At 30.8% G+C, this 144,179-nt stretch overlaps 12 protein-coding genes, 5 long non-coding RNA genes and 1 other non-coding gene across 19 annotated transcripts; 8 read left to right on the top strand and 10 right to left on the bottom strand.

Moving 5' to 3' along the window:
* Positions 1-298: 298 nt before the first annotated feature.
* LOC112799997 (auxin-responsive protein IAA8-like) lies at positions 299-3,726 on the bottom strand. The gene is made up of 7 exons (XM_025842019.2): positions 3,411-3,726; positions 2,362-2,822; positions 2,103-2,287; positions 1,748-1,974; positions 1,477-1,618; positions 679-740; positions 299-557 (listed from the first exon to the last, which is right to left on the bottom strand). The coding sequence occupies exons 2-7, from the start codon at positions 2,797-2,799 to the stop codon at positions 520-522; spliced, it is 1,092 nt and encodes a 363-aa protein (XP_025697804.1). The 5' UTR covers positions 2,800-2,822; positions 3,411-3,726; the 3' UTR covers positions 299-519.
* A 22,809-nt stretch (positions 3,727-26,535) lies between these two features.
* LOC112799993 (uncharacterized) lies at positions 26,536-28,359 on the top strand. The gene is made up of 2 exons (XM_025842016.3): positions 26,536-27,192; positions 27,625-28,359. The coding sequence occupies exons 1-2, from the start codon at positions 26,644-26,646 to the stop codon at positions 28,357-28,359; spliced, it is 1,284 nt and encodes a 427-aa protein (XP_025697801.1). The 5' UTR covers positions 26,536-26,643.
* LOC140184649 (uncharacterized) lies at positions 27,450-28,500 on the bottom strand. Its single transcript, XR_011881738.1, has 2 exons — positions 28,202-28,500; positions 27,450-28,095 (listed from the first exon to the last, which is right to left on the bottom strand). It is a non-coding gene; the product is annotated as an uncharacterized lncRNA (long non-coding RNA).
* Positions 28,501-29,099: 599 nt separating this feature from the next.
* On the bottom strand, positions 29,100-31,024 carry LOC112799995 (transcription factor bHLH93-like). The gene is made up of 4 exons (XM_025842017.3): positions 30,262-31,024; positions 30,003-30,176; positions 29,713-29,880; positions 29,100-29,616 (listed from the first exon to the last, which is right to left on the bottom strand). Exons 1-4 carry the CDS (start codon positions 30,880-30,882, stop codon positions 29,530-29,532), a joined length of 1,050 nt encoding a protein of 349 aa, XP_025697802.1. The 5' UTR covers positions 30,883-31,024; the 3' UTR covers positions 29,100-29,529.
* Positions 31,025-60,171: 29,147 nt separating this feature from the next.
* Positions 60,172-66,258, top strand: LOC112799991 (probable beta-D-xylosidase 6). Its single transcript, XM_025842015.3, has 6 exons — positions 60,172-61,042; positions 61,515-61,681; positions 61,800-61,897; positions 61,974-62,321; positions 62,623-63,039; positions 65,385-66,258. Exons 1-6 carry the CDS (start codon positions 60,224-60,226, stop codon positions 65,990-65,992), a joined length of 2,457 nt encoding a protein of 818 aa, XP_025697800.2. The 5' UTR covers positions 60,172-60,223; the 3' UTR covers positions 65,993-66,258.
* Positions 66,259-69,226: 2,968 nt separating this feature from the next.
* LOC112799990 (uncharacterized) lies at positions 69,227-71,373 on the top strand. The gene is made up of 3 exons (XR_003201288.3): positions 69,227-70,396; positions 70,540-70,627; positions 71,006-71,373. It is a non-coding gene; the product is annotated as an uncharacterized lncRNA (long non-coding RNA).
* Positions 71,374-75,454: 4,081 nt separating this feature from the next.
* Positions 75,455-82,046, bottom strand: LOC112799989 (glycine-rich domain-containing protein 1-like). Its single transcript, XM_025842013.3, has 9 exons — positions 81,829-82,046; positions 81,220-81,391; positions 80,948-81,065; positions 80,603-80,857; positions 79,797-80,252; positions 79,119-79,657; positions 78,773-78,956; positions 78,338-78,493; positions 75,455-78,004 (listed from the first exon to the last, which is right to left on the bottom strand). The coding sequence occupies exons 2-9, from the start codon at positions 81,375-81,377 to the stop codon at positions 77,345-77,347; spliced, it is 2,526 nt and encodes an 841-aa protein (XP_025697798.1). The 5' UTR covers positions 81,378-81,391; positions 81,829-82,046; the 3' UTR covers positions 75,455-77,344.
* A 917-nt stretch (positions 82,047-82,963) lies between these two features.
* Positions 82,964-87,206, bottom strand: LOC112799988 (uncharacterized protein At4g37920-like). Its single transcript, XM_025842012.2, has 6 exons — positions 86,228-87,206; positions 84,971-85,248; positions 84,496-84,661; positions 84,130-84,374; positions 83,516-83,703; positions 82,964-83,377 (listed from the first exon to the last, which is right to left on the bottom strand). Exons 1-6 carry the CDS (start codon positions 86,439-86,441, stop codon positions 83,161-83,163), a joined length of 1,308 nt encoding a protein of 435 aa, XP_025697797.1. The 5' UTR covers positions 86,442-87,206; the 3' UTR covers positions 82,964-83,160.
* LOC112799987 (polyadenylation and cleavage factor homolog 4-like) lies at positions 87,192-94,005 on the top strand. 2 transcript variants are annotated; one of them, XM_025842009.3, is made up of 8 exons: positions 87,192-87,349; positions 87,450-87,707; positions 89,647-89,924; positions 91,336-91,437; positions 91,531-91,794; positions 92,045-92,989; positions 93,069-93,607; positions 93,701-94,005. In XM_025842009.3, exons 2-8 carry the CDS (start codon positions 87,677-87,679, stop codon positions 93,783-93,785), a joined length of 2,244 nt encoding a protein of 747 aa, XP_025697794.1. In that variant the 5' UTR covers positions 87,192-87,349; positions 87,450-87,676; the 3' UTR covers positions 93,786-94,005. The 2 variants fall into 2 exon arrangements, with proteins under 2 accessions (XP_025697794.1, XP_072052281.1); XM_072196180.1 differs by lacking the exons at positions 87,192-87,349; positions 89,647-89,924.
* Positions 94,006-99,552: 5,547 nt separating this feature from the next.
* On the top strand, positions 99,553-103,045 carry LOC112799986 (ABC transporter G family member STR2-like). Its single transcript, XM_025842008.3, has 3 exons — positions 99,553-100,372; positions 100,585-101,303; positions 101,893-103,045. Exons 1-3 carry the CDS (start codon positions 99,878-99,880, stop codon positions 102,872-102,874), a joined length of 2,196 nt encoding a protein of 731 aa, XP_025697793.1. The 5' UTR covers positions 99,553-99,877; the 3' UTR covers positions 102,875-103,045.
* LOC140184648 (uncharacterized) lies at positions 100,367-102,026 on the bottom strand. The gene is made up of 2 exons (XR_011881737.1): positions 101,907-102,026; positions 100,367-101,296 (listed from the first exon to the last, which is right to left on the bottom strand). It is a non-coding gene; the product is annotated as an uncharacterized lncRNA (long non-coding RNA).
* Positions 103,046-110,081: 7,036 nt separating the features above from the next.
* On the top strand, positions 110,082-116,804 carry LOC112799982 (nodulation receptor kinase-like). The gene is made up of 15 exons (XM_072196178.1): positions 110,082-110,590; positions 111,032-111,536; positions 111,730-112,208; positions 112,572-112,722; positions 112,881-112,952; positions 113,053-113,124; positions 113,344-113,415; positions 113,528-113,599; positions 113,693-113,868; positions 114,429-114,655; positions 114,786-114,912; positions 114,984-115,052; positions 115,297-115,486; positions 115,847-115,979; positions 116,265-116,804. Exons 1-15 carry the CDS (start codon positions 110,494-110,496, stop codon positions 116,601-116,603), a joined length of 2,781 nt encoding a protein of 926 aa, XP_072052279.1. The 5' UTR covers positions 110,082-110,493; the 3' UTR covers positions 116,604-116,804.
* A 669-nt stretch (positions 116,805-117,473) lies between these two features.
* On the bottom strand, positions 117,474-118,320 carry LOC112799984 (protein BRICK 1). Its single transcript, XM_025842007.3, has 2 exons — positions 118,035-118,320; positions 117,474-117,835 (listed from the first exon to the last, which is right to left on the bottom strand). The coding sequence occupies exons 1-2, from the start codon at positions 118,165-118,167 to the stop codon at positions 117,711-117,713; spliced, it is 258 nt and encodes an 85-aa protein (XP_025697792.1). The 5' UTR covers positions 118,168-118,320; the 3' UTR covers positions 117,474-117,710.
* Positions 118,321-119,702: 1,382 nt separating this feature from the next.
* On the bottom strand, positions 119,703-126,980 carry LOC112799983 (probable cytosolic oligopeptidase A). Its single transcript, XM_025842006.3, has 17 exons — positions 126,402-126,980; positions 126,128-126,295; positions 125,336-125,459; positions 124,842-124,918; positions 124,388-124,531; positions 124,069-124,299; positions 123,909-123,999; positions 123,517-123,638; positions 122,825-122,932; positions 122,493-122,738; positions 121,873-122,018; positions 121,375-121,492; positions 120,962-121,121; positions 120,746-120,777; positions 120,491-120,556; positions 120,163-120,234; positions 119,703-119,914 (listed from the first exon to the last, which is right to left on the bottom strand). Exons 1-17 carry the CDS (start codon positions 126,813-126,815, stop codon positions 119,831-119,833), a joined length of 2,403 nt encoding a protein of 800 aa, XP_025697791.1. The 5' UTR covers positions 126,816-126,980; the 3' UTR covers positions 119,703-119,830.
* Positions 126,981-127,498: 518 nt separating this feature from the next.
* Positions 127,499-131,950, bottom strand: LOC112799980 (serine hydroxymethyltransferase, mitochondrial-like). The gene is made up of 15 exons (XM_025842003.2): positions 131,745-131,950; positions 131,545-131,595; positions 131,335-131,421; positions 130,946-131,067; positions 130,783-130,859; positions 130,425-130,549; positions 130,065-130,157; positions 129,784-129,876; positions 129,470-129,667; positions 129,202-129,306; positions 128,727-128,792; positions 128,549-128,626; positions 128,262-128,373; positions 127,914-128,024; positions 127,499-127,815 (listed from the first exon to the last, which is right to left on the bottom strand). The coding sequence occupies exons 1-15, from the start codon at positions 131,838-131,840 to the stop codon at positions 127,667-127,669; spliced, it is 1,563 nt and encodes a 520-aa protein (XP_025697788.1). The 5' UTR covers positions 131,841-131,950; the 3' UTR covers positions 127,499-127,666.
* Positions 128,248-132,084, top strand: LOC112799981 (uncharacterized). The gene is made up of 2 exons (XR_011861771.1): positions 128,248-128,419; positions 130,397-132,084. It is a non-coding gene; the product is annotated as an uncharacterized lncRNA (long non-coding RNA).
* A 1,624-nt stretch (positions 132,085-133,708) lies between these two features.
* Positions 133,709-133,782, bottom strand: TRNAN-GUU (transfer RNA asparagine (anticodon GUU)). Its single transcript has one exon. It is a non-coding gene; the product is annotated as a tRNA-Asn (tRNA).
* Positions 133,783-139,413: 5,631 nt separating this feature from the next.
* Positions 139,414-141,321, top strand: LOC112799979 (uncharacterized). The gene is made up of 2 exons (XR_011881736.1): positions 139,414-140,282; positions 140,939-141,321. It is a non-coding gene; the product is annotated as an uncharacterized lncRNA (long non-coding RNA).
* The last annotated feature ends 2,858 nt before the right edge of the window (positions 141,322-144,179 follow it).

The raw sequence follows: 144,179 nt of genomic DNA, 5'->3' as shown, positions 1-144,179 counted from the left end.
TGCCAGACCATATTTACATAGCTTGATATCAACAATTTAATCTTCCAATAAGAAAGTTGGTATTTAAATCGAAAACCATTTTATATTGTACAAAGTACAAACATTGTATAGAAATGTTTAGGTGCGCCTTTTTTTTTTCAGATTGTACAATTAAATGTGCATTAGTTGGGTTACTTTTTTGCTTTTGGTATGAATGTATTAGTTCGTTTAAAAAAACTCATGTAGTACATGCTATCTATCCTTCGAAAGAATAATGGACAAGAAAAAGATTAGTCAATGATAGATTGGGATGAGTAAATTAAGCTGTAAAAGGCATTCCATTCATCCAAGACAGGTTCCTATAATGATTACAGATTCCACAAACACTAAATCTACCAAGGTAGCCTCATAAGATAACAAATATAACAAACAGATAAACACAAACTCTTAATGGACTTAGAAACATAGGATATCCAGAACTAAACATTTTTAATTCACAAAAAACGGCAGTCATCACTTCCAAACATCTGGATACAGCATCTAACACCTGCTCTTGGACTTCTCCATGGCCCTGGGAGCTGCAAAGAACAGAAAGTCTACTTAAGCAGCTCTCCAAATATAGAGGTACTTAGAGTCAAGGTTTCTTCCCTATTAAAATTGCTTCGAAATAAATCATCACAGAATACAATCAATACATACCTAAACCAATTGCATCAGAACCCTTCATGATTTTCAGCCTTTTACAAGTGTCTATGAACATCCTACAAGTAAATTTGTAGGTTAAAACTAGTGAAGATGCAAAGAAGAGCAAAGCAAAAATCTCAATCAATCAATGAATCTATAGTCCATTTTCTCGGTATTCAGTATTGAAAAGAATGGACAACTTAATTTGCAGAAATACTTATCGCCCGCATAACAACCATTTCAACAGTCAAATTGTAATTTGTAGGCATGGTCAAGATATTTAGTGTGATGTGATACAGTTAAATAAGTATCTACCACACACAAACACTTTTAACCAAAAATCTAGTGCTAAACCACCAGAAGAGAAGGAAACCAAATTGCTACATTAAAAAGTTAATAGCTGATAATAAAAATACATTAAAACCGGTCGATCTAGCACAAATATTCTTATGTTTGATTATGAAAGAACTATTGTATGCAGAGTAGCATGCTAAACAACCAGTGCAGATTAAACTTCTGTTTTAGTGAAGGACAATTTCCTGGTTACTTTTTGGGGTAAGTTGCAATCATATATATTGCCTACTTAATCTTATGTTTTAAGTACCTAAAAGGCTAAAACTAGTAACTAAGAATCTAAGAGGATTGACAAATATTTTGCAGTTGGAAATTGATTAACTATTCGCACTGATTAATAATGATTAGGACTTTCTAGAGTATACATTTGCACTACAGTACACTTGCTCTATTGTCTGAAAAATAAAAATGAAAATATAAAAAAATAGACAAAGCATATAGGGTTCAAATATGACTTACTCCCAAGGTACGTCCCCTACAAGCATCCAATCCCCATCTTTATCCTCGTAAGTGAGGACATACTCTGAACCATGCAGAAGGTCCCTCAGCTTGCTTTCACTCAACATTTCTCTTCCTGGAGATCCATGGGAGCCACACTGACCTGATATTGTACACAAGTACCAAAGGCTTATTTTAGGTAAAAATACACAGTAACAGCAAAAAATTGAAAATAAATTACATGATAGAAAGCAATTTTAAGATAAAATAAACCTGAATTGCTACAGCATACCTAGGGTAAAACAAGTGAACATCTTCTCAAGGGCAGAAGATAGTTCCTGATAGGATGCATAACTTCTGAGATCCACCTTCCTGAGATAGGGAGCACCATCCATGCTGACCTTCACAAAGAGTGCGGCCAAACCAGGTTTTCCATCCACTTCATCATTGTTCTTTGATGCGGTTGCCATTGAATTTCTCCTAAATGATCTTATAGGAGGCCAACCAACGACCTGCGCCCTGCAATACATGAGACCTTACCACATTAGATAAACAAGAAACACATGAAAAATCAATTGTTAAGGCCTTCATCCAACTTCATGTTTCTTCACAAATTGTATATCCATGATCCAGCAGGCTTTACTTACTTAGAAGCTGGGGCACTGGCACTGGCACTGGCAGAAGGACCCGTATGGCTATTTAGACCAGTTCCATTAGCTGCACATGGCTGTTCTTGTAACACCATTGGCATTTCCTTCGTCGCAGTAGGCTGTAGACCAGAAGATCTAGGTGATAACATTGCACTTATTGCTGTATTACCAGCAAACTTCCCCTGCATCAAATATGTAGTGATGAGTCAGATTCATAATCAGCAGTAAATACTCTTTTACCAGGAGAATTTCTCACCTGAGAAAATCCATCTATGGTATCAGCAAAACCCCTTTTGTTTCCCAACACAGCAACATTCTTCTGGGACAACGAGCAGATACCATCTTTCATTGGAAGCAAAGGGAACAACGGCTTCTCATCGGGCTTCGATGAGCTCAAAGAGAACACATCTACATCCGGATGCCGTTCAGGTGACTGGGATCCAGGGAGTCCCAGCCTCAATTCAGTAGCCTTCAAATTCAGGTTGCCCTTCTTCTCATCAGACAAGCTTGGGACAGCAGAATTGGAGCTGTCCACTGATGAGCAATCAGACAACCCAAGGTAATTTCGCTCTTTCAATCCTCCACCCCCACTTTGGGAGAAACAGTCCAGGGATTGTGAAGATGCAGAAGCTACCGTCGAGACTTTGCTCTGCCCTTCGTCCTCTGAAACCAGAGCCAGCGCCCGCGGAGACATCAGAGTCCAGAGACACAATCAAGCTGCCACACAAACAGATATAGACAGAAAATGCAAAGCCACAAAATCAATTCACATATTGCCAGAAATAGAAACCTTATATGCTATTAACAAAATCAACCAAAAAAAAAAAAAACACGCCCTATTAAACAATATCACAATAATCACACGATTAGTAAGCAATTTAAACATCAATTAACCATAAGACAATGCAGCAGAGCACCCTAAAAGTAAAGTAAATCGCTTTCAGAAACAAAACATTTGACTAGCATGCTTAAATTAAGCTTATTTCACATTCCAAAATGGCTAATAATCAAAATATCCATGACAGTTTTAAACAAATATGCGGATTTTTCATGCGAAACTAAAACACTACCAAACATTTTCCCCCTTCTATTATTCTCCCCAAAACAAAATAGAAAGAACAGAAGGCGCAGCGTCAGCTCAATAGATCCGCGCCCACACCGAATCATCACCCAAAAACAAGGCCCTAGTGTTAGCTCAGGAAAAACAGCTGAATAGAAACACCGATTTCTTTTTTTTTTTTCTCAAAAAAATCACACACACAATGGAGCTGTTAGAGTAGGAAAGGGAAGATTTGAAGCGCGCACCTAACGAAACGAAACAAGGTTTGGTTGCAGATCAAACGCCGAAGGAAACCAGTTCTTGTACTATGCAACTTTTCGGCGAAATGCAGAGAGAAGTAACAAACACAGTGCGAAGAACAGAGAGAGAGAGAGAGAGAGAGAGAGAGAGAGAGGTTTAAGGTCCTTCCATTAAGAAGAAAGCAACAAGATGAGAGAAACTGTGTTGAAAACGGGAATGAATGAAAAGAATAAAGGAGGTGCCGTTAAGACATAAAAACCATAACAAAAACGAAACGCGAGGGGGGACGGTGTAGGGGCAAAACCGGAATATGATAAAGTCGCAAAAGGCGATGTGGGTGATTTATTGAGTAATGTGGAATGGCGTTGGACGGCTCTGATCGTGTATCACGGAGAGATCGAGACCGTTGGTTTCTTGACATTGCGGGGGACAGGAAATTAAATATCTTGTCGCTGAAAACAGATGCTATGAATTATGATTCTCATGCTCTCTTTTCCTTTTATTTTAGTCAAAATTCATGTGTAATTTTTTTTGTATAAAATTAATAGTTAAAAATTATTAGATAATAATTAATTAAATATATTAAATTATTTAATAATTTTATATTTATATGAATATAATTATATATAATTTTTTACTGTTTTTTCTTTCAAAAAAGAATACTAATAAAAAATGAAAAAGAAAATGGGTAATGTCAAATGTGTTGGTAGACCCAAAGGCAACAGCGACGGTTTCTGGTTCCGCCGTTTTGGTTTTGTCAAACCAGGTTGGGTTTGGAACGGAAATGCAACTCCTAAATGTCCCATTTGCCCCTTACTTTGCTTCTGTTAAGTGTTAGCTAATGCTTAACCATACATTACTGACCAGGTTTTGACTAGAGTAAATTCCAACTTTATTTTTAGTCAAGTGTCAGTGGACATTTATCATAGATTTTTTATTTAAATTTAAAAAAATATGGTTGAACTTATCCTTTAATTCATTTATATGTGTCTAAGAATGCATTATTGGAATTTTTATTTTTGAAATGGATTATTTAATATTATTTTTCTGTCATAACAAGTACATTTTTCGCACACCAAATTTTAATATTGGAAAAAACATAGACCAGAAGAGAGAGTGGAATCATATGTTATTAAAAAAATACAGATAAATAATTCTTAAATAGTTAATTTTAAATAATTAATACGTTTTAATTTTATATTTTTAAAAATAAAATTTTAATAATTATTAATTAATAATAATTAATTAATATAAAATATAATTTAAAAATATTTATTAATTTATTATTAACTAAATTTTTATTAGTTATTTAACGAGATTGTATGTTATTTAATGATAATTGAGTTAACATCAAAGTAGATTTTTTTTCAATGTAAACTTCTTTTATTTTGTATGAGGGTGTAAATCACACAGCAAAAAATTTAAAATTAATTTTTTTAGAAATTATTTTTAATATAAAAAATAGTGTTTTGATTGAATATTGATATTTGAAATGTATTATAGTATTATGAAAATTATTCAACACATCCCCACATATTACACTAAACCTCTCAAATGTTGGCTAAAATGTTGCCACGTGTTGGCTAGAATATTGCCACGTGTCTAACACGTCCTCACGTGTTGACTTCTTACCTAAAAAATTCACTTATCTGTAATTACACTAAATACTTTTATTTCTAACAAAAATACTAATATTTTTTATATAAAAAATTAGTCTAATTTTCCAGTATAAAGGAATAAAAGATGAGAATAATACACAATTAGATTAAAATATCTTAATCTAAGTTGAGATTAATTACAATGATCAAACTTTACCATTTTAGAGTGATATTTTTTTTCTTTCCAAGATCCAAAATCGTACTTCTCCTTAAGTAATATCATTAATTACAACTACCAGTTTTTAAAGGAAGCATGTAGTAATAATTATTTTGCATGGATCATTAATTAGGGAGGACAATAGAAAGCGGAATTAGTAGGTTTGGGGAAAAAGAAGAAAGAAAGGGTTAAAAATATGATTTGGTAGCAAACTGATAATAGATATAGATAGCATAAAATATTAATGAGGTAGCAGTGCAGGTGGGATATCTTTGTTTGTTCTGATAAAGGATATGATGGTGATGATGAAAGACACGAGAGTAGTAAGTAGTAACAAGAATGACAATGTGTGCACAGCAAGAAGAGGGAGGGGCCTGGTGGGTGGTGGGGAGGAGCATGAGCATGAACATGGAGCAAAGGCAGCAGCAATGGCTGCCTGGCTGGCAAGGGAAGCAGTTAGAGCAGATATCAGACAGTTTACTGACATATTTGAATGCCATCATTACTACTGCATATCACAGGAGACCCCCGATCCTATTCACACCTTCCCCTCAAATTATATCTTCCATATTTTATTCGGTTTTGTTAAGATGTGTTTCTAGTCTTCTTGGAACGTATAATGAGTTTATTATTAATAAAAAGTTTTAATTTTTTTAATAAATATAAAATAAATGTATAAAAATTTATTTTTTTTTTGTAATTTTAATACAAATTTTTAATTTATAATTTTAATATATGTCATTAAGATATAAGAGAGATCAATACTATTTTATATTCTTTGTTTTAAACTAATTGAAGTTTATTTTTTTTATACATTAAAATAAATTTAGATACATTTAATTCACATAAACAAATCAAATGGCCTTCTAGAAGGTAAAAACTTACATGTAGAGAATGAAATTATGTATTCGATTTACATTTATTCTATATAATTAGATTCGATTTGGTTATAGTAAAATTCGATTTATTAAAGAGGAGAGTTGTTTTAGGTAATTCGAAACAGTTTATTTTGATTTAGTAACAGTTTGTAGTATTTTAAGTAAATTGAATCTAATTGATTCGATTTATTTACATGCTAAATCAATGTTATAAATTGAATTCAATTAATTCGATTTAAGAATGAATATGATATATATAAATACAAACAAAATTTTAAATATTTATCAAAGTGGCACACTGCCACTCATAATGGCTAGTGAAATATAATTTTTTAATTTTTGTGTACTATAGAGAAATGATTAATAAAAATGCAAAAAAGAATAAAATTTACTAATAAATATCCATTGAGTATCTTTATAAAACATTCTACGACTTTTATTGAGTTGTAGAATATTCATACTATAATTTGAAAATTGGGATTACATGACGAGAAACGAGTAAAAAAATTATTTTATAAAATTTCGAATTCTATTGTTTAAAATGGGGTGAAGTACAACTCTTTTATAATAGACAACAAAAAAAAGTTTATAAATTTTATTTTACTGTTCTAGTCAATTTTTTGAGATAAAAATCCATAAATTATTGGTTAAATTTGGAGATATATGTAATATTTAATTCAGAAGGATTGAATCAAAATAATAAAACAAAAACTCATACAAGAAGAACAATTAGAACATAAACTCACAAAATATAAGGCTAACAAAACACCACAAACAACATAAAAACAAACGTCTCATAACCAAATACAACCAAGAACTGAAATTCTTATAATTCACTAACAAAAAGACTCAATATAACTATAAAGCAAAATAAAACATCAACAGACTTCAGTAGACTTAGTTATATTACAAAAGACTTATTCTATCTTTGTCATCTGTTAAACTTAAAAGATTCTGAATCTTAACTTTGCATCTTATATTATATATTAATCAATGATCATTTTCATTTTTGTATACATTAAGTAGTTAAATATGGAATTTTCAATGTATAAAAATGTAAGGCAATTAATTAAGAGGATAAAAAAATAATTTTTTAAAAAATAAAGTTTTTTTATTGAATTTTAAATGTGTCGAAATATTTTTTTTAAATATTTTTAATAAAAAATAAATTATTTACTTTTTTAAAAATTAATATATTTTACTTAGAAAATATAAAAAAAATTAGCACTTGAATATTTTTTTAAAATATATTCAAATGTAAAATATTTTTAATTAAAAATTTATTTTTAAAACATAAGTATTTTTTTAAAAGTCTATTCATACCGACCTCTAATGCCTAATAATAATAATAATAATAATAATAATAATAATAATAGATTAAGTAGAGTAAGCAACTAAGCATATAGCATCATTAACCTTCACGGCACAATAAGTGGAAGCAAGAAAATAAAAAAAAGGGATAATTACAAGGCCTAAATAATACCATCCTGCAAAACCGACCGCAGTTTGTATTGAATTTAGTTTTCAAGCAGGTCATGATTAGAAGGAGTCAAAGGTGATTAAAAATAGGTTAATGGAGGAAAAAGGAAAGGAAGGGAATTAATTAAGTGGGTGAAAACAAAGGGCAGAAAAAGAAAAGAAGAGTAGGAAGGGGACAGAAGGAAACAGGGAATGGAGGGGTTAGGAGACAAGAAAGCGGCATTATAAGTGGCTTTGCCGGGTGCTGACCATGACACTATAAACCTCATCCACTTTCATTCATTTCATCATTACTTCTATAAATATTCTAACGAAATCTCTTCAAAATGCAACACTACTTAATTATCTTTAGTACTCTTCTATTTTTTCTTTTACCATGACTCTTTAAGCAAAAGTAAACTTGCACGGAGTTACTAATTAATTATCATTTCAATTTTGATGGTGAATATTTTAAGGGAAAATACAGGAAGCCAATAAAATATTTGTACAATTCTTATAATAGAAGTTTAGAGAATATTAGAGATATAATAATTAGTGTTATATTTTTTTATTAGCGTAAACCTCCGGGATGAGTGGTATCATGACATGGTATTAGAACTTTAGATCTGAAAAGCTTGGTAAATCACAAAATCAGCTTAATCTTTTGGGATGAGTGGTATTACGACATGAGATGTTTATTATTCATATTATCTAGGTGGCTATTCTGAATATTACAGATGATGTTCATTTTGTAACTTATATAGCTCATTGTATACATTGTATAAATAAATCATTAGCTCATTGAACTCGTATTTTAATTGTAGATCTCTAATCTCTTCTATCCAAAATAATTTGGCAATAATCTAACTAAATTTCTTTTACTAATAACTTAGCTTTAATTTACTATCAAATAAAAAAGAATAAGTTTAAGAGAATAATTAATAACAATGATTATATACACTTATTCACATTTATATAAAAAATAAAATATTATAAACGATAGTTATTTACTTATTTTAAATAGAGTAAAGTAGTAAATTAAAATTTTCAAAACACGTACTATTTGAAAAGATTTTACCTGAAAAAACAGTTACCTATGAAAAAATTATAATGTTCTTCTAATTAACCAACCAACATTTAATTTAAAACATTTCATTAACAATTTTACTAGTTTAATCTAACTTGATTAATTACATGTTAAATTGCAATTTTTCAAATAATTTATTCTCCCAAATTTAACCAAAACTTTTAATAAAAAATAAAAAAAATATATGAAAATAACTTAAATTTTGAATAATTCTAAATTATATATTTACTTGATATATCATTAAGCCGTGTTATATTCTATCCGTACGGTGTTGAATTTTCTTTTTTTTTTTAGGGAAAAAAATAGTATTTCTCTTTCTCTTTCATATGTGAAATGAAGTTTTCATTCCTAATTACTTATTGTTTTTCCTCCCTAGGCTCTACTCCATCCATTCTATAGCATCAAAGGCTCATCAATTGTTGTTTGTTGTTAGTGGATCATACCTAATCCTCCTACCAGACTAGACTAGTCTATGACCATCTCTTTCTTCTCACTCACCCTTTTCTTATCAACCTTCTCCTTAATAATTCTCATACCATCACCCCTGCGTCACTTTTCATACACTCTACTTATTACTTATTAGCTTAATTAGCTGCTAATTAATCAACCTCAATTATTTATAGGGATAACAACACTATCTAAATACGTGGATATTTATTTTATCCTTATTCATTCGGAGCGAGTAAGTATGAAACGAAATTTAGTAGAACAGCATTTTAAGTAGATTTAAGTAATATCTATTTCTTCCGGTATATATATAATGGTGGAAATTCAGGTGCAGTTGACTTTACGTAAAGGTAATAGAAGAGAGCTGTTAAATGATTTGACTAAATTTTTATTTTACGACTCTCAACTATCAACTTCACATAAAGTCAACTGCACCCGAGTTTCCATCATATATAATATATATAAAATAATTCATAAGAGCGGATACTCTTAAAAACTATTAAAGTTAAATTTTTTATTATTTATATAAGTAAAAACGAGATAAATTTTATGCGGATTATTATAAAACGCAACTGTTATAAGATGTAAAATAAAACCAGCTCCTCCCCACTCTATTGCTACCGCTAATCGTCTACCTCATATTTTCTTTTTATTAATGTTGCATATTTAACATAATAAACTAAAAATAAAGTATACTTTGTGAAAATAATGTACAGGAGGAACTAGCATGAATAGCAAATGGAAAAATTAAAGCTGCTATTATTATTAGTTAGTCATATTTTTATGTTTTATCATTTATGATTTGAACTCATGCTTAGAGAGTGAAAATGTCAGACCACTAATTATTTATTGGATTGAAAAGAATTTTATTAAAATCTACAAATCCTATATTATATGAGAGACTTCCTAAATTTTCTGGAGGGAAAGGGGGAGAAAGTCATAGCACCTACTTGCCCTCTTAAATTGGTCTATGCTATCAAGGTTTATTTATCTATTGATATAGAATAACTGGATAGATCTTCCTATATTTAGTATTGGAATATGTTTTAAAAAACTAAAAAAGAAAGAAGATAATGACGTATTATTTTATGCTCGTAAAAAGAAAAATCCAAATATAAAAAAGTTACAATATATATGTTGGAAAATTTTTCAAATGTTCCGATATTTTCTGAGTAATTTTGTCGATAATATATAACTCGTTTTTTTTGAGTGTTATCCAAACGTGACAAAATAAACTGATTTATAAAAATAATTGAACTGAGTTATAATGGACGAAACGTATATTAGTCATTTCTAGTTTTTAATTTTGCTGAATTGAACATTTTTTCCCTCACAAAACTGATTATTAGTAAAGCAACTTGCTGCAATTTGTTTTTTTGTAATTGATTAAATTAACGAAATTAGTGTTGCTGATAAGTTGAGATAGAAAATGGTGGGAGTGCAATCATGAAGTTGACAAGGGATAAGGTCATGATTAGGTTATGGTCGCGTTATTAGATTAGTGAACCAAATGGTAGAAAAGAAAACTCCAATATCTATTAATTTATTCAATCTAATCATTTTAGTTCTAATAATACACATGCATTCTCAGGAAAATAAATGAAAAAACAGCCAGTCACCAAAAAATATTAAAAATTTAGAAATAAATTCTCTGAATAATGATCATAAGGACAAGGAGAAGGTGCAGGTAAGGTGGAGTGCACGTGAGTTGCTCGTGAGGGGAAGGGAAAGGGGGAGACAGAAGAAGGGTAAAAGGGTAAAAAAGAGCGAAAGAAACAAGGGGGTTGGGGCCCACAGAGAAAGCCCAAAAGTTAGGGTCACGTGTGAAGGATTCAATTGGCGACGGTGACCGTGCGTGTGCGTTCGTGTGTGGTTGCAATTCTGTTGAATAGAGTAGAAAAGAACAGTGTCCAGCGTAGAGTGCGTAGTGTTTTGTAACTGTTGTCTTTGATACTTAGATGTTTCCCCACCCTCTAACTAGCTATCTAGGCACTGTAACTTCATTGAGCGTGAAAACACTCTGATCATTCATGTTACTTGCTTCTAGTTAGGTCAATGCATGTGACTTTTACTTTTTACTATTCAATTACTTCAACCACAACATCTTCATTTGCCTCACCCTTTTAGTTTTTTCACCTTATGCTTCTTCTTCTTCCTGTTACTTTCTCAGCATCTTGCTACTTATTATTATTACTTCAGTTCCAAAATAAATATAATTCGTCTTTTTTCCTAATTTTTTATTTTTATGTAAACTACTAACACCCAATTTGCACATTATGGTGCTTCATGGTGATTTTCACTATTATGGTGGAGTAGTATTTTGTTGAAAACAAATTCGGAGATTAAAAAAAAAAAAGAAATTTGCCAAAGTATTTTTATAAAAATTAAATTCCTCCATCATTGCATTTAAATCTCAAATATTTGTTAAGTAAACTAATAAAATAACTACTAAATCAATTTAATTTGGTCAAGATATTTATATATTTCATGAAAATCTTTTTCTGTTTCTCTAACCTTGGGCCATGGGCCCTGAAATTCAAAATCCCGAAGCTCACAAGGTGAATGACACCAAAATGAAAGCCCACAACATTGGGTCCGAATGGCTTTGGATTGGTCTAAAATGATTTTTGTAACCCTCCTCTTAAAAAATATATATATATATATATATATATATATATGAGATGAAATATCTTTTCAAACGAATAAGAATCTCCACTACCGTATACCCAAAAATAAAAAAAATCTCCGCAGACCAAACAAAAAATAAAAATAAGAATCTATAGTTACTTTAATTTTCCTAAGTTTATTGTATTACAAATACTACCACTCGCTATATAACCACATAGTTCAGTAAATCAAACTAAAAATAATTTTTAATAAACACAAATAACAATAATTATATTTAATAAAAAAAATTTTAAAATTTAAGTAGATCGTAAATACAATAATAAATTTGTCTATCATATTGAATTCATATTAGATTTTTAAATTATTTTTGAAAAATATCCTAATTTTTGAAATTGCCATCTACGGTTTGACTGTGTTAGAGTGTATAAATAAAGGTGTTCATCGATCGGATCGCATCCACATATCCGCAGTAAATATCTGTATTCGATAAAAAAAATTGCGGATATGATTCGATATGTAAATTGATCAGATCGGATCTGCACCTTTTGCGAATCGGATCGCGGATATCTACTCTACATCTACGTATCCGATCCGCAGATCCGTAGATATGCACAATAATAATTATATATATATGTATGGTATTATATTTACTTGTTTGTATCTTTTAGTTAGTAATTATTATTCATATATTGTATTATTTTATTTTTGTTATTTAGAAATAGTTTGATTAAAAATATTTTAGAAATAAATAAGTTTAAAAGTATGAAAGAAATATTTTTATTGAATTTTTTTACATAAAAATATAATTAAAAAGAGAAGGTTTAATTATGCGAATATATCCGATATCCGATCCGATTAGCACATTTGCAGATCGGATCGGATTCGGCACTAAAAAGTGCGGATATCATATCCGATCCATTCCAATAAAAATTGTGCGGATCAGATCGAATTTTCAGCTATATCCGATCTGATTCGATTCGCGGACATCCTATGTATAAATTTGTCACACACAAAAAAGTGTGTACAAATTAAGAAAGTCAATGGGAATGCAATAACCTAATAAACATTGAAGAACAACTTGCAGGTATAATCTAATGCACACGTTTTATGGCATAAAACGTACATTGGATATTTGATTTAATGGAATGTAGTGACAGTTTATTATCTAGTAAGTATCAATTCCATGGAATGGATTAGATAATAATGGGTATCTCAGTATCATGAGTATCAGTATCACACCACTGCTAATGGTCCCAATTAACTCATTAAGAGATATCATCATAGATGGATGCTCTTTACAAAGACTTTTACCAAACAGATAGATGCTCTTTTTCAAAGTTTCATAGCTATGACTTCAGAAAGTGCTACATCCAGCATAAAATGTCCCCTTTAGCTTCACCTCTATGGTCCCAGAATCCAACTATGAATAATAATATCAGTGAAATGGAATAATAATAGTGAAAATTCATTTTTTCTTGTATTGTAATGAGTCACAAAGGATAAGATAGATGACCCATATATAATAAAGTCATGTTGGCATTAATTTCAGGGAGATGAGTACATTGAAGAATGGTCCTACTACTATATATACATAGTTATGAAAATTATTTTTACAGTAATCTTTTTTTTTGTGACTGAATATTTCAAAGAAAAGAAAAAAAAAAGAAAAATGAACAGAATCAAGTCTAATTTTTTAGAAAAACATGTAATTTTAGATATCCAAATAACGTTAGATATTATGGTGCTACTTGTATTTGGGAAGCAATATAATGCAAGCTAGCCTCCACTAGCTCCAGCTAATACTCAAGTTGCATTGTTGATAGGACTTAATTCCAGCACTACTCAATAGCTTAGGCGAAAATAAATATCTCAAAACATAGATATTACGCATTGCCTAGCTTGCTTCCATCATCTTCATCTTATGTACCATGCAGACTATAGGCTAAACACTACAAACTTTAATTTCCCCCGATTTAGCTTCATGTTGATAATATCATCGTCTTCCAAGAATGTTTTGGTTATATAATTTTTTAGAGTAAATATTTTTTCCGGTCTTTAACCATTTGTTTGATGGATTTTACACTTCTTAATAAATATAAAGATTTAAATTGGTCCCTATCTACTTTGATATATGTACGTTTTAATTCCTGCAACCAATTTTAAAGAGGTCACTTGCTGACGTGTTAGTCACTTGCTTGGTCATCTTTTTCATTATTATAGGGACAAATTACTGACACATCAACAAGTGACTTATTTAAAACTGAAACGTACATATATTCAAGAAGATATGGACCGATTTGGATTTTTATATTTATTAGGGAGTTAAAGACAGGAAAGCACATTTACTCTAAAAAATTATATAAATAACTATATGTTTAATATGTTTTAAATAAAAATAACTGTTTTTTAGTTTAAAATATGAATTATGTATAGAAGTTTTTTGTCTTCTACATATATTATATATTTTCTTTGAGAATAGTAAAAAAAACAAATTATAAATCTTTTGGTTATAAAAATTTTGATACTATATTATAAAATTATCCATCTCAAAAATTTAATTTATTAAATAAAAATACATAAATAATTAGTATCTAACAATATTTTTTCCAAACTACAATGAATCGTCTCACTTTTCGTTTTATAAATTCTCCTAAAATTTTTCTAAATTATTATATAAATATTATTTAGCTTTATTTAGGAGAACGTTAGGAAATTTTTGTTATGATATATCAACCACAATAAATTATTAAAAATTAATCATGTTTAAGTCCAAAATGTAAAAATAGATTACAATAAAAACTAATAATTTTAAGTTGAAAATAGCTTATACACGAAAGTAATATCCAGAAAATTATGATTATAAGAAAAAAATTTATTTTGAGTTAAATTGATTTTACCAATTTGATATCGAGTATTAAATATTAAATAATAATAACATAAAAATTTATTTGACATCTATTTTTTGTAATTATACTACTTAAAAATAATTCTTTTATAGATTTTAAATATAATAGATTATGTTAAAATCACTTTTTCAAATAAAATATCTAAATATAAATTAATTATAGCATTATTCATTATTTTAAAAAATGACTATACAAATAAGAATAATTCTTTAATTTTTCAGCGTGCTAAAGTGCATTCTTTGTGAATTCGTTTTACACTAACTTTTTTCTTAAAAAAATAAAAAAATAAATAAATAAATGCAAGTTGGTGAAGCAGCCATTAGAGGAGTTAGGAGTATATGAACTGTACACGGCATATCCAGTGATGGGAAAGGGACAGTGTCCATACCTATCAACTTATCTATATTGTCAATAATAACTCATGTTCGTTGTTCCCTTCGATCGGTCGCTTAATTCTTTAGTTTCTTAGTTCTTACTATTATTGTTAATCACAATAACGTTATTGTCATTCTTTAATTACAAATGCATACATACTACTATACATTATTTTAGAGATACTATTGCATCACATGTAGTTTGTAGGCTAAAAAATTTAGATATGTCATGCGTGTGTGTTATGTATTGATGTATAGAATGGAGATGCTATACATGAATATGAGACAGAAGAAATTGGATCATTCGAATTTTGTTAAAAAAAATTGGATTATCAAATCGAATGGTCTGAGTTATGAGAGGGAGAAAATTTAAAATTTACAGTTAACTAATCGGACCATTCGATTAGTTTTTTTTTTTTAATACAAAGAAAATAGACCTTTTGAATTGGTATAAAAAAATATTTTTTTAAATATGTGAGTTGATATAAAAGAAAATGGATCCTTCGTTGTCTGAATTGTGTTCCCCTAAAATCACATACAGATAAAATTTTTGTGCTCTCTATAACGCTGCAACACACCAACCTCTCTTCCATATTAAAAATAAAAATCGTAGTTTATAAGAATTGGACATTACCTACCTCACATATATTATTAATCTGTTTAAAATAGTGTACTAACCACAAACTCTCTAAAAATCGTTTGTTAACTGACGATGTTATCTGCCCTAACTCCTAAACACCAGTGTTTCAGTGCTTATTATTTAGTATTAGTATTACTATTGTTAATTAAGCTTTTATTTTTCTAGTCATATAAGTTGAAAGATTATTTATAATACAATATTATTTTAATCTATAATATTTTGATTAAAGCTTAATTTTATACCCAAAACGTTTAAAATATTTTATTTTTATTCTAAATATTTTATTTTATTTTATTTTCTGATTTAAATAAAAAAATTATTTTTTAATATATTTTTTTCTAATTAAAAAATCGTTTGAACTACTATGATTACTATTATAAAATTATTTTATCCGAAAGTTTAAACTAATAAAAAAAGACACATAAATAGTTATATTTTAAGATTTTTTTAAATAAAAGTATTTTTTGAATTTACTTGAATATTTATATATTTTTTATTATTTTATCTTATATTATTTTTTCTCTTTTAAAAATAACAAAGACCGAATTTTAAATATTTCGATTATAAAAATTTTGATACAAGATTATGAAATTATTTTTTTTAAAAATTTAAGTTAATAAAAAAATTTATATAAATAATTATATTTCTAACTTTGACTACAATTACGATTTTTTTTCTTTACCTAAAGAATTAAAATAAGACAAAATAAGTAGTCGTTGATCATGGGAGTTATCATACAGTCATTCAGAGAAATGCATACAGTGTCGTTGATCACTTGGCAAAAAAAAGTGTACTAGAATCCTTTGAACAACGCACATGAAGTCATTTTCCTGTTAGTTCATCTTCCTTATTAGTTATTACCTGATGTTATTTTTGTTTCTTTTCTTCTCCTTTTTCTTCTTTTTTACTGCACTAATCGTTAGCAAAAATAATGACAATTATTAGTCACATTGCATAAAAATATTTTGTTATTAACAAAAATATTTTTAAATTTTATTATTAATAAAAATATTTTTAAATAATTTAAAAACATGACAAATATATATATGTGTGTGTATATATGTGTGTGTGTGAACTAAGATGTTCTATATTAGTAAAAAAGAATGATATGACAAAAAAAAAAATTTATGTAATAAATGAGACTTTGACAAATAAATCACGCCACATTTTTTTAGTAACATATCTCTTATCACAATGAAATATTTTTGTATATTTTTTTATTATTTAATCGAATATATTTTTGATAGTTTACATAATTTAAATCTATTCCGGCGAGCCTTAAGCAATAATTAAGAAGGACAAGGTCATGTTTGGAAATGGCGTAATCAAACTGTAGCTGTTGTTACGAAGAATTGGAGAACAAGATAATGAAGTGTACCATTGTAGTGATTAATTAAGGCGTAACTATCGGAGAGAATTGTGATGGAATTAAATACATTATCAATGGAGCATGCAAATTAATTGTTTAATTTGTTGAGTCCAGCTCAGCACAGCAGCCGTTGATGACGATAATGTACTAATTTGTGTACTAGGCGCAAATTAAGGTGCGCGCATGTGAGGTGAGTTCACAGCAGCCTTTGATAGCTGCTAAGAGATGCATTGGCCATAGCCATGCTCTCATAAGAGCCAGGTATTAGTGTGGGACCCATGCACCCTCATCCTCATGACTCATACCTCATAACCTAATCCCCCCTTCTTTCCTTCCGTACCCGTACCATGCCCCATCACGTAAGCCTCACTTTTATTTGTTGTACCTTACACACTCACACTTAACCCACCTAATTATTAATTAATTAATAATCTCTCTAATCAGTAATCACGTTATTTATTTTATTTAAGTTATTGTTTAATCATATTAGATATTAGATAAAGAGTCACACAAAGAATAGTAGGTTTAAAAATTGAATTTACGATACATGAATAACTACTCAATAAAAATATCTCAAGTTCAATTTAATTTCCCACACGCTATATATATATAATGCATCCAACTACAACACCCTGCATTCACTTTGTCACTTCCATACATGAGTGTAATTGGAGCCACTACGAGTTCAAATACAAACGAGAGTATATGGAGAGTAACAATTACTCGGCGCCGCCACACGTACACGGCGGAGACGCATCTCGACCGTCGCTGGGATTCCCGTTGGGGACAGCACTGCTCTTAATAATCATATTCAGCCTAAGCGGAATCTTCTCATGTTGCTACCATTGGGACAAACTCCGCTCCTTCCGTCAATCTCAATCTACACCCTCCTCCTCTTCCTCCCCCTCTCATCCTTCCCTATCCCCCATTAAACCGAACCTCATCTGCACGGTACATACATATTCCAAAACTCCATCTCTGTCACCTCTCTGTTAACTATTAACTGATTTATTTCAATTTATGCAGAGCAAAGGGGACAGCTTGCCGGTCTTGATGCCGGGGGATCTGCTTCCCAAATTCATAGCCATGCCATGTCCCTGCCAGCCTTCCCATCCGGAAAACATCCTTGTCACCGTCCAACACCCGCCGCCCAAACCACCGCGCCTTCCGGTGCCTTTCTATTAAATCAATTAACTATAATTCTTCCTCTTAATTTAAGCTTTCTTTTACTTTCGTTTTCAGTTTTTATCTTTTAAGATTTTGCGAATAATGTACATCTGAACTAATTAATTCAGATGTATTTTTTTCGCAAAATCCTAGAAACTAACAGAAATGAAAATAGAAGGGCAAATTCGGTACTTAATTTTCTTTTTGTATAGATGTATGTATATACATGTGGTATGTAGTTGTAACAATTTCTGTGATGAAGAACTAAGAAAAAGGTAAAGAAGAGGAGGTAGAAGGTCAATTCGTAGATTAATTATGACCATTTTTTTTTTCATTTGATTCGATATTTATGTTATAATTATCATTTTCTTCGTTGATGCAAATTACAAATTGATGTCCTCTAACTAATAAGATCACTATCAATTTTGCTTTCACCAACTAACCCCACCTTGATTAATGGAAGCAAGTTTATGAAACTAAAATTGTCTTCATTGGAAAGTTTCTTTATGTCACACTATATAGTATAGGAAACATTTCAAGTGCACCGGAGAGCACCAGTGTACCAGTTGTTTTAACCATTAATTTTAATTAATATATATTATATATATTTTTTATAATTCAGATCAACGGTTAAAACAACTGGTGCACCAGTACTCTGAGTACAGTTGAAATATTTCCTATAGTATATATATAGCACTTGAATCAAAGAGATGCGCATTCACTTTTTATCTCTTGAAAAAACAGTGGCATGCAATGTGCAATCTTGGGGTAATGTTCTTTATTTCTCTTTTTCTTTTTTACTTTTTGGCCACCACGTACGAAGCTCTATGACAAGTATTATTTGTGCTACAAGAATATGCCATTTTGTACCTAAATAATTAAACAATGGAAAAAAACTTAAAGGTTCTCTGGCTAGAATAAATGAATAATAAAGAAATATCCTATAAAATATACTAGCTAGTTGATAACTTGATGTGAAAATTACACATAGGTTCTATTATATAAATGTGACTAAGGATTAGAAATTAGAATACAGGACAAATTCCATATCTTAGTAAAATTATTCTTTATCTGATAATTGAAAATATGCACGCATGTACGAATAATTGAAAGTATCATGCATGTAAGTGCAACATTGCGTCTTTCTTCATGCACTAATTAAATTAAATTTAGGTGTCTAAACAATTATTTAAATAGTTATACAAAGAATTGACTATAATAACTTACGGAATAAATGATAACGCAATATAAACTATAGTATAAGAAACTTATATAATCAATCTACGTATTTAAATGGATGACAATGCCTTAAATGAATAGGTAATTAGGTATAGTTTGTAATAAAGATTATTGTATTGTACATAATTCATTACGTACGTTATGACACAACAAATGTCAAGCACAGCTCTTCATAAATTGTGTAAGGCTAACGATTGCCTTAGAGAGGCTAAAAACAAAAATGGAACAAACTTAACAATCTCGGCTTAGTTTCAGGAATAGAAATGTGAAATTGTGTATATGATCACGTATCTAGTATTCCATTGGCTATGCTATGCTATGTTGTGTTGGTCCCAAGGAAAATTAAAGGGGCCACCACATGAAATGTATATAATAATACTGTAATACTAGAAAGATAAAAAAAAACAACTTGTTACCTAGATTATTTCTTTATCAAGAATAGGTTTATCATTGTAATTATTTTTTAGTGAGAGTACATAAAAAATAATTACAATGGTAAACCTATTATTGATAAAGAAATAATCTAGGTAACACAACTAAAAAAATATTTGAAAATAAAAAATATAAATTTTGATCTTTTAAATTTTGAATTTTATTTTAGAGAATAAAGTGTGATTTACTCTTAAATAGTTTCTCTTTCATAATTATTCTTGATCCCACCTATGAAATAAATAATGAAATATCACACTTTAATCTCTAAAGTAAAATTCAAACTTTAGAGGATCAAAATCTAAAAAATATTAGTCAAAACAATTATGTCTTATTTAGTATTTATTAATAATACTAAATAATACTAAAATCTGTAGAGAATCAACTTTTTTTTTTGTTTTAAATTTTAAATTTCAAATTATAAATTTAAATTTTAAAATTAATTAATATTAACTAAATAAAAATTAATTTTCTATGAATACGAGTTTTTATGACATAGTGGGGGAATGTTGTCCACCCTGGTATCTCACAAACTTTGAATGAATTAAGATACGAAAGAGAAAAGTTGTTGGAAGACATGATGAACCCCAAAAGAAATATTTTCAAACAGGGGACCCCTTTGCCCCAAACCAAACAAAAAGGCATCTCATGACCTAATTTCACTGTTCCTTTACAACGTGAATCTTCTTGCATTTACTCTTTTTTTTTTTTTTCTCACATACATGTTACAACTTGCAAGAACAATTTCCTTTTGCTTTTCATTATAAAAATGTTCATGCAAAATACTTCATTATTCGTGTATTTATTAGCTCACTTTTGGTTCTCAATTGTTACCTTAACCACAAACTGTGTTTAATACTCATTTATCTAAACAAATAATAATTGAGTACTAGCTTATCTTCTAAATTTTCATATAAAGAAGTATTATGTTATTTTTTTTTCAGAAAACAAAAAATATAAATGTTTATTTACTTAAGCATTAAGAAAATAATTAGAAAACCGAATTAAAATTCTCAATCATCACTCACCTCTAAATTTACCCCAATGTATAGTCATCACATTAGGATATATCACAATGACCTTATATAATTTTAAGTTTCAAACAAAAAAAAATGCCTCATGCAATTTGATGACCATAATTCACAAGGTGATATCCATGGTTTTGAGAATCAAACCAAGAGTTTTTAGAAATTAATTAGTTTAATTTAGAAAAAAAAATCGATTCAATCAGTTTGTTTTTAATGAAAAATAAGTTAAAAAAGTAATAACCTTTTTTAAAAGAATTTCTTAAAAAATATATATTATATAAAATATATTATTTCATTAAATTTGAATTCAACTCTAATTTTTTTTAACTCTTAACTTCATTTGTTAATAACATACGTCATTTTCAGAGATAATATCTGCAATGCTATAATCATAAGTATAATAAATATAATTAAGTGTGGATTGACCTCAATTCACGGTGATAATATAAGATGATTTTATCTAATTTTTGGCTTCTTATGGTCACTATAATCTCATCAATAATTCATGGCCAACGATAATAATCATGGACATCCCTTGATGGCTATTGAGTATAAAAGAAATCAAGTAGTATATTGAAAAGCCTTCGGATAATGAAAGAAACTTAGGTAAGAAATATGAAATGAAGTAACATTGAGTTAGTATGGTAGGTGGCCCATAAAGACAGAGAGAGCCAGAGAGCCCCTGGTTCTGTTCCTGTGTATAGTACCATTTATGTGTACCATTCCTCCTCCGTGATAATAAATTAATAATATTAGAGATGATGGTTCTACTTGAACTTGAAAAGAAGGTTGAATCAAGTTGGCTTAAAATTTAAATTTTTAAATTTTGTTTTAATAGCAGATTAAGTTATAAGAGATTATTTTATTTTGTCTCATATGTAGAATAAGTAAAAAGTAGGGAATAGAAGAAAAATGTCAGCATGTATTCTGATTCGAATTCTTAGTGTCATGAATCCTACGTTCAATCTCCACCACAAATTATGGTGGAATTTTTACTATAATCCAATTATTACATTCACCAATACTATTGAATTTCTTCTTAGTTCAACTAGTATCTATCCTTAAACTTTATTCACCAAAACTTAGCTATCCAAAGGGTGTGTGTGGTTCGAATATTACTTTGTTATAAATATTTCATTTTCATGGAAATCAAAGATACTCAAGGGAAAGGTGAAAATTAAAATGATGGTATTTTGATTTCTGAAAATCAAACTTATAAATAACTTTTTAAATTTTGAACCAAATATGAAAATATGATATTCCTATCTTAAAATTTTTAGGAATTATTTATAATTCCTTCACCCACACATATCCAAAGTGCTTTCCCAACTTAAAAGGAAAATCCTAACAGATTCAAAACTCACCAAGTGCTAACCCAACTTGGCAAGGGGAACTAGTTATAGTTCAACAATTCAATTACATCAGAAAGCAGTGACTATTATGCATTACTCTTACCTTTTCTCTCTAGACTTTTCAACCTCACATAATTAACCTTTTCTCAAAACAGAAAATGACTCAAGACAGTCATAACAATGAAAATTAGAAATTAAATTTGAGTAGAAGAAAAAGATTTCAACTCAATGTTTGAGATGGTGTTGTGTGTGTGCTCTCTTTTTCTTATTGTGAAATGATGGAGTGAAGCTCCTTATATGTCTTCTGTTTGCCTTCATTGTCGCTTCTTCCTTTTATTTGTCCTTGTTGTCCGTTAGAGCTGTCACAACTAGCATGTAGTCCATCTTCATCATATTTCACTACTTTTGCTAGATGAGAAGCCTATCCACTATCTCTGTAGTTTTTTTCTTTGCTTTTTTCTTTGGCATGTATTTATTATTTTTTTTTCATTCTTCTCCATAACCCCTGTTATTGCTATTTATCAATTTTGTGTTTTGTTTACCCACTAATCGAATGTTATTCTGCTAATGTTTTTGAGATAATAAAAATGTCTTTGTATCCTTCTTGTTATAATAGAGTCACACCTATTTTTGCATAGTTGTTGTTTTTTTTTATTATTCCAACAGTCTTTATTTTTTTTTTAGCAAATACATAATCATTTAATTACTGAACGGTACTATGAGGAGTATCAACTCTTTACATGATTGAGACATATATTAGTCTTGGACTGTGAAACTAAATAATGGACCTATAATAATAAAACCACACTAAATAATATTAAACTTTTAACTCAATAAATATTTATCATTATTTATAAAATCTAAAATTAACTTAAACTTAACAAAAAAAAATGTTAAAAATAACAAATTTTATTATTTATAGTTATTAATTAATTATTATTAATATATTTAATAATATAAAATTATTTTTTTATTAATTAAATACTGACAAAATTTTAATAAAATTACGCACTTGCTTCTTTTCATCACGTTATTATATTATGTTCCACGTTTTCATCATCAACTGCCTCGACTCTTTTTGCTTCGCTTCATATGATTATATTTGTTATTGTTTCCCACTCCACATTCCACAACCTTCCCTCTCTACCACATATTCGTATCATATACCTGATTTTTCACGTAAAATTATTTGTTATAAATAATAATTATTAAGATATGAATAAATATTATATTGAATAATTTAATCAAATTCTTTAATATCTCAAAAAATTCTTAGAACTTGTTTAAATATTATTAAATTGTTAAAAAAATATTTTTTTTATTTTTTAATGTGTCACAAATTTATAATAACAAAATAAAAATAACAGAAAAAAATATTTTTTTTAAAAATTAAAATATTTTATAATATGTAATAGTAATAATAATAATAATATAATATATTAAATGTCAAAAGTAATAAGTTTTATTTATTTTTAAGATTTTATCATTAATCATAAAAATTTTTTAAGTCAAATATTTTATAGTTAAGATATTAAAATAAATTAAATTTATTATATTAATAATAAATATATATTTTATATTATTATTACTAATATATATAATTATAATATTAATAATAATAATTATTAAAGAATATTTTAATAAAATTAACTAAATTATATGTTATTTAATTATTGTAAGAAAAAAATATATTTTAAAATATACACTTTCTTCCTTTGCAATAATTAAATACCATACACTTTGTTTTCCGCTCTAGTTAGGAATAATAATAATAATAATAATAATAATAATAATAATAATAATAATTTCCCTTTTCATTATTTTGTTTTCCAGAGAGAAATTATTGTATTCCACTATATTTGCCATTTGTCTTTCATCATCAGCACATAGGAAGGAAGGAAGGAAGGAAGAGAGAAATGCCGAACGAATCACTTTTTGAATATTGAAACTATTTAAGTGCTTCCGACGGGAAAGTGTGGCAAGTGGATATATACCTTACTTTTAAATCTTTAATTCGATTTTTTTAAGTACTTACTGCTAAAAATTCTTAATTAAAAAGCATATCTAGGATTGGTTTTAGGAAAAAAGTGGGAGGCAAAAAAAGACTGGAATTAGGTTAAGATGTATGTCATGCATCGCTGAGTCAGAAACTTACTACATATATTATAGTGTTTTTGGGTGGTCATTGAACTACCTTTAACAATGTGCATCAATGGCTTTATTTATCATATTAACTTTATATTATCCCTTCCATATCTTTCTATTAGTGATTTCTTTTTATTAATCCTTTATTTTTTTTTTCCTTTAAGATTCGAATTGAATCTTATTATTATTAGGAACTTATCCATCCGAATCAATCTTTAGTAGCTATCCGTTTTAATATGCGTTCTATATATATATATATATATATATATATATATATATATATATATTTTTTCTTTTTATTACCCTTCTCATATTTTAAGCTCAAACTCCACACCATAAGAAAAATATCTAATAATAAGATTTTACACTGCTACATCAATTCAGTATTGGTTTTCTATTCTTCATTCAATTTAATTTGTTCCTCCTCGATCTTCATGATGATAATCGAATAGATAAGTATATAGCTAAGAATTTAGTATATATTAATTAAGTTGGCTAATTCATATGGTACACCTTTGTTGCATGGCCGCTATATTTTTCAACTATCTAATCAAGTAATTAATGAGATTAATACTCTTCTTTAATTATTTAGTTAATTAATAGGGAATTACTAAGATAAAGAGGCCTAAAACATCTTTTTTAAAAATATTTTTTAATAATTAAAATTTAACACATATAATTGATTAAATCGTATTATTTTTGTCAAAATTAGGCTAGACAAATTGATTTGAACGAAAAAATGGTAAATCAAATTTTAAATTGATCTAAATTAATATAATTTTTTATAAAAAATTACTACAATACCTTTATTATAGAAAATAATTAAAATACTCCTATAATATATATATATATATATATATTATAGTCTTTTATTTTTTTTGTTGTCATAAGGTTTGAATTTAAAATTTTCAGAATTAATATATATATATATATATATATATATATATATAAAATAGAAGTATTTTAGTCATTTATTATAATAGGATATTGTAGTCATTTTCTATAAAAAAATAATATTAATTTAGACCAATTTAAAATTTGATTTACCATTTTTTGCTCAAATCAATTTGTCTAGCCTAATTTTGACAAAAACATCACGATTTAATTAATTATATGTGTTAAATTTTAATTATTAAAAAACATCTTTAAAAAAGATATTTTAGGCGTCTTTATCTGAGTAGCTCCCTAATTAATATACCATCATCAGCTGCTTTTGGTTATCTAATATATAAAGAAATTGGAAGATGAGGAATTCGTGTAACTACTATGATACATTCAATACAAGTTCTTAAAACATAAAAGAATTTCTCTCCAATATATAGGGTTTAAAAACTTACATAATCGTCATATGCTAACTTTGTAACTAAAATTAAACTATATGCATGAGTGGAAAATGATTCTAGAACTAGAAGGTAGTTTTGGCAACTAGTGATCTTAAAAAGATAAAAAGCATCACACACAGAAACCTTAGTTACTTTTTTTTTTCCCGGAAATTTTTATTTATTTTAAACATTGAAAACGTGTTTGGAGTTAAATTAAATTAACATAGAGCATTGAGTGTCTTGAACCAATTGTTTGGAAATTAAATGATAGGTATACTTAATTAGTTGGCAATCGTTTTTGCAAACGGAATAAGGGGGAGAGAACAAGAAGGAAAAAAAATCCTCTAAAAACGAGGAGATTAATAAAGTAAGAAAATAAAAAGTTAATCAATATTGAATAATTTGTAACTCAATCGTATCATTGTATAAAAATATTTATTTGGTGTTTCATATTTTTTTTATTATCTTACTATAAAAAAATAATTATTCATTTATTCTAAGTTTGATTATTTTGATAGTTAGTTATTTAGTTAAAAATATGTATATTAATATGTATAAATATACACAAAAATATAATTAACAATTTAGTAACCGATATTTAATGTGCATATTTTTTTTTGTTGGCCAACAAGTTTTGCATGGATAAGGTGGAATTTGATCTGAAAAAATGTACATCAATTTTTTTTTTAATTTTGGGACTTGATTAAAGTTTAGTTTAAATTCATTTTTATTTTGGGTTTATAGGCCCAACAAAAATAATTTGTAAGCAGCGAAAATGGGCTTCAAGCCCATAAGTTACAGCCGAAGTGAAAGCCCATATGTCATAGCGGGTGGGTGGTTTCTTATTGTTGGTGGGGTGAGGGAAATGTTCAAGTTTTGAATCTATTTTCCCTCTCGAGGAAGAGGGTCTTTTGATTTGTCTCAGCATTGAACGCCACCCAAGTGTTCGTTGAAATGCCGCAGAAGAAAGATGCCACAATCACCCACCAACCTCGAAGGTCTTCAAGATTCCTTCAAGAAAACAACGATCAGCTTCCCCCAACAACTCCTCGAAGGTCTCCTAGGTTCCTCAGCCACAACCCCACAACACCCATCGCTTCTAAGCTCAAAGATTCTTCAAAGAAACCTTCCAATCAGAGAAAGCCAATTGAATCTTGCTCCCGAAACACCAGAGGTTGTACCACTCTGTTGAGAAGATCTCCCAGATTCGTCGAAGGGGAAGTCTCTACTGCGACGTACCAAAACGACGGGAAAGAGAGCAGAAACGACAAACCCTCGGTGTCCGAGGCGAAGGTGGAGAAAAAACATGTGGTTTGCGGTATTGCGAGTGTGGAAGTTTCTGATGTAAGGAAGAATGAAGGTGGAGAGAAGGCAAAGAGGAAGAAGAGAAAGCGTGGCAAAGAGACAGCGGAAGGGTGGGCCAAGGAACAAGAATTGGCACTGCAAAGAGCATTCTTTTCTGTGAAACCAAGCCCCCATTTTTGGAAGAACGTTTCTAAAATGGTATATACTTTTTATCGTTTTTTCACACTCTTTTGATCCTTAACAGTTCAAAGATCTTATATGTTTATGTTGGCTTGGTTCCTCCGTTTTCAATTTTATCATTAGGGTTACAGGTATGAAATTTTTCAGCTGAAACATATTTTAGTTAAAAACAAATATAATGCTATCAAAGTCATCTAAGAACCTGCATGTTGTTTGACAGCTCTGGATAGAAGTGGGTAAATGGTGGTTTAACTTTTTAAAAATTTGATAATAGTTTTCTAAAATTGAGTTGTTGGATAAGGTTTCTGTGTGTATAATGTCTACAAAGAATTACAATTTTACAGTATGGTGGTAGTTGATGGCAAGTTAGATAGATAGATCTTCATGGCTAGCTTATAGCCTTCATATTTTATTCTTATATTCAGTGAATCATTGACTTCCCTATTGCAGGTGCCAGGAAAGTCTCAACAAGATTGCTTTGATAGAATTCATGGTGACCACATGACGCCGCCTCAATTGCCTCCTCGATCAAGGGCAAGGACAGTTAAATCATCGCCCATTCAACAATTCTCAATCTCTGCTAGTGAACTGCTCAAACCCACTGATAAGAAGGTTAGAAGACCAAATATTCTCAAACCAAAGAACTGCATAACCCAGAAGTCTGTTGAGAAGCTGTTACAGCACCGTCTTCAAGTCGATCAAGGCCGCAGAGGGGACATATTTTCCATTCTTGAACCAAACATTGATTTTTCTTCCCATGCTTCTCAGCCTAGTGCAGCACTTTCTACTCCAACGAAACAAAAGGAAAACCAAGTGTTGCTGCAAAGTTGCACTGAGACATCATCTTCAAGCCATAAGAAGAAGCAGTCCCTTTCAAGATTTAGCGGCTCCCACGTTACAAATCTTGTTAGCCCCCCTGTGCTAAAGCAAGTGAAGAACAAGGGAATGCATGAGAAATACATCAATCAACTACGTCGTAGGGAAGCAAGGAGAATAGCAAATTCTGCAAGATTACAAATCCCTGTACCTGGAAAAATAATTCAGAAAGGGGATGTAGTTAAAGCTGCAAAAGTTGCCTTGGCTTCTGAAGCTAGAGATGCCATCAACAAGTTTCAACAGTCCCAAGTCAATTTCATGGACAACACCTTTTGTTCTGATGAGGAAAACATTGACGACAATGTATAGTAGTAGCCATTTGACATCTAGTTTTTAGACTTTGTAGCCTAGTAGTCAATAATTTTTCCTGTTTTTTTTTTTTTTTTTTTTTTTTTTTTTTTTTTTTCTGTAGATACAATACTGTTGTTGTAGTTAATGATAAAGGAACAATCCCTTTTCTCAATAACATTCAGGCAATGAGATCTATTGCTTTGTATTCTGTTATCATTTTTGGTACCAAGCTTTCGTGACAAGAACTCATACCAGGATGAATTCTATTTCAACTAATACCAGGGTTAGGATTTGTATCCAACCTCTTTGTTCTTGTTGTTGATGTAATGCTTGGAAAATATAACTAGTAAAAATAATAATGATAGAGAACAGCCAAAAGCACACACTTCCATGGCTACCATTGCATGATGGTCTGATTTGCTTTCTGTTTGTTGATAAGTAGCAGTTTTCTTTCAAGTCACGGACTCTGTCTCATTATTCTTGATTTGTACTACTTGAAATAATAGATTTTTGGATAGTAACAAATTTTACACCTCATTCAAGCGCACTAAACAATAAAATAATACAAAATTTTACTACCTACAAATTTTCATTGCAATTAAACTTAGGTTCAGAACCTTGCAATTATTGAGAAATCATGAAGCAGCAGAAAACCAACTAAGTGAACTAAGTATTCACACTATAATATAAATGCTTCTTATGCTATTCAATTACCAACATCACCACCTCCTATGCTAGAAATTACATATCTGAAAATCTGACAGAAACAAGAATCTTATTAATTAGTATTTGCATGATATCATCCCATTGTTCTTGCTTGGCCGGCACTGCATGTTACAGAATGACATTGACATGCAATTATTTGTTTAGAAAACAAGACGAGATTTTTAAAGCAGCCGCAAATTCAGGACCTTGATAGCACTTATAGGTTTGGCAAAAATTCCTCCTTCATCATAAATTGCTACTAAAAAAGAAAAAAAAGGATTTTTATCACAAGGGGAATGTAATTATGAAGCTTGCACTAAAGGGTAAAAAGGCTATGAAAAATGAAAATGAAATCATCAATCAAAGCCAACTTATTTGAACCTCATTCATTGAAACTACTTCTACTACTACCACCCTAATTCCTCAAATTACACAAGATGAAAATTGTGCTTTTACATAGGCACTTCCCCATCTTTCTTCTCTTTAGACACATCTTCCACCATAGCCTGCATTTTTGAATAGTGCTTGCTTAACATCTTCTGTGCTAATACAGTTTCTTTCCTCAGCGACCTAATTAAGACCATGATATATAGCAATTAGTTAGAAGAATAAAAACTTAATCGGCATTAAGCTACTAATTAAGAAAGAGTACAGTACAAAACAAACCTCTGAGCAAGATGCTTGCATTGAAAAATCATTGAAGCCGCTTATGACACATTGGTGAATTTCAAGGCCTAGTGCTTCTAGAGTGTTCACTGTTGACAGCAACAACCCTGGCTTTGTAGCACAGCAGATGCTGATCCTTGTGTCATGGTCCCTCCTCTCAACATCAAACTGCAAAGAAATCAAAAAACAAAAAACATAACAGCACACAAATTTGTTCAGTTACTTAGTTATGAGGTAGTTAGTACTAAGCTAAAATTAAGAAGGGTTTAGTTTAGTTTAGTTTAGTTTACCTTAGGGGAGTTTCTAAACATTACTTCATTTGGCTTTAGCTCTTTTGAAATTCCCAAGAGGTGTATCTGATTCTTTCCCTCCTCTTCCATTGTTTCCTCTTGCAACTTAGCAATCCTTTCTAGAAGCTCTTTCATGTAATCTATGGTATCTCCTAGAATGGAGGTCCTGTCCATCTATTAGATGAAAGAGTTTTAGAGAAAATCAAAACCTTTTATTTCTATAAATTGATTGAGACATAAGTTTAGAATTTAGAAAGACCTTGCTTATCTTAGGGACTATGGACCTCAGCATTGAAAGGCGATCATTCAAACGCTTTCTTCTTCTCCTTTCAGCCATGAGATTCTTTGAGGGCTGCCCTTCAAGTTTCTTTGACTTTGGTACCTTTTTCTCTCCACACATTCCCATGTTGAACACTACAGCTGGCACCTCAAGAGCTTGTTGTTCCTCAACTTTGCATCTACCACTGTTCCTCTCTTCCAAGCTCTGATTGTTATCATCATTACCAAGAAATCCAAGCTCTTCTTCTTCTTCTTCCACCAAAGGGTGGTGGTTGTTGTGGTTGTGTTCTTGTTGTGGCAAAAGTGGTGGTGGTGAGTGATGAAGCTCTGGTGGGATTGTGAAGGCATCAAGAAATGGAAATGAAGCAGCATAAGAAGAGTCAAATCTGTGGTCTAAAGGTGTTGAGAATGAAGAAAATGAGGGATTCAAAGAAGGGTTATCATCAAGAGAGTCAAAGCTCCAAGAAGCAGAAACAGAAGCAGAAGGAGGAGGTGTAGTAGGGAGTAGATCATTGAAACCATTATTCCAACATGTTTCTTCTACTCTCCTTGGAGCCAGTAGTAGTAGTTCCTCCAGAAAACCAAGTTGAGAAAGCTCCATTTCTTCTTCTTCTTGAAGAGGAAGTGGTGAATGAATTGTGTCAAAATAAATGACACAAATGAAGGCTTAATAAGGTGTGTGTAGTTGAAATGAGGCAACCAGAGAAGTAGTTTTCTTTAACACTCTCATATTACTTTTTAAGCAAATGCTATTTATACATCAAATAATTCTAATATTTGTATAAAAATATTATTATTATTAAAGTAAAGTATATTTTTTGTCCTTGGAGTCTGACAAAAGTTTTAAAAATATCCCTAAATTTTATTTTATTTTAATTTTGTCCTAAAAGTTTTCGATTTACATCAAATATATCCCTGACTGCTCATTTTTAAAAAAATTTAAGACCAATTCAACAACATTTTCATAAGAATAACTCTCAACACAAACAAATCAAGCATAATTTTCATGCATTATCGTTAGATTAGTCTTAATTTTTTTGAAAATTTAGTTGTCGAGAGTATATTTGATGCAAATAAAAAACTTTTAGGACAAAATTGAAACAAAATAAAACTTAGAGGTATTTTTGAAACTTTTGCCAGACTTAGGAATAAGAAGTATACTTTATTCTATTATTAATTAATTAATTATGTATTTAAAATTTTTTAATTAACAAAATAAAAAGATCTATATATTAACTGTTAAGGAAAAAAATAGTATTTATTATAAATAAATATAGGCATAGAAAGGTTTTACATTTTATCATGATTGATAGGAGTGACATTATTTTTTTTAATAAGTGGTCTTAAGTTTGAATTTTAGCTGTAAAAATTCAGAGAAATCAAATATTAACATCTTTCATAAAACAAAAATCAATGACATTGCATTGAGTGAGTATTATATGTTAGACGAGATTATATATATGGTTTTACTAATTAAATTAAGGTGCTATATAAAATATTATTTAATTTCAATTGAAATTTCTATAATTTTTTTTTTCTAAATAAAAATGCTTTATGACACATTTACATCATATACAAAACAAATTTGCAATTTTATTGTTGAATGTGGTGTGATTCTCCTTTAAAGTGGAATGACGCTCATTTTAACATTGATAAAGGCAATGACAGGAATGGAGTAAAATATAATAGGGTTTATTAATTAGGGTCCCATGTTCATCAAAAGAGCTATGATTACAGAATGTATTACAGGAAAAGTATAGTGTAATAGTACTTAGAGGCAGGCTTTTGGATTAAAATGAAATATCCTTCTCTCTCTCTCTCTCTCAAGTGAATTAGTGTTTTTTTCATTGAAAAAATCAGGAATAGATTTTCTCAAATTTTTGTTTTATTTGAGTAAAATGTAAATTCTCACAATATATTTTATACATGAAACCTAAAAAAAATATCAAAAAATAAAAAATTACGATTTATTTTTGTTTCGAGAGTTATTTAAAATTGAGTTGTTTTTTAGTTTAAACGTGAGGTCCAGATTCTTTTTTAAAACAGCGTCTGACTTCTGTTGATGTTGAGATACTGTTGTCCGAATTTTTCGTAAAGAGGTGAGTTGTAAAGAATTTCAATACTTAAATTTACAAGGATTTAAAGCATATTTACAGTAGATTAGATTCTAAAAATATTAGTGCATTTATAATAAAATTGATAACCACTTTTTAAAATAGTTTTATTTTTTATGATGGATAACTATTCTCTTTTATTAAAAAAAATTGTTAAAATTTACTTATTTTAAATAAGTAAGGCCATATTAGAGTCGCGTGAGCCGACCTTTATGAGATCGGATAGATCTCAAAATGTGATCTAGGCTCTTTTTTTATAGACTAAATTTTAAATTTTTAATCATTTTAAACTTGACTAAATTCTAGACCAGGATATAAACAACCTCCTTAAATAAAAAAAAAATTAACAAAATCTATTCCCAAATAATCAAGCAGACACAATTTATTGTATTAAATCCCAATTCCTCAAAAACTTTGACCCACAAATTCTGTCTTTACCGAAAAAGTGTGTTGTTAGCAAGGCTGTTCTTTTTTTTTTAATTCAACTGCCACATTATAAAATTGTTTATACTTTTATTAATTTAAAAAAATCATAAATTTTCCTTTTTTCTAAAAAATATTTTATATATAAATATATTATTTTATTATATTCAATTAAAATATAATTAAATTCAGGTCAAATTTTTTAATCTTAATATCAATTTTACTAGTTCAATTTTTAGAATCTTGAATAGAAATAATAATTGTGACAAAAATAATATTATCACTGGTGAATGACATTAAATAATTAACATTCAATACTATTTATTAATAATATAATTATTGAACATCTTGTGTAACTTTCTAAGTACAACAACAGCAACAACACAACCATTACTACTAGTATTATTATTAGAGTTTTGCAAATAACCTATGCTCTAAGAGCACATCTTAAAAATACCATAAAAAAATATTTGGCTACAAATTATTAAAAAAATATTTTTTATATTTTAATGCATTAAAATTTAAGAGTCTTTATTAATATACTCTTAACATGTATTTTTAAGATACAAATTAACTATATTATTATTATAATTATTATTATTATTGTTGTTGTTATTACTATTATTTGAAACATTAAAGCTCTAAAGTACGTATTTGTTAGAGATTTAAATTGAAAGCTTTAATCAATTATGTTAGAAACACTTTACATTAAGCATTTTTTTTGTAAAAGGCTTAGTAGTTACAATTTTGATTTAATTAACTATTAAAATTTTTTTATATTACGATTTTAGATGAGTCAATCAATCTTACACAATTTTTATTAAATAAGACTATTTTATTACATTTTTTATTTTTACGCATTTAATTTACTTTTTGGGATTTCATGTAAAATATCAATCTATCTTCTCTACCTTGAATGAATTTGACGTTTTTTAAGAAAAAAATAATAAAAAAATATACTACTATATAAAAAATAGGAACATTGAGAAGAGATTTTAATAAATAGTTTTGAAACGTGTAGTGTGCATGATATGGAAAACCTAATTAGGATCTAAGATTATATATAATCATGATTGCATTTTTTTTTCTTAGTGCAATTCCCTTCCCTTTCATGTTCTAAGAAGAACTTAAAAGCATGCATTTCCTCCTTTCCATCTTGGTGTAGACTCTATTTGGTTTCCCTTAGTCAATAACTTTTATTATGTATATAATTTTAAGAAACTTAGAGTAATTAAAATATTGTGCATAGAATTTAGTATTATTTGGAAAAATGTCCATTTCATTAACCAACATCACCATTTTTTTCCCTCTTAAAAAATTTTTCCTTGCTACTTTTTTCCCTCTCATGCCAGCCTGTCTTTTTGTTCATATCTTCAATTTTAGTCATAGTGTCTAAAGTGTAGTTTGAAAATGGGAAGATTGTGACCTAAGAGCCTAAAAAATAATGCAAAAAAAAAAAACAAGGAGAGGGTGGATTTTTACAATAGAAATGGATTTCGTTTAAAAAAGTATTAAGTCCTTTTATATGTTTTCTTTTTCATTTCTTTTTATATATCTTTTTGCAATGTTATTAGGGAAAAATAAAAGAGCTTAATAGAAGGTTTTGTCTTTTAATTTTAATTACTCAATATTCTCTAAACAGATAGCTAGATTCATTACACGTATCACGACCCACACAATAAGATAATAAAATAAAATACATAGTTCCAATCATTCATCTTTCTATATTGCTATGATTGAGTAATCCTAAAGTTTATTTATTTTGAGACATATGATAAAAATCGCGAAATTTTCACCCAACTCCCGAGGCATAAAATGAAAATATGAAATAGTACTACTCCTATAATATTACTAGACGACAAAGTTATATGCATATGCATGGTTCTGGGTTTTGTGAAATCACATTATGTACCATCATACACTTCAGACTTTCAGAGTGAGAACATGGCAATGTGCAAACCCATGTTCATCAAATCATCATCATGAGCTTTTCCCTTTTCTTTTTATTTTTTTTTGTCAAAATTATTATTTATTTATCATCTCTCTGTAGTAATAAGAAAAACCCGGTAGAAAACACTATGAGTGATGGTGTGGCCAATTTTGCAAATTACTCTCTCTCTCTCAATTAGATGTCCAATTAATTAACTTGTTTATTAATTATTTTATAATTTAAAAAAAGTAAAGTATTATTTTTTTCCACAACGTTTGGAGTAAGTCTCAAAGTTGTTCCTAACGTTTCAATCGTCCTATTTAAGTCTCTAACGTTTCAAAACTGACTCAATGTTGTCCTGTCGTTAGGGATCCGTTAACAAAATTGACGGCGGGACAAAATTAAGACGATTTTGAAACGTTAGGGACTTAAATAGGACGAAAACGTTGGGACAAAAATGATACATAGAAATAAATTTTAATTTTATCCTTCAATAATATCAATATTTTACTATACATGGTATTCAATTATTTTTTAATCACATCTAAGTAAATTACACTTAATCATATTACTTTCGCTTTAAATAAATTATTTTTTTATAATTTTACTCTTAAAGGTTTTTACTTATCATAAAATATTTGTAGAATGACTAGTATATAAACTTGCAAAAAAGAAAAAAATAACATATATATATATATATATAATAAAATATAAATTATACATTTTGTCTCTAATGTATCAAAATTCTTTAAAATTATAAAAAAATTATTTAAAATAAAAATAATGTGATTAAGTGTAATTTATTTAGATGTAATTAAAAATAGTTGAATATTACGTACAGTAAAAAATTAATATTATTAAAAGATAAAATTAAATTAAAATTTATTTGTATGTATCGTTTTTGTTTCTAACGTTTTCTTTTTATTTAAATTCCCAACGTTTCAAAATCGTCTCAATTTGGTCCCACTGTCAATTTTGCTAACGGATCCCTAACGACAGGACAACATTGAATCATTTTTAAAATGTTAGGGACTATTTTAAAACTTATCCCAAACGTTAGAACAAAAACGATATTTTATTTTTTAAAAAATATAATGATCCTATCCAATAATTAAAGTGGCCCAGTTGCATTCTTAATTAAATGATATCTCAATCCAATTTGGCCACTGGTAAGTGTGACCAAACTAATACAATTTCATATTCCACTGCTTAATCTTTTATATTTTTGGGTCCACACTCTATATATATAAGAACAAATTTTTTAACTGGAATATAATATATACCGGTTCTCCAAGTTTTTCATTTTCAAAATTTAAAATCTAAAACATTTATTAAGAGCCGAAAGTCAATTAGCTTAGAGTCTTTATTGACAAATTATACATTGATCCTGATCTATATATACATATGGTGGTGTGTCATCATATATAAAATTAATTAAAATTACTCATATGTCAATATCAACTAGGATGCACCAGAATTGGCATTAGGCCCACAACTGATTTTACATAGCGTATATGCAATGGCAATATATAGATATATAATACTTTTTGTTTTGTACATGCAAGAAGTGTTAGAAAACAATAATGGTGGAATAACAAGGGGAATTTGTGGGGATTTTTTTAAAATAAATAAACTAAAGGTAAAGTAATAAATTGGTCTTACATCATTTGGAGGTAATTTTATTTTAGTTTTTAAGGTTTAAAATATTCTTTTTAAATCTAAAAAATTTTATTTAGTTTTAATTTAGTCCCACCGTGAGGTCAAAATTAAATAATTAACGAAATCTCCTACATTTCAGCAGTACAAAAACAAGATCAGTAATATGGAGAACAAATACAAATTGCAAAACATAAAATCAATCGTAGATGTATTAATACATTTATTTATCATTCTCCTTAGTTTTATAGAAAATATTTCATTTAAATTGTAAAAAAAATGATAAATAAATGTATTGATGCATTCACGGTTAAACTTTTGGAGCTTGTACTTATTTTTCAGATTATCAATCTTGTTCTTATACAACTGTTATGTAAGACATTTTGTTAATTATTTAATTTTGACCTCATGGTGGAACTAAATTGAAGTTAAATAAAATTTTTCTGAATTCAAATAGAATACTTTAAACTTTAAGGATCAAAACAGAATTACATCTAAACGTAGAAAACTAATTTAATACTTTACCATAAATTAAATTCATTGTTACTTATATATGTATTTTTAAAATTATTTATATTTTTTGTATCGTTGTTTATACAATAAACAAAATAAATAACAAAAAAATGTGTTATTATGTAATTATGGTTGTGCATTTAATGTGCAGAGAGTGATAATATATATGCAGGGTCTATACATATATACAAGTCCGAATTTGTTATGAGTGAAAGGCATGGATCACTGAATTGCATTAATAGTAAGAATTGGGAACTGGATCTCTTTTTTCTGATCGATCACATACACATACATTATTGTGGACTCATCACATATGCTTTTTGAGACCCCTCTGATCTGAAATGCTTTCATTTTATTGCATCAATGACAGATGTAAAAGTTGTGCATGCATCTACGTATCTCATAAACTAGCACATGATTAACATTATTCATTAAAATTATTAAAATACTAATATTTTTCAAATATTAAAAAATTATTTATGATTCATATTAATTACTAAAATTATTGCAACATCAATATTTTTAAAATATTTAAAATGCTTTCTAATATATGAAAAGACTCTTATGGGAAAAAGTTTATTATGATGAATAATGAGAATATATCTAATAATGACTACATATTTTTTAAGTAATTCACATTTTTCTTAATATAATTCTTAGATTCCTAATTCCATGTCTCTATCATCTCTCTTTCTCTCTTCTCTGCCAGCTCCTCGCTTTCTCTATCCTCTCTGGCTCTCTCAAATACCTAATATCCCAAAAACTAAATAATAAATAATATTCTCATTTTTTACTCTATTAGCCCAATATGAATTTAATGTTTTTATTTATTTAATTGATTTTTTCTTTTTACGTTATGTGAATCACTTAAAGTTATTTTCATTCTTAACCACTCTTTTATAAATCTAATAGTTATTATTATTATTAGATCTTTTCATTTGTCATCATAATAAATATTTTTCTCTTAATTATTAATCTTTATATATATATATATATATATATATTAATTTTTTCAAATATAATTATTACCTTTTTATGATTACTATTCGAACAATTGTTATCAAAGAACTTGATTATAAAAAGAAATTATCCTTCAAGCTGTGGATCGGCTATATAAAAAAAAAAGAGTTTTACTCTATTTTAAGGTGAAAACTCAGATGCAATTGATTTCATGTGAAGTCGATACTTAAGAGCCGTTAGATAATTTGATTTATTTGACTACATTTTTATCTAATAACTCTCAGATATCAACTTCATGCCTGAATTTTTACCCTCTTTCAATTTGTGTTTGCTTGATGAACAGCCCAAAGACACTGTAGTTTTGACAATTAAACAAATGTTTATATTTTGAAAGCAATAATACAAATGAAATAAAGAAAGTAAGAAAGAATAAACTTTTTAAAGATGGTCCATGAAAAGAATATGACAGGACAAAAAAAAATGCAAATAAAAACAAAAATAATTTATCTGATATAGTCCTTCTGTTCAGTTGAGTTTTATGAATCTTTTAATGGATTTGCACATACATGTGATAAATTATAGCATGAGCACTATTTAATTAATTGTGCATCCAAATGCACAGTAATAAAAAAAACATATTTAATAATATTCTCATCTATAAAAGTGTGGATAATAATTTTCCGTCTTAATTAATATAATTAATTTTTCTATAATTATCTCATTTTATTTTTTTGTTATCTTATTATCTCTTTTTATTTATGTACACTAAAAATAATTCTAAATTTTATGTAAATTAAATTCTAAAAAAAATTCTTTTTATACTCTTGATTATTACATTTACAATTATACGATTTTTTTTCAAATAAAATCACGAATTAATGCTTTTCTCTTAACTTCATATGTTATTTTAAGTTAAACAACAAAAGGAATTAATTAAACTATATAATAATATTGCTTTAAAAAAATTATCTTAGCACGATTCAACTCTCCTTCTCGTATTAAATCTTGCCACCTTCTCGTTCATAAGTTTTTAGTCACTATATTTCACTGGATCTTGATGTTATGCATGCCAAAAACAATGCCTTTTGGTCTGGGGACCCTGACTGAGGAAATCAAAATAAATTTTTATTTATTTATGAGTTGAAAATAAAAATTGGTCAAATGATCAAAGATTTTGGATTTGGGACTTTTCAAACAAAAGCAAAGTTATATTTTCATACGTGTGAACATAAAGAAGCATATATATGAAACCAAGTTGCAAAGTATGAAAAAGACAAATTAAAGATGAGATGTTGCCAATAAATATGTATCAACTAGATCATGTAAGTTGATAAGTTTAACAAGAGATATATTTTTTAAATAAAATCATAGGAGTAATATAAATAGATAATTAGGTTTAAGTTATGGTATGATATTTTTTTGTGAGGCGTGCAGTTGTTTGAGAGTAAAATTTGCATGGTTTTATTTTAATTTGAAGGGTGTGATTCTACATTTTGTTTTATTTATTAAATTATTAGTCACTTTTTTATTAGAGAATATTTGTTTTGTATTTTTAACATCTTCTATTTGTATTTAAGTTGAGTGTAATTTAATTCTTATTAATATTATAGATGTAATTAAAACTTAATGTTGAGTGATATCACAAATTAACATTTTGAATTTTTTGTTAAAAAATTGGTTAGATAGAGTAATTATACATTTTAGTTATCTAATTTTATAATTATATTATATTTTTTTTTAGTAAAATATTTAGTATTTTTTTGTCAATTGTGTAAAAAGAAGATGAAAAAAGAAGTAATTGAAGGAAGCAACACGCCAACATGTATTGAAAAGGACACATGTTGATTGTAACAATAAGGAGAAAACGATTGGAAGTTGTGATTAGAAGCGTTTAAAATCGATCTAAACCAATTAAAACCGACTAATCGAATCGAACAAATTAAAAATCGAATAAATCAAAAGCCAAAAAATCATAAAAACTGAAAAAAATAACATTTTGCAGTTTTTTCTGTGGTTTAATTTTCGATTCTTCCAGTGAAAACCTTAACTAAACGGAATTGATTCACTTAAAAACCCTAATAAATCAAGCCCTCCTCTCTCAAACAGATAACCTAGCTAGCTGCCATTCTGACTATTCACTCGCGTAAGGAAGCAAGCCCTAATTTCTCCACTCGACCATCCCACAGCACCAAAAATTCCTCCTCCCACTCTCTACAGCACCGTCACCTTCTCTGCGTCTGACGTCACAAGATATCACCCCGCGACGGCCATTTCTCATCGTGTGCCCCTCTTCGTTCTCGGCACATTCCTTTCTCTCCCTCCCTTCCTCCCGTGCTTCCTTTTCCTCATCGCACACTAACCCTCAGTCAGAGAGTGAGCCCATACCCCAGCGCTCTCCTCCCCTTCCCCTGCACAGCGCTGTCTCTGATATTGTAGCGCTGTCTTCGACATCACAGGTTGCAGGTTATAGTCCAAGAGCGTCATCGTCCGTCTCAGTCTAGTCTCGTTGCTTTCCTAGCAACCGTCGACCCGCCGTGTCTCACCGTCCAACGTTTTCGTCATCCTTTTTCGTAGGATTTTTTTTAATTATGATGATTTTGGATTTCAACTTGTGTTTATGATTCTGAATTTTTATTTCTATTTTGATGATTCTATCATTCAAATTATGTGTTTAAGGTTTTGAATTTTTATTCTATTTTCAAAATTTGTTATAATCATACAGTTATGGGACCTGGTATTAAACCTATTTTATTGTTGATTTGTTGTTATTGATTATTTTTCTCACTATTGAGTATTTGTTGTCGATTTTTTGAAATTATTATTGATTATTTGTTCAACCTATTTTATTTTGTTGTGTTGCTCCTTCTGTTAATTTTTTATATGATTCTATATTTACAATTTTGATTTTTAATGCATATATTCTCGAACTCCAGTTCTATCTCTTAGTTTAATTATAGCTCTGACTTTCATGGTATCTCTAATAGTCATAAATGTCGCAACAGGCTGCATTTGTTGCACAAAAATCCCTCAAATCTCTAAACCAAACAAACTGGAGCGAACCAAACTAAATTTAATTAGTTTGGTTTGGATTGATTCAGATCGTCTTAATAAAAGAACCAAACCGTACTATTAATATAAAATTAAATCGGATTGTTTTTCTTTAAAAAATCGAACCAAACTGCACCACGAACACCATTAGTTGTGACTTGTGATGACTTGAGAATAAGGGTGAACGGAGATTGGATCGGATCGGATATGACCAATATCTCGATCCGATCTGCACTAAAATTATCGAATTGGATATAATATCCGCAATTTTTTAGCTTGGATCCAATTCTCTCTGCACATTTGCAAATTGGATTGGATCGAATATCAGATATATCTGCAAAATATATAAATATTTTAAGAAGCTTATTTTTATTAAAAAATATCAATAAAATTCCTTGTTTTCACTCTTTTAAATATGTTTATTTCTAAAATATTGTTAATCATAGTTTTCTTAAATAATAGGGCAATTTACCTAAATAAATGGTTTCACCTTCAAAATTACGTAAATGCATTATTTCTAAAACGAAAACGCAAATACATTGTTTCACATATCTATGGAAATCGCTACTGGCAGTAGTGATTTACACAAACACAGAATCCGCTGCTGCCAGCCGCGCCTTTGAGGTTCTAGCTAAACGAATTTTTTTTATTTGTGCAACTTTATCAACTAGCAAATCATTTACTATTTTTTACACTAAAAATAGCAAATCAAATAAAAAAATTTATTTGTGCAAATTTATCATTCATGAATTTTAAAAGGGATGAAGATAAAAAAAATAGTCTTAGTTTATATATTTTAGTACTCTGTGAATACTCCCTCTTTGATTTGCTATTTAGTCTCATTTTAATAATAAATACAAATAAAAAATTATTACATGCATATTTATATTTTTTATTTTATTCATCAAAATTATGATGTATCACTATTATTGATCCAATCAATCAACTATAAAATACAAATAGTTTTTATTTTTTGGCATAAAACAACAAAGTTGCACAAATAAAAAATTTATTTAGCTAGAATCTCAAATGCAAATCAGCAGCAAAGAACACAACTCATGTTCCAAACTCTCCTAGTCTTTTTTTATAGTTGATATAAATAAAAGAGAATGAAGTGATTTTTAAAGAGAAAAATATATGATTTAGTGGACTTTTGGCTAAAAATAAATTATTTTATTATTTATAAATTTTAAAAGAGATGAGAATAAAAAAATAGTCTTGATTTATATAATTTAATACTTTGAGTATTGTATTTTTTTAATACTATCTTTCCCATCCATTTGTGAATAACACTCTACCTCTCCACATTTGGCCCCTCCGGCCCCTCCACGGTTTATATAGGGAACCCATTAACACATACTAAACGTAAACCGCTATAGGCACCAGCGGTGTACGCACGCACACCAACCTACATAAACCGCTGCTAGCAGCAGCAGTTTATGACCAACCCAGCATACATGTAAACCGCGGCTGGTATTAGCGGTTTTTTGTTCTCTTGTAAACCGCTACTGCCAGTAGCGGTTTATATAGATATGTGAATCAATGTATTTACGTATCTATTTTTGAAACAATGTATTTGCGTAATATTGAGAGTGGAAAAATTTAAATAAGTGAATTGTCCTAAATAATACAAATAAAATAATATAACATATATGATAATTATTAGTTGAAATAAAACAAAAAAAGAATATTTAATGATCTATTTAGTTAATTTTGTAGATCTGCAGATATGCAGATTAGATACATAGATACCTACATAAAATTTGCTATTCGATTCTATTAATGTGCAGATCCGATCCGATCCGGTAATCTTGTGAATCGAATTGATATTCACAATTTTCAAATAAGATTCGGATAAACACCACAGATATGTGGATCAGATACAATGAATGAACATCCTACTTGAGAATATTGAGAAATCTAGCATTTATGTTGTTTAATTAATGTATTTATTTAAATAAAAACTCATTATTTTATTACTACAAAATAAATTTAATAAATTTTTATTTTAACTAAAGCTTAACTTTTATTTTATATTGACAACAAAGGTATAATAATAATTTATTAATAAATATACATACAAATAACTAATTCTATTTTTTTATGATGTTTTTTAGTCTAATAAATTAAAAATTAATCTATTATAAATCAAATTTCAAATAAAAATTTATGATTCACCACTAAAATACTGCATGTATAAATCAAATTTAATTCCCTAGCCAACCCAAGGTGAATATAACTCGTTCTGTTCTAAATTTGTAATCACATTCTACAAGCAGACACACACAAAATCAGTGGATCAACGCCCACAATATTGTCGAATATCAGCTTCAAAACCGCCAACTTTTTGTCTTCTTTCCTACATGATTTTAGGGCCCCAGCTCTGTCATTCCCTTGGACATGCATGCAGTAACTAGTTATGTTTGTTATAAAATTATTAATTCTAAAATCTCTAATATATTTGTTTGTTTATACAAAGTCTTTTAACTTTTAGTTTGGGTGAATTTTTTTTATTTGTTTCATTCTTTTTTCTGTTAGTTATAATGATCAAACTCTAATTTTTTTTATCATAAAAATTTTGATCCTATATTATAATAAACAGAGTTACTTATTCTAAAAGGTTAAACTAAATAAAAATATTATAATGTCTTTGTAATTTGCATGCAATTATATAATACAATATATACATAATAAATTTATCTATATAATATAATATTATTTAAACGTTAAGTGATTAACTTATTGTGCATATATAGTTTGATTGTGACATTACTTAGCTTTTTCTCTATCACTCCTCTTTAAATTTATGGTCACTCTAGGTGCCCGAAGACAAAGTTTTGGTAAATATATCAGCTACATGATTAATAAATAATAATAGAGCTAATATATATGGAGAATTTTAGTATACAGATCAAAGTTGGTACAGATTTAAAGATTTGTCTACACCACACTTTCTAAAGCCACACTTTAAACCGTAACTCTTCATAAAGAAAAGCGTCACCTAATGGAAAAAGGTAAATTAGAAGATTTAAGAGAAGAAATAATTAAGTTATCAAAATTAATAGACCAAAAATTAATGATTTTAACTAATGTTAACTGTAATAACACCGAATTCTTAAAATCAATACAAAATGATTTTTCTCAAAATCTTTATTTTACTATAAGTTTTATTGAAGGACTTCAAAAACCTGAAAAAACTTATTTTTCACACGGAATTTCTAAGAAATGTTATCATGGAAATGATTCCCCACATCTTTATCATACTTTTAACCCACAATTAAATTCTATAGTAGATATGCTTGAAGAAATATTAGTATCCATAAAATTTCAAAGAAATAAAGAAAAAGAGAATCCCAAAGAAGAAAAATTTCAAAATATAATCAACATAACAGATCTAAAAGTAAAACCACCACTAAAATTATGAATATTGAAGAAAAGTTAGAAGAAGTTACAATGCTTTTTAAACAATTAAAAATGGCTCAAGAAAATAATATTATGGAACAAGGATTTCAAATAGAAGAAGAATTAGTAAATTCTGAAAATATAGAAAATGAAGAACACATCCTAGATTATTCAAGTGACGAAGAACCAGCAATTCCAATACAAGTAAAAAATGAAGCTGGAACATCTAAAGATAACCAATCTCAATATAAATGGGAAACATGTTTTGATAATTATGCTTTTAAAAAAGGGTTTATAAATAAAGATTCAAAATATACAAAAATACCATCAAAGTACGTTCCTAAAATCCAAGAAATGGAAGGAGAAAGAATGCTTGATTTAGACTGTAAAAAGAATGAAAAAGAAATTTTCGAAAATTGGTTGAATTCCTTTTTATTAGAAGCTTTTACTAATCCAAAGTTTAGTGAATTGTCTGGAAGAGATATTTGGAATTACATAGGATTTCATACTAAAGGAACTATAAGAGATTATATGACATCAATAGAAAACCAAATAATAGAAGATTTAGCAACAAAAATAACAGCTTATGATAAGATATTATATATAATGATGATTCTATATAAAGAATTTTTTGGAAAAAATATTATAGATCATAAACAAGAAGTCTATAATAAAGAATATCAAGAAGCAAAAAACCATTTAGCTAATATCCAGATATATGATCTATGTAATGTGGAATCTTATATATGTGAATATAGAATACATTATTACAAATTAAAAGAAGAAGATAAAAATCATTATCTTAGTATGTATATAACAAAACTTCCATATCCTGCTAATGAATTTATAATGGGAAGATTTATAAGAGAAATAAATAGAGGGACAATTGAAAATAATTTTGGTGGAGCAACCGCTGCAATAAGAGAGGAAATAAAAGAGTGTTGTATGCAAGAAGCAACTCAAAAAAGATTTGCAAATATAATTAGAATCTGCTGTCAGGATAATGAAGAGATACCCCAAAAATATGGGCTTAATAAAAATTTTCAGAGAAAGAGAAATTATCAATTTAGAAAAAGAAAATACTATCCAAACTGGAGAAAAAAGAGGTATTTTAGAACAAGAAATAACAATAAAAACAAAAGGCAAAAAAGTGACTATTGCCCAAATAAAAAAGAAAACTGTAAGTGCTGGTATTGCCAAGAAGAAGGACATTATGCAAATGAATGTCCGAAAAAGAAGGATAAAAAAGATCTTACTAAACAAATAGAAATTGCTAAGTCTTGTTTTATGGAACCTTTAGAGGAATCTGATGATAACCTAGACTATATTTTTGAATATGTCTCAGAAACAGACTCAGAGGCTGAGTAATAATGCCACATTTATTACTATAAAAATAACAGAAAAATTTATAAATGCTTTTATAGATTCTGGAGCAACACAATGCTTTGCTAGTTCAAACATAAAACTTGATTGGAAAAAATTAAAGAAACCATTAAGAGTTAGAATAGCTGACAAATCAATACATAAAATCGACCAAAAAACAGAGATGACTGAAATTTTTATTCAAAATTATAGGTTCATTGTTCCATCTATATATATGTTAGATTCTGGAATGGATTTTATCATAGGAAATAACTTTTTAAAACTATATCATCCATTCATTCAAGAATTAACATATATAGTTTTAAAAACTCCACATGATTCTTCAATAAATCAAAAATCAAAACGTATAAAAATACCAACTACTACTATAGATAAGATCTTAAAATTTAAAATATTTTCTATATTAGAAACATGTTATTTAAATTTATACTTTCAGATAAACATTCCAAAAAATAATCTTGAAATAAAGATAGAGGAACTTTTGGATGAAATTTGTGCTGAAAATCCGTTAGATATTAAAAATACAAATAACGAATTAGTAAGCATTAAATTAAAAGATCCTATAAAAGAGATAAATGTTCCAAATAAAATTCCTTATTCTGCAAGAGATAGAGAAGAGTTCTCTTTAGAATGTAGAGATCTTTTGGAAAAAGGAATTATAAGATTAAGTAAAAGTCCTCACGCAGCTCCAGCCTTTTATGTCGAAAACAATAATGAAATTAAAAGGGGAAAACGAAGAATGGTTATTAACTATAAGAAGATGAATGAAGCAACTATTGGTGATGCTCATAAACTTCCAAGAAAAGATTCTATTTTAAAAAAAATAAAAGGAGCAACTTGGTTTTCATCTCTTGATGCAAAATCAGGATATTGGCAACTTCGTTTAGACGAAGAAACAAAGAAATTAACTGCTTTTACTTGCCCAACAAAAGAATCAACAAGTGTGTTACTCTATGAATGGAATGTATTACCATTCGGATTAAAACAAGCTCCAGGTATTTATCAAAGATTTATGGAAAAAAATCTAAAAGAGTTAAATGAATTTGTTTTAGTGTACATTGATGATATATTAATTTTTACAAAACAGGATAAAGAAGATCATCTTCAAAAATTATTAATAGTTTTAGAAAGATGTAAGGAAAAAGGACTAGTTCTTAGCAAAAAGAAAGCAAGAATAGCAAAACAAGAAATAGAGTTTCTTGGATTAATTCTATCCACTCAAGAAAAGCTAAAACTTCAGCCAAATGTCCTAGAAAAGGTAAATTTATTCCCTAATAAAATAGAAGATAGAAAACAATTACAAAGATTTTTAGGATGTATAAATTATATTTCTAATCAAGGTTTTTTAAAGAATATAACAGAATACACTAAAAGCTTATTTCCAAAAATAAGTACTAAAAAAGAATGGAAATGGGATGAAAAAGACAGTATGCAAATTCAAAGGATTAAACAATTATGTGAAAAACTTCTAGAACTTTATATTCCAGAAGAAAATGACTACTTAATAGTAGAAACAGATGCTTCAGACATAACCTGGTCAGGATGTCTAAAAGCTAAGAAAGCTATAAAAAGTTTGGAACAAGAAAAAGAATCACTAGATTCTAAATATTCCCCAAAGGAATTACTTTGCAGGTATATTTCAGGGACTTTTACTCCAACAGAACGGAGATATACCACTCATGAAAAGGAAACTCTAGCAGCAATTAAATCTCTTAAGAAATGGAAAATTGATTTACTACCCAGAGAATTTACATTAAGGACAGATTCAAGTTATCTGACAGGTTTCATACGATATAATTTAAAAGTTGATTATAATCATGGACGATTGGTAAGATGGCAATTATTTTTGTTACAATATCCAATAAAAATTGAATATATTAAAGGTGACAAAAATGTTATTGCAGATACATTAACAAGAGAATGGAGTTCGTCTACAACGCATTAGATCAAGAAATTCAGAAATACGAAGAAGAACTTGAAAAATGCAAGCATTGTCAGCAAATAAGGATACAGATCCAATCCCTCAAAAAGGCCATCGAAGCAATGAAATCAACACAACAACCAAAACCATCAGAGTTCAGCCAGCTAAGCGTGGTGGACAAATCAGGTGAAGAAAAAATTCCAGAAAATAAAACAATTGCTGAAATTATCAAAAAATCCACCCAAGATAAAAAATATTATGTAATTTATAATGGCCCCATGAAAGGAGTATATGATGCCTGGGAAAAAGTAGCACCATTTACACATCAATTAAGGATAATTCATAAAGGAGGGTTTTTAACACTGGAAGAAGCAAAGGAATCTTTCAGGGAATATGAAGCTCTTCATCCAGAGCAAACCATAAAAAGAGTAGATAAATCTCCAATTCAAACCCAGAGAACAGGAATAATAAGAAACATTCCTACAAGGGCCGAAATCAAGGAAAAGAAAAGGGTCTGTAGATCAAATCTCAGAGAAACCCTTAACATAGTCCTAAATTGGACTGAAGAAAAAAGGGCAATCTTGGGATATTATCCTATTGCCAAAGAACAGCTAACAAAGCTGGTTATATTTCCAGAGGCTTCCCCATCTGACACCTATCAATTTTTCCAGTATGGATTAATTGATACAATTTTAATTTTTAATGATTTGAAAATTATTAGTGAGTTTCCTGCAGGATTTATTGATGCAGTAAAGAGATTTAAAAATATGATTGACAACGTAAATCCAAGGGATATATCCCTAAAATTTATAAATAGTCAACCTATTTTTAATGAAGAAGAAGAATGCTTGGTTCCAGCACATCAAGTAATCTTCATGTCCGTCTTCCCAGGAAATTTTCAACCAATTGATCAAGTTCAAGATTTAACAATCTACAGTCATGAAAGAAGACTAGCCAGTACACTAGCAAGGGTCTTCGAAAGAACTCAAAAGATAACAAGGGAATCTCACACAAGAATCAACTATAAAAGCAGAAATATTTTGCTTGTGTCCAGTAAAAGGAATGAAATTGAAGAAAGAGAGATGGGACTCTTAGTGGAATTTGAATCAGCATTCTACAACTTATTTGGACTCTTAGAAAAGCTCCCCGAAGGGATAAAGAGGAATCTCTGCTATTTGATAAAAGACAGAGAAGACCACAAGTGCCAGCTATGTGTCTCAGAGTTATCTGAAGAAAGCAATAATAAAACGGAATCAACCCACATGATAAAGGAAGAAGACAACGCATCTGAAGGTCACATGATGAAAGAGGAGGACAGCACATCTGAAGCATCTCTCAACATTATTGCATAGTGACGTAAGCGCTTAGGTCATAGAGCACCAACAATGTAGCTGGTGCAAGATAATAAACAATGACGTAAGCAATGACGTCATAAGAAGGGTAAGGATGGGAATTGTCCATCAGACCCAACCATTATAAATAGGTTGCTTAGGCAATTGTAGAAGCATCAAACAATAGAAAGCAGAAGGCTAAGAGTACTCATATGCTAGGAGAGCAAGGAGGAAGCGGCCGAGGCGATTCTATAGTTTGAAGAAGAATTCCCTTAGGGAAAACCAATTCTAAACTCCCCTCTGGAGTTAGTATCTACAATCTCCCCTCTGGAGATAAAAACATCTTATGTAAAATATTCTAAATAAAGGAAGTTTTTCTCCAAAAAGGTACGCCTTTATCTTAATCTCATAGTTATGAATTATTTAGAAAGCTTAGAATTAACGGAAGAATCTGATTATTATAGATTATCTGCCTTATTAGATAATGAAAAACATGTTGTTCTAAAAACGGAATTAAATCTCAAATCAAATGAAAATTTTAATAAACAAAATCTTTTAAAAGAAGTCTTTAATAGAAAAAATATAATATACTATGGAAAAATTCAACTTGAAGCCCCTATAAAGATAAAATCTGCTAATGGAGAACTTGAAATAGCTTTGATAAATGATGAAGAATTGAGTAAACAGATTGAGAAAATTAAGGATCAACAAAAAAGATCTAAAATTGGATGGATTCATATTAGTACTATACAAGTCTTAATCAAATCTACATATATGAAAGGAATTAATTCACCAATAAGCTTAGCAATCTGTGACAAAAGAATTACTGATGACCTAATAGATCAAATAATTGGAATTGTTCATGGAAACTTGGCAAACGTAAATGTTAAATTCAATGCCCATCTTGGATATGCTATACCTTTATCAACTGAAAATCTTGGAAGATCTATAAGTTTGGCTTATAAATTTCACAGAAAGAATCTAATGGAACAAGACGATGAACCATTTTCAATTACATATGCAATAAATTATGCTTTAACAAATAGCCATCATAGTATAATATTTAAAAATAGAGAAAGAATTTATGTCGATGAATTATTTCAGAAAATTGTAAAAACAGAAATACCAAAATATAAAGCTATTGAAAACCCAGTTCTTTTACTAAAAGAACCATCAGGAAAATTAGTTTCATCGAATTTCCAAATAAGAGAATCCAAAATTAATAGCCCTTTAAGTTTATCTAAGTTAAAGATTAAAGAAGAAAATTCTGAAATAAAAGAATTAATAAAAAAGGTCGAAAAATTAAATGAAACCCTAAACACTAAGTTATGACAATAAATAAAGAGAAAATATATGTAACCTATCAAGATAAGAAACAAGAGCTCTTTGAAAGAGAAAATCGGTTGAATTATTTACAGTTTTCTGAAATAAATCAAAGAGCATTTAAAGCTCTAAAAATAATCTATGACAAATTGAAAGGAGAAGTTGAAGAGTTAGAAAAATTAATAGAATCTCTAGAAAATAGTGATGAATCGATGATAGAATTTGCAGAAATTCTAAAATAAATAATGAAGTATACAAAGATTGAAAGACCAGAAAACAAAATAAAAAGAAAAAGGACGAAAAAATTAAAAAGTAAAATAAAGGAGTATAAAAGGGAATTAAATAATCTTCAGTTCGAAATTAGTGACCTTATAATAAAAAGGATAGAAATAAGAACAAATATAAACAAGTTGGAACTAAACTTAAAAAATTTATAAATGCCTGGAACACCATATTATGACTTAAAAGAATTAACGCTGTTGAAAGAAAAAATGGAAAATGAAGTTGAAAAATTAAAAAGATATTTAGAAACAACAGAAAGTGTAGAAATAAAAGAAGTTTTGGAGAATTTGAAAAATTATATTAAAGAAAAAGACAAACAGACAAAAGATTTTATATACAATAATCAAAGCAAAAAAGAATATTATAAATTAAAATAAGATTAAAAAACTATAAAAATTAGTAATAGTAGAAATGCTCAATACTTTTTATGAAATTACAAATCATAAAGTACCATCAACTAAATCTATACAAATTATAAACTCATTCGAAGCAAAATATGAAGAGTTAATAATCTTGAAAAAGAAATTACATTTTAAAAATTAGAGTTAATAATCTTGAAAAAGAAATTAGATTTTAAAAATTGGTATCAGAGCCAAGTTAACGATTAAGGGTAACACTTTCTCTTTAAGTAACACTTTCAGTGACACGCTTTTAAATCAATAAAAGACAAAAATCTGTAAATCTGTACAAAAGTACATCTGTACAGTAGATGGACCCAATATATATATATGGATTACATAAAACTTTTGTTGGTTTACCCTTTTTCTCAAAAAATAAAGCTCTAGTAGTTCAAAATATTTTGTCCAGCTACGTATAGGGTTGGATTGGATTGGGTGCCAATAAAACAACACTTATCTTGTTCCAATACAAGGTCGAAATGAAAATTAACTTTGATCGGTAGAGTGGCTAGTTTATTTGCTCGTTTGTTTAAGTAAGTTTTAGGGTTTAAATTTTATGCGTCTTGTATATGTAGCAATTCATTAGATAGTGACAAATTTTTAAATGAAGTTCAAATAGATTTATTATAACAAATTAATTATTGACCTATCGAATTAAAAGATATCGTAAACAACAAAAAAATATAAGATTAGAATGATGAGTGATGTAACTTGAAGTTCACATGAAGCAAAAGGTCTCTTTCTATTCAATTATGATACCAAATTTGACGGATACGATACTCACTGATACTCGTCCGACACGCGTGTGTCTGCTGTATTCAATCGTGTCTTAATAAAAATTAAAAAATTATTCTCCAGACACGTCTAGACACACCTATATACCATCACGTGTTAGCGTGTCCAGTCTAATTCTTAACATATATTTTTAAAATAAATTTAGATATAGTATATATTATTATTTATTAAAACAAAAAATATTTTAAATACTGCATAAAATTAGAATAAGACATTAAAAATAATTAAAAAATTAATTTATATTTTAATATTAATATCATTACGATACATTTATCTAAAAAATATTTTATATTTTATATGTATGCGTATTTTCGTATCATGTAAGATTTTAAAATTTGCATATCCCGTGTCATATCGTGTTCCGTGTTAGCATCCGTGCATCATAAACCACAACTAGATCTTTTATCATCAAAATTAGTTTCCTAATCTGAATTTGAAAAGCAAAAACCCTCATATATTAGCACATGGATAAACACTACAAGAAATTTTTTGTAGTGCGATTTTTTTAATAGTGTTTAACGGGCCGATTCAGCGAGCCAACAATTTTTTAAAAAGGCAAAATTGAAGTTTGTCCTCACTTATTGATCACTCATTCTCTTCCAAACTTGTAGAGCCTTCAATTCACTCCTTTTCCAGATCATCAATCTCTCTTCATAATCTTCTCCTTTCCCATCACAAAATAACAGTTCCCATAAATTATTTACCTCTTTTTACCTCTCCCTCTCTAATTTTACAATGAAATTAGTAATATCGAGTATATATCTAAACAAGTTCTTAAGAAATTTTATGTCGAACATTTTTATTTTACAAAAAAATTTATTACGTTAAAATTTTTAAACTTTATAAAAATAAGACATATAAGTCATTTCGTCATATTTTTAAAAACTTATTTATTCAACTGAAAACAACGAACTTGATTAAGATAATGATTTATATATTTTATTACTTTTATAAAGCTAAGATATCAATGTAATAAAAAAATTTTGAGAACGAAAATGTCCTACAAAAAATTTTTTGAGACCTATTTGAATATATATATATATATATATATATATATATATATATATATTCATCATATTTTTATATTTCAATTAATATTTTTATATTATTATATGATACTTTTTAAAATAATTTATTTTAATATAAATATTATATAATATTATTAAAATTAATTTTTAAAAATAAAATTTTATTAATTTATTATATAAAATTTATAAATGATATATAATAATTACATACCGGATCAAAATGATTTAACCCATTTTACTTTGGGTTAATTTAGAATGGGATTCAAATATTTAAAATATATCCAATAAAATATTAAAATCTATCCTGAATCTAATTAAATTGACCCACCCGACAATGTACACTCCTACTTCAACAATATTATATTATACTTTATTTATACAAGTTTCGAAATAATTAACAACTGTATTAGACGACAATATGGTAGTAGTTGCAAAAAACATAAAACAAATATAAAAAGAGGAGAGAAGAGAGACGAGTCATAGTGAAATTAAGAATATTGATTGATAACACCACATATAATTAAGAGACACTATATATATATGTAGCTACAATTTGTAAAAAATATTAGATAATTAATTAATAATCTAATTTTTTATTTTAATTTTTTTAAATTCATAGTTCATATTATTTACCATTATCATTGTTTTTCTATATTTTTTAAAAATAATTAGGTTTTATGGCCAAATAAAACAAAATCAACGTGCTAGCTCTACTAGCTAGATAGCTGGCTATAAAATAATTAATACTCATTATTGTTAACTTTTTTTCAAGGACGTGTATGTGTTACCGGTTTGGGAAAGTTATAGTGACTAAGGTTTGAGAGCTTGTACGTACATTTTTCTAATAATATTAATTAGATGAAGTAAGCATGCACATTTAGTGGGGTAAGTAAGATGATGATGGTTGTTGGTGAGGGGATCCATGGGTCCTATATTCCCATATAAAAGTGCCATAGAAAGACGAGAGTTTTAACTAACTAATATACATTGCATTATTCACAACACATACACTATAATACATGTAACATGTATATAAATACGCCCTAGCTAGATAGATTCATGAACTTAGTTCACTACCTTCAACATTTGGATTAATTAGTAGTTTAATTTGGCTCTTCCAAAACTACTACATGTTTCTATTAGTGTATATAGTTTTGGTTGGAAAATACTATTTGTACACTAAAATCAATTATTAAAATTATTTATTAATGTATTTATGTATAAATATATGTGTGGTTTAATTTATTTTTAATGTGTATTCATATTTCAGCATATATTTTATACTAGTGACTAATTTTAGTGTTTAATTTTAGTATATACGTAGCATAACCAATTTTGGTTTAATTTAGTGGAGTCATTTGGAATGTTTGTCTTTTTGCTGAATTATGAATCAATCCCGCTAGAAAATCAACAGGGATATAACCAATAACAAATCAATAAATATGTTTAAATTGTATTTTATATTAATTAATTGTCATTAATTATTGATTATTTAAATTTTATTTTTTAATAAATACAAAATTAACTATTATTAATTATCTATTTTTACTCTAATTTATCTTTTACCATTTATTATGCAAATCCTAATTTCTCTTAAAAAAAGTCCAAATTCAAAAAAAAAAAAAAACCAAAACATAAGATAAAAGATCATCCAAATCCTAAGAAAAAAAACATATCAAACATAGAAAAAAATAATTTAAATCCTAAGAAAAAAACATACAAAATATAAAAAAAATCATTCAAAACTAATAAAAAGAATATCCAAAGTTTAGAAAAAAGAAACATAAAAAATTAGTTAAAAGAATTATTCAAAATCAAATAAGAGGAGGAGAAGAAGAAGAACCGTTGGATGATCGGTGACGACATCTTGGACGGTGTTGCGTATATGGTGGGAGACTCACGGTGGCGCGTTGTGGGAAAGAAGGTCGGGACAGGACGCGAGGAAGATGCCACGCAACGCGACGAAAGATGCAGCGGTAGCCAGTGGATGGCGGCGTCGAAAACTGCTAGGAGGCGGTGAATTTGTGGAGGGAAAAATTTGACCAAATGAATGGAAAGGAATTAGGTTTTTTATGGATTATTTTTAATATGTATTATAAACGTGATTAGGATAAATATAAAAATTTTTAATTTTTAAATTTTATTTATTTATAAAATTTAAATGATAATATAGTTGGCTAATATTAACTTGTAGAGAAGTTATTTCCCTGTATTTTTCCATTATGAGTTTATGATATGGTTTGCGTTTGGCATTTTTCCTAGCATTGAATTGAGCAGCTTTGCAGTTTCAGCATTTCTTGAGATGCACCATTAATTAATTGTATTGCTTTCTTGGCTTCTCTCCACCTCCCATTTAACCCCTTTTGATAACTATATATATAGGCATATGATTTGGTTTTGGCAAGTATATGGATTGTCATTTTTGTAACTAACTTGATATTCAATTAACTAAAAGAAATACTTCATAAAATTCATGAGCTTATAGAAATAATTTATTTAAAAATACAAAAAATATTTAATTTTTTGGCTTTTATATAAAAGACATTCGTAGGTGTTTGCTGGTTGGTCCCACCAAAGCCTGCGGTTAAGCGGGGTAATTTGGTGAGCATTTTTTTTGGGATTTAAATTTCAAGCTAATACAAGTTAAATAGGTTAGTTTTTAGCTCGTTTGTTATCTGAGTTATAATTGTTAGATGATTTAATATATATTATTTAAAATATTTTTTATATTTTAATTATTACTTTTTATATGAATACCTATCTTGTAATTATTGTAAAATAAGGTGCTAATTGATGTGGTTATAGTTGGGTAGTAGATGCAATTACAAAATTATAAAAAAAGAAATTAATCTAAAGGCTAAAAAATTGTTTTTGTTTTTCAAATAAAAAATTTAAGGTTATATATATGTTAAAAAGAAAGAGTGAAGATGCAATTATGCATGCATGAAATAGAATATAAACACATAATGGGTTTGGGTCAATAATAGCTGTTGTGTATTGTATGGTAAGAACAAAGAGAAGGAGACAAGAATATATGTCTCTTCAATTTTATTTGCTTACCACAATTTGCGGACTCACCAAAGTTAGAGCTCCATCTTGTCTGGGCCGTCGGCAAGTGCCAAGGAGAGTGAATTAACTGTTAGTGTTGCAAGTTTGAAGAGTGTATGAAATTAGTCCCACATCAAATAAATCAAGAAAGAGTGAGAAATTTATAAGATCAGACATTTATTAACTAACCACTCTAAGATTTTGAGTTGGATGTGTTGTCTTTTCATTTATGTTATTAAACTTGAAAAAAACGAAGATATTTTTATATAGTATAATTTTTGTTGGTATGCTTATATAGTATAAGTTGCTTTGTTTAAATACATGACTTGTTCAATGTTCTTGATTTGAGAGATATAGTAAGAGACACTCAAACCTTACTTTTTGATAGTCTTCAATTGTGTTTTCATTTGTTTGATCTTGTATCTAGTGGACTTTGTAAAATAATCTTCAATTCTTACCCAAATTTCATATGCAAATGTACACCCAACCATCTTATTCTTGAATGTTACATCCATCTAGGTGTCATTGCTTATACTTTAAGGTTTTAATACCTGCTAGTTAGTTTTCTGGTGAATCAAATCGAAGAGGAATTCAATTTTGATGAAGATGATCTTGCATATCTTGGTCACAAATTGCAAATAGTACTTGTTGTTGCCAAGTCTTATAATTTGTCTCTGTCAATTTATTTACAATTGGGTCGAGGGAGTCACTTAGACAAATACGCTGAAAACGTCTTTTTATAAAGATGTTTTTTAATAATTAAAATTTAATACATATAAACGATTAAATCGTGTTATTTTTGTCAAAATTAGGCTAGATAAATTGATTTGACCGAAAAATGGTAAATCAAATCGGGAACTAGTCTAAATTAATATTATTTTTTTTATAAAAAATGACTAAAATACTTCTATTATATATGTTAATTTTGAGAATCCTAAATTTCAGTCCTTTATTTTTCTATCGTAGGATTAGAATTTAGAATTTTTAAAATTAATATATATATATATATATATATATATATATATATATATAATAAGAGTATTTTAATCATTTTCTATAATAAGGGTATTGTAGTCATTTTTTATAAAAAATAACATTAATTTAAATCAGTTCAAGATTTGATTCACTATTTTTTTCGGTTAAATTATTTTGTTTAGCTTAATTTTGACAAAAATAACATGATTTAATCGATTATATATATAAATTTTAATTATTGAAAAATATTTAAAAAAAGTGTGTTAGGCGTTTTTATCTGAGTCACTCATTTGAATTGAAGAATTTTTGTTGAAGAAAATTAAAAGGAAGAGATACAATTGTTTAAGATGTAATTTGAGCATTTGTTTTATTGGACTTGATGAAAGAAAAAATCTTCATAATAGTGGAATTAGATAATGAGATCTCCATATTGAAGGCCAAGGATGATCAATGGCTCTTGATATCATATAAGAGTTTCAAAAGTAATAGAAATTGAAACGAAAAATAAATTTATGCAGTAAAGAGCATGTGACATAGAAACAAAAAAGATAACTTGTAATTGAAGAAAACTAAACAACCTGTATATTGCATATTATTCAATCATACACTGAGTACTTATACCATCACATATATGTTAGCTTTAAGCCTTCAGTACATATGAGAGAGAGAATAACAAACTCTCTAACAACTCTCATAATTGAATAAGTCATTCTATATATATATATATATATGTTAAAATTAATTTATCATTAAAATTAGTTATTAGTATGAAATAATATGTTAAAATATAATATATATAATAAAAATGAGTTAAATAACACATATATTATATAAATACATAATTATTTATTTTAGTGTCTGACTTTAGTGTATACATATTATTTTTAAGGATCAATATATTAAATTTCTACACAGATGGATAAATAATTCAAAGAAGTTAACCCTGGCTAAATTCCCATTTTGACCCCTCAGATTCACGCGATTACTCAATTTGGTTCTCAAAATTCAAAATTACCTATACTAGTCCTCCAGATTCAAGTTCGGGTACCAATATGGTCCTTCGACTCTTTCCGGCGATGATTAGGCAAACAGAGTACTAAGATGGCACTCTCCCTGCCACGCTGGATGATGAGTAAACGACGTCGTTTACTCTTGGCGCCCAAACAAGTCAAAAATGAAGAATAATGGAGGTAGAGAAGAAAAAAAATGTTTTATTTTGGGTCTCCATCATTTCTTCTCCCTTCATATACAAAGCAACGACATTTCCAACTTCTTTAGGTGTCAAGGATAAACAAAGTCGGTTAATCATCATCTAACGTGGCAAGGAGGATGCCATCTTAGCATTCTGTTTGTCTAGTCATTGCCAGAAAGAGTCGATGAACCACATTGGTGCCTGAACTTAAATCTGTAGGATCAATATACATAATTTTAAATTTCAAGCACCAAAATAAGTAATTGCGTGAATCTCAATAACTAAAATGGGGATTTAGTCTTCATTATTAAACTTTTAAGAAGTCAATGCTTAGTTATTATATTTTTCACTACTTGGGGATGATTCTCTTTTGTGTGAACTACTGTGGAGAATGAACCAAAGAGGTGATACAACAAGTGGCCACAAGAAACACTTGAAAATGCTCCTACAAAGCGAAATAATAACAATAATAATAATCAATTAATTATCTTGTCGTAGCTTATGATTTCATCCAACTTGCTTGGAATTAGTTAGAACTTTAGTGTTGATTTTCAACAATGTTTACCAATGTTCACACAATGCAACTAGACACACATTATTTTGCTAAAAGCAAAAGCCAATGCAAGTGTGTGTGATTTTGTATTTAGCTATCATTTTAATTTGTTTTATTTGTTGAAGGCTGATGTGATATATCGCAATTCAAAGAAATCATGATCACTTATTCATTTCACAATTCACACCATGGAAATAGTGGTATTTATGGGTTTTGAAATTTAATCAATCTCTTATGGTTCAGTGTAATCACACTCACTCACCTTTCCTTCCATTGATTATTAGTACACTAATACGCCATAATCTACTTAATTTTATATAGTTACCAAAAATACTAATTTCTTCCTCCTTTATTTTCCAGTCCAAAACAAGTAATATATAAAAAAAATTCACATGCCAAATTAATTTCTTAAGCAAATCTTGAGAACGTGATGTTACATTACACAATATTAATTTCAAGATGAGAGATCATGATCAATTGACTTTGACAGCTTAATTACTTGCATTTGCATCCAACATGAATTATGTACGGCCATGTATATAAGTTCTCTTTCGTTAAAATAGATCAAGGTAATTGTGGAAAAGTCTAAAGTTAAACTAATAATAAGAAATTAAAAAATCAATAATAGTGGTAAAATGAGATGTGATGTAGGTCCTCTTAATTAAATGTAGCATCTTGGACTCAAATTTACCATAATTAATTTGATAATATTGTTTGTTCTATATGGATCGGAATAATGTGTTAGTATAACACTATAACTTATGCCATTATCCATCTAAGTAGAAAAATAGGCACATAAATATGTTTCTTCTTGAGTCTTGGGTCAGGATTCCTTACAACGTACAATATATAAGAATATAAATTATGAAAGATTCCAAGAGGAATATGCAGAACCTTGGTGGAAGCAATGAAGCATGCAAAAAATGGACATGGAATTTGGATAAAGAAAAAAATTGAGGTATCTGGACCTGTGAGAAGGAATAAATGTGGTTTCCAATTATGGAGAATCTATTAGAGGGATTTGTATTTTTCAATAGAAAAATGTGAAGAGAATATATTCCCTCATTCATACTTAATTTTTTTTTATCAGATGGATGGGATAACTCCAATTTTAGGTATCACAACATTTTAACATTATTTGAAGAAACCGAAACACAAGATCGAAGACAAAGATAAGATGCCGATTTTTTTTTTTTTGAGCTGTCAAGTTATATCAATCTCCCACTGATGACGTAAGTCCTCTTTTTTAACAGTTTTTTTTTGGGTTCCAAATTTAGTCTAACATGTTTTTGAGTTTTTGGACTGGAGGTAAGACGTTTATGAGCTTACTACTACTAGATCACATCCATATAGTTGAGTGCAGTGTATGTCTATATATTATTTTTTTTCATTTTTACTATCTTTGGGTATTTTCATGTTTATTTGTTTTGGGTCTGCACTCTCTTGTACAACAGCAGGCCCAATAATCTTGATAGGAATTTGGTTGCGCTTGGTCGGCTTGGAGCCCAGATTAGGATGCAAAAGAATTATTATCAATTTTTATTTATAATTATATATAATAAAAATATTTTTTAAATATATCTCTTTATATATATTTAAAATATAATAATTAATTATTATTAAAGATAAGTTAGTAGATAATACTTTTCCTTTAAAAAAACCAAAAAATGTTGACTGACATTGGAGAAACAGAAACAAGTCAAAAGCAAATGACAGTGATTGTGTGGTTCTCCCAAGATGAGCATCGCCATGAATGGAGGTTTTATCTTTTCTACTTCATCCTCCTCCTGCTTCTTCAATCAACCACGCCGAACCCACTTGCACTAGATTACCCGTGCAAGCCACCATACCACTCTCACTACCCATTCTGCAACACCTCCCTCTCCATCCCCGCCAGAGCCACCATCCTCACTTCCCTACTCACACTTTCCGAGAAAATCTCACTTCTCTCCGACAACGCCTCCTCCGTCCCCACACTCGGCATCCCCCGCTATGAGTGGTGGTCAGAGTCCCTCCACGGCCTCGCCACCAACGGCCCCGGCGTCACTTTCAACGGTGTTGTTAACTCCGCCACGTCGTTTCCCCAGGTCATCGTCTCCGCCGCGTCCTTCAACCGGACGCTCTGGTCCCTCATCGCCGCCGCCGTGGCTGTGGAGGCCAGGGCCATGTATAATGTTGGGCAGGCTGGGTTGACTTTCTGGGCACCAAACATTAACATTTTTAGGGATCCAAGGTGGGGGAGGGGGCAGGAGACTCCAGGGGAGGATCCCATGGTGGCTTCTGCTTATGGAGTTGAGTTTGTGAAAGGGTTGCAAGGTGGCGCTGGAATGATTGGGAATGAGGTGGTCTTGGGGGAGAAGAGTTTGTTAGGTGATGGTGGTGATGATGATGATGCTAGGCTTATGGTGTCTGCTTGTTGCAAGCATTTCACTGCTTACGATTTGGATATGTGGCACCAGTTCTCCAGATATAACTTCAATGCTGTGGTAACCCTTTTCTTCTTTTGGTTAATTGGTTAGTTCTGCAATCTGTATTGTGTTAGGGTGGATTGATCCAATAGGAGGAGGAAAAGAGAGATAATGCTAAATTATAGGTAAAACACTTAACTTAAGAATGAGTTAGATTTAAACCAACATACATGGTTTATGATAGCATATAATGCCATTATTTGAGTTGTATAGCTGAGTTTTTCCTAAGGGGGAAATGGCTATGTTGCACAAATACGAATGCGAGTATTTAATATAACACAGTATGATGCCTAAATACGGCAATTTTATGAAAAGATTTGTCACAATAGGAAGTTGAAGGTAATATAGTGTTTGATGCAAATATGCATACATGAATATAAATAAAGTATTTGTGAATAGTAGGGAAAATGATTTGTTGTTGTGGGTGGAATCGGATTGCAGGATTGGCATGCTTTTGGGTGAAAATGGTTCTGCTTGGTTGTGTTTGTAGGTTTCAAAGCAGGATTTGGAGGACACCTATCAGCCCCCGTTTCGTGGATGCATTCAGAAAGGGAAAGCGAGCTGCTTGATGTGTTCCTACAATGCAGTTAATGGAGTTCCTGCTTGTGCTGATGCAGATCTCTTGGGACTGGCTAGATACAAGTGGGGATTTAAAGGGTAAGGCTCCTTTGAGCAACTTATGAACTAATTTGATTGAAAAATTATAGTAATGAATTAAGAGCAGTTTTCTTGGTTATTATGGATGGTGGTTTTGAGTTTTGACTATTTAGTGTAGGTATATTACCTCAGATTGTGATGCTGTGGCCACTGTTTTTGAGTATCAGAAATATGTGAAATCCGAGGAGGATGCTGTTGCTGATGTTCTCAAAGCTGGTATTTGTTTGTCATTTCATGTGTATTGGTTAATAGATAGTTTTCCTAAATATTTATTTCATCGGTTAAATTTTAGGTGTGGATATTAATTGTGGAACATATATGCTTCGGCATACTGAATCTGCCGTTGAGCAAGGAAAGGTGAAAGAGGAAGATATAGACAGAGCACTTTTTAATCTTTTTTCTGTTCAAATGCGTCTTGGGTTATTTGATGGAGACCCAAGTAGAGGACCATTCGGCAAACTAGGGCCACAGGATGTTTGCACCCCACAGCACTTAACACTGGCACTTGAAGCGGCAAGGCAGGGTATTGTACTGCTGAAGAATGATAAGAAGTTCCTTCCCTTGGATCAGAATAATGATGCCTCCTTGGCTGTCATTGGCCCTATGGCAGTTTCAGACAAATTAGGAGGTGGCTACTCAGGTATGATTTTTGTACCCGAGCATTATAAATTCTCAATTTTGATTGTTTCATTTGTTTTATATTTGTTCAAGTGATGGGATTATATGCTATATAGAGTCTATTAATCCTAATTGAGACAAAATCTTTTTATATTTGTCTTTGTCTCTCCTTCCAAACATTTTCTTTCTATTTGTCTCCGTATTTGTGTCTTGCAATACAATCCAAACAGAACCTTTGAACATGATTGATGCTATGCGTGCTTCTCTATCGTTTGGAGGATCCTGCTGTTGCTGAACCATATTTTCTTGTGTTTAAATCGTAGGAATTCCTTGCTCCTCAAAAAGCCTATATGATGGACTTGGAGAGTTTTCTAAGAGGATTTCATATGCTCCTGGTTGCCATAATGTATCATGCAATTCTGATGATGGTTTTGCTGAGGCTCTTGAGACTGCCAAAAAGGCTGATTTTGTTGTTATATTTGCTGGCCTTGACATGGCTCAAGAGACAGAGGATCATGACCGTGTTAGTCTAATCTTGCCTGGTAGACAGATGGACCTTGTATCAACCATTGCCGCTGTTAGTAAAAGCCCAGTGATTCTTGTTCTTACAGGTGGAGGACCACTTGATGTCTCTTTCGCGGAAAGAAATCAGCAAATTGGAAGTATTCTTTGGGTTGGATACCCTGGGGAAGCTGGTGGAAAAGCACTAGCCGAAATTATATTTGGAGTGGTCAATCCAGGTATGTACTGTTATATCTATAAAATATAAATGAATACCGTGTTTAGTTGCAAGTTTCTAAATTATTCTTGATTCAATGTTAACTGATTTGGAAGAGCTTGACTAAATTTTGACTTGAATGAAAGAAATATGTAATTGAGGGAAATTCAGGAATCGATCATTCCATTGAGAGTGTGAATAGACAATAAGGATGTCAACAGTGTTACCTGCTTATTTTCATTTGTGAATGCTATGAGTCACAAGAATTTGAAATGACTGTGCCGTATTATGTTTGTTATTATCTTTTTATAATATGATTTATTAATTCTATTAGGTAAAGTAAATTAAATAAAAAAATAACTGTAAATAATAATAGTAAAAGATTATAACATACTAAAAAAAAGTATTAAAAATACTAAAAATATACTATATAAAAAGATCATCTAAGAACTTTCAGATTTGTTTCAATTACTATAAAATAAATATTTAATTTTTTTAATTATTTTTAGTATTCTTTTTTATAATTATAATTCTCGTATACTATGTTTTAGTGTAATTTTTTATAATATAGATTATGATTCTATTAAAAAAATAAATTAAATAAAAAATTAATCATAAATAATAATAAAATCATAAACGTTTGATTCCAAATTAATATTAAGAATAAGATTATTGAGAATAACATTCTTACGTTAATACTTAAAAAATGTAACATATTTAATTAAATATTCTTATATATATATATATATATATATATCTAAAATTTATATTTTTTTATTTTTATTTAAAAATATATTTTGTCTATTTTTATATGTTATTTTTATTTTAGTAAGTAAATATTAATTTTATTATAAAATTAACTAATAACATTAATTTAAATATCTAAATTAAAATGATAGGATAATATAAAAAAATTATTTAAGTTAAGGTCTATTTTAGTAATTTTTTATCTAAAAGTGATTTTAAATGGTATAAGTCAAACAACATTTATTTTACTATAATCAATTTTGATACAAAAATTACCAAACATAGATCATTTTAACACAAACTTACTTCTTATCAAAATCCGTTTACAAACTGTAATCCAAACACACACGAACTTAGCTTAAACCTACTGAAAAGCTAAACAATCTAGATTAAAATTTGTAAACAAAAAATTATATAAAATTAATTTTGTAAAATTAATTTTAATAAAAAATGAGTTAATGTTAATGTAAAAGGAATCTAAAAATTAGGATTTTTAACTTTATGTAAACATAAATTGAAAGGTAGAAGCAGAATCATCTTTGTTTTTAGAAAAATAATTGAAATTTTGAAAAAAAAAAAAAAAAACTAAACCGCGTATTTAGTGTTTGATGCTCGAACCGTTAAACCAAAGACACCTTAGTGTTAAATTAAATCAATAATAAAAATAATATCAAATGATAGGTTAAACTAAATTAAGTTTAATAGAAAGCATAAACAGTGACACTGAAAGATGATTACAAAATGCATCCGACGTTCCCGATCATACGTCCTCTGGATCGTCGAAGTTTGGATCTTTGGCATCCAGAGCCACCGGGCCAATCTCCATCTGCCAGTAGTCTTGGCCGCCGATCCACGTGTACTTTCCGCCGTGGCCTCCCTTCTTAGACGTTCCGCTGAATCCGCTGGCCGATTCCCGGCTTTTCTTCGTCTCTAAAAGCATTCTCTTATATAACTTGCGGACCTTTCCCGAGATCATCGCCTTGGGGTTCTTTCCCTCATACTTCATTCTCACTGTTTTCGTTTTTCACACTTTGAACACTGATCACTGACTAGGGAAAAGGAATACAATGTATTCATAATAGAGCACAAGTAATAAAGTAAATTCTAAAATTCTAGCCAAACAATATAAATTAGATACAAAATACCTGAAGACCTTTAATTATCGATAAAAACTTTTCTTCTTCTAATAGTACCAAGGTGCTATGCGCATTCAGCAAAAATTAATCCTTGCTCACAAAAAATTGTATTTAGAGATAAGGGAACAAATTGTGATTTTTTACTATTGTTATACATACATATATATAGTATGAGTTTATCTTATCAAAAGTTTATCTTATTAAATCTTATCTTATCAAAAATTTATCTTATCTTATTTTTAATTTAAATTTTTTAAATAGTTATTCAAATTATTAATATCTTTTTTAACAATTATACAACAAAAAATAAATTAAATTAAATTATAAAAAATTTATATTTCAATACTATAATCTAATAAATTTCTAAATTCAATAAAAAAATTTATTATATTCATTTTTAAGTATGGATGACTATAAATCTACAATTGCTGTTGGTTAATTCTCAAAGGCGATGTCTTTGAGTATGAAATTTGTTTTGATGCAGCTGGAAGGTTGCCGGTGACTTGGTACCCAGAGTCGTTTACCAACGTTCCCATGACTGACATGAGCATGCGAGCTGATCCTTCTCGTGGATATCCGGGAAGGACCTACCGATTTTATACTGGAAGTAGAGTATACGGATTTGGGCATGGCCTAAGTTACAGTGATTACTCGTACAAGTTCTTATCAGCTCCAAGTAAACTAAGTTTGTCTAAAACTATCAAACATAACTCCAGAAAGAGTTTATTAAGTCAGTTAATGAAAGCAGATTACAAAGTTGATTATGTTCGAGTCGATGAGTTGCAAAGTTGCAGCTCATTGAGTTTCTCGGTGCACATTTCTGTGACGAACCTTGGTGAGTTGGATGGAAGCCATGTTGTGCTGTTGTTCTCTAGAGGGCCAAAAGTGTTCGAAGGCTCGCCGGAAGCACAGCTGGTCGGATTCAGTCGAGTGCACACTACTACTTACGAATCTACTGAAACAAGCGTTTTGGTGGATCCTTGTGAACACTTGAGCTTTGCAGATGAACAAGGAAAAAAGATATTGCCCCTGGGAAATCACATTTTGAGCCTGGGGGATGTTGAGCACACTTTTTCAATTGAAATGTATTGAATTATTGATGACATGTCAATTGTGTAAATTTATTGATGACATGTCACACAAATATAAATGTCTATCAATGCTATAATAAATTTCTTGAAAACTGATATTTGTACTATTTTTTTTAAGTGGAACAAAAAAAAATTGTTAGAGAAGTTGTAAGGTGAAATATCACTTTGTAATCAGTTGAGACAAAAAAAATATAGAGGATGTGTTCCCAGTACATGTAACAGTCCTCTAATAAATTTGGACATGAATAACTTTTGATGAACATTAAAGATTGGTTACTTTTTAATGGATAGGAACTGTAACAACTAAGCCAAGTTGGAGTTGGTATAAGTAGTTAGAATTCAGGTCTTGGATTCATGGTCCTCATTTCAAGGATTTGATTTTTCTCCTGTCAATGTATATAAATTCTTTAAGGCACTGTTTGGAGTAGTTGGAAATTGGAATTGGACCTTCCCTTAATAGAGACTACAAATACTACTATATGGAGATTGCACAAACCCGAATACATAAGCAAGCAATTGATTTATGCAATTTGATTTTGTGGAGTTGGTGAGTCCAACACATCCTATCAATAAATATCCATGTACTTAACCCCTAACCCTAAGGATAAGACAATGTGTTTAATACTTAAAAAAAAAAAGGCTCAATTACCGCATGAATTTATAATTGAGACTATAAAAGGACAAGAAAAATGAGACAAATGATTTTGATCCATCCAACATGGCAGCGCAGCAGCGAGAATATGTTGAAGAATGCGAATTGCAGAAGTATATCGTGGGAATTACTTCGAATTAATATTCAATTTGGTTTTTAAATTTTAAGATTAGATTTAATTTAATGGGTAAAAAATGTATATAAGCCAAGGGGAGTTTAAAATTACTTAAATCAGCCAAACAAAATTTCGATACATCATTCTACCAAAGAACAAATTAATGTAATTCGAATTAATACAATTTGAATTAAATTTGTATGTAATTCGAATTGATATAATTTGAATTACTTGAAAGCATTGACAACACGTAATTCGAATTAATATGTCACGAATTATAAACTTAGAGTTCGAATTGTATCAATTCGAATTAGTAGGGAGACGTGCTTTAAAGGGAGTTCGAATCAAGTTGATTCGAATTACTCTATTTTCGAAACTAGTAGTAATTCGAAACGATATAATTCGAATTACTCCCTTTTCGTAACAAATTCTAATAAAATTTTTTAATTAATTTATTTAAATTATACTAAAAAAATATTTTATCCAATGCAAAATAATTTTAAAAAAATAGCTTAAAAAATATTTTTTAAATTATTTTGCATACAATAAAATATTTTTTTGTGGTATAATTTAAATAAATTTATTAAAAAATATTCATGAGCTATCAAGAATGGGCAGAAGAGTATTGTATAAAATTCGAATTGCTCACCGTATAATTTGAATAAGGCTTGGTTTGGTAAAGCTTTTACTTTTTAAGAGTAGCTTATGAAAGTTGTCTTTTAAAAGACGACTTTTTAAAAGCTACAACACTTGCGTTTGGTAAAAATCTCATTAAAAATAGTTTTTAATAAGCACAAGTACTATAATTATGTTTGGTAAAACAGCTTTTAAAAATTAAAAAAAATATAATAAACATATTTATAACAAAGAATAATATTTTTTTTTCAAATTTTAGAGACCAATAATTTAAATATTTATTTGATTTACTCTATATTAATATAAATAGAGTTATCATTAGTCAATAATAAAACTTGTACTGATACGTCTATTACCCATTTATATATATTGACTCACTTATACAAATCACAAAATATGAGACACATATCTCAAGTAAAATTATATGAAGATTGTGTTAGAATTTGTGAAGGTTAGGTTGAGAAATTAGAAATATATGAGAATTCCAATGGCAATATAATGACAGGAAATATGTGTGGAAAAATAAATAAAATATATTTTTAATTGTTTTGTATGAAATAAAATATTTTTTTTTAATTTCTAAATTATTATTGACTATGTAGAGTACTTTATTTAAAATTTGAGTACCTAAGTCATTAGAACATTACAAATTTTTATAGTACTCCTAACATTTTTAAGCCATTTTTTAAAATTATTTTACATAGAATAAAATATTTTTTGTAGTATAATTTAAATAAATTTATTAAAAAAATTTATTAGAAGTTGTTACGAAAAGGGAGTAATTCGAATCAACTTGATTCGAACTCCCTTCAAAGCACGTCTCCCTACTAATTCGAATTGATACAATTCGAACTCTAAGTTTATAATTCGTGACATATTGATTCGAATTACCCAATGCTTTCAAGTAATTCGAATTATATCAATTCGAATTACATACAAATCTAATTAGAATTGTATTAATTCGAATTACATTAATTTGTTCTTTGGTAGAATGATGTATCAGAATTTTGTTTGATTGATTTAGGTAATTTTAAACTCTCCTTGGCTCATATACGTTTTTTACCCTATAATCTTTAAAATCTTAATAGACTCACATTAGATTCCAAAATTTGTAATAGTAATTAGCATAAATTTTTGAGCTGATTCTCGTTAACGATGTGACGATATGTTGATTTAATATATTAACTTGTTGCGTTTTGAATTCTTCGCTTATATTCTATATGATCGAGATCTATTAGAATTTTTAAAATTTGACTAACTTATAAAATTTTCAAATTAAACTTATTATGGTCATTTTTATAAGAATCTTAGAAAATCAGTGAAACTTATAAATAAAGATCAGTTATATAAAATTTAAACGAAAAATCTAAATCTTGATAAGTTAACATAAAAAAATAATATATCATTTACAAAAATTAGTTTAAAAACTAATACAAATTATTATTATAAATTTTAGAATATGAATTAAATCAATTATAATTTTAAGAATCAATTTCAGTTGGATATCAAATTTGAAGGACCAAATTGTACTCAATTCGGATACTTCATTGGTCATCCAAATTGTGTGTTCATACTTGATAGTTACGCTGAAACTTGTTTGCGATTGTTGGTCGGCAAATATAATCATCAATCTACTTCATAGTTGAAAAAGTCAAATTTCCTTTTATATTATGGGCTTGTCATTTAATTTAATTTAATTGTTGGCGTTATGTAGTTATTATCTGATATATTATTTTCAACGAACACAATCTATTAATTAAGGAAGAAATAATATGATTTGTCCTAAAATGTTTATTATATTAAAAGGCAGCAAATGCAATACATCGTCCTATAAGATGAAAATTGTGATATGATTACGTGGGCACAATTTCAATCTGAAATTCGTAGTCCAATTTGTGTTACAAGATCACAAGATAAGGCCTTTGCTAGATTGCTTCCTTTTCTTTTTATCACAAAAGTAACTCTAAGTCTTAGGCTGCGATTTAAGCTTTTCTAGGAATTTTACTATATTTTTAAAAATTGTCTATAAAAACATATTACTTTTATATTTATATTTGTTTAAAGTTTTAAATTTTAATTTCTTAATAAGTAATTTATTTCCTTTAATCTCAAAAAGTTGGTATTTAATATTTCTTATGTCAAAAGAATAAAAATTACTATGTAAGTTTACTCTAATATCCTATTTCTTGTCAAATAAATCTTTTATTAATATTGGAGATATTTTAAAAATTATAAAAATATTCTCGAGAATATGCAAATATACAAATGCATTTATAATTTATTATTAAAAATATTAAGTAAATGAGATTTAATTTCCAGCTTAAAGTCATAATAAAGATAAGCACGGCATGGGTATTAATTTATTAGTTGCTTAATCCTCATACAGTCACACCTAATGTGGGTCACATGTCCCACTTTTTCAGAAATCATCCTCAATTCAATTTTGGTTCCTCTCCAATATTCCCACACAACATTATCATCCTATGGCTATTAATTGGCCATGTGGAACGTTATGAATTTCACCAAGGCACCACATGCTGCGACGTAGGTATAGTTGACGTGGAAGTGTCCCTGTCAAGATGGGACGTTTTATATAATTGTTTGTTGGTAAAAATTCAGATGAAGTCAACTTTATGTAAAGTTGATATTTAAAAACCGTTAAATAAAAATTTAGTCAAATCAGTCAAATCATCTAATAACTTTTGGTATCAACTTCACGAGAAGTCGACTGCACCTGAGTTTTCACGTTGTTTGTTAATTAAGAAAACAGTATTTCTAGAAAGTGCTAGGTTGCAAATAAGGACTACCCCAGGTATTTAGTACAAATTTGAAGACAGAATGTGATGTTGTTCTAATAGTCAAAAACCAAGTCCCTTTCTGCTAAATAAATAAATATTGTGCAACCTGGGTTTCATAGTAACAGAATAAATCTCTTTGCTTTGTGATTATTTTGGTGGAAATGAGTGATCCCAAGTATGCATATCCCTACCCTGCTCAAGGAGGTACCCTTTTCATTTCTTAGTTCTTATATTACTATAGTAATTAATTTTTTGTTTACTATAGTAATTTTTTATATACACTAGTTTCTCTCCATATATATGCATGATTTTAATTTCTTTTGTGGCGGAAATTGTTGTGTTGGTAGGTTATTATCAAGGTCCTCCAGTGATGGCACCCCCACAATATGCTGCTGCACCACCACCAAGAAGAAATACTGGCTTCCTTGAGGGATGGTAAGCTTCCCAATTTCATATTCTGCCATCTTTTATTATTAATAATTAAATATACAATTATGTTATTTATACACTAAAATTATAAAATACATATTAAAATATAAATATATATTAAAAATAAATAATTATATATGTATTTATAATATTTTAGTATCAGTTTTTGGCATACAAATAATATTTTTGTTATTCAAAGGATAAGATGAACCTAAAACTGTGAACAAGAAGATTAAGATCAGAGAATGTTTTAATTGGATAGCAATTAGTGTGTATTTCAATTAAATGCATTAAATAAATGAAATTAAATCCTAACAAATAAGTGTTATATATCTTTTTTTTTTTGTGTAACTTATGTTTTTTCCTTCTTTGTTCCCTGCTCAGTCTTGCAGCTTTGTGTTGTTGCTGCCTCCTAGATGAGTGCTGCTGTGACCCCTCCATCATATTCATCAGTTGATCATGTGATATTATTCCGACTAAAAGAAGAAAAAAAATAAAATAAAAAAGGTTCAAGCTATAGTATGCAGTTTGATATATATATTTCCAGTTAGAATATGGTAACTTGAGTAGTTATATTAGTTTGGTTGGTTTGTGTTTGTAACATAGTGGTTTCCATTTTCCAACTTGGGTGATCTTCACGGTGTGGTTCTGCCTATGCCAGAAGTTCTCTAGTCATTTGATTTGTAATGTGGAAAATTGAACAGTTAATTCTTATGAATCGATTATTGGGTCGGTGGGTCCCATTTAATTAATCTGATTTTATTTTGTTTTATTGTCTATTATGTTACATTGTTTTGAAATTCGAATTGGATTTGGAATGTGGAAAATAACTTTGTAACATACCGTGAACGTGAATGATGGGGACAACTTTATGGGGGAGGTGATTCCTTTTTCTAATAATAATAATAATAATCTTTCTTAAATCTTAGTATTGGGAGAAATTGTTGAGTCACACTAATATAATAATAATAATAATAATATATTATTGCATGGGATAGTAAATTATAGAGTTAATTAAATATGCTCTTATATGTTACATGTGCTACAAGGACACATCTTAATATTATAAATTAAATTTGTTTTATTAAAAATATAAAAATGTACATTTTTAATATATTTATTAAAAAAAGGGATAAATTTTCGTTAATAGTAATTTTAATATATATTAGGACTCTATAATTAAACTTATTATTTTTAATGACAATATATGTAGTTGAGATTAAGGATTTGTATTATTATCATATTTAATCAAGAGTAGCCTGAAAAATCAGGACATCCATTACTTTCGGTTGTGAAGCAAAGCACATCACAAATGGTGATCAAATGGAAGCCATCACAAGGACCTCCACAACAAGAATATTATATTATATTACACCAATTCTATACTAAAAGTGTTAAAATGTCTTTCCCTTTTTTTTAAGGAGTTCATGTGCTGTTATTATTGGACATTTTTATTAAATCGTTTAATAATTTATTTTTTATTATAAATTAGAATAAAATTAGTTTATTATAGCAATAATAATAAATTCAATTGTCTGTCTTGTAATGATTAGATTCGATTTGATCCGATTAAATTATACTATCTAAATCGAATATCTTTAAATTTTATGTAAGTAAAATACCCACACTTAATTGGCCCTAGGATTACTCACTCATATAAGCGACGCTATCATATTTTTCATCTCTCAAACTCACTAACACTCATAATAATAAGGAGAGAATTTTTTTTGAAACAAACACTAAGTATTTTGATTTATGGAGAGATCATTAACAACATAAATATGAAGCCTTTATATAGGCAAGCCTTCATAATAAAATAGTAATTTTTATAACAACTAAGCACTAGTTGTAATGATTCAAGAAATAAGTAAAAATTTTACTAGTCAAATTCCTTGTTCAATTTTGTTTCAAATTCTTAGTCATCAATCTCAAAGCTTCCAATTCATGATTCATCATTCTTCTAGTATGGAGGTGATGAGTACAATTTGTTCATGATTCTTCCAACTTGATTTGTAGCCTTCAATTTTGACTAGGAGATAAAGTTTGACTTGTGATTTTTCTAGCTTCTAGTTTCATCACTTATAATTCTTGTAACTTCTAATTTCATGATAGTTCTAGTATGGTATAGTTGTACTACTCTCTTAGATATTCTTGATTTAATTATCTAACATTGCCTCCCTTAAATCAAGCTTGTAGAGTTTATCATTCCAAGCATCTTCTTCAACTTGTTAAATACTTCTGTTTTCAACGGTTTTGTAAAGATATCTGCAACTTGGTCTTCAGTGGGACAGTACTCAATCAAAACTTCTTTCTCATTCACCAATTCTCTAATTTTGTGAAATCGAATATCAATATGCTTCGATCTTCCATGGAATACTGGATTTTTGCAAAGTGCAATAGCTGACTTGTTATCACAAAATATTGTTGTTGGAGTACTTTGTTTCTCGTTTAACTCCTCAAGAATTCTTCTTAGCCAAACTGCTTGTGTTGCACAACTTGCTGCTGCTATATATTCTGCTTCTGCTGTAGATAGTGCTACTACTGGTTGTTTCTTTGACGACCATGAAATTGCACCAGAACCAAGATGAAATACAAACCATGAAGTACTTTTTCTTGTTTCTATATCTTCGGCCTAATCACTATCAGTGTAGCCAACAAGATTTACTTCATTAGTATTCTCATAATAAATTTCATCATTTAAAGTACCTTTGATATATCGAAGAATTCTCTTTACCGCTTGCAAATGGTTGATACAAGGCTCCTCCATAAATCTGCTAAGCAAACCAACTCCAAACACAATATCTGGTCTAGTCGCAGTCAAGTATCTCAGACTTCCAATCAAGCTTTTGTAGTATGTGGGATTTACTGCTCTTCCTTTATCTTCTCTCAACAATTTGAACTTCTCTTCGACTGGAGTAGAAAATGGTTTTGAGTGCTCCATCTGAAATTTCTTCAAAATATCATTTGCATATTTCTTTTGAGAAATGAAAATTCCACCATCTTTTTGAACTACTTCAATGCCAAGAAAGTAAGACATCAAGCCCATATCTGTCATTTCAAAGTGCTTTATCATAGCCTTCTTGAATTCTGCAATTATCTTCAAATTGTTCCCAGTAAAGATCAAATCATCAACATAAAGACACACGATCAAGATATCTCCATTTTCAACGAACTTGATATAAAGAGTATGCTCAAACGGACATCTTCTGAAACCATTCTCAATGAAATAAGAGTCAATCTTCTTGTACCATGCTCTTGGTGCTTGCTTTAATCCGTACAAAGCTTTCTTCAATTTATAAACTTTATCTTCTTTTCCAAGAACTTCATATCCTACAGGTTGCTCAACATACACTTCTTCTTCTAAAGTGCCATTTAGAAATGCAGACTTAACATCCATTTGATGTATCTTCCACTTATTTTGAGCCGAGAGTGAAATAATCATACGAATAGTATCTAATCTAGCAACAGGAGCAAATACTTCAAAGTAGTCGATACCTGGTTTTTGTTTGTATCCTTTTGCAACTAATCTTGCTTTGAAACGATCAACTTCACCACTAGGTTTGTACTTAGTCTTGTAAACCCACTTTACTCCAATCGGCTTCTTATCTGCTGGTAAATCTGTCAGCTCCCATGTGTCATTCTTCTCAATGGCATGAATCTCCTCATCCATTGCTTTCTTCCAATTGTTGTCTTTAAAGGCTTCTTCAAAGTTCAACGGCTCACAATCTGAAAATAGAGCAAAGTTTATGATTTCTTCATCGGACGGATTGTTGTCATTGCCAACTTCATAATCTGCTAATCTAGCAGGTAGTCTCCTCTCTCTTTGAGGTCTTCTAGATGATTCTGGTTGTTCAGTTGTGTCTGGTTGTCTTTCTTCATTATCATCACATGTATTTGAAATTACAATCGACTGCTTTTCTGTCTTTGTGTTCCAGTCCCACATGGCTTTCTCGTCAAACGTCACGTCTCTGCTGATGATCACTTTCTTTGTTTTTGGATTGTACAACTTGTATGCTTTTGAGTCTGTGCTATAGCCAATAAAGATACACTTCTCGCCTTTGTCATCTAACTTCTTCCTTAATTGATCTGGTACGTGGGCATAAGCGATACACCCAAAGACTCTGAAATGATGAATGGAAGGCCGCTTTCCACTCCAAGCTTCCTCTGGAGTTTTATCACGAACACTTTTTGTTGGACACCTGTTTAAAATATGAACTGCTGTTGCGACTGCTTCTGCCCAAAACTCTTTAGGCATTTGTTTTGACTTGAGCATGCATCTGACCATATCCATGATGGTTCTATTCTTTCTTTCAGCAACTCCATTTTGTTGAGGAGTGTATCTAGTTGTTAGTTGGTGTTGAATTCCGTGTTGCTTAAAGTATTATGAACATGTAAGATATTCTGTTCCTCTGTCTGTTTTGAGAATTTTGATTTTACAGCCACTTTGTTTTTCGACAAATGCCTTGAATGTCTTAAAGACATCACATGCTTCTGATTTTTGCTTCAGAAAGTATACCCATGTATATCTACTAAAATCATCAATAAAAGTGATAAAGTACCTGCTACCACCATTACTTGGAACTTCTACAGAACAAAGATCTGAATGCACAATTTCAAGTAATCTTCTAGCTCTCCAAGACTTTCTTGTAGGGAATGGATCTCTGTGCTTCTTTCCCAGTTGACAAATCTCACAAACACAATTGGGAATATGAATCCGTGGTAGACCAGAAACAAGTCCTTTTCTTGACAGGTAGTTTAGGCCAGAAAAATGAAAGTGCCCAAACCGCATATGCCACAACCAGTTATCATCAAGTATCACAGAACTCATGCAAGAGGGATTAACATGTTGAATTTTTAACGGAAATATTCTGTTTGAAGTCATCTTTGCTTTATCAATGAACCTTCCATTGTTGTCAAATATAGTGCAATATCCACGATAAGTTATCATCTTATATCCCTTCTCAGATAATTGCCCCATACTCAGTAAATTGTAATCAAGTTCAGGAGCATAGAAAACATCAGAAATATAACTCAGAGAACCATATTTCAATCTAATTGGTATGTGCCCTTTTCCTTCAATAGGGATCTTTGTACTATTACCAAACTTCAATAATAGTTTAACTGAATCATCTATTAAAGAAAATAACTCCTTTCTACTAGACATATGATTACTGCAAGTCTGCAAGCATTATCCAAGTACCATATATTTTCATCTTCAGCACATGAATTACTTGTAAAAAATAAAGTCTGAGTACCAGGATTATCATTTGTGTTTTGATGCTGATTTTCTGCAACGTGTGCTTGATTGTTATTCACCATTTTGAATCTGCAATCTGCTACTTTGTGTCCATACATTCCACAATGAAAACAGTTGAAATTGGTTCTTTCTTGATAAAAATTGCCTCGACCTCTTCCTCGGTTGACAGGGCTGAAATTCGTTCCACCTCTTTCTTGATTAGGTGGTGTAAAATTGTTGTAACTTCCTTGGTTGTAATTGCCACGACCTCTACCTCTAAAACTTCCTCAGCCTCTACTGTGAAAATTAAAACCTCGACCTCGTCCTTCTTGTGTACGGCTTGATTCTGCAACGTTGTTGAAATTCACTCGACTTTTCAGGGCTTCCTCGGTTGATTTTTCTGACTTCTCCAGTATTCTACTGATGTGGCTTTCCATGGTTCCTTGCAACTCTGCAATCGTCATAGTATCCATATCGTGAGACTCTAGTATCGTAGTCACCACATGGTCATACTTCATCGGCATGGTGCGAAGAATTTTCTCCACCACTTTGCTATCGGGCATATCTTCTCCATAGACTCTCATCTTATTGACAAGATCTGTAACATGAGTAAAATATTGCTCAACGGTTTATGAGCTAGACATCTCGTACCTTTCATATTCTCTTCTTAAAGACTGTAGCTTTGCTTTCTGAGCTTTATCTACGTCTTTGTATGACAGCTTCAACGTGTTCCATGCTTCCTTTGCACTTTTGGCATTTGCTATTTTGCCAAATACCGTATAATATGCTCCTTGATGAATTTGAGATAACGCCAATTGATCTCTCCTTTGTTGGGCAGCATCTGCTCCTTCTTGCGAACTTGGTTCAATGAAATTCCACAGGTTCTGGGCCTTCAAATGGGTGGACATCAAAGTCTCCCAATAACTATAATCAAGTTTCCCATCTAACTTGGGACTGGACCACACAATATTGAAAGTGTTTGCCATACTGACTCTATGAATAAACAACTATGTGAGAACTCTCTCACACCTCACAAACTCTCAAACACCAGGCGCTGGATTAACCAGCTCTGATACCAATTGTAAGTAAAATACCCACACTTAATTGGCCCTAGGATCACTCACTCATATAAACGACGCTATCATATTTTTCATCTCTCAAACTCACTAACACTCATAATAATAAGGAGAGAATTTTTTTGAAACAAACACTAAGTATTTTGATTCATGGAGAGATCATTAACAACATACATATTAAGCCTTTATATAGGCAAGCCTTCATAATAAAATAGTAATTTTTATAACAACTAAGCACTAGTTGTAATGATTCAAGAAACAAGTAGAAATTTTACTAGTCAAATTCCTTGTTCAATTTTGTTTCAAATTCTTAGTCATCAACTCTCTCATGTTTATTTAACGAGAGATTAATAGTGCTAATTACAGAAATTAAAAGCTGATATTCACAAATCACCAAAGCAGGCTTCATGTTCATGCAGCCACTGCCTTATTACTGTCCATAAAACCACCACCACAACCACCGCAACCACCACCACAACCGCCACACCCACCACTCTTATTCATGTTCTCACCTCCACATCCTCCACCACATCCCCCTGCACCACAACCACCACTCTTTACCATGCTACCACACCCTCCACCGCAACCACCACAACCGCCACCACAACCTCCGCAGCCACCACTCTCTACAATGCTTCCACACCCTCCCCCGCAACCAGCACCACAACCACTTCCGCAGCCGCCACTCTTTACCATGTTTCCACACCCTCCTCCACAGCCTCCGCCACAACCAGAACCACATCCACCACCACTTCTAACCATATTTCCACACCCTCCACCACAAGCACCATCACCGCAGCCTCCACAGCCACCACTCTTTACTTCATTGTTCCCAAAGCCTCCAGCTGAGCCTCCAAGCTTTTTTGTCAACCCTGCAGCATTTCCACTTGACACATTATTGATGTTTGAGTCCACTCCCTTCAGTTCTATCTTATCTTTTGCCTCATCTGAACCATTCACCTTCAGATCTTTACTCTTAGCAATGATGCCTTCAAACCCTTCTTTCTTCATCATGTTAGAAGCAATGAAAGCCAATATGATCCCAGGCAACACCATCCACTTTTCCTTAGCCTGTTCAATTTTACACACAGAGGTTAATATAAAATAATGGGACATTTTTATGTGCATTCTTGTGTATATAGTAGTATATTTCATCTATATGCAATAAAAAATATGTACTTTTTTATTCTCGTATGTCAAGTTAAAGCATACTCTTTTATGGGATAATGTTTCTGACCCATATAAGATAGGTTTGACGTATGTCAAGTTGGTGCCTGGTGGGAACCAAATCGGATAAGTATAAATAATACATTTCTTATATTGTTTGGAGCACTCAGCACTTGTAGCTTGAAGAATATTTAATCAAATTGAATTATGTGCCTTCTTAGCACGAGGATATGGTACCATGACAATTCTTGATCTCAAGTCAAGCAATGCTACTGCTTTGCCATAAGGATCTTCTGTGGAGAATTCGACTGCGGTTAACAAGCCCGTTTCATTTGCTTGTTTCCCATGGTGCCTAGCTTCATAGTCTAGCTTTCTTCCTGGGAAGAGCTTCACCTGTACCAGAAATCACAAGAGTTAGTGATCAGTTTCTCATAGATTTCAAATCCATCACCACGTTCAACTTCACTGAACAAGGCTATCTTGAAATAATGTAAATCAGAGTGAGGTAACCCAATCAATGGATACGCTTAAGCATGAAATTTTTGTTTGCCCTCAAGAAAGTATGGCAGACTTGTTTCACTAAATAGGGTCAATTACGTGGATCAAACCTCGCTAAAGTTTCCCTGCATGCCAATATATTTTACAAACAAATGATTTTGAATAAATGCATACCATCGTGGAGCCAATAAGCTCAAAGAGATGACCATCATTTTTTATTTTCTTAAACAACCAGAGGTTGTTCATAACAGACCATCCATCTTCCGTTGTGTTAGCCAGAACTCGAGTTTCACCAGAATTCATGAGGCCAACAACCTCCTTTCCTATACTTCCTGTGTTTTCTGAGTCCTTCAAATCCCTACAATATAATAATAAGTGAGAGGGACCACTAAGATTGTTTGTTGCCTAACCAAATTTTATTGGAAATCATATGGAAAAACGATTGCATTGTTCGAATTGGCGGCATAACCATAAGGAATCAATGCATGCATTTATTTTTCAAGTAATTCCTAAACTGTACCTCATTAGAAGGCTTATGAATGTGATGCCAGTTTCATCTGTGGCATGAGTCCAGCTCCTGGCATGGCGAGCCCTAACAGGAAGATTGAAGAAACATGCATTTTTCGAAAATGGGGATGACCGAGTCATTTCAAGCACATATGGAGCAGAAACTGGGACAGTAAAGGAGATGGCTACTCTTAACATGATTGGCTTTGAGCTAATTGTACCAGAACTTGGCACCAACTCCAACCATTTCTCAACAGAGAGTTGTGAAACTGGGTCTAGATAGTCTTTCATGGGGAATGAAGAAGATCCCAATGTCTTTGCTGATCTTCTAATTGCTAAGCTAGAAGAAGAATGTGACATGAGCTCAAAATGTAGCTCCCCTGTAGGCTCACACTGGAATGATGCAACTTGTTTTTCTTTAGATTCTGACAAAATACTTAGTCTCCTTTTAGCATTAAGAAATGCATCAGGCTGTGATTTGGAAAATATGACATGAAGACCTCTTTCTTGTCCCTCGGGTAAGTTTTTAACCCCAACAAACTCTAACAGAACCTGAAAAATAATTCAGGCGTAAATTACATCTACAAGAACGTAATTCTAAGGTCGAGTTTATGCTTTCCCCGTTTCAAAATCTCTGCCAATTTAATTATTTAAACAAAGTAGTTAGGTGAAATATCCATGTATAAAGTACCTCCACGATTTTCCGATCTTGTAGCAAATTTTCATGTGGATTTTCATCTGAAGGAACAACCTTCTTGCGAATCATGGTAGATGAATAAGGGCTACTTGTGATAGGAGATGGAGCATTACCCCTATACATTGCTCCAGACTTCCAATATCTTGTACCAAATGTGTTTTCCCACTGTTTTGTTGTTCCAGAAAAACCAGTATCCAGTTTCTTTCCTTTAGTTCTGTCTGAGTCTGTATCATCATGTTCCAGTACTTTTCCAAGTGCTTCGTTGAGGTCTTTACAATAAGAAGCTGGATGCAACTGGTGAGAGTGCCAGATTAGGTCGATGTCATAAGTCGGAACACAGAAGCGCTTGATACCCTTCTCCTTGTTGCTCTTGATAAGATACAGGAAGCCTTTGTACCTGGCCACGGCTTCCCTGATAAACAGATCATTTTTCATGTGGGGTCTTGATACCTTTCACAAAGGAGAAATATAGGATCCATTCAGAAGATAAACATTTTATGAACTTTCCATGAACAATAATTGACCATTAATAAAAGAAACTACAAAATAAAAAAATTCCCAAAACCACTTGTTATTCAACCACAAATAGACCAACCAGTGACCTGTGGACTAATCTCATTTGGTAACTATCTCATGACAGAAATATAGAGATAATAGAAGACATAAATCTGTTCCGAACAGAATACATATATAAAAAAGCAAGGGAAACATCTCTATCTTGGGACAAAATTTTCCTAAATTTGTGGTTACTCAAAAACCTGAGACAATAGAAATAGACAAAAACACGAATTCTCCATTACCTGGTAAAAGAATGGACTCTGCCTCTTGGCAGCTGAAACCAGATCATATTTGGTGTATTTTGCAAGACTTGAAATCCTTTCAGAGATATCCTCTGGAAGAAGGTTAGTCAAATCAACATTGTAGGGCTCATTAGGATACATTTTATTCCATATTTCTTCAGTTTGCCTGCTACAAACTCCTTCAACAGTGGAGACAACACCAAAGTTGTCGAGCATCCGACCGTAAAGTTCCTCGCAGTCAGACTTGTATCTTACCTGTGGAACAGAACCAAAACATTACATTAGCATCTCAATTCCACCAAACAATCAGGAACATGTAAATATTTTTCTGGTCTGAAACGCTACCGGGTTGAGCTTGTGACAGTGCCAAACCCATTCACAGTCAAGAGGAACTACCAAAGGCCCTTCAAAGATCCAAGACTCAGAATGTTTCGCGAGCAAGGGAAGCCAACAAGCATTGTACCTAGTTATGCATTTTCATTGAGTTAAACTAGACAAGCAAACCAAGAGTTTGAAGGTTAAATCCTTTCTCACAGGAAAAATATCAAACAGCTGGTAGATGTGAAACTCCATAAACAGCAAGGGAAACAAATAAATATAATTCAGAGAATGTTCACCTATAGATTGCCCTGTCAAGAGCAGAACCATCATAGAGGTGACGATTCCTATCTACAGCTGCAAGGAACTGAAGCTGTTTTTTCGCGGCGGCTTCAAGGTCCACACTTACTGCAATGTTCTGAGCTTCCATCCACTCTAATTCTTGCTGTGGTTCCATTCTCTCAATTCAACCTGCAAAACACACTCTCTTTCAGAAACAATCTGGTATAAACTTCAACCGTTAATATACTTTAAGACATATTAGTCAACCATATATGTCATCAAAACTGAAAATTTATCCAAGGAGAAACAAAATTGATCAGATTCTTGTGTTATCAGAAGGAATGGTACCAGACAATGAATGTGGCAAATTCAGATAAAAAAGAGACCTTGTATCACAATTCAGAAGTTGGTCAACGAGAAAGATTAGAGTGAAAAAGAAAGGGACCTAATTTCCAAAATCTTTGAAACCAAAACTTAAGAGTGTGTTCCTGATCAGATAAAACACTATGATCATCCACTATGTATAAAGTCAATTGGTTTTTGAATCACTATTCACTACTTCAAGAAATAAATAAATACAAATAAAAACAATTGACTCATATTTCTTTCCGTTAACGGTTACATACCTGGAAAGTGGAAACAACAAAGGCAAAAAAGGTGTTGGTTCTTGTACAGAAATTTGCTGAAGGAGAATGTGTTTATGAAACAGCTTTTATATATCATTAAATACATATAATATATATTGATTGATAAGATATAATTGGATTACATACTTATTGTGCATGCAACATTAATAATTGAGATATCATTGGGATAGAGTTGTACTTGTACTGCAGCTCAAACTAGTACCAAAATTGCACGTCAACAATCAAAGGTAGTACAAGTTTTTTTTTTTGTTGCACATGGCATCTCGGATTAATTTGTCGTAGATCTAACTTCTATTGAAGGATGGCCAATGAGTTATTGCATGTATAAGAGAGATTTAAATTCTCGATACTTAATTAAACTGATCACTTGACAAATCTAAGACAGTTAAAGGCAGTACAAGTTGAAGTAGTCAAGTAGCTACTCTATCCAAAATTAAGGCTCTCTCATTTATATGTATATATAATTTTAATATGAGATAATAGAATTATTTATAATCTAACAAGTTTGATTTTTCATTGTAGCCAATTTTATAGAATTACTTCTGAAATGTTATAAAAGTTACATAATTGGTTATATCTCTGATATAAAAGTTTATACAAATGTAATTTAACCAATTAAATTGAACAAGTCTGTCTGGATTCAAGTTCAATCCAATCGAATTTAATTATTATAGTAATATATAGATAAATAAATAATAAATGAATTCGAGTAGAATAAACTTTGATATTGTAATAATGACAACAAGAACCTTCATTTTTGAGAATTAAAAATTGCAATGGTTGTGGTGTATACAATTTTATTTTTGTTATTTTCTAAAACTTTTAATCAGTATCTGAAGAGTAATGATTCAGAAATTCAAAGTGAACTTCCCTTGTGTCGTACGAAATGCTATAAGTATATATGTATTATATTTCCTTTTCTTAGCATCTTAATCATGCCATAAAGCACTTGTTAAAAATATAATTTATATGCAGTCACAAGAAACCCTTTTTATCAATTAAAAAGGTTCTTAAGGCTAAATGAAAAAATATTTGCATATATAACATAGTTTTCTTGCTTGGGTTATCAACAACCTTATTGGTGGCAGAAGGTTGAGGTTTCCATTTGTTGATATTTTATATATATAAATAGGTAGCTAGAGAGATGCTTTATTAATTTGTACCTAAAAGAAATACTATCCAAAATTATGCCATGAAAACATGGATTAATAATACAATTCTCCTAAATTTTAAAACATACACTATCCTAAAGTCTACAAGTCCTTTTTCCCTCACATTTAATCATTTTCTCTGCTTCAACTTGCTAGTGCCTTAAAACTCATCTAATTTAGACTCCTCTATTGGCTCAGCCTTCTCAATGGGGGGTTTTGCCAGATATTCCTCTTCAATAGTCTCCTTCAGAATAAGCAATCTCCGCATAACTATTGGTTGATCCAATTGCCTTGCTTCCCTAAAATCTGCTTCTTCCTTGTTCAGATTATATGCATCAAGCATGATCTTTATCCACTTGTGCAGCTCCTTTGGGGTACTTCACAATCACATAATAAAGATTAGAGATCACAATATTTACAAAAAGAAGATGCATTTCAAAGAGTTTTGATTTCTATGCATTGTCAATGTAAAACGCTTTTATCTATTTGATTGAATAAGTCGGAAACCCACTCACGTGTATAGAGCATCGGGGATCTTGACTTCATGTTCATCGCCGGGAGAGAAGGCCGTTGCCAATGCAGAAAATCGCTCCTCGGGGTCTGTGATGTTCAACAGATGCTTAAGTAGCTTGATTTCTTTTGGAGTAATACTCCTTAAGCTGCTCTTTGTAGCCTTGTACAATTGGTACATTATATCTTTCACCTGCATAATATAGAGAGCAAGGTTGTGGGACATGCAGCAAGCAGTTTAAGGATAACTTGTAAGCAAAAAAGAAGTTTAAGGCACCATGGATTCTATGCTAGAAGAACAAAGTAGGAGGAGTTCCATCTTGTACAGATCAATTTAAGAATCAGAACAATCAATTCAGTACATTTCCAGTTAGATCTTAAGACCCTGTATGAAACATTCATGGTAACAACACTTTAATGTTTTTAAAAACGCAGAAGCGGCAGATACAATTAGATGGAAATTATATCAGCTCACGATGCGAACACAATCTACTTTGTTTGATGTTTTTAAAGCATCAACATTATTGGTTTGCATAATTTTAAGCATACGTTTGTCTTTCTTGGAAGATGGTGGGAGAACACCAACAAAACCATTCAACATCAAACTTCACAATCATACCTCTTCCTTCATTGTGGTAGATTCTTTTGCTTTAGCCCAAGCACCATTGATCAACAATATCAATGAAGAATCAAGGTCCTTTGCCTTCGCAAGGCTTTTGATCTTCTCACAAGCTACATCAATAGAAGGAGAATCAAGGATATCATCAAACTTAGCCTGCGCATCATCTAACGTCTCGACATTCTCCAGAGTATTATCATACACACGGACAGCCGACAAGCATCTTGTCCCGAGTCTCGCAATAGCTATTAAACAAGAAGTCCAACATAAGAAACAGGCAAGTTGAGATATAATAAAAAGTATGAGTTTTTATTTTGGCCAAAAAATAATACGATTTCTTGCACTCTTATATAGTCTCCAACTTACCATCACGATCCTCCAAGCCATTGAATGTGTCTGCAATGAGATTAAGGTAGCGGAAGAATTCTCCTGTAAAGTCTTTCCTCCTTCGAGCGACTATGGCATTAATGTCAGTAGGGCTATCTTGTATCTCCTTGAGAAGGTCACAGTGTCCTTCCATTTCATCATCAATCTGCAATGCTTACTCCTGATCAAACAGAATCGACGAAAGAAGCTCTAAACCAAGAATGTGTCTGGATATGAACACAATTTTTCTATGGATTAATCTATACTTTTCAGTTTCTGACAAAATACAATAGTTAAGAAGAAACATGCAACGCAATGAAATGATCTGCAAATATGGATTGAGTTTTTGTTTTCATGACAAAAGGCCAATAGTTTCAAAAAAAATAACAAAAAGAAATCTTTGCTGTTTCCAACTTCCATTCAGCAACAAAAGGCCCTATTCATAAATTCAACATTCTAAAGAGGCATCATTTACCTTCTTCACCCTTCTCCCCAATGAAACGAGTTTTTCTTTCATGGTTGGGTCTTTCTCCATGTCTGCCCTTTTTTGGCACCTGTTGTAGAAGTTGTCCCTGTATTTGTTCCATTCCTCCCTGAACACCAAATACTTCCTCCATTCCTTTGATTTGGTCTTCTCATTCAAGAATAAATCTATGATTTTGTCACAAAACTGAGTCATAGTGTATCCCTTTGCAATTTCAACCTCCTCTTGCTCCTCCACTCGAGCTGTCGACGCGCTACTAGCTTGTGGACCTGAAATGGAATTTCGATTTTATGCACGAACCCGAAAAAATCACTCCTAGAAATAAAATAGTTTGAAAACCCTTCACAAACAGGACACAAGAAAGATACAAGAAAATGGACTATACACGACTAAATCCCCATTTTGGTCCCTGAAATTCACGCGATTACTCAATTTGGTCCCCAAAATTTAAAATTACCTATACTAGTCCTCCAGATTCAAGTTCGGGCACCAATATGATTCCTCGACTCTTTTTGGCGATGATTAGGCAAATGGAGTGCTAAGATAGTACCCTCCCTACCACGCTGGATGATGAGTAAACGACGTCGTTTACTCTTGGCGCCCAAACAAGTCAAAAATGAAGAATAGTGGAGGTAGAGAAGAAAAAGAATATTTTATTTTGGGTCTCTATCATTTCTTCTCCCTTCATATACAAAGCGACGACATTTCTGACTTGTTTAGGTGCCAAGGGTAAACGAAGTCGTTTATTCATCATCCAACGTGGTAGGTTGGGTGCCATCTCAGCATTCCATTTGTTTAGTCATCGCCAGAAAGAGTCAAGGGACCACATTGGTGCCCGAACTTGAATCTGGAGGACCAATTTTGGTAATTTTGAATTTCGAGGACCAAAATGAGTAATTGCGTAAATTTCAGGAACCAAAATGGGGATTTAGTCGACTATACACACTATTATTCTGCCATATAGTTAGCACTAGTGCTCTACAGAAAGCAAATTATTAACAAGCTAATTTCTTACACCCTCAACGATTAAGTATACTAGAACATTCATGTTCCTCCACAACAACAACAAAGTGGCAATCACTTCATAGTATATTACTACCCAATTCAAGTAACAGCTTTATCACTTCAAATAGACAACAAAAAACTAAACTTTTTCAAAAACCCATTCAAGCACAGATAATTGAAACAAAAAAAAAAATGCTACAAAGAAACCAAAAGAACATGCTAAGTGGGAAAATGGACACTTACTGGGTAGAGAGGCGCATAGGAGGATATGGGGTTTGAAATTCTGAGGGAAAAGTTTTGTTCTTTGGTGTTTTGTGAAGAAAAGTGAAGACTTGGAAGCAGAAGAGGGAGAAGGGGTGACGTGGCAAGCTGGGGAGAGATTATCATTGAAAGGGATAAGGGTGGGAGTGGTGCTGGTGGTGTTGAAGATTGAGGTGCAAACCTCGTACCCCATCATCGTACTAGAGACAATTTTGCTGTTCAGTTTGGCATAGCAAAGGAGAACCAAGGTAGCTTAGCTGAATCTATAGCGTATCCAGTTCTTCCAGCAAGAAACACTTTCAACTTTCAAATGAAAATGGAAATAGATATTTTAAATTTTTAAATTAGAACATTAACTTATATTGTAATTGAGTTTTTATATTTTTTTATTTTATTAATAACAGATTTTCATAAAATAGAAAGGAGTGTATAAAACTATATTTAAAAATTAATAAAAATAAAATAACATATTTTTTAGATTTTTTAAAAATATTTTTTAACGAAAAAAATACTTTGTTTAGTTACTATTAAATTAGATTAAAAATTTTTTTTACAGGTAAATCTAAAAAAATATCTCTCAAAAATTTAGGTACGAACAAAAATATTTCTAAAAAATCAAACGATAAAAATATCATAAAAGATTTATAAAAGACAAAGTTAGCTATAAAACGTCAATTTTAATAAGTGATAAACTATATATATATATATATTTTTCTGTTTGGTAAATAGTTGCACATTTGATTAAAATGTTTTTGGCATCATAATAACAAACATGCAAAAAAGGCACTTGATGACTAGATACCAAATTTTAATAATGAAAATATATTAATGATGATACTTAAAAAATATAATTAATGATAAAAATAATTTTAAAAAATAAAACAAAAAAATTCTGCATGAATTGTCTTATTTGGTCAAAGGAATTAGGTGTGTCTTGTTATTACTCGGAGTCCACTTTACTTTCTTCCTTTCCTTTGTTTCACAAAATAGAGGAGGGTTAAAAGCCTAAGGAAGAAATAAGGAGAAAATGGGAAAAGAAGTGAGAAAAAGAGAGAGAACTCAGAGAAGGCATATGGTCACTGATTCTTCTTCCCTTCAACAATGGTATGCATGCCTCTTCTTTTTGTTTCTTCTTCTTCTTTCGATTCATAGTTTTTTTTTTCTTAATAATTTCAAATTTTTATTTAAACCTTTTTGGTTTTAGGTCATTCATCTTCGATGATTCCCTTTCAAGGCCAATCCGCAACACCTTATTCTCCTCCGGCGATGCTGCTCACCGCGACCGCTCTTCCACGTCGTGCGTCTTCGATCCCTCACCAGTGCGTTGCTACCGATTTGCCGCAGTCACCGATGCCACTCCGTCTCGTTCTCGGCAGTGAGCCGGTGGCTTCATCCGGAACCTCCATCGATGAAATTTAAGGTGGCTTCGACATGGACGAAGCTAGATCTACCTTCGTTTGGGGTACGAACTTTTATTTTCTGAAATTTTTGGTCGTTTTTATTATATTTATGGGAATTTGTTATCTGAAAACCAGTAATCATGTTTTCATGTTAAAAGATAAAACTTTTTTTTGGTTAGAAAAATTGGCACGCATATTGTCATTCTGGATATGCATAAGGAAAAGTATATGTATCAGAAATGTTGATTTTTCACCCTTTTTTTTTTTACTATTTTTCATTTTCAGCATATGTTTCTTTCCCTAAGATGAAGATAAACTCTTTAAGATGTGTGAATCAATGTCTCTGATTTTTGCTAGCAAACATAATATTTTATGATGTTGAAGGGTCTTTTATGGTAGAAAGATTGGTTTTTAGTGGAAATGAAACAGTTCAGCACAGTTTTATTTGTCTCTTCCTTTCCTTTGATGGTCTGACTAAGTATCTTTATAGAAAGAATTCACTAGGTACTTACAACCTTTTAGTTTACATTATTAGCATCCTAATTCGATTTAGTCTTAGGTTGTCTATTTAAGATTCGAATTGAGAGCATCTAAGAGAAGAGTAAGTGCTTGTTTGGGCACAGTTATTTTGTTAAAAAAAAAGATCTTTTTCATTATCTTTTTTTTTTTTAACGTGTTTGGCAAATTTCTAATAATAAAAGTAAAAACACTAAAAAAATCAAAAAAAGATTTTTTTGAGAAGTTGTAATTTACATTTTTTTTAAAAGATCTTTTTTCCTTAAAAAAAGATGTTTTTTATGTAATAAATAAACAAAAAAGTACTTTTATGTTATTATACCCAAACATAATTGATAGATAAAAAGATCTTCTTGCATGAGATATCCAAACATAAAATTACTTTTACTTCTCCATAAGATTTTTTAAAAAAGATAACTCGAAATAAGATCTTTTATTAGAAGCTCACCCAAACAAGCTCTAAGACTTAACCATTTCATCAATTATAGAAATTTGAATCAGTCCTTTAAATATTTAAAGGTATTAATCATATTAAATAATTTAATATATTAAAGTATTTAATAAATTTTATTTTTTTTATATGAAAATATTCTAGATACTATTTACATGAATAAATTAATTTTAATATATAAATTTTAAACATATCAATAATATGATTGAAATAGTTATTATTTAAACTGACTTGAATTATCTCGATTAATTTTCTTTAAAAGTTTTGAATTTTGATAAGAATCTTGTTTCTTAATTAATATAGTTATGTGATGTGATATATATATGTGAGCATTTAACCAAGAAAGAAGAAGATTAATATTATAACAAAAATAAAAGTTAATTTTTTAGAGGAAGAAAGACAGAAAAATAAACTTATGCCATAAATATTATAACAAAAATAAACTTTTTAATTGAGTGAGAGATATAAAACTACTTTCTTTTTTATTTTTTTATATTGTTTAAAGAATTTAGTTATACACATATTAATATATGATATAATTTTTGTATATTTTTATTTAAAAGTACTATATTTTGACAAGATATATAATTTGTATGAAATAGTAGTTCAAGTAATCAATAGAAAAAATATTATCTTAACATAGAAAAAATGAGAATTTTTTTCAAAAGTTTTAAAACATCATAAAGCAAAGCAAAAAAGTTTCAATTTGAGAACATCCTATTCTTCACAACCTTTTCTGCTTGGGTTATAGTTAGATGCCTGATTCCATTTTCCTTCAACCATCTCTTCCCCCAAGCAAGACATTCTGGCCTAATCTAGTTGGAACCAGTTCCACTCCCTTTAAAAAGAATACATCACTGATATTGCAAAAAGAAAGGCCCAGCCCAATAGCATTAAGCTGACTTGACGCGCACGGCAACAACATAGGGTATTGGGTGGCAGGGATTTAGGATTCTATAAATAGTTATTGAGAGGCTACAATCTGGTTTACATCTCATCCAATCTCATCTTCTCTCAATTCCATATAACTCCAGTTCTTCTTGGTCAATTCTATTGCGCACAAATGGCGAATGGTATCACGCACAAGCCTTCTCATTCCATGCTCGTGGGTCGGTTTTACGCCTTACTTCCACAGCGCCAAGGCTACCTCAAGGCTTTCACTGCCGAAGAAATTGTTCGAGCTTATGGGCTATTGTTGTCAGAACTCACCTCCAATGTGAACCCCATCATTACCGATCTCACTATCATTGCCGGCGAGCAGAGGAAACACGCCAAGGGCATCGCCGATGTCATTTGCAACCGGATTCTTGAGGTCTGTCTCCATTGCTGCGGAAAGTTATCACCTTTTCGCACCTTTTGTAACAAGAAAACCCTACTTTTATTGGGGTCGAAAGTTGTCCCTCTATGGGCGTTGTTTCAATTTTGGCAGTTACTCATAAATCAGCATTTAAGTTTTATTTTTCTTTCCCAATCCTATTTTATATTTTATTTTTTATTTGCTTTACGGTCTTGTTTGATTGCGAACACGACGAAAAGTCATTACTTCTCATTCCAACGGGCTTCATCGTTCCATCTGTTCTTGCCTTTGATTTATTTGCGTGAGAGTTTACCGCGAGAGAGAATGGATTCTAAATCATTAATTATTAGGTGAATGCTATCCTACCCTCTCTAAAGTAACATGTAAGTTAGCGTTTATTTTAACTTGAGTTATCTTCTTCATTGCGCCTCCTAAGTATCATCGTCTCATTGGGTGTCTTATTTTCTCTTCCCAGTCATTTTTCTAAAAAAGGTACTTCAAACTTTCTCTAATTGCGTTTACTCCTCTCCATTGTACTCTTTCGTCGTCGTCGTTACGCCTTCCAAGCATCACCGTCTCATTGGGTGTCTTGTTTTCTCTTCCCAAATCATTCTTTTAGAAAATATACTCCACCTCTTTCTAATATTTTTCCCCATTTTTTTTTGTCGTGTCGTTGTGTCTCCTAAGTATCACCCTCTTATTGGGTGTTCCATTTTCTTCTTCTGTCAGGCCATCACCGTCTTCCAAAGCTATTATTAATCCTCATGAGATTAAAGTAACTCAGATTAAAATAAATATCCAATTAAAATATGCCACATCAGAAAGGATAACTTACATGTTATTTTAGAGAGGGTAGGATAACATTAACCTAATTATTATTATTATTATTATTCAACTAAGAACAGAGAATTTTAGGATAACATAACTTCCCGGATAACTAGCAATTGGCACTATGAATCCCGTAGGACGAAACTGAGCTTAAGGCCCAAGAATAAAACAACGCATTTCAGGTCTTGACTGAACTGGAACGAAATTAGTAGCATACAATGTGAAGTTGGGGCACGTCCTAGCTGTATCTCATATATTGGTGATCTCAGGGGCAGAGTAATTAAGAACATGTGTTAAGGTTTAAGGTTTATCTTGTCAATAAAGTTTCAACCCTTTGTTAAGATTGAGTCTCAGAGATCACTTTCCCTATCGCCACATAAAAAAAAGGGCATGATGAGAATTGTCTGTAAAGAAATTGTAAAGAATGGCTTTTTAAATGTTACTTCCTGAGTTCTATTTTAGCAAATAACAATGATATTCTGTCATGCATTTTTGCTGATATTTGTGCAGTAGAAAATTAGTAAAACTAAGCTATAATATTATTTAAATCTCGGTTGTTTATATGGTTCCTCAATTGTTTAAATTTATCCTCTACCAGGTGCCTGCCGATAAAAAACTTCCTTCTCTCTATCTTCTGGACAGTATTGTGAAGAATTTTGGCCAGGAATATGTTAAACACTTCTCTTTACGTCTACCTCAAGTAGGTTAATTAGAGCATGGTTATTTCTACTTATATTTAATTTTTATTTTATTCTGTTATTGAAAGATTGAAACAATTCTATTGTGTGCCAAGGTTTACTGTGAGGCATACAGGCAGGTTCAGCCCAATCTGCATTCTGTTCTGCAAGGTCTCTTTGGTACCTGGTCAAAGATATTCCCTCCCTCTGTCCTAAGCAATATTGAAGCTCAATTGCAATCTTCACCAGCAGTTAATAATCAACAATCCTTTGCTAATCACCTTGGGGCATATGATTTTCGTGGACCGATTCTTGGGGCACATGTCACTAAACCACAATCCTTGCAGCAGATGGAACACTCTAGTTCAATCATGGATAATGTAAGCTTTTGTGTGAAATATGTGTTGTATGCAAAAATATCAGTGATTTTGTTGATACGTTAAGGCTGTTTGTCATGATTGATGAAAATAAATTTTATATATATATATATATTTTGTGTTTCTCAATCAGATGTTTCCGCCAAATTTTTGTTTTAATAGAAAGGTGTCTGTTTATACCTGTTAATAGAAAGAGAGATCCTGCAGATAGATAAGCTGCATTCTGACCGTGTGTTGGTTTTCATCCTCACAGCTTGGTGGTGATCGGTTGGATTCAACGGGAACTGTAGGTAATACAAGAGGAGGAGGATTGAATGAATGGCAACAAAAGAGATTTTCTAGTGATAATTGGAACATATTTCAAACTTCCAAGACTTATAATCTCAATGATGAACAACGTCAAAGTCCAAGAGCTCTTATTGAGGCATATGGTTGTCACAAAAGCCGTGAAATTCCTAGTACTAAGCTTTTATTGGTGGAGCAGCCTGGCAGAAATGGTTTTGGGAGCAAGTTTCCATTGGCATCATGGCAGGACACTGAAGAAGAGGAGTTTGATTGGAAAGATGTGAATCCAGGATTAGTAGACTGTAGTAGAAACAGCAGTTCTATGCAATCAAGTGTTAGATTCTCCAAGAAAAGGAAGTTATCTAATGATCTATCTAATCCTTCACAGTACCCCTTTACTATGGGGGCTGCTCCCCCTGCTGTCAATGCTCATGGCACTCGTCCTTCCGGCTTGAATACAGCATTTCCATTGCAAAAACGTCCTAATGTAGGTCATGGCCCAAATAAAACTCAGTTTATACATGACCAATTGCCTAATCAACCTGGACCAGTTTCCTCTAACCTGCAAAATCATGGACAAACACCTCAACTACAGTTTCTTCCACCTCAAATTCCATCTTCAACACAAATTAGTCATGGGAGCTCTTTGCAAGGACATGGTGCCTCAATAAGTACGCCCATCTCAAATCCATTACCTGATATGCTGGGCCAAAGTTTATATTTACATGGGGGAATCTTGCCACCTTTATGTTCAAGCCTCCCAACTGCTCCATCACAAACGATGTCTCATCCCCATGCTGATGCTTCAGTGACAAGTCAACCACCACCTGCATATCTTGATTTGCTTAGTTCACTAGTGAACCACGGTGTGATCTCGGTAACTAATCCACCCACCAATCCACCCGCCGGACTGGTAACTATACTTTTATTAATTTCCCTCCCTTTTTAGTTTGTTGATTTGAGATAGTAATTTAAATGAACTCGTGTTTTAGGATTTCATTGGGACGGAGTTCGATCCAGATATCTTGAAGGTTCGTCATGAAGGTGTAATCAGTGCCTTATACGGTGATCTTCCTAGACAATGCAGGAGCTGCGGTCTCCGATTCAAAAGGCAAGATGAGCACAGTAGACATATGGATTGGCACGTGACTAGGAACCGAATGTCAAAAAGCCGGAAGCAGAAGGGGTCTCAAAAGTGGTTTGCAAGTGGGAGCATGTGGCTGAGTGGTGCAGAGGCTTCGGGAAAGGAATCGATTCCAAGGTTGTTGGCTGCCGAGGAGACAGAGGAAATGAAAGATGAGGAAGAGTTAGGCGTTCCTGCTGAAGAGGATCAGAGTAGATGTGCACTGTGTGGAGAGGGCTTTGATGAGTTTTACAGCCACGAAATGGAGGAGTGGATGTATAGAGGAGCCACATACCTTAAGGCACCCATGGGAACAACATTGGCCACCTTGGACAGACATCAACTAGGACCCATTGTTCATTCCAAATGCAGATCTGACTCTGACTCTACTATGCCCTCAACCAACAGGTATTTGCTTTTTATATAGGATCTTAGTTACATTATATTAGCTTTTCTACTACTTTTATTTACTCTTCTTCCTTGTTTTTCTTGTGTATGCAGGGAACCTACCAAGAGAGTAGTAAGAGAAAAAGAATGCGGGTCGACCAAACATCAGTTTTGTGCACCCTTGATTAGGACTTACTAATACTTTTTAGGGTAGAGTTGAATCATGTATAGCTATAGTTGCACTAGTAGTGTTTCCAATTTCTTGCCATTAAATACTATTAGTTGTTGTTGTTGCTAGTGCTCTATTATTGATCCGGGGGGAGCTTCCGCATTAGATTTCATTTATCAGCAAAATCACATTATATTACTGTATCAATAAGCACGTTCAATTCATTTAATAAAATTCTGCATTCTGACAATTTTTATTAGTTTCGCTACTCATTTTGTTTTCAATTGCTACTTCTCAATTTGTATTTTTCTAGTTCCATATACAAGATGAATGTCACGGTTATTCCTCTTTCATCGTTTTTAATATGACAGAATATTTAATTTGCACACATTATAGATTGCTACTAATTTATCCTCTCTCTCTCTCTCTCAAAAGCCAAGAACCACAAGACATATTCCTTGTGATGGCACTGATGAGTACATAGTATGTACCTCCATTCTCTTTAAGGTTGAAGGTATCTCCGTGTTTTTTAGCGGTTTATTAGTTTCCTTCTTTTGAATTGTGTTACTAATTTCATTTTTAACTTTTACTTTGTCACCTTAATAAAATATAAAATTGGAAAATCAAGCTGTCGTATACATATGTAGTTTGTCCCTAAAGGGAAAATAGCAATTTGGCGTATAATTCGTTGAGAATATAGTTCATTACTCCAATGCAAAGTTTTCTTTGTAAAATTGTTAGTTGGATTGAGAATGGTGATTTTGATATAGGAAAAAGTTTAAAGACCAACAATTTTAATTTACATGTGCTAGTATTTATATTTACTTATTTAGTAATTTAATATTTTTAGTTTGGGAGACTAATACTATATTTTTAATCAATATTTTTAAATATTATTGTCTAATTATTGTCAAAAAATAATAAATTGTATTAATTTTATAGCATTATTCTTTAATATATGCGTGAGTGGACACAATAATAAAGTGAAAAAAATACTTTTCAATAAAATAATAAAATAATAATGCTAAGAAGCTAATATTTTTCGGTCAATATCAACTAATTTTAAATTTTTTTATTTATTTTTAATTATAAATTATAAATTATAAATTTTTAATCTTTAAATTCTAAATTTATAAACTTAAACTCTAAAATTAGCTCATATTAATTAACTAAACGTTAGTTTTTTATACTTTCTCAGAATAAAAACATGACATGTAGTACTGCGTGTTTGTTTGTTTTTTTAAATGGCTAAACGACCAACTAGGTAGGTTTTTAAAAACAAAATAAAAACAAAATAAGATAGTAAATATCAATTAAGGTTGTGTTTTGTGGTTAAGTATTTTATTTTATTTTTTAAAAAGAAACGGTTGTTTTAGTTAGTTTAAACAATAATAAATTAGTTTTGCCTCCATGTCTTGGAACAACAAGGAAATGTCAAAATTGATTCATGATCAAAACAATAAAATTACTAGCTAGCTCTAGAAAGTAGAAAGCAAAGTTGCAATCCTAAATAGATATACCATTCATTGTTTCAGAAATAAAAAAAAAAAAGAAATTAAATAAATTAAAGTATTCCAGCTAAGGAGATTCATCGTATTCCCTTAATAATTCTCCCTCAACTTAATTATTTATACCGTACACCTTTTGCTACTAGCTTATGCTTGGATGGTCCATGCATGGAAGAAAAGGAAATATAGGAAAAATACAGGAAAAATTATTATATATTTCTAATTTTACCATCAAAATGTGTTACGTATTACTTTTTTTTTGTTGTAATTAGGATTAAATTTTTTCCTCTAAAATTAAGAAATTTTTATTTTTCTTTTATTAATTTTACAACTAAAATATGTCACATGTCACTCTCTTATTATAATTAAAATTAAATTTTTTCTTTTAAAATTAAAGAATTCTTCCCTCCTCCTTACTAATTTTACAACAAAAATGTGTCATATGTCACTTCCTAATTGTAATTGAAATAAAATTTTTTCCTCAAAAATTTAAGAATTATCTCCTCCTCCCTCTTCCTTTCTCTATTTTTCTCATTCTTTGAATCACTCTATCTATTTTATATATCATTATCAATTATCAATATCAATGACTAATTACTAATTTGACAATCAAAATGTGCAACATGACATTCTTTAATTGCATTAAAATTAAAATTAAAATATTAAAATTGAAATTGAAATATACCTCTATTAATAATCAAATGTGTCACATGACACTCTTTTATTAAAATTGAGAAAAAATATTTTTTTTCAAAATTGATAAACTCCCTTCCTAAATTCTCTCATCTACCTCTCTCCATTTTTCTATTTCTCTCTACTATTTTTACTCTATATATAGTTTATATTTTATATTAGTAACTTGACAAATCAAAATATGTCATCTGATATTTTTTTACAGTTAAAATAAAATTTTTTTCTTCCAAAATTAACAAATCCTCACTTTCACTCTCATTCTTCATCTTTATCTTTCTATTTCTTTTCTTTCATTCTCTATTTTTTCTATCTTTCTCTTTTACAGAAAACAAAATTAACAAAATAATATAATTTAAATAAAATATATTATTATTATATTTTATTATATACATAGGTTTTTAGTTTTTTATTTAGTTTTAAATTTTCACCGCTTATCTTTCTAATCTATATTTTTATTTTTCTTTTTTGAATATTTATTACATATAATTTGGAGAGAATACTAATGTTATAATTAAAAGTTAGAATAAAGATTTAATTGTTTTAAAAAAAATAATTTTGAGTTAATTTTATAATTATCAGTATAATTTTTTTATGCTAATATCTAATTATATTTTTATATACATAGAAAGAAAAAATATTATTTTTAAATAGCAAGTATAAAAATTAATTATTTATATTTGTGTAATAGACTTAACAGTTAACACCTAATTAAATGTAAAAATATACACGTTAAATTATTTTAAATTTTAGATAACGAATATTAAAATTAATTATTAATAAAAATAATAACTAAAAATTTTATTATTTAATTTTTTATCTACAGATACTTTGATCTTTTTAGCCAGAGATTTTTGTCAGCCTACGACTTTTTTTTATAAAAATAGTTTAATTTTATAAATTTTTTGTGTTATGTATAATCTATATTATCAGAATAAAGTGGATCATAATTTTAAAAAATTTATATTTTCTTAATATTATTACGAATAAAAATACTAGTAATGTATATAATGAACAACATAATAACCGTTTAAAAGGGAAAATAAATTTGAATTAAAATATATATTTTTAATTAATTAAATAATTATTATCATATTTTAAAATTTAAAAATTAAGATTAATATCTAAACCACTACGTATGATTACACATTCATATATTATATGTTTTGTATCCTACTATTCTCTCAACGATGTCAATTTCTCCTACCATCATCGTCGTCGTCGCAAAGCTCTTGACACCGCCGCACCAAGTTCTCCTCCAACTCTATTAGTGACGCCATTTTGCACTTCTTACCGGCGTCGATATCTCTCCCGCAACGGTCATCGTTGCAAAACTCTTGACGCCATTGCCTCCTTAGTGTCACATCAGGTTCTCTTCCAACTTAGTGATGTTTTTGCACCCCCTCACTTCCTTGTTTATGTCAATGTGATTTTTGTTAGTGACGGTCATTATGAGTTTGTCGCACTCGAATTCTATCTACGTCGTCACGAACGATGCTAGATTTTATCTGAAATTTCCGTCTAATATGAACTCGTCGTTTATTATTTGGTATGCGGCTTTCTTTTGTTATTTTAGTAGGTATGCAAATAATTATTTTAATCTTTAGCCAGATATGCAGATATTTATTTTAATTTTTATATGAACAATTATTTAATTAAAATAAATTTAATTAGATACAATTAAAATATGTTAGATGTTTAATTTATTAGATATGTATATAACTAAATTTTTAAATTATTAAATAAAACTTTTTAATTAAATAATTTGAGCGAAATATTTGTTTAATTTTATTAGACCAATTTTTTAGTCTATTATTTAGGTTATTCAAATTTTTTGTTATCAATCTAGCGAAGCCAAAAAATATATATTCAACTTCTTGTGCCGATCGAATATTGAAGAAGCATATAAAGACTATTAATAAGTCGTGGAATGTACGTAACTACGTAGATGATATTGATAAAGAGTAATGCTAGGGGTCAGCAATTTTTGTGATTGTTAGCCATCAACTAGTCATTAATGATGATTTGATGGTGTGAGATTGGTGTGAGATTTTATTCAATGGCTCACATTTTTCTGCTAGTTACGTGCTGGCCAAAATTCAATAAAACTGCTGACCCCTAGACTTTTCCATTGAGAAATTATATGTCTTAGTAATATATGATTAACTAGTTTTCAAATAGTTTCACATTAATGAATATCTCTTTAATAAAATGCAGCGTTAGACATATCTGGCTTGTTATAGTGTGATGGTTGGTTTTATAGTGAGATTTTTCTTTACAAAACTAATTGTTAAAAAAAAAATATCTAAAACCTAATTATTATCCAAATAAATTACTCATCTCACCAGTCACCACACACTCTAGTATAAAATAACTTATCAATATAATATAGCTAGTGTTATCAATTTTATACACAAAATAAAAAAAGTTACTGATCTGTTATGTTATAACTGGATCTTTACTGTATATCATGATTAGTTATAATTCAATTTATTTGTTTTAATTCCAATTTTATAATAGACAAATTTAATGATTATTATTAGCAACTTAATGATTAAATAGTCTTGACTTTAATATCATGCATTCATCAATTTCATTCTTATAAAAGATGCATTTTATATTTTAACAAAAAATATATTCATATATGTGTAATTAGTTTTATAATTTTTAATATCTATAAAATATTCACTAACATTCTATTCTCATAAAATTTTTATATCTTTTAAAACACTTACTCATTTGAACATGAAAATATCTATCTTTTGCAAATACAACCTACCCTCCTTATTTTTCTTTACCAAAATATACCTTTTAGAGAAGAAAAGATCAGACAAACTTAATCTCCTTTAAAATAAGGTGAAAACTTAGGTGAAGTCGATTTCACATGAAGTTAATATTTAATAGCTGTTGGATGAAAATTTAGTCAAATCAGTCAAATTATTTAACGGTTTTCAGATATCAACTTTACGTAAAGTTAACTTCACTTGAATTTTTACCTTAAAACAAAATAGAAAAAATTTAGGAGCTCGATATTTTTATTAAATTTTGGTCAATATTTAACCAATAAAAAAATAAATAATTTTATATTATTGAATAAAATTTTACATCATTAAAAATACTAATAATAAGTAATTGATGGTTAAGTGCAAATAATTGTTATTATTATATCTACACGGAAACAATTATCATGGTTATTTTACATAGGACATAGATAGTATAACTTTATTTATTCACTATAAAAAAGTAAGCAATTTTTAACAATCTCTAAGAATAGTTATTTTAATAGAATATTTTTTACTAAAAATTATTATAAAAAATATTTAATATTGTTATAAAAAGATTCAAAAGTATATTTGATGGACACTTAATTTTATTCTAGTGAATATTATTTACGATGATTGCTATCGTACTTAAATTTTGATGTCAAATTTATTAAAAAAAATAAAAATTAATATCTAATTTACATAATATGAGAATAAATAATTGATCACTATGTATACATTAAAAAATATGGAGTCTATTAAAATACATGGTGAGAAATGAATGATAAATTAATGGTATTCTATGATTTCTATGCATAGTAGAATGAGTAATCCAACAAAAAATTGGTAATTACGTGAGAGCTACAAGTCCATACAAAATAAGGAATTGATTGAAGCATCTTTGTATGATTCATATGAACAATTCATAAGGTGTACTTATGTCTAATAATATAATGTCTCAAATATAACAAACCAAAACCATCGATGAAGAAAACAAAGAGGCCATTTTCTTCCACTTTCGATGAAAACGACCCCAAATTGGATTCATCAATGAAGACATCATTTCCATAGCTTTGGAACCACCGGCTTCCCACCTTATAATTCTTCCTCACCACACCACTCCCTCAGTTTTCCGAGCCATTTCTTAAATCCTAAATCTTGAATGATGCCTCCTCCGCCACCCGAAACGGTGATTGACATAAAGAACAGCAACAAGACCGCTCAACAAACAGTGGGTTTCAGCGGCGGTCTGGAGTTCTGGAACCTTACCTACACTGTGAGCAAGAAGTTGAAGGTGGAGGGGAAGTGGTCCAGTGAAGACGTGGACTTACTCCACGACATCACTGGCTATGCACCGAAGGGGTGCATCACGGCGGTGATGGGGCCCAGCGGTGCGGGGAAGTCGACGTTCTTGGACGGACTTGCTGGGAGGATCAAGAGTGGGAGCTTGAAAGGAAGGGTTTCATTGGATGGTGCAAGTGTGAGTGCAAGCTTGATCAAGAGAACTTCTGCATATATCATGCAGGACGATAGGCTTTTTCCTATGCTCACTGTTTATGAGACTTTGATGTTTGCTGCTGATTTTCGATTGGGGCCTCTCTCTCTTGCTGATAAAAGGCACCGAGTCGATAACTTGATAGATCAACTTGGCTTATCGGTAATTACACTCAACTTAATTAATTGTTAAAAAGGAATACATGATTTAATAGTGAAAACTTAGATACAGTTGATTTGACTGAATTTAAAAAAATTAAAATTTACTCAAATCAGTCAAATTGTCTAACAACTCTTAGTTATCAAACTTATCGTGAATTCAACTGCAGCTCAGTTTTACACCATGATTACATGTGACTAACTTTTTGTGTGCAGACATCCAGGAACACGTACATAGGAGACGAAGGAACAAGAGGAGTTTCGGGCGGAGAGCGGCGGAGGGTGTCAATAGGAGTGGACATCATCCACGGTCCATCTCTTCTTTTCCTAGACGAGCCAACCTCGGGGCTGGACTCCACAAGCGCACACAGTGTGATCGAAAAGGTTCACGACATCGCACGCAGCGGCAGCACCGTCATTCTCACCATCCACCAACCCTCTTCAAGAATCCAAATGCTCCTCGACCATCTCATCATCCTCGCCAGGGGCCAGCTCATGTTTCAAGGCTCACCTAATGACGTCACACAACATTTGACTCGCATGTCCCGCAGGGTCCCAAAGGGTGAGAACCCTATCGAACATCTCATTGACGTCATCCAAGAATACGATCAATGTGAGGTTGGAGTGGAGGCGCTTGCTGAGTTTGCACGTACCGGAATGAAGCCCCCTCCGTTGAAGGAGGGTGTGTCTGTGGAGCCGTCGCCATCGCCCGTGAGGGCATGGCATGGGCGTGGGTATGAGGAGAAGTCGTTGGAGGTGTCCGTGACGTCTCAAGTGAGTAGGAGAGTTGCGGATGAGTATGATCACAGTTTGAGGAGTCCATACAACAAGAATTCGCAGTCGTGGAGCACCAGCCACAGCGCTATGTTTCTCAAGTTCACTCCTTCACGACTCAGGAATAATAAAGAGTCCAAGCCACAAAATAATCCTGCAAGGTAAACCATTCCCCAACATTAGCGGAAAATTATTAAATAATCGGCAGTATATCTGCCAATTTCTGCCAATTCTTACTTATTTATAATTGTGTTTCATGGAAGTGTATTTGTGGATGTGTCTAATAAAAATGTCTTTTTTATAAATGTGTTTAAAAGAAGTGTCTTTATAGATATATTTTCTGAATTTGTCTCTTTATATATGTATTTAAAATATATTAATTATTAGATACATCTACAAATACATTTTCATGAAATACAAATGTAAATAAGAGTTGATAGAAGTTGGCAGATAATTTGTTGATATCTTATACTTTTCCTTAAATAATTCAATAAATTTAATTAAATTATTATCAAATAATTTTTAATTATTAATTTTACATACAAATAAAAGAAAAAATTTAAGTACCAATAGATTTTGAAATTTTTAGCCATTAATTAGTTATCAATAAAATTTTTGATGGTATAAAATTACATCTAATAATATAAAATTATTCAATTTTTTTTAATGATTAAATACGCCAAAATTTAACAAAATTAGTGAACTTAACACTCCTCAAAATAAAATTTAAGTGTACATTTGTTATGACAGGCATGGTTCCTCACCAGGGTACTACACATACTCAAGCGAGATTCTGGCAGCGACACCAACCCCTCACAGCAGCGACTACACTGTGAATGAAAACGACTACCTCACCCCAGCAAACGGCGCTGCCTCGCCGGAGCAGTTGGGTCCGAAATTCGCCAACTCCTTCCTCTCGGAAACCTGGATCCTGATGCGGCGCAACTTCATCAACATCCGAAGAACCCCTGAACTGTTCCTGTCGCGCCTCATGGTACTCACCATCATGGGCTTCATGATGGCCACAATGTTTCACAACCCCAAACAGAATCTCCAGGGAATCACCAACCGCCTTAGCTTCTTCATCTTCACCGTCTGCCTCTTCTTCTTCTCCTCAAACGACGCCGTCCCCGCCTTCATCCAAGAACGCTTCATCTTCATCAGAGAAACCTCCCACAACGCCTACAGAGCCTCTTCCTACACCATCGCCGGCTTAATCACTCACATGCCTTTTCTTCTCCTCCAAGCTTCCGTTTACGCCGCCATTGTTTGGTTTGCCCTAACCCTAAGAGGTCCTTTCTACTACTTCCTCATCGTCCTCTTTGTCTCGCTTCTCTCCACCAACTCCTTCGTCGTCTTCATCAGCTCCGTTGTTCCCAACTATATACTAGGTTACGCTGCAGTCATTGCTTTCACTGCCTTGTTCTTCTTATTTTGTGGATACTTCTTGAGCAGCCATGATATACCGGTTTACTGGCGGTGGATGAACAAGATTTCCACCATGACTTACCCTTATGAAGGACTACTAATGAACCAGTATCAGACAAACATTACTTTTGGGCACAACAATGGCATCAACATAACTGGTTTTGGAATCTTGAATAATCTTCACATTGGGACTGAGAAGTATAAGAAGTGGGAGAATGTGGGAATCATGTTAGGTTGGGCTGTGTTATATAGGCTTTTGTTTTACATGGTGCTTCGATTTGGATCTAAGAACCAGAGGTCCTAGCTAGCTACTATATATGCTTTAATTTGTGCGTGACCAAGTTATTAGTTTCTTTAGCGTTGAGTTATATGATACATATGTGGAATGTGTTTCTTAATTATTAGTTAAATTGTTGTATTGTATTTGCAATTATACATATAATTAATACTACACAACATATTATTGAGACGCGAAGATCTCTGTTTAAGCTTCTGTTCCTTTTCTTATATGACTCTCTTCCATTTGCCATATTGAGTGAATGTTGTTTTTAGGGCTCTCTATATGTACATAACGTCTCTACCTCTATTTAAATTTTTAATATTGATATATTTATGGAAAAGTCTAGGTAGATAATAAAAATATTAAACAATATAAATAATGGATATATTGGATATTCAATTTATTAAATGTGTGGATGATTATCCTAATATTAAGATTTATGTAGGTAATTTGAGAGTGTAGTATGTTTTACTTTTTATTTTATTGGGTCAATTTTAAAATTTATTATTCATATTGTTTACAAAAAATCATTATCTACCTAATTGAATATGTTTGTTTAACCTGTGTTCTTGCTTTTTTTTTTAGCTTTGTTTTTGTTATTTTTTATGTAATTATTTACTAGATTAATTTTTTTTTTGTTCTGTATTCTTAATGTAGTTATTTATTAAAGCCAACTTAAGAGATAAAAACTGGGATCCACGAAAACTGTAAAAAACATAGAGCAGATCAAAATTTGAAAACAGAAAATAAAAAAGCAATTGACATCCTTAAGCATTCGGCATTTTTTTCACAAAGATATTTATACATGTGTAAAACCTATACGCTTTTCACTTTTTCTTTATATATATAAGCTAAGTACTAATTGTTTATTTGATGATATATAATTAACAAATTTTAACGGTGAAATGTAGGAAATTAATTAGATTTTAAAATAGAATTTACATCAAAATTTTAAAATAATAACAAAATAATTATATACATATTCTTATGAAATACAATAATATTTCAATATATAAAAAAATATTTCTAGTAAGTTTATTTATTTATTATTTATGACAATATGTATAAAGCACCTCAAATTTGATTCGAAATTTGTGTGCTATGAATACAGTAAAATTTTGAAATTATATCATCAATAATTATAAACATGAATTTAGCACAATATTACATCCCAAAACATGAGTTAGAATTATTGTTCCAAATTTCATAACCTTATGTTTTATAATTGACATTTATATTGTGTTATAGAATGATTTTGAGTAGAAAAATTCCAATTTTATTGACATGTATTAAAATAGAACGCTATTGATTATTAGGTGGTTATATAATAATAATAATAATAATAATAATAATAATAATAATAATAATAATAATAATAATAATAATAATATATTCCTTCAATTCTATCTAATAAGTCACCATACCAAGTGCCTCTTCGATAATATTTTTGGTTTATCAATACAATTAATATATGGAGAAAGGTCAACTTTTGCAATATTAAATTATTAATTATTGTTTTTGTCATACAATATATATTATCAGATGACAGAGATTCATTAATATTGGAATATATGTCAATAAATCCATTGGAAACATCAAATTCGATTTGTTGGGTACAGGCCTGCCAACTAGATCCCAAGTTTATGATTATGAAACAATAACTACTAATAAAAGCTTTAATCTCGCTAAATTTATTTACATAGTTTACTATAGACATTATTTTAGTAATAGTATTTTTCTAACCTAATTAATTAATTAATAATAATTATATTTTTATACGAAAGTTAAAAATACTTGGTGGATGAATAGTATAAAAACTTTGGCTTCAATATAATACACAATGGAAAAAACTTCGTTATGTTATACCTAAAAGGCTAATTTAACAAGAGATCCCAACATTAATTTATATTATGATACATATATATACATGTTGCCATGGATTGATGAGGTTTTTGAGGATAAAATCGAAGTATATTATCCTTGAAATTATTGATTAAACATGGGTCCTTTTTAATTTCTTCTATCTATCATTATTTGTGAATTACGATATCACTTTTTTCAATTGACTAAAGATCATTTTCAAAATACATTTTCTTTCAGGAGCAATAATGAAGCAGCGATGAGACTACGCAAAATGTTGTCTATATGTTATTTTAATTTTATTAGTACCATGACTTGGCTGGGCTCGATCTTGTGTGATTTATAAAACTCATGCTTTCGTTCTCAGGGACCTTAGTTGTGTAGTTGGCCTTATTTTGCAAATTTTGGTGCTTTTTTAACTACCAATCAACAGTTAATTAATAAAAGAGTAATGTTAAGTAATTAATTTTTTTCAGTTAATATTAATTAATTTTTTAGAATTATTTAGTTTATGTCTAAATAAAAAATTCTTAACTTTAAATTTTAAATTATAAAGGTAAATTTTAAAATAAACTAGCTAAGGTTAGCTAACTAAAAGTTAATTTTTTTTTTACTTTTTCTTAATAAAAATGTTTAAACATTGTTATTCTCTTTTAGCCAAGAAAAGAGAGAAAAGATAGAGGAAAAAAATTGATTAAATATTGATCGAAAAAATGTTAATTCTCTCTTTTTCTTATTTATATATTTAATTTTTTTAATCGAAATTAAGTGACTTACAATGAGAACAAAGATAGAGATTATTTAGTTTGATCCTTACAAAATGAAGGAGAAAATCTCTCTTAGTAAATGGAGTGATAATGAAGTCATTTTATTGTTAAAAATATAATTATTTATTATCTGTCTTATAATTTTGAAGAGAAATAGTTTTATGACACTTATAATTTATATGTATATATTAAACTCTAGTTAATATAATTTTATTAGTATATATATGATAAAAACTCATAATTTTTTTATATGAAGTTGATAGTTAAGACTGTTAGATGGTAATTTAGTTAAATTTGTTAAACTATCTAACAATTTTTAAATACTAACTTTATATAAAGACAATTCTATATGCAATTTTTCACACATACATGTGTATATATATATTGTTGAGTTAAAAAATTAACTAATATAATTGATGATGACAAACATTATTTTATTGGACAAAATAAATAATTAGTATTAATTGTTAATAATTATATGTTGATAATTATTTATAAACTGTTGCAAGCCCAAAACAAAATAAAAGAACAGCCCAATTGGATGAAAATAAAAACAAAGCTGGAAGGGTATTAATCAACAACAACCCAACTCAAAGCAAGCTGAATCTATTCTGATGGGTCACAAAAATATTAGAAGCCCAAAGGTGATGAATAGAAATCAAACGGGTTGCATGAACGAAATGAACCAACCTAAGCCCGACTTGACCTCAGTAAGGCAATACCTCCAATTTGTTCTCACACCTACTCAACGTACACTTTAACTTGCTGTGGTCAAAACTCAAAGAAAGTGAGAGAAAGTTTCTTCCCTAAGCTGATCACCAAAGAAGTAATAAAGAGAAAGACTAAGCTTGAAATGTAGAAGTCTAATCAACCATTTCAAGCTAAATCAAGCTTAGGTAAAGGTAAAAAGTAACTCGTTTCCTTATACATGCATCATATCTTCTTCTCCTCTTTCCAACTCTCTGCTCAGTCCGAAATGGGATACAAAGAAAAGTTGATTTCTGTTCTTCACTACTGTGTATCCACGGTCTCAGACAAATCTTGGGTATCAAGTTGTTTTTCAATGGCCAAGATCTGGGTTTACCATTGAGGATGTCTATTTCTGTTGATTTATGGCTTTCGGTCAACAAGAAAAGGTCAGAAGCAAAGTTCCTATTTTGAGGATAAATGGAAAAAAGTGAATAGTTGGGTTGGTGAAGCACAAAGCTCAAGAAGTTGACCTAAGAAGAAGAACCAACAACATGCAAGGAGATAAAAGAAGATTTTCTGTTCATTCAGAAGCAAGGAGAGTAAACCAGTGTTATTGATGTTTTGTTCTGTGAAGAGTTTCCTGAAGAAGTTTCTCTACTTGGATAATGCTTTCTTTCAAAGAAGCATTCGGCCAATATTGAAGAACTAAATCAGAGGCTTGCAAATCTGGTTTATCACATAGCAAAGAGGCTGTTGATGAAGTCAATCTCCTTCATGTTTTACAGATTGTAATGTACTTTTCAATGTTTATCTTTCTATAATTTCTTGAGTAAAAAGGCATAGTGAGAGAGCTCAAGTAAAAGCCATAAGTGAAAAAAGGCTGAGTGACATACTTGAGAAAAAAGCCTAGAGTTATTTCAGATTTCTTTAGGTTGATTAAATGTCTTGTATCTTGTACCTGTTAGGTATCCATTTCTTAGTTGGGTTAGCACTAAGAGTGAATAATTAGGTATTAGCATAGCCAATGTCAAGTTAGGTTAGAGTTTGAGTGTGAAAGGATTGGGTCAATCCTGTGAAATTGATGTATGTAATACTTTTAACTATAGTAAAAATTCCTCCATTATTGTGGAGTAGACTGGACGTAAATTGCATAGCACAAGGCAACCGAACCAGGATACATGCTGGTGTTAGCTTTTATCTTCTCTGCTGTGTTCTGTTTTCTGATATTCATGAGACAAAAATAAATTGTCTCATAAATTTTCGCTGCTGAGTACAAACAAAATCAGAATTGAAAGTTTGTTTTAAAGGATCTTTTCAGTAACTTAAAAAGAAGGCATAGATTCAACCCCCTTCTCTACCACAACCTTCATATATAATAATAATAATAATAATAATAATAATTCTTTTCATAATAAAAAACATTTGAAGATGAAAATTTGTGCACTCCAAAGCTTTTAAATATTCATTATATATAGATTGATTGTACTATGAATCTTTCATAACAATTACTCCCAATAGAAGTAATTTTCCAAGTCAATTCAGGAAGAGAGAAAACCTGTGCACTTTGAATAACTGATTAATGATTAGCTAGTTTCAAATTTAAAAAACAGGTATAGATTATAGAATATATTGCTGGTAATGTATACTTCTTCAAAAAATGCTTCTTCTTCATCATTTCATAATATATATATAATCCAAATGAGAGGGAGGAAACTGAGGAGAACCAGCTGTGCCTGGACCCAATTTTTGAGGACATGGTCCGATCCATGGCCCATGGGTATATTAAATCTTTTACAATTATTTGAACCGTTTTAACACTCAACTTTAAAATTACCGGCACTAGTTTTTCTTTGCAACTTTGTTAATATATAAGGACGTAACTTGACTCATACTATAAGAACAGGTTATTTTATTAAAATATATAATAGCAACTCAGCTACTTGAAGTATATATATACTATTGGATTGACAAAGTAAAACGTTATATATCAACATCTATCCTTTCTGTATTTACAATGCCTTCCAATAAATTTAATCTGAAACAACTCATCCTAACCTTTTTCCCAGTTGGTGTTACGATGTGACTACTTCTCCCATAATAGTTAATTTGGAAATTAATCTCAATGCATAAAAATTAAAATAATGAGTAAAAGATACTAGTGGGGACGGAATCTGGAAATAAAAATTTCCATTAGAGTTTCTCATAAATTTGAAGGGGAAAAAGAGGATTATTAGTTAGTATTACAACTTGGCTTGTTGAAAGTTTAGATGACTTCGGCATAATATTATAGATTTAATTTCTATACATACACTATTAGTTTAAAATAAATTAACAAAGACATTGAATTTTATATATTATCACATCTAATCAAGCAAAAATAATCACTTTTATATACTGACAATTTTGAATGGTCATTCAGATAAATACATTTAATCAGTTTACACAGTATAATAACATTTTTCACACTAAGGTTGTATTAAAATTAAACTTCATTATTATTATTATTATATACATTGCCATCAACATACACTTCCCTTTATGTGGAGTATAAAACATAAAACATTCGGAAAACAAGAAAGAGTAACAACAATTTTAACGTTAAAGAATGAAGAACGATGAGTAATAGTACTACGTGAAAGATATTATCACAGGCTAAGTTTTATGTTCACATTACATTTTATTATTGATTTTCTTTAATTTGTCTACACACTAGCCACTAGGCATCAGTATATCCGACAACTTAAAACACAAATATGCAATGGATTTGTTACTGAAGGATATATATCTATCAATAATATCTTCAAATAGTATATATATATATATATATATATATATATAAAATTGAAGGATGCTGAGGCTGAATTGAATATATGGGGGTGGTTATAATCCTTTTTCCTTTTATAGTGCATATAATTTATATTTCATATAGTAGTTCCTAGGTCTGGACCAAGCTATATATTGGATTAATATATATAACTATGTCATTTTTTTAATGGATTATCGCCCACAATTTGTGCTAAATATATGTAAATGGATGCTATTTTAATTTCAAATGTAATTTTCAAGCAGTTCATGCTGAGCAGTTAGACTAATGCTCCAAAGTTACCAAGGGTTTACCTGCCCTTTTGGGGTTTTCTCCAGCCACTTCTTCCTACTTTCTAAATTCCCCCCATTTTTCAAATTTCTATGGTTTTTTTTTTTTTGAAATAAGAATATTATGGGCTATAAATATTGGATAATAATTAATTGTATAATAAGATAAAACATAGTGTTAATTTCTAAGTTAAACATGATAATGATATAATAAATAAGGAACAAACTTGTATTGTATAAAAATTTTCTTTATTAGGTGATCATGGTTTCTAGTGTTTAAATGATTTGAGGCATATATATCAATATATTTTTACATGACTATAATGTCAAATTTTTCTAAATTTCAATCCAGACCCTTCACAAATAATTGCTTTTTTTTCTGTTTTTTTTTCGAACTATATTTTTCTTTTTTTTTTAGCCACCTAAGACTTTATTAGCTTGTAATTGCATGATATAAAGAGACATAGAAACTTGACATTAATAATCATATATAGAACTGCTAGTTTAAAACATTGGTCAATATTTACACCACAATAATAGAGACATGAGCATTATTTTATTAGGAGCTTATACAATACTTTAATATATTAAGTACATATACAATACAGAACTAACAATTTGCATATACGTATACCAGAAAAGTTCAAATTTGTTGCAATTTACTACTACTATTTAAATCATGTATATTGCATCAATAAGAGGGAAGAAGGTGGAAGAAGACGAAGGATCATTGGTCATAGTAATATTATATACAAGTAATTATGTAACCACCACCTAAACAAAAAGAAATTAATTATATTGGTTTAACATCAACAATAATTAATGATTAATAATTAACAATGAATGTATACTAATTCAATCTCTCTAACTCATCTTCCATCTCTTTCCTAGCTCCTGCACATTTCGGCCTTGAAGTCAAACCTACACATTTGAGAGAATCTTCTTTCTTCTTAAACTCTATATCCAAATCCAATTGAGCAATTTTTCAAGGTGGCTCCAAATTTTTAATGAGGAGATAATGAAGTTATTTGGTATAGTTTTGATGTATATGATTAAGCAATAAGGTTCTTTGTTCTAACTTTACCATAATTAAGTCCTACAAAGATGTTGGTTTTCAAGACAGATAAAGAAATGCAATTGAGAAGGAATTTTATGGTTCTTGGTGGTAGATACCAAGTTATTTGGCAAGGATTCAAGGCTGAGAACACCATGGGATGATCATCATTTACATAGATGATGGATTTACAAGATTATTGGATATTAAGATTGGTTTTTGTTGTATATGTTCTTTGTGTCTACATATTTATCAGATCAGCTTCTGCAAGTGAAGGTTAGCAACTTAAGATTGTAACTCTAAAATAATTATTATAATTACTCAATCCATTCCAAATTGATTAGTCATTTTTCTGATATATTCATAAGTCAATGTGTCTGGATGCAATTTATTTCTAGCTAGATATATCAATTTATGAATGTATTAGAAAAGTCAAAACAACTTTTTCCTTTTGACGGGCAAAACAACTTTTCAACATGGAATGGAAAGAGGACCGATTTCTTTTCATCTAGAGTGCAACATATGTTATCATGAATTCAAGGTCTATAAAATTATCATAGTTCATAAAGAATATGCCTTGAAAATGCAGAAACAAAACAAGGTAGTTTCATATACTCCAACACCTAGAAAATCTGGAAAACAATTCACACTATGAGGAAATCTATTTTGGTAGCACAGAATGTTTATAATCTATAACATTTTTCTCCCCTTATGCAGGGTTTGAGAGCATAGCATGCTGTGCTGATTCAAATTATACAGATCCAGTGACCACCTTAAATTACACAACAGATTACAGTTCTTTCCCTGATAAGAAAAGTTGCAGGCACCTATCTGAAACCGTGTTACACCAAATTAGAGACGAAAATTTTCGATTGTTTGATATAAATGAGGGAAAGAGATGTTACAATTTGCCAACAACTCCTAACAAAGTGTATCTGATAAGGGGCATATTTCCCTTTAAGAATTCATCAAATTCTTTCTTTGATGTTTCAGTAGGGGTAACTCAATTAAGCAGAGTGAGATCATTCAGGTCTCAGGACTTAGAAATAGAGGGAGCTTTCAGGGCCACACAAAACTTCACAGACTTCTGCTTAGTGAAAAGGGTGGGTAGTCCCTATATTTCGCAGCTCGAATTAAGGCCACTTCATGAAGAGTACCTGCAAGGTTTACCTGCTAGTCTTCTGAAACTGATAACCAGAAATAACCTTGGAGGCAACATCAGGTATGTGATCTAATTTTACTTTGAGACTTACTCCAACTTCATTTGATAAAGTATACTACTAGCGGAGTAAGAAAATTGGCACTCCAAAAATGGCTCTTGCATGGGAAAATGTGTTAGATACAAGACCATATGTATGTGTTCTACTCTTGCATGATGCATGAATAAACGGTCTCATAATTCGACAATTTACCAGTTTCAGGTACCCTGTTGACAAGAGTGATAGAATATGGAAAGAAACTTCAAGTTCATCATCATCAGCTCTTGCATTATCTTTAAACATCACCAATTTTGATCCCAAAACTAGTATCTTCCCTCCCCTGCAAGTCCTACAAACTGCTCTTACCCACTCTGAGAGGTTGGAGTTCATCCACAATGTCCTCAACACCACGGATTATGAATATCGCATGTTTCTCTATTTCCTTGAATCAAATAGTACTCTCAAAGCAGGACAAAGAGTGTTTGACATCTTTGTTAACAGTGAGATCAAAGAGGGAAGATTTGACATATTGAATGGAGGGTCCAACTACAGATACACTCTCTTAAATGTATCAGCAAAAGGATCATTGAACCTAACCTTGGCCAAGGCATCTGGTTCCGAGAATGGACCACTTCTGAATGCTTATGAGATCATGCAGGTACACCCATGGATTGAAGGGACCAACCAAACAGATGGTAAGTGTAGTAATGGTCCAATTATGTGTGAAATTGTTGCCATTGTTCTTATCCCTTCCTTGTGGGGGTAGCTAGCAAGGTAACTAGACTTGAGAGTTCACCTAAACTCTATGGAGCTTAGGTGAACCTGAATTGTAAGACTCAACCTGGAAAATTGAAAGCTCAATCCAGGGACCTAAACCTGCAAAACTTACAAGGAACTTGAGAGTTCGATGACCTATGTTGCTAGTTGCCATAATTATCTATTTCGCATTCCATTTTTAATTTTGAGAACTGCACCATTTTGTTTCCCATGTTTATGATATATTATTCTATAATACGACCCTCTCACTCTTACACAAAACCTTGTTATTTCTTCTTCAGTGGAAGTGATTAAAAAGGTAAGAGAACAGTTATTGGTGCAAAACCAAGACAATAAAGTGCTGAAGAGTTGGAGTGGAGACCCTTGTATTCTTTCCCCATGGCATGGAATAACATGTGATCATTCAAGTGGTCCATCTGTTATCACTGATTTGTAAGTCTTTCCACAAATGTATCAAACTCAAATTGATGGCGTTAATTCAAGGTCTCAAGCTAAGCAGTTTCTGTTTTTGGATGATTCAAGTCTTATACTCTTATTTATATGTCACTGACATGAGATGTTTATTATTATGTACAATGTTATTTATGCAGGGATCTTTCCTCCAGTGATCTCAAAGGACCAATTCCTTCCAGTGTCACTGAGATGACCAACTTGAGAACACTGTATTGCTTCAAAAACTCCTATTCAATTGCTTCTGCATTTATTTTTGGTGAGTAATATGGTACTGATTTTTATGCATTGCTATAATTTTGTGATGTGCAGGAACCTGAGCCACAATAGCTTCACTGGTGAAATCCCCTCCTCATTTCCACTTTCTTCCTTGTTGACATCAATGTAACTATTCCTTCTTTTTCAAAGTTCAACTATGAACTAGTCTGATTTGTATAGCTATAATGCACTTATATTATCCTTGTCAATGTTATAGTTAACATCAATATAACAATCACAACATAACTTCATATAATTCTCTATACAAAATGTTAGATTACTGTAAAAGGTGAATTAATACTACCACTGGATTTTTCTTTCAAATGTTGATTGATTTTGGAGCAGAGATGTGAGTTACAATGACTTAGAGGGATCCCTTCCAGAATCCATTTCCTCACTGCCAAATTTAAAAACACTGTAAGTTTTATATGTTGGCATTTTGCTTCCTCACCACTATTAATAATTGTTATCTTTTTTAGCAGCATATGTCTTCCATAAATTTAGGTTGTGTGCTATTCATTACTTCCAGATATTTTGGTTGCAATGAACATTTGAAGGAAGACATTCCACCAAAATTGAGCAGTTCACTAATCCAGACAGAGTAAGGAGCAGCCAAAGAAACAAAAAGTTCTATAAAAATAATAATAATAATGTAAAATTGACCGCCTTTTCATTATTATTATGAATATTTCAGTGGCGGAAGATGCAAGGAAGAAGACTCCAGACTTGATCAAGTAGTGGTTATTAGTGTGGTTACATGTGGATCACTATTGATTACTTTGGTTATTGGAGTTATTTTTGTTTGCTGTTATAGACATAAACTAATTCCATGGGAAGGATTTGTTGGAAAGAGATACCCAGTGACAACAAGTAAGTATTTTATTGGTTCTCTAATCCTTTGTATCCTATGTCTCTCTGCAATTCTACAGCAAAACATTGCCTTTCAGCCTAAACTGAAAGTATAGTCATATCATATATCATTATCTAAGGGATGTATAGTTATAGTTCTATGACAAAAACCATGTTTGGATAAGGGTCTGTCAAGATAATTATGTATTTTTAAAATAGAGGGAACCAAGCAATCTATTTTGCGGACTATTTTTATTTTTTAAGACAACTTCTGTACAACCAAAAAGAAGTGACATAGATGTGTTTCTATCATCCCATTGATTCCTTCCATTGTCTCTAGACAGTAAACAAATACTACCTAAAGACAATATCAGATTTCAGATCACAATTTCACTAGTCTTTAAAAATGCCACCTTTAATACAGAACACATGGTTTTACATTTTGCATGCCTGCTAACAAGGACAAATTGTTATCAACTTATGATAAATGAGGAGGTTGTGTACAATTGGCTCTCACTATTTGTTCATTCTGTATAAGGGAATTTCTGACATGTTCTTGCGTGAAAAAATAAAAAATGCAGACTTAATTTTCTCTTTGCCAAGCAAAGATGACTTCTTCATAAAGTCTGTGTCAATTCAAGCATTCACTTTGGAATATATAGAGGAGGCAACAGAGAAGTACAAGACGTTGATAGGTGAGGGAGGGTTTGGTCCAGTTTACCGGGGCATGCTAGACGATGGTCAAGAAGTGGCAGTGAAAGTCCGGTCAGCCACGTCGACTCAGGGAACTCGAGAATTTGATAATGAGGTACAGTATGTGCCTTTCAATGTATCATCCATTCTATATTCCCATGAAAATTCCCTAATTTCAATGCGTATTAGTTACTTTCTACAGTATGTCATCTGAGTATTTGACTGGTCCGTGATACATATTGCAGCTAAACTTACTCTCTGCAATACAGCATGAGAACCTTGTGCCTCTTATTGGTTACTGCAATGAAAAGGATCAACAGATTCTCGTGTACCCTTTTATGTCCAATGGCTCTTTGCAGAATAGACTATATGGTAAATATCCCACAATTCCTTCAGCTGATATGTCTAAATGTATAGTGATTCTAAGTATCACTTGGCAACAGGGGAACCAGCAAAGAGAAAAATATTAGACTGGCCAACTAGACTCTCAATCGCACTTGGTGCAGCTCGAGGTAAGTAATATGATGCTTTGCTTTTTCCTAATCCAGAGAAAGGCTTGACCAAGAAGAAAGATGGGAAATATTGAATTAGCTAAATCTGATCATTTGCTTGTATTTGATCCATCATGGATCTACTGAGATTTTAGCAAACAGCATAAAACAATATTCAATTTCTTATCAAGCCACTAGTAACTACAATTTTCATCTATAACATTTTGGAGACACTAGAATCCTTACAACCGTTTTAATTGAGCAGGGTTGGCATATCTTCACACATTTCCGGGACGTCCTGTAATACACAGGGACATAAAATCTAGCAATATACTCCTGGATCATAGCATGTGTGCAAAGGTTGCAGATTTTGGGTTCTCAAAATATGCTCCACAGGAAGGAGACAGTAATGTTTCACTTGAAGTAAGAGGAACTGCGGGCTATTTGGATCCAGAGTAAGTGAAAACGGATTATGTGTTGACCTTATTTCATACTGCACTGTTTTAGCACTTTAGAATCGTCTGAATAAAAATGACCAATAAAAAGTGCGACTTGAAACCGTTATTTACAGCATTCAGAATTTGCTTTAGGGCGACTACAATTAGAGATAAAACAACGCTTTTTTATTATATTTCCTTAATGTACTTTTATATGAAACCACATAACTCAGACCGTTGTGTAAGTAACTACAGATTATCAGGGATGACTCATCTGTTTGAATTCAAATGAGATGATGAAGGATCTTAATATTCCTAGTCCTATATGTTCATGTGTTACAGAATGCAACACAGAAGCTGACAAGTATCCCTATGCAGGTACTATACAACCCAACAGCTATCGGAAAAGAGTGATGTCTTCAGCTTTGGTGTGGTCCTACTTGAAATTGTGAGTGGTCGAGAACCTCTCGACATAAAGAGGCCACGAAATGAGTGGAGCTTGGTTGAATGGGTATGGTCCATTTCCAAAATATGTTATCATTGGACTGCACCAATACGAGAAGAGTTTTATACTATCAATCAATCAAATGTTTGTATTTGTATGATTTTTGAAATAATAAGTTGTTAAGGAAAACACTAATGACAAAACAATACATGATTGCATGCTTGTCTAAATATTATTTTTACACTCACAGTGCATACATATTAAATCTCTACGAAGATTACATTTTCGCTTATCCATTTTCAATCCTATATGATTAGCAGGCACTAAGAAGTAACTTAACTTTTCATGCAGGCTAAGCCATACATAAGAGCATCAAAGATAGAGGAAATTGTGGATCCTGGAATCAAGGGAGGATACCATGCAGAAGCAATGTGGAGAGTGGTGGAAGTGGCACTGCAATGTATTGAACCATTCTCCGCGTACAGGCCATGCATGGATGACATTGTCCGTGAGTTGGAGGATGCTCTGATCATAGAAAACAATGCATCGGAATACATGAAGTCCATAGACAGCCTCGGAGGATCGAACCGCTACTCTTTCGTCATGGATAAGAGGGTTCCGCCCTCTACTTCATCTACTGCAGAATCTACCATCACATCACAAACCTTGTCCCTCCCACAACCAAGATAGTACTGCAGAATCTACCATCACATCACAAACCTTGTCCCTCCCACAACCAAGATAGTAGAATGGGTCAATGAAATTTTTTATGATTCATTGATTATTGGTTTAGCCATTATCTTATTATTCTGAAATGGCAAACCAGAGAATATACTTGTGAATGTACTTTCATCCATTCTATGCATCTTGAAACGACTACTCTCTTGCTCATCCCCCATTACTTCTGGTAGAAATATAATTTGGGTAAAACGTAATTGATATTCGGTGACAGTATCTATTGCTAAGTCCAAACTTCACTAGTAAAGGCCACATAAACCAACTCGATTGTGATTTAATAAAATATAGACATGTGGTTCTGGAAGAGGATTTAATATATTGGCAGAAAGGTCAAGCACATTTAGTTGAGGTTGTTACGTATAACTCATTAAACTATATATCTCAGCAAATTGAAGTATGAGGGTTGCAGAAATTATGAAATACTAATGGCAAAAATAATTGGGAATCAATTCACTAGAAACCATCTATTCTCTTTTCTTTGAGCTGGTCCTCAATATGGCCATTACTTAAATGCTATTGAGGACAGGATTATGACTATAGTACAGTATGTTATCAGCTTATCATCCATTTCTATCTAGTGGAAGAAATCCAGAATTTTTCTGCCAAAGCAACTTCCTTTCTCCTTATAATATAAGATACCACCAGTACTCTTAATTGATGTGATCCTTGAACGACAACTAAGATTACTGCTTTAGAAAGCATGTTACATTTGAAAGCAGGTTTCAGAACAGAAAATATGAATGCAATTATAGGATTACAACGTAAGGAATGCATCATGAACACATGAACGATTTAGAAGGTAGGATTTTAAAGGCTTTGATAGAGGTACAACGAACCAAAAATATGATACATATGAACCATAGGGTTTAGCTTGTCCAAAGTTACAAACAAAAGGAGTGCAGTAGTAACTAACCATCACAAATAAGCTGGACAAAAATTGAAATTGAAGAACAAGATTTACACAACACAAGGCAAGACACTAACCAAATATTCTCTCTAGATTTTACATTATAGGTAGGAGGGGAGGTGCTTACTGGAAAAAGCTGTAAGTAAATGGCATCATGTAGCAAAAAGAGATGGGTTGGCTGATGCATTGGCCACTTGAACTTCAAGGAGTTCCAGCCTACGCTCCAATACATCAAGCTTCTCATTCAACGATGCAAGCTTGCTCTTGGTTGTAGCCTCTGAATGAAGCAAAAACACAAACAATTGGTACGCAATATGAATTAAAGGACTCAAATTCAATTAACTAGGCTCAAAAAGGAAAAGGGATCCCGGCAAACAAACAAAATATTCAAACTTGAGATGTTGCCGGTGTGATTCAGTACCCAAAAAGAGCATAATTTGAAGTGCAGAAATCAGAAATGGAAGAGTTAGATATACCGAATTGGACGAGGAAGTCGAAGAGGCGACGAACGTTGAGGGAAATGTGAGAGATAAATTCGCGGTTCTCCCAATCGGCTTGAACTGCTATTCCCACGTTCACAGCGTTCGTTATCCCTCCCGCGCGAGCCATCAATACTTCTTTTTCTTCTTCTTCTCTGAATATTGCAGATCCAGCAGATGTAGTAAATACCCTCACACTCTGCAGATTCGACTTCGAAACAGGATTTTCTACGTTTCTTCTTCAGACTTCAAGTACCGAACACTGATTTTTGACTAACCAACCTGCAAAAAATAGTCAAGTTTAACTTTTTGAAATTATTAAAAAAAAAGGTTTAATTTTGATTGAGGTAAACTATTTTACATTATAGTTAATTATTCACCCGTGGATTACTAAAAGTAATTATTTTTGCTGTGGTGATATTTGTAAATTTTTTTTAGTTGTTAGTGTATTAAAATTATATTTATTATAAAATGTGAAAAAATAAAAGATTTTCCTGTTGTGGTGGAAGAAGGTGACAGGTTATTGCCATTTAGCAACTTGCTTACCCACCATGAAACCAGAAAGGAATTTTATTTGAGTATGTGGGGTTGGGGTTGATCTAACAATTGATTAATGTTTTGATTAGCAATTAGGTAGTAGAAAAACCTTGTTAGAAAATATAAGGATTTGAATCCTCTAAAGTTTGAATTTCACTTTAGAGAGTAAAATGTGATTTTCTATCTTTGAATAGTTTCTCTTTCATATTTATTTTTGGTCCCACCTATAAAATCAATTGTAAGAAATCACACTTTACTTTTTAAAATGAAATTCAAACTTTAGAGGATCCAAATTCCCAAAAATTAATCTTGTAATAAAAAAAGAGTAAAATAAATTTTTTAAGGGGCTAAAATAAAATTTGTACACAATTTATAAAAAAAATTTAAAGTTTGGGAAGGGTCATTACCCCCCTTTTGTTATATGTAGCTTCGCTCCTGGATTAGATGTCTTAAATTAGTCTTTGAATAATACAGCAGTAAATTAAACTGATTTTTTATTAGATAATTGCGTGTGTTACAAACTTATTATGACATATATCACCGTCGAATTGATAGAAGATTAATTTAATCAATTGTTGTATTAAAATATTTACATTTTAGATTTGGATCTTCTAAATTTTAAATTTTACTTTAGAAAGTAAAATTTGATCTCTCATCCTTGAATGATTTCTCTCGGATCCAAATCCCTTTTTGAGTTTGTTTGATATTACATAGGCCTTCTTTTTTCAATTATTTGCCTTTGCCTTATGCTATTTTTTCACTTTTGGGGTTCACCAAGAATTTCAGATATAAAATTCTAATACCATATTATGAATAATTCGAATGGGTCTTAGTAACTTAGAGTGCTCTTGATTCATCATTTTGCAAATGTACAAATATATTTTGTGAAGAAATGTTCATCATTTGTTTGCTAACTTTATAAAATAGTGACAAAGGTCTTTCAAAGTAGATGACACACCCACTTTAACCATAACTTCAACTAGTTCGTCCCCATCCACCACTACCTCAGCAAAGACGTGAAGGCACCGAATCCAAGTTGTTAGAACGTAGCCTTCACAATTAGGAATTAGCTACATTTTTATTAGTCATGTGTGTGTTTGATAATTGATGATTGGAAAAAAAGGCAGATAAAGCAAAAATGTATATTTCTATTCAATGTTGTAAACTGAGGATAATATTTTAAAAAATGTAACTGTAACTACATGAATGTTCAAAAAGAATTCAGTCCCACTTCACAGTATTGAACAACTCCATTATCATGAAGCTGCAACAGATAGTAGGCCACTGTGCCTAAGCAAAGCATCTGGTGTTGGTTCTCTTCCACGGAATTGCACAAATACCTGCATTTAGCCACAACATATCATGATCAGTCGCGAATTCGAGACATTAGATACGCATCTAGATGCTTCGTCAAACATGGTTACGCGACCAAAAGGGATTATGCGATATAAAGTATAAAGCGATTTCTCTTGAAATTTTTAATTATATGATGGTAGTATATGTAATTTATCCTAAACCATAAACATATCCATCATGATATCTTCTAGAATTTATTTTCCATTAGTAGGGTCAGGGTGCATTATCTGACCTCAAGTGGTGCTTTGCCGCCTCCAAGAGCAAGAACAGTCTCACGGAACCTGTGGCCTGTTTCCTTAACAGCCTGCATAAATGCATAAATGATCGCAATTAAGCATGTGACAAAGTGGTAACTGGTAAGGGAACAGTAGCCGAACCAAACAAGGGTCTAGGTCAAGCAACAACTGCTAACATAACCCAACAAGAGTGCACCATTTGTTTAATAAATTACAAAAAAAAAGAAGTGATAGATTGTTACACTGTATATTTCTTTTAAAAAGTGGGGGATTTTTAAGCCTAAAACAGAATGGCATAAAACGGATGCGTTTTTTTAAATGTACCTCGTTATTTTCCAATCCAGCATCTTCGAATGCTGAGAATGCATCTGCAGACAACACCTCAGCCCACTGCACGATAGATAAAATCATTGTAGGTACACTTTTCTTTCTTGCTTTGTTAGAGATGCAAAGTGGGTTCTATAAGGAAACGAGGGAGATATATATATATATATATATATATATATATATATATATATATATATATATATACCCTCAATATGAGAATTTCAATCAATGATGAAGTAATAAAGATTATACCTTGTAACTATAGTATCCAGCAGCATATCCACCTAAAAGAAAATAAAATATGCAGAAAATTAAATAAATTGGAGTTACATTTTGTAGAGATATTTGCATGATACTAGTACTTGAAGAACATCAAGCATCTCGTACTACTCGATGCGGGACTTCGGGAACACCATAATACCCAAGTTCCTAACACATGACTACAAAAGTATAATATGCACAGCAAACCTGCAAATATATGCATGAAGCTGCAAAGGAATCTGTCTTCTGGTAATGGAGGAATCACTTGAGTTCTCTCGGAAACTCTGCGATCAACGTCATAGATGGATTCTGGTCCACCTGGAACATATTTTGTATGAAGTTCAAGATCTAGGCTAGCAAATTTTATCTGCACGTTATATTAAAGGGGAATAAATATTAGAAGGTAAGTCACTTAATAATATAAATAATCCAAACTCAACAATCAGCATAAAATTTTGAAGTTCAAAATGCATAGATTACTAAAGCCTTAAAAAGTTAAATCATTCATTCAAGATTTAATTAAAACCCAATAAGATAGATTTATAGATGAACAAATATTACAAGAATCAGGTTTATTGATTTCATCCTTCAGAACAAGCAACGAGAGAAAGAACTCTCACCTGTCGAAGACTCATAGACCCAGCACGAAAAGTCCTAGCAGCAACAAGCTTCAAATATACATCTTCGGGAAGACTCTCCCCAGTCTCAAAATGCTTTGCAATGCCCATTAGTGTCTCCCTAGAGCCCAAAAAAGAGAGAGAAAGAAAAAGGAGCTATAAAAGAAAATGCATAATACTAATACCGTAGTTGAAATATCATAACTGGCTTATAAATAAGGTTACAAGGGATTAGGTTGCTCAATCAAACTGTCAACAAGTCCAGGAATTTCAATTTTCACAGTGCCCTAGAAAGAAGAAAAGGAGAAGAAATTGAAGTGTAGAATATTAAACCAAGAACACATTCTATTGATGCCCAAAGTATTAAGACAAAAGAATTGATTTTCTAAATTGTTTATATGGCAAAATCATAAGTTACTTGAGAGGGATCACTCTAAAAGATGACGAAAGATATGATCAAATACAATGGGGTTAGACAATTAGACATATATTGCTCCTTACCTATGGTAACACCAGTTTTCCATAAACTGAGAAGGCAATTCAACAGCATCCCACTCAATCCCTCTAATACCAGCAACCAAACCCTCATCTTGCTTAGTAAGCATATGCTGAAGTGCATGGCCAAATTCATGGAAGACAGTCTCAACCTGATAAAAAAGATAGGGAAAAAACGCTAGTTTATGAAACAGTTATGAATTCATAACATGTATACAAACCAATAATTACATCTTGTTCTACAAGTTGAGAATTATCCAAAATCTACATTATCCTAGCCTATATATCATGCAATATCAAGCAAACTCATTACAATTTGCCACCTTGTGTAAGCAATGGTGGTTTGACCTTTGGCAGAACCACAAAAGAACCATGACTGCTTTTAGTACACATCGACTTTGCATAGAACACATCAAGGTAGATACCCACTTAAAACCTGAGTTCAAATTTTAAAATATGCAGTTATTTGGGATCTTGAACTGAAAAAGCACACTGCTTTTTCCATAACTTCTTAATTTACTTGGGATTTTGAAATGATAGAGTGCATAGCTAAAGTCACATCCAAGAAGGAATCCAAAATAGGCAGGAAAAAATAAAATAAAATAAAAAAGAACAACTAATGTTACCTCACGGAATGTCATCAAACTTGGCTTGTTGTCCACCGGAGGTGTTTGATTGCATACCATGTGAGCAATAGGCAACCTTGCTGAGGTACCATTTTGTGACAATACACGACTACGAGCGACAACTTCACCCATCCATGCACCTCCCTTTTTCTCAGAAGGACGACTATAAGGATCAAAATAGAAATACGCAATCGGATTACCAGAAGAATCTTTCACGCGAAAGAACCTGACATCAGTGTTCCAAACCTTAAAACCAATAATCATGCATCAGTAAATTTAAATAGTTTTTCTCATTATAAAAACCAAAGCTGAACAAACATGAATTCAGTTACCGGAGCTAGACCATCAGCTGGCTCAATTTCAATGCCAAAGAGTGTTTTTGCCAGGTTAAAGAGTCCCTCCATAACCTTTGGCAGAGAAAAGTAAGGACGCAGTTCTTCCTACAAGACAAAAGCAGAAGTCTTCAGCTTTTGAAGGCAGATTAAAGACAAAAAAATTATTACAGGAAATGGAATCTTGACACAGTTGACTCATTATTCAAGAGTGAACAGGGATAACTAACCATTAAAATATAATAAGAAGAAAACACCAAGGGAGGAAGAATTCTGTTAGGATTCGAATAATATATGCACTAGTTATCACTAGTCACTAGTATGTATTAGTTAAGAGTAGTTAGGCAGGTAACTTGATTAGTATAAATATATGTGATAGGATAGAGGTAAGAGTGACTTGTCATTTGAGTAACTTTTGGTTGTTAGGAGTGTTGAGAGGCCTCTTAATATCCTCTCTACCCTGTCATTGCATGTAATACATCAATAAACTCTAGTATTCTGATTCAGTTCTAATATTCTTCCTATAAATGGCTGCATGAACAGTGAATCAAATACTCCATGATGTGGAGTGGAAATTAATCTTTGTTTTAATCACTTCAATTCTGGTAATCGTCTTGTTTTAACAGTTAAAAATCAATATTAAAACCTAGTGATTTTTTCCAAGTAAAAGCTTTTTGGGGGAGGGGAGAAACCTCGTTAATGTCATATTTTGACTCCCGAAGCCTCTCACTCCAAAAGGTAATGTCCCAATGTTTCAAATCATCAGCTTCCAATGCACCCTTATTTTTGGAGAATTTCTTTAGATCTTCCATATCTGCTTGGTAAGAAAATGAAACGCTTAAAGATGTTACTTGATTAAAGGAAAATGGATATTTACAAAAAAAAATGATATAAGAAAATCACGTGTCAGAACTTGTGTCAATGATTCGAAACAGAAAAGCCATGAATTATTACTATTATGAAGAATTCAGTTACAGTGACATGCTAACTCCATCAAGATACATGATGCATCTTTACCATAAATAACTAATAAAGCAGCCAGTAAAGAAATAGAAACAATATAAAGAGGTGTCCTTTGCACTACCTTGCACTGCAGCATCCCAGGAAACTTTCCTAAGCTTTTCTAGAAGTTCTTCTGCTTTATTAACAGTTGCCATTTTGGTTGCCATGCTAATCTGATGGATTCTACGTCAGCATCCTACAACAGGATTCTACTCTTAATAAAGAGAAGATATAAAATATACCTCAGCATAGTTATTGTAGTTGAGAAGCTTGGCCTTTTCCATCCTAAGCTTTAAAATTTGCTCAATTATTTGAGTGTTGTCCAAATCTCCAGTAGATGCACGGGTTATATATGCACGATAGACTTCCTCACGCAAAGAACGATTGCGCGCATGTTGCATAACAGCAATAAAACTTGGAGCATCCAATGTAATTATCCATGGCCCATTATCGGCAGTGGCATTTTCATGTCCCTGCATGCTCCCACTAAGTAGTTAGAATTCAAAAAGATAGCTGATTGTCATAACTTGAAAAATAACATAATATGCCAACATGGCAAACCTTGGACACCGCGATTTGTGCAGCTAACCCAAGAGCAGTGGCAGGTAACCCTTCAATGTCTTTCTTATCTTTGATTAGCTTTTCAAACTTCTTTGTTGCATCCAGAACATTCTCCTCAAACTTTTGTGACAACTTTTCCAGCTCCTATGGATAAAATTATAATTAAAAGAAAATTTTAAAACAAAAAATTTAATTGAAATGTACCTCATGAAATTTTGTTTTGGTCCTAAAGAATTAAAGCTCAATTACTTTGGATCAGGAATTATAGCACATGCGTAGAAATATAGAATCTTCCAAACACAATCTTATTAGCATGTTTTAAGTACTTGAGAATCAGGATATTATGGGTGGGGGAGACATATATTGCCAATGCACTTGGAATTTCAAACCAGTGTAAAAAGAACAACTTGGGAAACATATTAGCATTTGTTTTATAATAGTCATAAAAACAAACCTGTTCAATTTTGTTAAATTGTTCTCTTTTATCATCTTCAAGGGACACACCGTTAAGAACCGCCTCCTTTATTTGGCCTGCAAAAGCACAAGTGAAACTGTTATTTGGCAATTATAAAATGACAAATCCGATCATGTGAATAGTAAAACATAACCACACTTCCATATTCAGAACAGTGAAGAACTTATTCTGTATAAGTTGAAAAACATAGTTACATGGATTCCATATTATGTGCCAAACACCAAAAACAAAAGGCACAACACATAATTGTCCATCTTGGGCATAGTATCCCATCCCAGCATCAAACTAGCAAAAGAGAATATCTATAAATAAGGAAAACCCTCCAACTTAATAGATGAAATCTACAAGCTAAGAAGAAGCTTTGGGGATATAACACAGAGCATTTCAAGCAACTCAACAGTAACAAGCTAACACCAGTAAAATATCCAGAAAAGAATGTCATTATAGCATCAGAAGACATCTAAAAAACTTACTTTCAACAATACGTTTGCGAGCCTCACTCAGGGTCTGCCAATCGGGTGACTCTCGAATGGCTTTAAATGCATTATAAATAGGCTTACTCTGCCCGAGCTTAAGCTGAAACTTAACCTTCTCTGCCTGCAGACAAAACCCAAGCCCATCTAGTCGTTAGTACAACAGCAACAGACACTTGGAAACCATTTAACATGAGAAAAGAATTTTATTTCCTTTGAAAAGAATTCATTTCTATTTGAACTCAATTCCATGATTTGGAATGACTATAATATATTAATAGAATAGAATTCAAATTTGAAGAGTGTGAGTGGATTTGGAAATCAGACCCCTTTTGGTCTGATTTACAAATGAAGGAAACATGAGAATTGGAATTCTCAAAGGAATTCAAATCATTCATTTTTAGTTGTTCCAAAGCAAGAAAAAGAATTCAACTCTTGAGTGAATTCTAATTCCTAGCATTCGAAACAAGCTCTTATAGTTCATAAGCGAAATACACACTACACAAGAGTTGACTAAAAGCTAAACTGCAAGTTCCAGATTACTCTTTAAGAGTCTAAGACAAAAATCTTCTACGCAATATTTGAGGGGGGAGGACAAGACAAACATGCTGCAATGATATAGTAGTACTTGCAACAAGAAAATGATCATATGTTAAAAGTTAAGAAACTCTTGCACAATATCCCAAATTAACAAATTCACAGAAACAAACAGAATACATAATAGAATTTAAACACTCACCAGAATATTTACAAATTCACATAACCAAAACAAAAATACGCAGAAAACAATACCTGAACATCTTCAATGGCAGAACGGAGCTCAGAAGTATCCTTCACAGACTTGAGGTGATTGACAATGCCCCAAACAACAACCAAACTATCCACAATCTTCTCCAACGGTTCCACCAGCTTCGGCCACGAAGGTTCCACGTTACGCTCTAGTTCCTCCAATTCTCCTTCCTACATTAAAAAAAAAATGAATTTAAAAACCAAAAACGATGAACATCTATTTCCCAAAACGCGAGGAAAAGAGACCAAACGAGAAGAAAGACTCGAACTTGCATACCAATTGCCTGAGGAGAGTTCGGATTGCGGGTCGCACGTGCTTGGCCTCTACGGCGTCGAACGGCGGGAACTCAAAGTCTTGAAGCAAAGGGTTCCCTTCAACGACGTCGTCGCGTGAAGAAGCTGCAGCTGAGAACGAAGAAGAAGAAGAAGAAGAAGAATGAGAGTGAGAAGGAGCGAATGGTGTTGGCGAAGTTGGCTTATGAATTGCGTCGAGGCAGAAGGAGAGAGAAGAAGACCAGAGGGGACAGGGACGGGATTTTGAGAATTGTTTGGGGCGAAAAATGGAAGAAGAGTAACGCCTTAGAAGTGGGTTGTGGCGGTGAATGGTGGAGAGTGTGAGAGTGAGGCGAGTTGCCATTAGCATGTTTGCTATAACAACTGCTCCCAGCACAATTCTCTCTCTTTGTCTCATTTTTTAAACGCTTTCTGCTGTTATAATCTTCGATATTTTTGGGGAGTTACGTTATGGAAAACAAAAATATATCTGGTACATACTGATATATGGTCTTATGAATAATGTCAAATATTTTTTTTTCATTTTATTTTGTCCTGTGATTAGTGAGTAGAGAACTTTTGTGCATTTCTGTTTTCTACTTTTCTTACTTAAATGGTTAACATAAATAGATCTAAATAATTTTATCATAGTTAGAAATAAGAATGCACGAACAAAATAACCACCTGAATAAATCAACCTAGCAAAGGAATTCCGAATCGCAACTGAGTTTGCTAGGGTTCGTGTTTTACGCCCTCTTCTGTACGAATTTGAGAACAATCCCCATACGTTACTAATAATATTTTTGTCAATTTTTATCAATTTTTATTTATAACTATATTTAATAAAAATATTTTTGTAAATGTATTTAATATAAATATTTTTTTTATAATTATATTTAATAAAAATGTCTTTATATATATTTGTTTAGATATATCTCGTTTAAAATATAATAATTAATTATTATTAGTAATAAATTCATTGGTACCTATACTTTTTCATCTTAAAAAAAAAAGTTAACAGAAACGCAAAACAGCGTCGTTTTAATCAGCCGCGTACCCAGCCGTACCGGCGCGGTGCCATGCCGCACCGGCGCCGTAAAATTTGATTGTTTAAGCCTTTTATTGCATAATAATAACAATAATCTATACATTTTTTTCCGAGAAAGTATCAATATCGATCAAGTTTTTTTCTACGTTCATATTCATAGCATCATCAACATATATGTTTTTTTTTTGCATGATGAAAAATTTGTTCTCTTTCTCTTTCTCTCAGTTCTTGTACTTCATGGTTGCTTTATCGAAACCAATGGTTGGGAATTGTTTCGCGTATTCCTCCACGTCGTGACGGAGCTTCGCAATCTCTGTTTGGAAGTAAGTAGACGACTGAATTGTGGCTAAGAAATCCTTCAGCTTTGTTCCTGATTTGAAAAATAATAAATTATAAAACAAAAATCAATATTTGATGAAATAAACACAAGTTCCAGAATCATAATTCAAGATTTTATTGGATTCTAACCTTTGCTCTCTGCCTTTATCTTCACAGCCAAATTCACTGCTGCATCGAAAAATTCTGCTACCTTAACAAAATCCTCCTCAACAAATCCCCTAGAAGTGAGAGCAGGAGTTCCTGAAATCCCCAAGGTAATCAAGATTACTCACAAAGGATCGTTTTGCTTACGAATTCGGCCAATATGCCCCAAAATGTTTGATCCTTTTGACAAATTTTGTTAGCTATAATCTTTTAAATTTTGGTTATTTCATCAGTAATCTTTATCAGCCACATGATCTTATGCAGAAAAACATGGCAGTTCACTCCCCAAGTTCAAACAATAAATATGTAAAGCAATGGTGGAGGTTGTAGTACCCATCCTGATGCCACCTGGAACCATGGCAGACACATCTCCAGGAACTGTGTTTTTGTTGGCTGCAATGTGCACTGCTTCCAACACCTTCTCAACTCTGGAGCCATCAATACCCTGATTCAAGATTTTTGAGAAAGAACATTAGACTCACTTTATGAAGGTATGAAAATTTTCCCTAACTTCATCTCAGCCCTTTGGTTATTACATAGAAATCATTAGAAATGAATGTTATAGACTCAATGGTTACTCAATGAACCTTGCATGCAATATGAAGATAGTTGATTGTTACCTTGTTCTTCAGATTCACCAAAACTAGATGATTCTCAGTTCCACCAGAAACAAGCTCATAGCCCCTCACACTCAGAGCCTAAAAAATTAACAAGGAGTTCATTCATGTGGTCTAACATGTAAACACTAAAGATCTGTGTCTAAGAGAAGAGGCAGTTTATTTCCCCCTTCTAATGTACCTGTGCAAATTTTGAGCAATTACTGAGAACCTGTTCTTGATATGCTTTGTACTCTGGTGTTGTAGCCTAAATCCACACAAGGAAAAGAAAAAAATGGTTACCATCAATTAATAAATATATGCAGCGCTTAGTATGCGTTCGCAAAATTGCAACTATTTGCTAAAGACAGAGCTAGAAAGAAAGCGATGCATCCATATAAATTGGTTCCAGGATGATCATTTGAAAGGTTCATCAGGATAACAATTCTTGTTTCTTTTTATAAATTTGCTTCTAAGGTTGCCACACCCACACTCATTATTTTCTCACCTCAATCTTTCGGGATTTTTTGAAGTTACCTTTTGAAGTAAATCCAGCTGATATCACTAAATACAATGTCACACTCTTAATCAACTCCAGAAAACCTTCAATATATATACCTCAATATCAAGCAAAAATAGTGACAGTAAAATTAACGGATCAATCTCTATTTGTGTACCTGCTTCAGTGCAACAGCTAAACCAGTAATAGTGTGGTTGTGGGGGCCACCTTGCAGTCCAGGGAACACTGCCTGGTTGATTTTGTCCTCATAATCATACAACACCTTCAAATAAGTAAGGAGCATTAACATTCAGCTCAAGCCATGAATTTACATTTTTTTTTTCCAAGAACCAAACACATACTGGCAAACAAATGAGAAAAATATTGGGTGAGTATAATAAAGTTAACTGGAAAAATTGACAAATGAATTTTGTTAAAGAATGCACCTCCTTTCCTTGTTTGTTAATTTCCTTCACCCCCTTCCTGAAGAAGATCATAGCTCCACGTGGGCCACGAAGCGACTTGTGAGTTGTGGTGGTCACTATATCTGCATAATCAAAAGGGGATGGGATAACACCAGCTGCAACCAATCCACTGATGTGTGCCATATCTGCCAGCATCACAGCCTTGTGTTTATCACACACCTGAAACATGTTTCATTAGTTCAACTTTGTTCCTCAAAAACCATTGAGTAAAAAAGAACGAAGAAGAACACAAGACAATCTATATAATGTTCATAAAATCATTCTGTACGATATACCTTGCGGATGCGTGCATAATCATACAGACGTGCATAAGCACTTGCTCCAGCAACTATTAGTTTTGGCCTGAAAAGTGTAGCCGTTGCCTCCAACTGCATTTGAATGTTGCTCAAATCTTAAAAAACTCTTATTAACACAAGTGGTATACAAATATTCAAATTGAGAGTAGACTAATTTGAGGCAAATGGGGATTGGAAAATTTTCAATCACTCAGCAAGTGAAAAGTACAATTGAAGGTTATACAGAGACCATGATACAAGACTGCAATGTGCAAAAATACCTGGTCATAATCGATATATCCTGTGCTTTCATTCAGTCTGTATGGCATTGTCTCAAAAAATATAGAGACTGCAGAAATCTTTTTGGTATCAGTCTGCATCATGACAATAGTGACTATTACTTTCTTATCCTTAATTGATTGTAACTCTATACAAATAATAGACAAGAAATGCCCCCATTGCTGAAATGAAAATCCATTAATCAAAATAATCTTATGTTTCATAAAGGACTGCTAAGTTATTCTAGTGAATCTCAGAACTTTATTAGGGGGGGAAATGACAACAGTGATCATTGATCTATTTCCATATATCTAACTAGATTTTATTGAAACAGGTAAATGAGTGAGGGAAGTTGATAATACCTGGTATCCATGAGAAAGATGCCCTCCATGAGGAAGGTCAAGCGCCATGATTCGCTCATGAGGTTTCAGCAATGCGGTATACACATGAAAATTTGCAGGTGAACCAGACAGAGGTTGCACATTTACTGCAAAATAGGGGTAAGAGACACATAAGCTACATTTCCTTCTCTCTTGTTTTTTCTTTTTTTTGATTCTTTCCCCCCCTTCCTTTGGGAATTAAAACAACATATTGAACACAGAAATATTCATTGGAGAAAGTGTGAGATGTGAAAGCAAAGTCCTATGAAGCCAAAACAGGGAAATTTGTCCATATACAATGAAAAACAAATCAGGTACTATGTTAGTGTTGTGTGATTACCTCCCCATTTTGCCGGATCCAACCGGAACGCTTCCAAGGCACGCTTCTGGCATAGTGTTTCGGCCATGTCAATATACCTGAAATAAGTAAGATCAGAAATCATTGAATTGATTCAATGTTTCAATGTGACACTCCTATAGAAGAAAGCGAAAGAGTGACATACTCATTTCCACCATAGTATCTGGCACCAGGATATCCCTCACTGTATTTGTTTGTCATTATAGACCCTACAGCTTCCATCACAGAGACAGAGGTGAAATTTTCTGAGGGTATGAGTTCCAGCCCCTTCACAAAAACAAAAACAAGAAGTCAATCCATATGTGTGGTGAAAACTGAAAAGCAAAACTCTACCATCATCTCATCAATCATCATATATGATAGGCAATCAAACATTCAATCCAATATTCCCCCCGCTAGGAAGAATCATAATATCATGTAGCATAAACTCAGCAATATCAAATGTTTTGCATAAACTCAGATAGTTGGATAATTTTTTTCAAGATTTTCTATATCCCTGGCAAAGATGCAAGTAATAATCAACTAATATATTACCTTCCATTGTCTAGCTTTCTCTAGCTCAATTATATCAGCAATCTCAGGATCAACTTCCTCAAGTGAAGCATTCAATTGCTTTGGCCACTGCAAAGGCAAATCAATATATTACGATAGAAGTCTGATTTTTCTTCCTTTCTGCTTGAAAGTTGAAACAATATGTATATCTAGATATGCAATACATTAACTGTAATTATATAATAAGCTTACCGAAACTCGGGATTTTTCTTTGTCGTAAACAGCTTCATCAGGTAAAGAGGACTACATTCAAAAGCAAGGGAAAGGAATGGCAAGTAGTTAATTGGTTAAGGTAGGGGAGCAATAGAAGATTATGAATATGAATATTTGTTATTATAAAGATAATAATATAATATAAAGCATATATGGTTGGAAATTTGATTAATGAAGACCTTGTAGTAAACAGTGGTGCCTGCACTGAAGAGAGGACGTAAAGGCTTGTCCATGGAAGAAGAAAGCCTGCGAAGAAGCGCCATTGCCATTGCCATCTCCAAGACACAAAACACAGGGTGTGTGTGTGTGTGTGTCTGTGTGTGTTATTGTGTATGTTTTTTTCTCTTGTAACGTAGTTTACAGGTTTTGGTTGTTTTGTTTGTTTCTGTTGAGTTTTGATTTTGGTGGTTGGTGGCTCTTGATGATCCACTCCTTATTCCTTAGTCCCACTTCTAAGTTAGTTATGTATAAATAACTATCAAATATTTTTATTTTATTTTATTTTATTTTTTCCTTAGATATTTGAGGAGTTTGATTGTCATGTATTCATTATTCAATAAGATCTTTGCATTTGCATTTGCATAGTTCTAAAACAATATAAGTTGTTGAGTTGAGTATTTTTGTTAACGTGATTAGATATTCATGTAAAATACTTTTTATCATGATATAATATAAATTAAATTTAAAGTTTAAATGGTTACCTTTTAAAATAAGGTTGTGATTATAATATATTTTTAATGCGAATTTATCATATGATTATTTCTCTATGTATCTGATGTTATGCTTAACAATATGTAAATAATAATAATAATAATAATAATAATAATAATAATAATAATAATAATAATAATAATAAATAATTAATATAATTAAATTGTATATGGAAAAGAACTAATTTTTGGCTTATTATAAATTTAATTGTAATGTGTTAATAATATAAAAAAAATTTACACATATATCTAATTATATAGTCATGCTCATATTAATAAAAGTAGCCTTTTTCACAACTAATGTGTGAAACCAAAAGAACAAATTAATTATAATTAAAAATAATTGTGTTAAATAATTTTTATTAACAGTGTATCACAAATAAATTAATTATATATACATAAAAAAATAGGCATTTGTGTATATAGAGACAAGTTAAGGAAAGTTGATATGTATACTTTGTGACTTTGTCTTATAGTCAATAATGATTTTTGTGACCGAAATTTAAGATATGTATTGGTTATTGGTTACAAATGAAGGTGGCCATGAAAGGCCTATCCACAACAACCATTTCTTGGCCACAGGGTAGACCTTTGGCATATGTTTGGTTCTGATAGGGTTAAGTGAAAAATGATTGAAACACATTTTGCCACCAAAGCCTTGTAACCTTTTTCTCTAACAAATGAGGACTCTTCGTTAGCCAACTTCTTGTGTTGTTTAGTGGGAGTTAGTGATGACAACTCTACTTGAATTCGTTAATATTTACCCATTTTTATTTAATTGGGGCCGGTAATTATCCATTTCGATATAGTAGAAAATAAATTTTGGCAGATAAAATTTTGAACGAATTAGACAGAATTGAATTTAAATAATATTTGCTCATATCTATTATAGTATATATATAATGATTAGTAAAATGATTAATAATATTGTATTATTATAAAATTTTTTATTTTAATTTATGTTATGTATATGATAATAGTTATATAAAATATATATTAAAATATAAAATATATATTAAAAATAAATTAAATAAATATATATATTCATATATAATTATATTATGACTAATTTTAATAACTAATTTTAATGTACAAATAATATTTTTAATTTAAATGGTCTAATCTAATAAACTATAGCCAGGAAAATGAAAAAGAAAAATACAAAATTTTCCCTCCAAAGATAAACAAAAAGATTGGTGCCCACATATACTTTCTCCTCCAATCCAGTAACTCTTCTCAAATGAAGGTTTTGTATTTTCTTTTTTTGATCCAATTATAAACTTAGAGCTGGTTGATTAAGAACCTTGAAGCCCAATTGGTAGTTATTTAAAGGGCTAACCCAATATATACTACCCCAAGAACTTGTATATGGACTTTTATTAAAATTGTTTTTTTCTCAAAATAACAAGAGAAACAAGAGAGATATTAATAAACGCTAGAAGGAGGGCTTGAACCTCCGACCTTGTGGTTAACAGCCACACGCTCTAACCAACTGAGCTATTCCAGCTTGTTGGTGAAATAAATATATTTTAACATAAATATTTAGATGGAGTTTAATAATAAAGAACCCTCCTAATTATGTTTTCTATAAACACATAAATTATGAGATCAAATTTTGAGTAAAGTAATTTTTCACTTGGAAGTTTAATTTTCTTCGAAGTATATATATATACTATGAATAATATTCAACCAAATTCATACATTTGTAGCTTAAAAGGTATACAAAATGGCTATGCATATATATCTTGGCGTGATACGTTGTTCTGCTTCAGTTCCACATCACATGCAAGATGTTCTGTATAGTCATCTCTCTTATTACTGTACATATGCACTATGTATATGCAACAAAAATTAGGATATATATGCACATTTTTTCTCCGCAATATAATTCTCATATTGCAGCGCGTCTGCAACAACCACGCTTTTTTCTCTGTTAACATTTTTAGTATTAAAATTAATTGATAAAAAAATGACTATATCATAAAAGAAGTGTGTACAAGAGAGGTATATACAAAGAGTTATGCAAATTATCTTTTTTAATATAATACATGTATCGTAAAAATGTTGTATTCACATGTCCATTACATTTCGTATATGAGACTTTTGATATGTATATCTTTCACTTTAAACTGTGTGTTAATAAAAAAAAAAGTTAAAAATATTGTTTCAAACATATTTGAATACAGCCAAATAAAATGATGTGCAACCCGTACGTATAATTAAAATAAATTTAAAAATAATATATTATTAATTATTAACATAATAATATTTAAAATATTTTATATAATTAAAAAATATGTTAAAAATATTTTAAAAAGTCAATCAATGCTTTAATATTAATAAAAATATAAAGATATTTATAAAAAAATTATTTATATTTGTATATAGTACTGTGCTCATATCTAATTAGGATAATGATATGGTTAAAAAAAACAAGAAGTATAACAGCAAAGAAGGACTATCCAGATTAATAGAGAGAAAAAGGAACTTACCAGAATGATGGTAATGATCAAAGGAACACTACAAAAAAAATATTCATTCACCCATATTTTTTTTAAGTTACATTTAAAAAGCGTAGTCTATTTTATGAATAGGCTACGCTTTTTTCAGTAATGCTTTTTTATAGAAAAAAAGAAAACACAATTTTGGCATTATTTAAAAAATGTAGCCTTAGGTATTATAGAAATTTAACCAAATGTTGATATTTATGAGTCCACTTTTTTATATCTAAGGGGGCGCTTTTAAAGTGTAGCCTATTTGTTAAATTTTGGGTGCACTTCAAAAATGATGTTTAATGTATCTAGAGCAAAAAGCTTGACACTTTGATAAATTTTATTCCTCAATTTTCCGAAAGCAAAACTCACACACTTAGTGAAATTTTTGTCCCTCCAAAACTCACACTTAGCCTTCATCTCGACCCCCTTTTAGAAACCCTGTCACCATCGAAGAAACCCTCCAAAGCTCACCATCGCAAAGAAACCCTCTGGCTACAGAAACCCTCTCACTCACCACTCACCATTCACCGTCGCTCCTCTTCGCCCTCTTTCTCGTCGCTGCGCCACCCCTCCCGAATGGATGTTTTTCTTGTAGTGGAAGCTAAAAAATTGGGGGAGACTTGAACGAAGCAGGGCGTTGCAGTAAGGAATTTGGAATGAGATAGAGAAAGCGAAAGAAGTGTGATGACAGTGACGAAGTGAAAGCTGAAACTGAATGGAAAATTGAAAGAAAACTGACTCCAAGAAGCGCGAAAGACAGGGGTAGAGCAGTCATTTCACACAGAGTTTTGAATCACCTATTATAAGTATTAAATGTTCAACGCGAAAAACGAGACGAAAAACGGCGTTCCTTTGCAGCGAGGAAGCTCACACCCGCATAGAAGACGCGTCCCGATCACGAGTGACCGGCAAATTGACAACACACGCGAAGAGGAGCAGAACGCGCCAACCACGGTGTTCACGGCCATAGCTGGCGCGTTGGGGGCACTGTTACGGCCCGGCTCAGCCTGCACGGCTCGATCTGGTTCTGTGCACGGGACGACCCGACCCGATAGGGCGCCCCGCATCCAGGCCACAACCCGGACACCTGCACCCCTGCTGCCAACCACATGACAGCTGGGAGAGGAAACTTTCTAGAAGGAGACCTCTCCTGTGGGGCCCGTCCTACTGACAGGGTATATATACCCCTTCCCCAAAATACGTCACTACCCCTTTATTCTCGCTGCCATCTGTATCCCTCCTGACTTGAGTGTCAGAGTGTCATTGCAGGTGGCTCCCCCTACATCACAAGAAACTCAGGAGGTCGTCTGTTCGCACGTCTCTCTCACCAGACTCAGATTTAGGCTGATTTCCACCACTTCACCCGGAGAGCATCTCTGGCCCATCCAAAACACGAGCAACCGAACACAATAAAAAATCAAAATTGTTATTTTTATAATATAAAAAATATTACGTGCAATAATGCACACACTCCTCTCAAATATTTAATTACAATCTTCATTTTTCATTTAATTTTATGCTTTATCAAAAAAATTCTCATCTAATCTAAATTCTCATCTAATCTAACTCATTTTAAAATGAGTGTATCTATATATCATATATTGTATCTTATCTCGTATTTGTATTTCATAGATATATAAGCACGTAATAAAATTTTCAAAAGCAAAATAGTGAGAAATATATGGTTTTTGACCATATATATATAAAAGTACAATTGATTGGATTAATAATGTGAATATTTATTTTTTACCGTGTGAAGTGATGAGTGAGTCATTTAAAAATAATATTATATATTTAAGTTTTTTACGAATTAAATTTAACTAAATTTAACAATAAAATTTAGAATAATATTAATCATAACTAATTTTTATTATGTTATATCAATTTTATTATTGGACTTTGGTTAATAAAAAAAACCTGAAAGTATAGTATTAATTCGCATTGGATTTCAATATTAAGGAAGATAGAAGTGAAAATTTTCACCTCAGAAGAGAGAGGGAAAAGGATTGATGAATGGAAGGGTGGTGAAGGTGCATTAAGCATGATGCATGTGGCCATTCTACTCTCTTTCTGTGCCCATCCCTTCTGGCTTCTGCTCAACATGTGCCTTAGATTCTAGGCCCCACTCTTGGTCTTCTTCTTGTCTACGTTCCTCATGACAAAATATTCTTCCACTAATTCAAAATCACTTATTTTAATTAGGGTTTTGCTAATCAAGATTCACTATTTTCAAAATACTTTTTAATTTTTATTTTTATCGAGATATCTAGCTACTTATCTCAATATTACTTAGTAACTCTTCTTCATTAGTTAGTCTTCTGAAATTTTGAACGATCGAACTCCAGATTCCATAAATCACGATTGTCGGCTTTTCTGATTCGTCTTGCCAGCTCTGTTGCGTCTCCAATATTGCGCCGTCGTGTCTGTGGCTTCTCTGCTCTGTGTCGTCGTGTCTCCTTTTTTCAGTGCATCTCTTGCCGTTGCGTCCGTCGTTGCTGTCACCCGTAGTCAGAGTTTGCTTCACCGTGTTTGGACAAGTTGGTTTTCTCTTTTCTCTACGTTCTTAAAACTCTCTATCAATTTTTTTTAGTTATTTAGTTGATTTATAATTTGATTATAATCAACGAGGCAGTGCTGTTTGGAAGGCGCGACGAGGATGAAAGAATGGGGGAGAAATAAAAGGCGGAAAGCTATTACATAAGATTAGGATACATTTTTTGAAAATAATTTTAAAAAAAATTATGTTTTAATTTTTAATACTTTAAAAAATTGTATAATTTTTTATTTTAAAAATTAATTTAATTATAAAATAATCTAATTATAATTAACCTAATAACGAATTAAAAAATAATATATCATACAAAATAAAATATATATTATTTTATAAAGAGTATGGTAGAATTCACCTTAATATATATGTATGACACTAGTTTAATTAGTTCAAGTCAAACCATATCTTGAACCTATATACATAAAAGTTCTCATTTCGTGTTCCAAGTGACCTTAGTTGATTAAAATAGACCGTTGCCATATTTTTATATATAACCGATAGAAGATGATATAAACTATAGTTTGAATGTGGGAATTAAGAGGTGAAACGCATATATCCAACTAAGTTGAAACAATGCATGCAAGAGATAGATGAGCATCAAAACCAAGGGAAAGTGGCTGAAATGTTTAAGCAAACGGACACTGCCCTCTCATTCATTCATCTCTTTATGAAATTAGAAAATGACGACATATTCTTCAGTCCCCACAACACTCTCTTAGTCATAGGATGTAGCTCTCTGTTATGTACCAAAATCATCACATGCCACATTATTCATATACTACTATTATTATTATTTGTTGCACTTTTTTTGAGCTACCTAGCTATATAGCTAGCTATATCATTCATATTTTTTTCTTATTATTATTATTATTATTATTATTATTATTATTATTATTATTATTATTATTATTATTATTATTATTATTATTACCCTCTATTTCAAATTTTACTAACAATCAATGGGTAGTTCGTAATTTCATTTATTATTCTTCATCTATCTTTTTCTTGAATTAGTAATTTTCATATATTTTTTTTTTGTTGCGAACATTTTCTGAGTTGAGTTGCTTGGTTTGTAGTGAAATAATTACAAAGGACTGTGTCCTTTCCCTTTCTTTTATTCATTTCATTCGTTAGGACATTCGGAAATGGCTAAATGCATGTCCTTATCATCAATCCTACTATAGTCTAGTTTTCAATAATGAAAACTTTGATGTACCCTTTGTCGGTAACTTTTGTTTCTCATCTGTAAATAATAATAGTCCATTATTATCAATTAATTACTACCCCTCCCAAAGTTAAGTAAGTTTATAGCAATAAATTAGCTAGCATGTGGTTAAAATTATTGTATCTAATGAATTTTACTAGGAATAATAAATAAAGATCCCTGCCATTTTTCAGTGTTGTAATATACTAATATAGTAATGGAAAAATTTTAAGTGTAATAAAAATATCGATATTTCAATTATTTTAATCGTTGATTTTAATTAATATATATTATATATTTTTTATAATTTAGATTACCAACAGTTAAAATAATCAGAACACCAGTATTTTCAGTATACTTGAAACTTTTCTTATAGTAATATATATGGTTAACGAGTACCAAAAGTAAAAATTTTGTAGCTTTCATGAATAAAATAATACTCCAAAGGAGTTAGAACTTAGGACTTCTTCATTTGACTCAAATCATTATTTAATTTATTTATAGTGCATATTTAGGTGTATGGTCATTGTTTATTACTTTCTTTGGCTGTTTTTGCTTTGCAAGAACTAATTTATGTATCTGTTATTACCAGAAAGAAAGAAAGACAGGTCACTTAGAAATAAAAAAATATGTAAAAGGTATTAACTATTTGTCTTTTCATTAGCCAAATAATTAATAATAATGTGATTATTTGCCATATTAACAAAATAATTCAGTTAGCTGGTTTTCAGTTTTCCCTAAACAATATTACATTGTAAATAATCTTTCTCTTCTCTATAAATTCCAGCTAATATAACTAACAAAATATATGTTTTATAATAATTCTCACAAAACTAATTTTGCGTTAGTTAATTCGTCTCCTTTTAAATGGTCTCAAATTTAAGTTTAGAAACAGAAAAAATAAAACAGTGTTAAAAGAGGCCATCATAATTCTTGTAACAAAATTAGTAAAATTCTTCATAATAAGATTTGGTTTTGAACACTGCAAAAAGTAGATAAACTTAAAAAAAAGGAAATTAAAGAATTACAATTTTTTTACGGGATCTTCTAATATGATAGATTAAGGACTAATTCGTTGCGATGTAGATCTAAGTTTTATTTATTAAATATCTGTCACTGGTCAATGAATTACTACATATATGAGGCAAAATTCGAAATCGCAATACTTACTTAAACGAATACCTGAATTGTTCACTTGAACAGTCCAAGTTAGTTGAAAGAATTACAATTACAATTACCACTTAATTGAACGAATTACAAGTGCCAAAACGGTAGCAGGTACTTAATAAACTGAACTCCTCTTACATAGAACTCGAAGCTAATCAAGTTTCATTCAAACACACACCACCTTACTACTCCATTGAAATAATGGACAAGGATCTCAGCAGCACAGTAACAACAACAGTGATGCACTCTTCTTCTTCTTCTTCTTCTTCATACATGATGATGTCTTCTCCTTCTTGCTGCTTCCCAATCCAGAACGAGTTCCAGTACTCAAGAATCCACCATTTCAGTAACACTTGTAGTTGTTGTTGTTGCTGCAGCAGCAGCAGCACTATGAAGAGGAGGAGAGGATGGAGATGGAGAAGCATCCTCAGAAGGCTCATGAGGGAGAGCAAGACCTCCTTGATGTGTAGATCCAATAAACCTGTTTCGTTTCAGTATGATCCTGTTAGTTACTCTCACAACTTTGATGAAGGTAGTTTCCATCTTCACCGCCACCAGGAACCTTCACAACTAGTGTTTCAAGATCATAGGTAATAATAATAATTAAGATTTCAATGTAAATCTATTTTCAAGATTATTTAATTATATATGTTTGCCTTTAATCAAAATGGATCTACTGCGTTTGTTAACTGTCTCGACACAGAAATACAAAAAAAATTTGTATTTTTATTTGGTGAAAAGTCAGTCGATTCCGTGAAGTTGATAATTGAGAGCCGTTAGATAAAAATTTAGTCAAATCATCTAACGAATCTCAGTTATCAACTTCATGTAAAGTCGATTGCACATGAGTTTTTACCTTTTTATTTTTGTACCATCTTTCGTCTCTAATTTTAATTTTGAATAGAAATATTTCGTTCTTTTATTATAGAGCAATGCTAGGGGGCCAGCAATTTTTGTGATTGTTAGCCATCAACTAGCCATCAATGATAATTTGATGGTATGAGATTGGTGTGAGATTTCATCCAACGGTTCACATTTCTCTGCTGGTTACATGCTGGCCAAAATTCAATAAAACTGCTGCCCCTAGAGTTTTCCTTTATTATATTTATCTCATTCTTTTAATATATTTGAATCTTCTAGTTATGTCTCTGTATTTTTATCTTGTGATATGTTGATTTTATTATTGTGTAATCTAATCTTTACATATGCTGATGCAGTTCCTTTTTTTTTGTTATTTAATTTGCAGTGGTGCTGTTTTTCATAGGTTGGATGATTCTCATTGCAAAATATGAATTGAATCATTGAGTAAAGTGGAGTCCACAGTGTGCCTAACTCTTTGAAAATAAGAAATCCCCACTTCAAAATATCTTGGGTAAAGATTAGGAGAGAGATTCATCACTGCAAAAGAATTCTGATCTGAACAAAAATAATAGAATAGAATGCAGATTTTTGTGAGGTACAAGTTTATGCAATTTTTTTACAGTGAAGATCTCAGAAATTAAATCGCCTTGTATATGGTGCTATATATTTGATGGATTTAATTTTTTGACTAAGATAAAAGTGAAATTGTAAAGATTGTATTGTACAGCATTTGCAAAATTATGAGACATTATTACATATTAACTTTAATTTTTGCTTTGTTTAATTATCATCATGTTCGGTAGATTTTTTTGGATGTGGGGTATATACCTTATTAATTTCAATGGACAAATATAATAGAACATGTTAGTGGTCTCTACCATCATTATATATATATATATATATATATATATATATATATATATATATATATATATATGTATGTATATATATATATAAAACTTAAGATGCAGTTTAACATATATAAAATTGATACTAAAAGCTGTTAAATAATAATTTAATTAAATTTATTAAATTATTAATTTCATTCACGGTTAAATGAATTGTACCTGACTTTTTAATATATATATATATATATATATATATATATATATATATATATATATATTATTTGGATTCCTTGATACTTGTTATTCGTTTGGATTAAAGCAACAAGAATTATTCTTGAATCATATGCTGTAATCTTGAATTGAAAGCAGATTTGAAAGTTTAATGACAAGAATCATCATGCTTGCATTATATGGTGGGGGGGGGGGGGGGGATAATGAAGAAACGGTAGAAAGAATAATTAAAAGTAAGCACCTGTGGAACTTTCTTTTTCAATGTTTTCTTTATTTTTACCATATATTATATTCTATGATCATCTTCATTTTCTCTCAAACTCAAATATTAAAGAATTACTATATATTTATTATTATTGTCATATTTTAATATATTCTTAAATCAATGTATTTATATGTAAAAGTAATAATTATGACAAATAAAAGAAAACAAAAAAATATATATCATAAGATAAACACATACAGGTTTGAATATATATAAAGCTCAGCTTTAATGAATCAATTCTATGCGGCAGAAATTGATTTTGTGTTTTCAATTGTAATAAAAAAAATAAATCAATTATGGCTCCTAGAGTTAATTAATTCTTAGAGAAGTCATAATTTGTTACAATTACTTTTATAGAGAACAATATATAAACCACTTTATATCATTATTAATTTTAACATAATTAATTATAATAAAATTAATTTTTACCAAAAAATAATTCTTCAAAGTAGAGTTATAATCACGCAAGAGATGGGTATTTATTGACATGCGTAAAACGTTTAGATAGGACCATATAAGAGTAAACATTTAATTTGATCCTTGTTTATTTTTAAGAAGAATAAAATTATTTTTGTCTAATAAAAAAAGAATACTCTGATCATCAATTTTATTATTTTTGGAATAATATTATCTATCTGTTAAAAAAATTATTAAATAATAATAAAAATTAATTTTATAGAGGGAGTTTTATTTGTATTTTGTGGGGATTTTAAACCCTCACAAACTATTAATAAATTTATTTTTAAATTTTTTTTTTATCAATGGTGGTTAAGTGAAAAAAGACCATTAATAAAAATAATATCGTAAGAAAAAAAATACTTGTAGTACGAATATTTTTTAAAGGAAAAATAACATTGAATAAAAAATGAAAGAAGAGAACATTAACGTTGATGATATTAGTATTGGCGGTGATGACGGTAAAGGAAATAACAATAATGATAAAGTATGGTTACACGATACAAATAATGGAGGTAAAAGTGATAATGATGAGGATGAAGAATGTGGTAGTAGTAGTGATCATTGTTAGTTATATTGTTGAAAAAAATTTTGTGGGTTTTAAAACCCTCACAAAATATAAATAAAATCCTACAAAAACTAATTTTTATTATTATTTAACAAATTTTTTAACAAAGAGATTGTATAATCCTAAAATAAAAAAGTTGAGAGTCAGTATTCTTTTTTTACAAAGATCGCTTTGTCCTTTGTGAAAATAAACAGACACTGAATTGGGTCTTTATTCGACAAATAATAATAAATAGTATGAATTTTTTCAATAATAATACAAGTGGTCTTTCGTATTCACAACTTTCACCATTTTAGTCCTTTAAATTTAAAATTACTTATACTGGTCTCCGAAATTCAATTCTGGCACCATATTGATCTCTGAACCCTTTCTTATACTGAATTAGCAAATTAAGTGCTGAATTGCCTCAAAGTTAGCTTGCCATGCTGAAAACATAACTAAACAACGTTATTTCGTTTGCTACTTAAATAAGGCAAAAACGAGAAAAGAAAAAAGAGTTTATATAATATGCAAATTATTATATCTCTTTATTCTCGAAAACAACCTCAATTTTGTCTTATTTAAGAGCTAAAACGAAAAAATATTATTTAGCTATGTGTCCAGTATTGCAAATTAAAACTAACTCAACATTCCGTTCATTAACTCAATGTTAAAAAGAGTTCAGAGACTAATATAATACTTAAAGCTGAATCTCATAGACAGTATAATAAATTTTAAATCTAAAAAACTAAAATAATAAAAATCATAAATTTTAAAGACCACTCTAAACATTTACTTTAATATAATACTAAAAAGTATAATATCTAGAAAAATCAAAAACACTTCAAATTAAATAACTCATTATGTATAGTAAAAGAAAATAAAACCAAGATATCGAAAAGAAAAGTGATAGGACTATAGGAGTCAGCAAATTTTATGATTTATAATTATCAATTAGTTATCATTAATGTTTTGAATGGTGTGAGATTTTATTCAATGATGTGAGATTATTCACTTTTCTTTTACTAGTTAAATAAGGACTAAATTTTAATAAAAGTGTTAGTCTTCTAACTTTTTCTATCCAAAATACTATCTCTTGCGGCTCCATATTTTTTATTTAAAGATAAAATAAAAGATCACCAAAATTAATTATTAAGTTAATTATTATATATTTATATAAATATATGTGTTATTTAAAATAAGTAGATCTTACAGACAAATCATCATACAATAAGCATTTTCATAAAAATAATTTCAATTGAGAAATGTTACACGATTA

The sequence above is a fragment of the Arachis hypogaea genome, chromosome 5, assembly GCF_003086295.3.
Source record: "Arachis hypogaea cultivar Tifrunner chromosome 5, arahy.Tifrunner.gnm2.J5K5, whole genome shotgun sequence".
Lineage (NCBI taxonomy): Eukaryota > Viridiplantae > Streptophyta > Magnoliopsida > Fabales > Fabaceae > Arachis > Arachis hypogaea.
This window is presented reverse-complemented; position numbering and strand designations above follow the sequence as displayed.

Coding starts and splice junctions, on each gene's coding strand:
- LOC112799989 (XM_025842013.3), bottom strand. CDS start 81,377: ATGGAACCACAGCAAGAATTAGAGTGGATGGAAGCTCAGAACATTGCA. Junction 80,858..80,947: donor ACTGTCACAAGCTCAACCCG/GTAGCGTTTCAG, acceptor TCTGTTCCACAG/GTAAGATACAAGTCTGACTG. Junction 78,957..79,118: donor TTCATAAGCCTTCTAATGAG/GTACAGTTTAGG, acceptor ATTATATTGTAG/GGATTTGAAGGACTCAGAAA.
- LOC112799988 (XM_025842012.2), bottom strand. CDS start 86,441: ATGATGGGGTACGAGGTTTGCACCTCAATCTTCAACACCACCAGCACC. Junction 85,249..86,227: donor CCTATGCGCCTCTCTACCCA/GTAAGTGTCCAT, acceptor ATTCCATTTCAG/GTCCACAAGCTAGTAGCGCG. Junction 83,378..83,515: donor ATCCCCGATGCTCTATACAC/GTGAGTGGGTTT, acceptor GTGATTGTGAAG/TACCCCAAAGGAGCTGCACA.
- LOC112799982 (XM_072196178.1), top strand. CDS start 110,494: ATGATGGATTTACAAGATTATTGGATATTAAGATTGGTTTTTGTTGTA. Junction 113,600..113,692: donor AGTTCACTAATCCAGACAGA/GTAAGGAGCAGC, acceptor TGAATATTTCAG/TGGCGGAAGATGCAAGGAAG. Junction 114,913..114,983: donor TTTGCAGAATAGACTATATG/GTAAATATCCCA, acceptor ACTTGGCAACAG/GGGAACCAGCAAAGAGAAAA.
- LOC112799991 (XM_025842015.3), top strand. CDS start 60,224: ATGTTGACTGACATTGGAGAAACAGAAACAAGTCAAAAGCAAATGACA. Junction 61,898..61,973: donor TGCTGATGTTCTCAAAGCTG/GTATTTGTTTGT, acceptor GTTAAATTTTAG/GTGTGGATATTAATTGTGGA. Junction 63,040..65,384: donor ATTTGGAGTGGTCAATCCAG/GTATGTACTGTT, acceptor GTTTTGATGCAG/CTGGAAGGTTGCCGGTGACT.
- LOC112799993 (XM_025842016.3), top strand. CDS start 26,644: ATGCCGCAGAAGAAAGATGCCACAATCACCCACCAACCTCGAAGGTCT. Junction 27,193..27,624: donor GGAAGAACGTTTCTAAAATG/GTATATACTTTT, acceptor TCCCTATTGCAG/GTGCCAGGAAAGTCTCAACA.
- LOC112799995 (XM_025842017.3), bottom strand. CDS start 30,882: ATGGAGCTTTCTCAACTTGGTTTTCTGGAGGAACTACTACTACTGGCT. Junction 30,177..30,261: donor TAGTCCCTAAGATAAGCAAG/GTCTTTCTAAAT, acceptor TTCATCTAATAG/ATGGACAGGACCTCCATTCT. Junction 29,617..29,712: donor TGCAAGCATCTTGCTCAGAG/GTTTGTTTTGTA, acceptor GGTCTTAATTAG/GTCGCTGAGGAAAGAAACTG.
- LOC112799986 (XM_025842008.3), top strand. CDS start 99,878: ATGATGCCTCCTCCGCCACCCGAAACGGTGATTGACATAAAGAACAGC. Junction 100,373..100,584: donor TAGATCAACTTGGCTTATCG/GTAATTACACTC, acceptor TTTTGTGTGCAG/ACATCCAGGAACACGTACAT. Junction 101,304..101,892: donor CCACAAAATAATCCTGCAAG/GTAAACCATTCC, acceptor TTGTTATGACAG/GCATGGTTCCTCACCAGGGT.
- LOC112799984 (XM_025842007.3), bottom strand. CDS start 118,167: ATGGCTCGCGCGGGAGGGATAACGAACGCTGTGAACGTGGGAATAGCA. Junction 117,836..118,034: donor CGACTTCCTCGTCCAATTCG/GTATATCTAACT, acceptor TGCTTCATTCAG/AGGCTACAACCAAGAGCAAG.
- LOC112799987 (XM_025842009.3), top strand. CDS start 87,677: ATGGACGAAGCTAGATCTACCTTCGTTTGGG. Junction 91,438..91,530: donor TCTCTTTACGTCTACCTCAA/GTAGGTTAATTA, acceptor TTGTGTGCCAAG/GTTTACTGTGAGGCATACAG. Junction 91,795..92,044: donor CTAGTTCAATCATGGATAAT/GTAAGCTTTTGT, acceptor TCATCCTCACAG/CTTGGTGGTGATCGGTTGGA.
- LOC112799997 (XM_025842019.2), bottom strand. CDS start 2,799: ATGTCTCCGCGGGCGCTGGCTCTGGTTTCAGAGGACGAAGGGCAGAGC. Junction 2,288..2,361: donor CCATAGATGGATTTTCTCAG/GTGAGAAATTCT, acceptor TATTTGATGCAG/GGGAAGTTTGCTGGTAATAC. Junction 741..1,476: donor GTAGGGGACGTACCTTGGGA/GTAAGTCATATT, acceptor ATTTACTTGTAG/GATGTTCATAGACACTTGTA.
- LOC112799983 (XM_025842006.3), bottom strand. CDS start 126,815: ATGAGACAAAGAGAGAGAATTGTGCTGGGAGCAGTTGTTATAGCAAAC. Junction 122,019..122,492: donor GTTTGATGACATTCCGTGAG/GTAACATTAGTT, acceptor CTTTTTTATCAG/GTTGAGACTGTCTTCCATGA. Junction 121,122..121,374: donor GGTCTATGAGTCTTCGACAG/GTGAGAGTTCTT, acceptor TATAACGTGCAG/ATAAAATTTGCTAGCCTAGA.
- LOC112799980 (XM_025842003.2), bottom strand. CDS start 131,840: ATGGCAATGGCAATGGCGCTTCTTCGCAGGCTTTCTTCTTCCATGGAC. Junction 131,596..131,744: donor GCACCACTGTTTACTACAAG/GTCTTCATTAAT, acceptor TTTTGAATGTAG/TCCTCTTTACCTGATGAAGC. Junction 130,860..130,945: donor AGATACTATGGTGGAAATGA/GTATGTCACTCT, acceptor TACTTATTTCAG/GTATATTGACATGGCCGAAA.